The sequence below is a fragment of the Carcharhinus amblyrhynchos genome, unplaced genomic scaffold (assembly GCF_965287045.1).
Source record: "Carcharhinus amblyrhynchos unplaced genomic scaffold, sCarAmb.v2.hapA scaffold_49, whole genome shotgun sequence".
In the NCBI taxonomy this organism is placed as follows: Eukaryota; Metazoa; Chordata; class Chondrichthyes; order Carcharhiniformes; family Carcharhinidae; genus Carcharhinus; species Carcharhinus amblyrhynchos.
Genome location: NW_027649790.1, coordinates 1,475,379 through 1,602,127, shown reverse-complemented (window position 1 = coordinate 1,602,127; position 126,749 = coordinate 1,475,379). Strand labels below are relative to the sequence as shown.

The following is a 126,749-nucleotide window of genomic DNA, read 5'->3' as shown; positions in this document are numbered from 1 at the left end:
CTTGAGGCTGATTCCAGCAACACTGTCCTAGAAGGCATCATTCAGCATGGCAGTAAACATCATACTGAACAGTGTTGGTGCAAGCACACAGCCCTGTTTGACGCCATTGGTGACTGGGAATGCCTCAGAGGATTCTCCGCCATGCAGTACTCTGGCCATCATGCCATCATGGAACTGGCGTACCATCTGAATGAATTTGTGGGACAGCCGAACTTTGACATGATCCTCCACAGGCCTTGTCGGCTTACAGTGTCGAAGGCTTTTGTGAGGTCAACAAAGGTTGTGTAGAGCTCGCGATTCTGCTCCTGACGCTTCTCCTGAAGTTGGCACGCAGCAAAAATCATGTCAGTAGTCCCATGACCTTTGCAGAAGCCATGCTGACTCTGGAAGCAGGCCCAGATCCAAATGAGTGACCAGACGATTTAGCAGGACTCTTGCGAGGGTTTTCCCTGTGATGGAGAGCAGCCAGATTCCTTGGTGGTTATCACATACTTGCCGATTGCCCTTCCTCTTGTAGAGGTGTACGACAGAAGCATCTTTAAGTTTCTGTGGAATGTATCCTTGCTTCCAAAAGGACTGGAACAACTCGATAAGTGCAGGACCAGCAGCTTTATAGATCTCTGTGGTTATGGCATCTGCCCCTGGGTCTTTGCCATTCGATAGCTGGCTGACAGCTTTCATGACTTTGGCTACTACCAGTGAGTCATCCATGGTGCTGTTGATATCAACCTGGGGAATCCTGTCTATTGCCTCATCGTTAATAGATGATGGTCAGTTGAGGACAGCTTCAAAATGTTTCGCCCATCTCTGCAGAATCTGAGCCTTCTCTGTAAACAGAGTTGTACCATCTGTGCATAGAACATAGAACACTGCGGCACAAACAGGCCCTTCGGCCCACAAGTTGTGCCGATCATCTCCCAATCCCATTAAATCCCATGTACTCATCCAGAAGTCTTTTAAAAGACCCCAGCGAGTTCGCCTCTACCACCACCAATGGCAGCCGATTCCACTCACTCACCACCCTCTGAGTGAAAAATTTACCCCTAACGTCTCCTCTGTACTTGCTCCCCAGCACCTTAAATCTGTGTCCTCTCGTAGCGACCGTTTCAGCCCTGGGAAATAGCCTCTGAGAATCCACCCTGTCTATTCCTCTCAACATTTTATAAACCTCTATCAGGTCACCTCTCAACCTTTGTTTCTCCAGGGAGAAGAGACCTAGCTCCCTCAACCTATCTTCAAAAGGCATGCCTCCCAATCCAGGCAACACATGGCCTTGGTCACCCTGACATCCTGCCTGTCTTTTCTCCTGACAATGACATAGTCAATAAAATGGCAATGCTTCGAGTGGGAGTACATCCATGAGGTCTTGTTACGGGTAGGCAGACGGAAGGTTGTGTTGGTGATGAGGAGGCCATGTGCTGCACAGGTCTTCATTAAGAGTAGGCCATTACTGTTACACTTGCCGACTCCATGCCTCCCAATGACTCCCTGCCAGATTGCAGAGTCACACCCTACTCTTGCACTGAAATTGCCAAGCAAGATCAGCTTGTCGGTACTGCTCACTGCTGATAGTGGGGCGTCTAGTTCTTCGTAGAACTTGTCTTTCATCTCGTCCGGGTTGTTCGTTGTGGGGGCATAGGCGCTGATCAGGGTGGTTTGACTTCTGTTCTGTAGTGGAAGCTGTAATGTCATAAGCCGGTCGTTCACACCCTTGGGTGGACTATCAAGTTTCTGATCAAGGTGACTCCTGAGGCGAATCCAACTCCAGCATCACAACGTTCATCGCTGCCACGACCCCTTCAGAATCCACCTCCAGTTTCAGTCAACTGACCCACAGGAGTAGGTACTGCAGGAAGAATGAGCAACCTGACCTGGCCAATTGGTGAGTGCTGCTGAGCAACGCCAACAGTGTTGGCTCAATTCCCGTACTGCCTGAGATTACTTCTCAACCTTGCCCCTTGCCTGAGGCGTGGTTGGTCCTCAGGTTAAATCACCACCAGTCAACTCTCCCCCTCAGAGAGGAGAGCAGCATGTGGTCATCTGGGACTGTGGTGATTTTACCTTTACCTTTTAACTTTAAAAAATAAATTAGGAGAGTGAAGAGGGGGCATGAAAAAATACTAGTGGGCAAAATAGAAAAGGATCCCAAGGTGTTTTATAATATTCAGGGCAACAGGGTATACAGGGAAAGAGTATTGTCCATTAGGGAGCAAAATGGCAATGTGTGTGTGGAGCTGAAAGGTGTAGGTGAGATGTAAATGAGTATTTTGCATCTGTGTTCACTATGGAGAAGGATGGTATCAGTATTGAAAGCAGGGAGGGGGACTGTGATATAATTGAACAAATTGGTATTGAGAAGGAGGAAGTGCTGGCAGTTTTAGTTTAGGGCTTAAAAGTGGATAAATTTCCAGGCCCAGATGAGATTTTTCCTAGGTTGCTGAGTGAGGCAAAGGTGAAGATTGCAGGGACTTTGCTAAATTTCAGGTCCTTTCTGGCCACAAGAGAGATGCCAAAGGACTGGAAAACAGTTAATTTTGATTATTCAAGAAGAGAATTGGGGAAAAAACAGGCAATATTGGCCATGAGTCTAACATTAGTGGTAGGGAAATTATGGGAAAAATTCTGTGGGACAAAATTAATCTTCACTTGGAGAGGCAGGGATTAATTGAGGATCATCATGTCTAACAAATTTGATTGAATTTTTCAAGCAGGTTACTGGGTGAGTAGATCAGGGCGGTGCAGTTGATGTAGCCTACATGGACAAGGCTTTTGACAAGGTTCCACACGGGAGACTAATTAAGAAGGTAAGAGCACATATGATCGAGGGCAGTTTGGCAAATTGGATTCAAAATTGGCTTAGTGGCAGGAGTCAGAGAGTAATGGTCAAAGCTTGTATTGGTAACTAGAAGCCGGTGTGCAGTGGTGCACTACAGGAATCAGTGCTGGATTCCTTATTGTTTGTAGTCTATAGTAATGATTTAGATGCAAATATAGGGGGCATGAATGATTGGTAGGTTCACAGATAAAATGAAAACTGGTGCCATGGTATATAGTGAGGAGGAAGGTCTTAGATTACAGGACAAAATAGACAAGCTGGGCAGAACAGTGCTAAATAGAATTTTAACCCTGAAAAATGTGAGTTGATGCATTTTAGAAAGACTAACAAAGCAGGGGACTATATAGTGAATGGTAGGATGTTAAGAAGTACAGACGACCACAATGACCTTGCGTGTATAAATCATAAGGCAACAAGAAAGACAGATGAAGTGTTTAAAAAGGCATTTGGTTTTTATTGGCCGAAACATAGAATATAAGAGAGGGAGGTATGATGGAGCTATATAAAATACTTTTTAGGCCACAGCTTGAGCATTGTGGTCACCAATTTTGGTTGCCACACGACAGGTAGCATGTGATTGCAGTAGAGAGGGTGCCAAGGAAATTCACTTGGATGTTGCCTGGGCTGGAGCATTTTAGCTATGAAGAGAGGCTGGTTAGGCTGGGTTTGTTTTCCTTCAAGCAGAGAAAATAGAGGCGACCTGATTGAGGGGTACAAAATTGTCAGGGACATAGCTAGGGTAGATTGGAAGAAAGCACATCACTGTGGATGCTGGAAAATCTCAGCAGGTCTGGCAGCATCTGTAAGGAGAGAAAAGAGCTGACGTTTCAAGCCCAGATGACCTTTTGTCAAAGCTAAAAGGCAAAGAAAGTAGTTGATGTTTATACTGGAGGGTGAGGGAATGATAAGTGAGTCATAGCCACAAAAACAAGGGGAAAAGCTAGAGGTGCTAATGGCAGTCTGTAGAGAAAATAGAAGGCGTGAATGGCCAAATAAATGGCAAAGAATCAGAGGGTAACCTGTGACAGATGAAGATGTGGGGGGAGATGGGTGGGAGAGAGGTAAAATTGAGAAAAAGGAGGCAAAGGGGGAAGAAACGTTTAAAAAAAAGGGGATAAAATAGATGGAAAGAATGGGGGGAAAGAAAAATGAAGAAAGACAATAAAGAAATAAAACGTAGAGAACAGTTTAAAATTAAATAAAAAGAAAACAAAGGGGTTGAGGTGGGGTAGAGTGAATCATCTGAAGTTGTTGAATTCGATGTTGAAAGTGGATGGCTGTAGTGTGCTTAGCTAGAAGATGAGATGCTGTTCCTTCAGTTTGTGTTGAACTTCGCTGGAACATTGCAACAGGCCAAGAGCAGACATGTGGGCATGGGAGCAGGATCATGGCAAGCAGCAGGAAAGTCAGGATCTTGATTGCACACAGACCAAAGGAAGAAATGTTTCCCTTTAGTAGAATTTGCAAATGAATGTGGTTAGGTTAAATGAGTGGGCAGAAATATGGCAGATGGAATATAATGTGGTAAAATGTAAAGTTGTTCACTTTGGCAGGAAGGGAAAGAAGCAGAATATTACTGTAGAAATCCAAAATGCAGGGGATTCGTTTGGTCACAAGATATTAGTATGCAGGTGCAGCCCATAATCAAGAAGGCTAATGAAATACTATCCTTTAATACGTCGGCAGTTGAACATAAAAATGAGGATGTTATGCTTTAGTTATACAGGGCTTCGGTGAGACCACATCTCAAATACTGTGGTAGCTTTGGTCTCCTTATTTAAGGAAGAATGTAAATGTATTGGAGATGGTTCAGAGGAAGTTTACTTGATTGATGCCTCAAATCAGTGGGTTGTCTTATGAAGATAGGAGGAGACTCGACTTGTTTTCATTGAAGTATAGAATGAGGGGTGACTTGATCGAAGTACATAAGATCCCAAATTGTCTTGATAAGGTGGGCGTGAAACATGTTCCTTTTGTGGGCGGGTCAAAAACTAATGGGGTATTTTAAAATTAGTGGTCGCCCTTTTAAGGCAGAGATGAAGAGATTTTATTTGAGAGTTGTATGACTTTGGAAGTCTGTGTCAGAAGGCAGTGAATATTTTTAAGGTGAAGGCAAATAGATTCTTAGTATGCAAGGGAATCAAAATTGGGGGTAGATGGGAATGTGAAATTCAAAACATAAAACAGTTCAGTCATGGTCTATTGAATGGCAGAGCAGGCTCTAGGGTCAGAATGGCCTGCTTCTGCTCCTATTCTGTATGTACATTCATTTTCACTGAAGGCCCTCGTGACATAACTGTGCCATTTTTGAGACACCTACCTTTAACAGTCCGGTGCCACTGGTCTGTAACTGGCATCCTCTGTTGTCCCTGCAGCAGCAAAATAGTTCCTAATCGCTAGAATGCTTATTTTAATCTGGATTAATGTTGTCCTGTTGTTGATGGTGTTCCCCTGGGATTTTGCAGAGTACAGTTTGATCAGGATGATTGGCAGGGATCAAATCAGTTGACTGAGTGGAGCTAGGCTTACACAGAAAATCCAAGCTTAGAAGCTGGTTGGAGTTGTTGGAGAGCAGTGCCTCTCTTTTCCTCTGAGGTTAGAGACTAGAATCTGCGAGGAAAAAGATATCTTCCTCTGAAATTCTACTGTTTGGAAGTGGATCTTTCTTCAAGAGTCTTCTGTATGAGAGTTAGAAGACAGGTGTCAGTCTGGATCTCTGTCCCAAGGTGTTCAAAGACTGGAAATATAAGATCCATGTCAGCATATCTGCTTCTGGGGCCAGCTGGTTCAGAAGAACAGATATATGTACATGGATACTGCTTGTGATTGGAATAATAGAGATGGATAGCTATTAAGAATTATATCTTGTCATGTTTAAGCATTTTAATTGATAAAATTCATTCTTCTTGTTATATTCCGTGATCTTAAATAAAGTATGTTTTGATAAAAGCTTGCTCGTGGGTCAATTGATTCATACTTGGAGCGGAACACCTTGTGCTCACGGAGGTGGCACAGAGCCATCCCTGAGTACTGCTGCCCTACAACACCAGGGACCTGGGTTCAGTTCCAGCTTCGGATCACTGTCTGTGAGGAGTCTGCATGTTCTGTCTGTGTTTTGTGTGTGGATTTCCTTCAGGTATTCTGGTTTCCTCCCATAGTCCAAAGATGTGCAAGTTAGATTGGTTTGCCATGCTAAGTTGCCCTCGGTGTCAGGAGAATTAACAATGAGACCAGCAGGGTAAATTCATAGGGTTACAGGGATAGGGTCTGGGTGGGATTGTGATCTGTGCAGACTCAATGGGCCAAATGGCCTCCTTTTGCACTGTAGGGATTCTATGATTCTGAGTCCTTGGATATTTCTGCAGGCACCAAATTGCAGCAAATGTCACTAGCTGCCACCCGGATGGAACCAGTTCAGAAGAAAAGTGACAGTGATCTTCACAGCAGCTGTGAGAATTGTCTTTGCTCTGGTTTGAGGCTCCAAAGAGTGGATTTTATGATGAGGGCGAGCTGCCCACATCTTGACATAAATGTTAGTGGTGTGTGTGCCTTTGCTCGGCTGGCTTGCCTCACTTTAACTAATCAGCCGACAGACCTTTCATTATTATCAGGTAATAAATACTTCCACACTTCTTCAGGAGGATGTCCCACCTCACAGAGCTGTCAGCCAATCAGAGGTGAGTATCTGTACAGTACCAACAGCGCTGCTGAGAGCGCTGGCCATCACCAGTACTGCAGGAAGCCTGGGAAAAAGAGCAAACATGGATACCCTGGAACTCAGGTAAGTCAGGGAACTGAAATAAAGAGATTTGAAATAAATTTTGCTGGAAATACTAAACATGTCGGGCAGCATTTGTGGAGGGAAAGAGGTAATGTATCAGAATGATGATCTTTCATTAAAACTTTCTGATGAAAGGTGATCAACCTGAATTGTTTTTCTCCAAACATGCTGCCAGACTTGCTGAGTACTCCCAGCATGTTTTTAACCTATCTTTCCAGCATCTGCAGTACTATGCCCTTGGTGAGATGAGTATTTGGGGGGGGTGCGGGGCAAAGGCAAAAGCTGAAGGTGGATGCAGGGATGGAGAGCGGAAGGCATACTTTGGCACAAGAACCTAGAAAGGACATACTGAACTCCCCTTTCTGTCTCCTCACCACTGCCCCACCACCCTTCACTGGCCAGGAGCCCACAGGGTGAAACCTGCTAGGCTGCATGTTTGGGCACAGGTCTCCTTCTCCCTGTTAAATTGCAGTAAGGATAAATGACAGGCATATTGCTGACGTCACGCACCTTATTTGAAGGGTCCATCTGCCTGCATTTCTGACCCCAGGTGCTCGTAAAGGAGGTGACACAATTCCCTAACCACCTCCTTAGTGATGTGGGATCTCCTAACATGTTGCTCTTGGTTCATCCCAGAGAAGGACTAGTGCTCCCAGAAACCGTGGTAGGCCATTTTTGAAGGGCCCCTCTCCTCTCCCTTTCCTTTCTGCCTATGCTGAAGAGCGAGTGGCATTTGCAACTAATGTCCTATATAAGACAATGCTTTTGCAGAAATCTGCAAACTGCTCCAGTAATGCACCACAATGTTTCCGCCAACCTTTGCTCAGCCCAAGCACCTTAGCTACAACTTGAGTGCTCCTTTAAATACACCCTCACTTTATATTGCCCCGTCTCATAACACCAGGTTAAAACCCAACAGATTTATTTGAAATCACGAGCTTTCGGAGCGCTGCTCCTTCATCAGATGAGTGGAGAGGTGAATTCACAAACAGGGCATGTACAGACACAATTGCAAGATATTGGTTGAAATGCGAGTCTTTACAAGTACAGATCCCAGGTATTGCCCCATTTCAAGTTGTTTCAACTTAATGTATTTGTAATGGAATCACTATTTGTGTTAATGTTGTGGATTCACAGTATCATTGTTATGGGCTATGTTTGACATACAATTAGATGGCCCGATCGTTGCCATTTTGAAACAGTCTTTATAGCTCCCCAACCCTCCCGCTGGGTGCTAATCTTGCTGCTCGCAGACTCTATAGTTCACGCCTTCCCTTTGTGACCATGCAACTCGAAGCTGCTCTCATTACAAGTCCTGTCTCTTGTCACTCCTCTCCTGAGTCCTTGAACCACAGTGAGCAGGAGGGCTGGTCAGTGTGAGGGTTGGCGAGTGAGCCAGTGAAAGGGTCAGGGAGCAGGAGGGTTGGAAAACATGGCCAATGGAAGGGGAGCAGGAGAGGCAGAAAGGCTACAAGTTGAAGAGTTAGCATATTTCCTTTTACATTTTTAAATTGTATTTTTAAAAAGTTTCATTTAAAAATGTACTGCTTTTAAACAAACAGGGTTTGTTTCTTTTTCTGATGAGAAAGATCCCACAGAAGCTAACCACAGTTTTTACATTGGTAAATCGGAGTATCGAGTATAAAGGTTGGAGTGTTATGGTAAGGTTATATAAGGCATTGGTGAGGCCGAATTTATACTATTGTGTACAGTTTTGGTCACCCAGTTACAGGAAGGATGTAAATAAGGTTGAAAGAGTGCAGAGAAGGTTCACAAGGACGTTGCTGTGACTTGAGAAGCTGAGTTACAGAGATTGAACAGGTTAGGACTTTATTCCCTGGAGCGTAGAAGAATGAGAGGAGATTTGATAGAGGTGGATAAGATTTTGATGGGTATAGATAGAGGCTTTTTCCACTGAGGCTAGGGGAGAAAAAAACAGAGGGCATGGGTTAAGGGTGAAAGGAGAAAAGTTTAAAGGGAATGTTGGGGGGGGGGAGCTTCTTCACACAGAGAGCGGTGGGAGTGTGGAATGAGCTGCCGGATAAAGTGTTAAATGCGGGGTCACTTTTAACATTTAAGAAAAACTTGGACAGGTTCATGGATGAGAGGGGTGTGGAGGGATATGGTCCAAGTGCAGGTCAATGGGACTAGGCAAAAAATGATTTGGCACAGACAAGGGCCAAAAGGCCTGTTTCTGAGCTGTAATTTTCTATGGTTTCAATTGGAAAACCTGTTTTGATTGCCATTTTAAGTTGCACATTTCAGGAATGCAACCACAACGTTAAGCAAAGAACTAGAGCACCAGAACAAGGCCCATTTTTCTCGCTTGTGCGAGTGAATAGGAAACTGTTCTCTACAGAGTTGTTGGCGAATATTTGTGTCGTGAATCTGTTCATTTGATCTTGCTCCTTCACCATATTTGCGGAGTATACAGGGGATGCGATGCCTGTGCCACTCCCGTCACCTCACAGCAGCGGCTCTTCCCATGCTTCAACTCTGCAGATATGCAGAAATGGGACAGTGCATTCCTGGCCCCTACACAATGGCAACAATAAATGAAGAACAAGAAAATAGCAAAGTTGAGTCCTGTGGACTTGGAATCAATAGATAGCCTGTCAGACTGAGTAAATTTTGTGTTGGTATGCTTAGGCTAAAATTACCTTTCATTCCAGGCTAATACGTTGAATGTCCCAGTCTTCTTCCAAAGGTGAAGTGTCTTAGATCAGCCTCAGCTAGTCAGGAATGGGTAGAAGGTGTGGGGGCAGCAAGCTCAGGATGAGGTAATCGCTATACTTCTAATTCAGTTTGTCTTTGCTCCAAAGTGTCCTGAGAGACAGAAGCTCTCCAGATTTACTTTATCTGGAGATTGCAGCTGGCTAGCCCATTGTTCCTTGCCCTGAACCCAATAACCTCATAATGGAGCTGCAGATTACTCATTGCGTTTTGCCATATTGCATATTGAAATCAGTGATGCATGTTGTTGTTGGTGCATTTACTGGACAAATCATCCAGCAAAAAGGAATTCAAATCCCACAAAGAAATTTTGAGAATTCGAATGGTGCTCAAACAAAGCTGGTTCACTAACATCTTTAAGGAAGGAAACCTGGTACTTCAGCCAGTCTGACCTTTGGCTCACCGTCCCAGGTCATTGTCACTAACTGCTAATTGCCCTCTGATGTGAGCTAGCAAGCCACTTAATTTAAAAATGTCATTTTTCGATGGTTCAAGAAATCCCCCACCACCTTCTCAGAACAACAAGGGATGGGCAATAAATACCAGCTCTGCCTCTGCTTGCATCCCAAGAACTAATGAAAAATAAATAGTGCAGATTGGGCAGCACAGTAGCACAGTGGTTAGTACTGCTGCTTCAGAGCTCCAGGGTCCTATTCCCGGCTTGGGTCGCTCTGTGTGGAGTTTGCACATTCTCCTCATGTCTGCAATGGGTTTCCTCCACGTACTCTGGTTTCCTCCCACAGTCCAAAGATGAGTGGATTAGGTTGATTGATTGACCGTGCTAAGAAATTGCCTCTTAGTGTCTAGGAATGCGTAGGTTAGCGGGATTAGTGGGTATAATATGGGGGTAAGGTCTGGGTCTGATTGTGTTCGGTGCAGACTCGATGGGCCGAAGGGCCTCTTTCTGCACAGTAGGGTTCTGTGATTCTATAATTTAATCTCGTCTGATTAATATTTCACACCGATTTGATTTGATTATTGTCACATGTATTAGCATAAAGTGAAATGTTTTGTTTCTTGCATGCTACCGTTCATAGAGAAGGAAACGAGAAAGTATAGAATGTAGTGGTTACAGTTCTAGCTAGGCTGTAGAGAAAAATCAACTTAATGAGGTAGGTCCATTCAAAATTCTGATAATAGCAGGGAAGAAGCTGTTCTTGCATTGGTTGGTACGTGACCTCAGACTTTTGTATCTTTTTCCCCCAACAGAAGAAGGTGGAAGAGAGAATGTCCTGGGTGTGTGGCTTAATTATGCTGGTTACTTTGCCGAGGCGAAGTGTAGACAGTGTCAATGGATGGGAGGCTGTTTTGTGTGACGGATTGGGCTGCCAAAGTGAAGAAATGTCTTATTGCTTTGAGGGACAGTAGTCTCTCCTTGATAAATGTAGGACTGTCTACCTTGAAGTTAAGGGGATTCAATTCATACCAAGCCATGGTGTACATTGATTGGACACAAGAGGCATTGGCAGACATTGACTGGGCATAGAATTGGTATGGAACAATTACTGGAAAGGGATGGTCAAAACAGCACTCCAGTTGCACTTCTACTGCTCCAGCTGTCACACCACACATGCCCTGTGCAAAAGCAGAATCCAGTGTTTAGTTTTACACTTCCCTCTGACTTCAGGCTCCTCAAGTTCTGGGGATTCGGGAAGGCATCTCAAAGGCTGTCAGAAGAAATGCTGAACTGAGGGGTCTTTCTCACCTCTCTTGTAAATGTACGAAGAAATCCCACAGCAATATCCAGAGAGGTTGCAAGTTCAGCTGGTGTTGGAAGGACAGATGATAAAAACAGATACAAATAAATGTGGAGATCAAAATGTACCACTTTATTTGAATCAGTGTAAATAAACAATTCACAGTTTACACATCAATTTCTTGCAAAGCAAACAAATACAGCAAAATCTAAAAGCATTTAGGCATATCTAAAGAACGATTAACAATAAGGAATGTTGTTCCTCCGGAACTGAGTAAAGTATTGTAATAAGTCCCCGGAGGCAGAAGTCCCTTTACCAAAATTGCTTTATGTACAAGATTCAACACTTCTATACAGAGCCATCTCAGTACACAGTCTACAGCCAGAGTGCCAGAGGAACTGACAGGCCTATTTAAGTACAGAGTATGGGGCTCCCTGATTTGGCCCATTAATTAGGCCCTTAATCAGGGAGTTCACATTCAAGCAGGTCAACCTCCATTACCTGATTAAAATCATTACAAGTATGATAAATGTGCGACACTGCATCTAAGAAAATAGACCTGCCTAGTTAAGGCAACTTGACTGTGCACATTTTAAAAAGTGGCTTTTTCAAAATCATTTGTGGATTGATTCAATATTTGTTGTTAAATAGACACTGCAGATGCAGGTTATAAATATATGTCTGACAAAACCAAGTAGCAAGTTTTTTTTATAAAAAGAGAGCATTTCATACCTGTAAATTTTGATATCAAGTTGTAAAATGAATGGGTGCCCTTCTGTTTTCCCTATTTCACCCTGAAGCCAATTAATATTGCAATGACTAGACAAACAAGTCATCACTAAAAATATTTCTTTCTGCATTTTCATACTGCTGTCGCCAACCACGGAAGGGCTGGGGTTTCCCCTGCGTGCTTATTGAGATGTGATTGATGGTATTTCTCTGGGCTCTGGCACTCTGGTTTGGTTACTGCTCACCATATCTATCCTTCATTAATACTTATATCCACAATAATACAAATGGTCAACGTTCAAAATATTTCTTTATACACCTATATATTTTCATGCACGTACAATGACCTCACAAGTACTTCTTATAAACTTCTGAGGTGTTCTCACCAGTAACTGGCTATGAACTGAATATTTAAATGGAGGAGCAATTAAGCCTCATGGATGAAGCCAGGGTTGCTTAACTCACTTTGGGGTTTATGAAGACATAATGCACATGTTTATTTCTCACTCACTCTCCCCTCTGTTGTTTTCTTCCTATTCCCTGGTTTCTTTTCATTCGGCACAGGACAATTCCATTTTGAATTTTGCTGGTGAAATCTAATTGTGGGAAAACTGAGCTTCTCACAGAAAAAAAGACTGTCCAGTTTTGAATTGTAACAGACCCATTGGGTGGAATTTTATGGTCAGTCCTGCTGGCTTGACCTCCCAGGTCCTGCTGCTGTCAGTGGGCTTTTGCATGGCCCTGTCACATTTTCTGGCCTCACCCCTCCCCCACCACAATGGGGCCATAGAGTTCTGCCCCATAGAGACCATTAGTGTGTCAGCACTGTTTATAACCTGGGTCTGAATACTGCGCAACGCTGATGGAAAAAAAAGATTAGTCCCATCTCCTTCACACACCACCCACTCTGTAGGCTGTCAGGGACTGACATCAAATACATCCAATGCTTGTCTTAAGCAAATGTTCAGTTATGATGAGAAACTTCGTTTCTCTCCAGCACTGTGTAAAGCAATTGTGGAATTTCCCCATTAGCTTGTTAGAACCAGTTACTGAACAATCAAAAATGGTCACCACAGACAGAAAGCTACAAAGAGGTAAAAAACTAAAAATCCCCCTCTTTATAATTGGGGGTGGAGAGAATTAAATGGTTATTTAGCTCAGCCCAGTGTTTTACAGCCGAGACTTTTCCTGCTTATACTTTCAAAAATAACCAATCTAGGTCTCCAAGGAAATAAAGTGTAGATCTATTACTTCATTGATTTCTATGTTATGGGACATAGGAATGGGTTATCACAGTTTTGCGTGGTTTCAACAAACTCATAATGGAGCTAATAGCATTGCTTCTTCATCAATATGATACATCAGGCTCTATTTGGAAAGTCTCAAAGTGGCCTAGCACATTAGGTATTGGACATCTCGTAATTTCATAGAATCATACAGTGCAGAAGAGGCCCTTTGGCCCTGCACTGACATGTGTGAAACACCTGACCTCCCACCTAATCCCATTTACCAGCACTTGGCCCATAGCTTTGAATGTTAAGTCATTCCCAGTCCACCACGCAAACCAGCTTCCCATTCACTGACTCTATCTACACTTCCCCGGGAAAGTAGCCAGCATAATCAAGGACCCCACGCACTGCAGATATACTCACTTCTACCACCTTCTGTTGGGAAAGAGACACAAAAATCTGAGAACACATAACAACTGAACAGCTTCTTCCCTGCTGCCAGAATTTTGAATGGTCCTATCGCATATTAAACTGATCTCTCTCCTCACCCTATTGGTAACTGCAACACTATATTCTACACTCGATCCTTTCCTTCTCACCTGTGTACGTACGGTATGTTTTGTCTGTAGAGCACCCAAGAAACAATACTTTTCACTGTATCTCAACACACGTGACAATAATAAATCAAATCATCCAGGTACTTTTTATAGGACATGAGGCAACTTGCCTCTGTAGAGGTCCGACAACTTGAATAGTGCATATTCTATCTAACCAATTCCTTGGGATATGGAACTGAAAAAGATCTCTAAAGGCAAACGTCAGATTAAAATGATGGATCCCAGAGGATCTGGTTTTAAAGCTTGCCAGCCAGCTTTATCGAGATGGACCTCTTCACTGCCAGAATAGACACTCCATCAATCAGCCTCTAAATGTCAAAATACCCTCATACACTCCCTCCAAGAGCAAGTAACTACATTAAATTATTTTCTCTAAAGCTTTCAAAGATACATGTTTTTTGCTAAGGCTCATATTTTTACCATCTTTAGAGCTTGTATACACCAAAGAGCAATATCGAGACAGCGCATAAGCTCCACGCAAATGCTCTGTCAGAATTTTGCACTTTTTGTGAATCAGTCATTTATCATAACGTTGCGCATATTTTTAGATATACAATATCAATTATTTTACACAAATATAAAACAAAATTATCCTTTTATCTTCCATGAACATTTTATCCTGATTATGCACATCTTTGCTTCTGCACTGTTAAGAAACTAGGAAATGCACTTCAGCCTTTACTCCTTTTCTTAAAAACATGTTTGAAAACTACTTGACAACATTATCTCTTGATTATAAATGCAGTGTTAACATAAGCCTTACTTATGAATAAGGAATAAACTTTTAAAAAAAAACCTCAATGCCCGGAGAATCTGGCGTTGACGCAAGGATGGGTTTTGTGCCAGACGCCAAAGCCAGCACAATGCTCCCGCTCTTGCCTGCTGTCTGCGATTGGATTCCCGGCCAGAGTGGATGGGATCCCAATCAATAGTGAAATGGCCTCTTCATCACGTCATTAGTGGGCTTGGAGGGTGACTTGGCAGTCTCCCACTCTGCAGCCGCCCCTCCAGCTGAACTCCAGGCGGCTTTCACTGTTGGGTGGGTACCTGGCGTGTTGGATCCCAGGGCGCACCGCCAACCTCTCAACAAAGAGAGATATTCTCCCCGTCACACCACACCATACAGGCAGAGGGTGACCCCCCCCCCCACACTTAATCTCCTCACTCAGGCCCTCTTCCTCCTCAGACCTTCATTCAATCTCTCCACAACACCCCCCGCCCCCCCGTCCTCACTTGGGCTCCCTTTTCCCTCACACCCCAACTCAAGCACGCCCCCCCCCCTCAGATTCACTCTCTCAAACTACGACAGAGTTTTTGTGTACACGGAATACCAGAAATCCTGGTGTCTGACAATGGCACCCCCTTCACTGGTAGTGAGTTCCAAAACTTTATGCTTTCCAATGGCATTAAAACAGATCAAAATAGCATCTTAGCACCCACTGTCGAACAGGGTAGCAGAACGGGTGGTGCAAGCATTTAAAACAGGCACGAAGAAGCAGCCAGCAGCATCTACAGAGACGAAACTGGCACACTTTTTATCTGATTATAGAACCACCCCACGTACAACTAAAGGAATCACTCCAGTGGAACTGTTAATGGCACACTGGCTTCGGACTATTCCCAAACCTAGCAGAGACAGTGTAGTCTAGACATGAGGCCCAAAGAAGAGATTATGATGCCGCAGGAACAGAGATCAAATTTGGAGCGAGTGATCAGGTTTATATGAAGAACTTTGGTGGTGATCCATGGGAAAATCGAGGCCAGTGTCCTCCAGGATAAGGTCATTAGGAAACCCTGGACCACCTCAGCAGCACGGGGTCCACCCCAGAGCAGGCTGTGCTACCGGCTGTGCTACCAGCTGTGGAAACGACCGCCGGTCGGTGCCCCTGCTACTGGACGATGAAGAAACAGACTCCGAGATGGAGGCTGACATCCCGAGTGAAACAACCCCTGAAGAGAAACCTCTGTCAGTGACACTTTGGCACTCCCTCCACAAACTAATGTCCCTGATTCAGTTCATGCCACCAGGTCCAACGCCACCTGATCTTAGACCGGTCGCAAAGTGGAAGAATCCACGCTGTAAACCTCTTCTGACTCTATGACTCCTTCACAGAGAGGTTACTAGGGGAGCTATTTATAAACTGTGAGAAACTCGTGATGTAAAGGGTGGGATTCTCCCAAAAAAACTTGTAAGTGCCGAATTTGTGTTTTAAAAAAAGCTGGAGTAAACCCGCTGGTTTTTTTTCAGTGGGATTTACAATATGCATCTCCCAAGCTCTGTACATCACAGAGAGCCTCAGCATGAATCATGCTAAAATTCAACGGGCAGGGTATATTCCCACGGGAGAGGCCAGCAGCATAAAGCTGAACGGTCCACAGTGCTTGCGCTGACCTGCCAGGGCCAAGATTGGCACATGTACAGTAGCCCCACAACGCCCAATGTCCCCTAGGCAGTGCCAGAGGACTAGGTTGGCAGTGCAAAGCAGACAATGCCCAGGGGACACCCCCCCCCCTCCCTTTACCTCCACCTCTTCACTCCAGTGGAGTCGGGCCACCACCCCCCTGGGGAGTTAGGGAGGAGCTGTTGTAAACCCCGCTGGAGTAACCACTCCTGGCAATAGGTGGGGCACGGAGGAGGCAGCGGGTGTTGGAGGAGATGCGGGTGTGGAGAGGCTAGCGGGCCCATTAAATCGGACGGTAATGAATATTTGAGTATTTTAATCCACTCCACACCGCTTTCCGGCACGGAACCGACGGTGCCAGTGACAGACGGAGGCTGTGGCGCCCAGTGGGAAGCCCGTTCCATGACCTCTGCTTATGCTTCTACTGCTAAAGCAGTGGAGCAGGTTGGGAAACTCACCCCCAAAAATTTTTGTCCAACATCCCTGCCATTTCCTCATTCCCAAAGAAAATCTACCCTGTCCCTGCCAACAGGGCATCATTTACTTCAGCCTGTAAAAGCTCTTGCTGCTGCTGCTTGTAACTGCTCCCAGTCCGTCATGGTATGTCACACTGTCTTGCGCCATCCTCACATCTCCACTCAAACTCATCTGCAAACAGCCTGTCACATCCAGATTCCAACTACGACTACGTTGACCCCTCTTTCTCTGGCCCTTTCTGCGATTTAATGGATTGTGTGACGTTTTACCTTCCACATTTCAAAAGCGCACAGATCTACACCCGCTGTCCTGGTTTCTAAGACATAGTGGAAAGTGGAAAGCTTGGAGCATCTTATGAGTGTTTTCCTTGTTACAAGCATGAGTTTTCTCACTGTGAACACATACTTCTACTTTACAAAAATACTTTGGTTATTTCTATCTTTCTTCTGACTTCGACCTCACATCTCCATAATCTCTTATCATTTATCCTGAATATACAAACCTATCTACTTGCTGCAGTGCTGAACAGCAAGCTTGGGGCAGGAAGCAGCGGACTTGAGCGGGAAGTTACGGAGTCGGGGGGTTGGGGGGGGGGGGGGGGGGGGAAATAGTACCAAAGTGAGGGGCAGTGAGCAGAATGTGGGAATAACAAGCATGAAGCGTGAGGGTGGGCATGGCCAGGAGTGAGAGTCGTGACTGGCAGCGACCAATGTGGTGTGGGAAACAGTGGGTGGGCGAATGGGTGCAAGGGGGAAGAACAGCAAATGCAAAGGGGGAGATGGGGAGTAAGCATGTCCGGGGGGGGGGGGTTGGGGAGTTGGAAATAGCTGCAAGGTGTGGGGAATCATGTGAGGGTATCATGGCAACTTGAGCACAGCAAATGCGAGGAGGGGTAGGTGAGCACAAAGAGGGGAGGTAGAGCAAGAAGGGACAGCGATCGCAAGGGGGGGGCTGGGGGGGAGGGCAAATACATGTGAGGGGCCTGTGGGAAGGAATGTGGCAAGTGGTGAGCGCAAGAGATGCGGTGTGTCTAAGTGTAACCAGGTTATTGTCAGGAGATGCTGCAGCCAATTTGTGCTACAAATCTACAATAAGATAGTGAATGGATAACATAATTTAGCGATGTTGACTCCACTCTCTGACCCCAGAGAGAATCCCTACTCCTTTGAGTGATCTGCAATCTTTTACCTCTACCTAATCAGCCTGGCTTTAAGAGCAAATGCACCGCCATGAAGTTCATTCTCAGTTTGATAAACTTGCGGCTAAGAATATTGCTGAAAGCGAGGAATGGTACAAGTCCAAGCTGGCTGATGTGAGTGATTCCACCTCTCGCAACCATGATGGTTTTTGCAAAGCTAAACAAGAGCATAGTGAATACTGTAGACAAATCCAGACACTGACCTGCAATACTGATACACTTAAGGGAACAAATGAATGTCTTGAGCACCAAATGGAAGAACATTACAACTAATAGAGACATTCTATCCAGATCTCTATGTTGATCACTGTCATTTTTTGTTAGAGGACACTCCTTTCTGTAGGACCTATACAACTGCTCCCCAGCAACCACTCCCACCACCCCAAAACTTTGGGTCAAACGTCAGGTTGGGCGTCAGCAGTATCTGAACATTTTCCAACATCTGTAAAGTAATGGAAGCAGTGAAAATGTAAAGATGTCATGTCACATTTTGCTCTTCCTTGCACTGGCCTGTTTAAGGCCTCCCCTATTGATGTATTGCAATGAAAAAAATAGAGGAACTTAGGGAGCACAGTCATAAAAAAAAACTGCATTTCCTGGATAACCTCTACATTGCAATAGTGGAATTCAACATTATCTCAGCTTTACTTCTCAAAATGAGAACGCATAGAAGTGACACCTGAACCCATGTTCAAGATGGTCAGGGTGGGGGGGAAAAAAAGGATATACTGTCTCTGAACACAGCTTATTATCAGGTTTTGAAATGCCTCAAAAATTTTTAACAACTTAACAGTTGTATAGGTCCTACAGAAAGGAGTGTCCTCCAACAAAAAATGACAGTGACCAACATAGAGATCTGGATAGAATGTCTGCTGCAGAAACAGAATTCCTTGAAGATGATGCTTGAGATTTGCAGAGAGGAATGGAGAGGGACAGAGTTTGGAGGGGTAGAATTCCAGATCAGCTGAAGGCATGCTCACCAACTTAAACCTGGTGTTGTCAGACTTTTTACTGGGCATGCTCACCAACAGGGGTGAAGGAGGCCAAAAATCATAGGCAGATGGAACTGGGAGGGATGCAGAGCCTCAAAATAAGGGGGAGATTTAGGAGTGTGTTGAGAAGGCACTACACCCAATGGGTTGTGAATTTGTGGAATCCATAATCTCCCATCTTCTACAGATTTTGGCTCCCCATCCTATACTGTGGCTCACACCTAGGAACATAGAATATAGAGTTCAGCTTCTAGAACACAACGTTTATTCTGGATATAAATTTTTTTAATGAAATATACAATTTTAATATCTTTATCAACTTACCAAACTCTCCGATTGCGTTCTTCCCTAAGAAATTAAGAGATATAAATTAGTTTTGGATAAATTCAGCTTGTCTGTGTAATGATGCCAGCGGATGTTACTACTGGACAAGTCAGATCCCATTGTGGAACCTGGCTTGATAGATCTTAACTTATAAATGTGGAGGGCGATTACTGAACAGTCACTGATGAACTTTTAACAAAATAATAAAACATTTTTTATACAATACCCCTTCACCCACAACTATACCTTTACAGATTGGTAAGGATAACATAAGTTTTAAAATCTATCTTAAACTCTAATGTTCACAATAAGTACAGTACATGTAAACAAATAGGTAATCTGTGGCCAGACACATTACACTCCAAAACCAAGTGACTGATGCCACTCTAAGCAGCTTCTATGGATTTCTCATCAGTTCCCCTCAGAATTTGTCACACGAGCCAACCGTTCTGACTGCACCTCATCTTTCTCCGAGGCTTTCCACTCTCAACGTTCAAAGTACTCAGTTCAGAATCTTCTCCCAAACAACGCTTTCTCCCGGATATCTTCAACAATGTTTCAATTTCTCCTTCTGACGTCCCTTTTGCCTGATTGCTATGTACATTCAAACGCTGACCTCCATACTCTCCCTCCACACTCCATACTCAGTCGTTCCATCATAGCAGCGCTGTTTCACAGGCCTATAGTAAGGAGTCATCAACCTTTGGCTGTCTCCTCTGATCTTCTGGCTTCTCGCAGGCCCACTTTGTTCCAAGTCTGCTCACTGCAACTTTGTCTTCTGACTTGGAGTCTTTTTCCCTGCTGCTCACTCTTAACTTCACTCAGCAGGTCCTTTTCCCAACTCTTGTTCTTTTCCTTTGACTAGAAGGTCTTAGTGTCTCTTCCTCTGTTCTTTTGGGAAATTTGCTTACTGAAATGTACTCTCCTGTCCAACTCCTCCCAGTACGTGATTCCAACTGAACTAGAACTGCTTTCTTGTTTCTTCCTGTGTCTGTCTCCTGTTGCTAGGCAAGAGCCCAGTTTTCTGCATTAGGAGTCCGAAATCTCATTAAATGTAGGTATACAAACAAAGCTTGGGAGAAACCAAAACTCAGATTCCCCCTTTCTTAACACACAAGTACAGAAATATAATTAAACTTAAAACTAAAACTTTAGCTTATTCCTTTCACTCACAAATACAAATAACTTAACTATCTCTATTTTTTAACATCTGAGATTAAGAACAGAATTTTCTGGACGTACACAACTGGTGTTAATTAGTAATCTTGATCCGAAGATGTCTCAATGGAAGTGGTATAATAAGGCTCTTTCATGGGAGGTATGTCCTTAGGTGATGCTTGACTTGGCAACAGTTGGTTAACATCTTTGCCTGGTGGGCTCATTCACCATTTGTACTGTGTACGAAACAGGTCCTGTCTGAGCAATCACAGTAGCAGGAACCCATTTAGCTCCAATAGCATGATTACGAGTTAGGACCTTTTATCTTGAAGCAAAAATTTTTGGCTTTGGTCTTTGTGCTCTTGCCTCCACTGGATAGTGCTTTTGATCTTGCACAGCTTGTCATGTTTTCATTGGTTTCAGAAGATCAAAACAAGTGTGCGGTTGCTGTCCCATTTTAAGGAATGCCTTAGATGCATTAGTTGTAGCATGTGGCATGTTTTTGTATGTCGTAGAAATGTGCCCAGACACTTCAAATAGAGACTGTTCTTGCGACAATCTTAAAATGTGCTTCCACTGATGGATGGGTGAGATGGTACTGAAGTGATGTGATGAATTTTGTTACTTCTCAAAAAATTCTCTAATTCTTGAGAGACAAACTGAGGTCAATATCCATCACAAGTTTTTTGGGAACGTGTAATGACTGAACATTTCTCTTAGCTTTTGAATTGTACTCTCAGCAGTAATAGGAGGACATCACTGAAACCTCTGGCTATATGGAATGAGCTCCACAATCACCGTGAACGCTGTTCCTCCAAATGGACCAGAAAGATAAACATGGATGCACGACCAAGGGTTTTCTGGCCAATCGCATGGATGAAGGGATGCCAGTTAGGCATATTCCTCACACCCTGACATGAAGAACAACGTATTGCTGATGCACCACTGAAAGTATTCTTTCTGGTTGCATCACAGCTTGGTATGGCTCCTGCTCTGCCCAAGACCACAAGAAACTGTAAAAGATGTGAATGTAGCCCTATCCATCATGCAAATCAGCCTCCCATCCATTGATTCTGTCTACTCTTCCTGCTGCGTCGGCAAAGCAGCCAGCATAATTAAGAACTTCACGCACTCCAGATATTCTCTATTCCACCTTCTTCCGTCGGGAAGAAAATACAAAAGTCTGAGGTCAAGAACAGCTTCTTCCCTGCTGCCATCAGACTTTTGAATGGACCTACCTCACATTAAGTTGATCTTTCTCTATACCCAAGCTATGACTGTAACACTACGTTCTGCACTCTCTCCTTCTCTACAAATGGTATGTTTTGTCTGTATAGCACACAAGAAATAATACTCTTCATTGCATATTAATACAAGTGACAAATAATAAATCAAATCGAATTCTGCCTTTGCTTCACTGGCTTGGTCTAGGCCAGACCACCAAAAGTAGTTCCTGGCAATTTTTTTCATGTCAACAATTCCATGATGCCCTGAATGCAGTTGATCTAACACTGGTTTCCTCAACGTCGGTGGAAATAATAAGTCACATGCCCCAAAACAAGCACCCTGAAACGTCTGATAACTCCATCCTCCTGGAAACATAGGATGAACATCAGGTGAGACTTGGAAATCCAGTGAAGAGTTGCCATGCACCACGAAACAAGTAGATGTTTTCTGAGCAGTATCCACATGGCTGATTGTTAGGGGTAGCCTCAAAAGACTATCCATATTGCTTGCAAGATCGATTTTCAATATTTGCTGTTGTATGTGGGAGAACTCAACATCAATGCCCAATGCTGCATCCTGCTTTCAGCCAAAGCAGGACGATCTGAATGTGGACTAAATATTGGGGCGAATGGTCAGGAGGGTGAATTGTCATCCAAACAGATGCTGATATAACTTCTGGATTCTGAACATGATCCCCAGTGGTGTGTGTAATATTTGGTTCCGTTGGTTGTCTGCTTTATTTAAAGTCTGTGAAGTGAACAATGTGAGTCTCTCCACACAAGAGGGCATTACATGTGAGACAACAGCCCCAACTCCATAAGGCGATGCATCACATGCAAGTTGTAGAGACAGGAGAAGTCAAAGTGTGTCAGTACCTCGGTATTTGTTAGTGCTGCTTTAGCCACCTTGAATGCAGCATCAGTGGTTTCTGTCCATTTCCAGGCTTTATTATGACACAGAAACTCATGCAGGGGTTTCAGCAGTGTTGCCAGCTGAGGAATGAATCTCCTGTAATAGTTTAGCAGCCCTAAGAATGGATGAAGCAGTTGATATTCTGAGGAGCTGGAGTATCCACAATAGCCTCAAATGTTCCACAGAGGGGTGAAAAAAAACTCGAATTTGTCTTTGCAAACCCATAGGCCTTACTCCTCTAACCTTTGTAAGGTGGTATCCAAGCTCTTGAGATGATCCTCATCAGCCTTGCCCTTTACTAAGATGTCATCAAGGTAGCAGTGAACTCTAGGCAAGCCATGTAGGATCTGGTCCATGGCCCTCTGGAGCTGATGTTATTCCAACAGGCAAATGGCAATATTTGTACAGTCCCTGTGTTGCGATGGTAAGAGAGTCTTGTGACTTCTCATCAACGTGGCATAGCTCTATTTTGCTGAATTTCTGTCTACCAAGCAGGACAACAAAAAGATCCTTGTGATGACCCCCACAATCCCCACATGGGGAATCACTACTTAATCTCCCTGTGGGGCTCACTGAGTACGAGTTCCCCTGCAAACAGGTAAAGGCTTACCCAGCTGGAGCTCATTACCTAAGCCTTTTATAAGGCAGGCCCAGGACTGGGCCTGCTGCACTGTAATCCCAGGCAAGGATCAGTGTGTGCTCACCACAGCTGTGGCTTTAATTCATGTTCTGTGAATAAATGATATTCCTTTCCAGTCGGATTTCCTAAGTTATTATAGTCCTCAGTCTGGGGAAGTGGATATTCAGCACACAACACTGGGGTAATGGTAACCTTGAAATCCCCACAGATGCGTACGGAGCTGTATCTCTTGAACAGTGGAAAGATATGTGTTGCTTATTCACTACAGGGGACAGATACATCTTGAGCAGACAATTCAGCTCACCTTTGACTTTGGGTCCTATGGCATAAGGCACTGTTCTGGCTTTCAGAAATTTTATTTGAGAGTCAGTTTTGACATTCCGTTTTATGGTAATTCCCTTCATAAATCCCAAAATTTCCCTTGAAAAGAAACAGCACTGTTTTGCACAACAGCTGTCAGACCAATTTCTTCTGTTGCAATGCTATGTACATCCGCCCAGTTTAACTGGATCTTCTCCAGCTGGGTAGTTGCCTTTCCAGCACAAACAGTGATAGATTAGCAGTCTGTCCATTCAGTTCCACATTAAATTCCATTCAGCCCATCAGAGGTACAGATTCCCCTGTTTTCAAAACATCCTTTTGCTGGTGGAAAATGAAGATGTTTAAGATTTTCCTTATACACAACATCTGGGACCAAGGAAACTGCTTTCCCCTGTATCCAGTTCCATATGTATTAGTTGGCTCATCAGCAGCGGTGTTATCCTGGAGCCCTGCGATCTACCTGCCACTTGACAAGGTGTGGAGGACACCCCTTCTTCGGACTCAGTACCACTCTGGTCCTCATATTGTATGATGAGATTTCGGAAGTGCGTGGTAAAATAGAGCGAACTCAGCATGGTTTTGTCCAGGGGAGGTCATGCCTGAGAAGCCCGTTAGAATTCTTTGTGGAGGTAACAATCAGGTTAAGCAAAGGAGAGCTAGTGGATTTATCTACTTGGATTTCCAGAAGGCCTTTGACAAGGTGCCGCACAGGAGGCAGCTGAGTAAGATAAGAGCATGGATACAGGGTTAGCTGACTGATAGAAGGCAGAGAGAGGGGATAAAAGGGTCCTTTTCAGGATGGCGGCTGGTGACCAGTGTTCTGCAGGGATCACAACTTTTCACTTTATACATCAATGATCGAATTGAGGTCATTGTGCCAAATAGGTGGAGGAACAGTGATGTTGAGGAGGTGGGGAGGCTGCAGAAGGACTTGGACAGCTTAGGAGAGTGTGCAAAGAAAGGACAGATGGAATACAACATGGAAAAGTGTGAGGTTACACACTTTGACAGGAAGAACAGAGGCATAGACTATTTTCTAAATGGGGAGAGAATTCCAACATTGGAAGCGCAAAGTGACTTGGGAATCCTAGTTCAACACTTGCAAGTTGAGTTGGTAGTTAGGAAACCAAATGCAATGTCAGCATTCATTTTGAGAGGACTGGAATACAAAAGCAGGGATGTACTGCTGAGACTTTATAAGGTTCTGATCAGACCACATTTGGAGTATTGTGAGCAGTTTTGGGCCCCATATCGAAGGAAGGTTGCACTGGCCCTGGAGAGGGTCCAGAGGAGGTTCACGAGAATGATCCTGGGAATGAAAGGCTTGATATATGAGGACCATTTGAAAACTCTGGATCTGTACTCAGTGGAGTTCAGAAGGATGAGGGGGGATCTTATTGAAAATTACAGGATATTGAGAGGCCTGGATAGAGTGGACATATGGAAGATGTTTCCATTTGTAGAAGAGACTAAGATCAGAAGGCACAGCCTCAGAGAAAAGGGACAACTTAAGAACAGAGATGAGGAGGAATTTCTTCAGCCAAAAGGTGGTGAATCTATGGAATTTATTGCCACAGAAGGGTGCGAAGGCCAGATGATTGAATGTATTTAAGACAGAAAGAGATAGGTTCTTGATTGGTAAGGGGTTCAAAAGTTATGGTGAAAAGGTGTGTGAATGGGGTTGAGAAATTTATCAGCTATGGTCGAGTGGCAGAGTAGACTCAATTGGCCGAATGGCCTAATTCTTCTCCTGTATCTTATGGTCTTTTGACATGCGGATTCTTTTTGTTCTGCCCAACTGCAGATTTACTTTTCCCTGGTTTGTTCTTTGGATGTGGAGATCCTGTTCTTTGGATTGCTTCTTTAGTGGTTTACATGCAACTCAATATGTCCTTTTCTGCCACATTCAGGGTCTCTGCAACAGCATTCAGATGGATGGTGGCCAGGTTTCTACAATTGTAATATTCCCAGCTGCTTGCTACCAGGAGAACGACAGTGCATTGGGTTGCGTAAGGGGATTTTCTCTACATCTTTCTCCTGAAATATTGTTGGTCTATGGACAAGTGAATTCAGAAACTGCATTTTGAGATGATCTTGCTCCAGTATTTATGATTTTGCATCACAATAACCAGTGGAGGATACTGGGGAATTTCTTTTCCATGTTTGTTCTCACCCTGCCATGGCTATACAGTGAGTTGTCCTCCTTATAGATTCAGTGAGTTGTCCTGTAATAGTTGTTCTTTTTTCTATTCATTCACGGGGCATGAGCGTCACTGGCTGGCCAGTATTTTTGCCCATTTCCAAGATACCCTTGAGAAGATGGTGGTGAGCTGCCAATTGAGTGGCAGTTGAGAGTCAACCACATTGCTGTGTCTCTGATGTCTCATGTAGGAGCCAGACTACATAAGGACGGCAGATTTCCTTCACTGAACGACATTAGTGAACCAGATGGTTTTTTAAAACAATCGATAATTGTTCCATTGTCATCATTAGATTCTTAATTCTGGATTTTGTTTTAAATTGAATTCAAATTTCACCATCCGCCGTGGCAGGATTTGAACCCGGGTCCCCATTAGCTGAGTTGTTGAATGACAGTGTAGCTTGTTAGACCACTACGGAGGACAATAATAGCCAATCATTACATGCACTGAAGTTGCACAGGCCAGTCCAGATCCAGGTGAGAGTTTCCACTTTCCTGAAAGGCCTTAATTAAACAGTCTGCTTTCTTTTGCAGATTTGCAGCACTAGACCCTTTTAAAACTAAAAAAATCTTGAGAACTAGCCAAGTGAGATCTGAATGGGAAACCTTTGTTTCACTATTCCAGTAAAACTCATAGAATTAAGATTGTTTTTGTACCTTAACTGCTGATTGAACTGCAAAATATGCTCAAATTCTTCATTGTGATGGACCATCCTGAATGCACTGCAAAGAATAAAAGACATCATGGTCAGAAGCTGCAGCTTTTTAAAAAAAAAAATTAATTCAAAAATTCTTAAAAATTCACTCGAGATGTTGTCGCTAGTTAGGCCAGCATTTATTGCCCATCCTTAATTGTCCCTGAGAAGGCCAAGTACAGATTAAGAAAAGACTACCCAGACCCTTTAGGCCCATTCTAAACCCAAAAACTCCAGTATGTCAGGGTACAAAGACCAGTGGCAATAGCATGTCCTGCCTCACAGCCCCACTTTAGTACACCCACACTTCAGTGGAGTGACCGCTGTATCTCCTTCATCCTTAGCAGACATGGAAACTTGCACCCAATGTAGCTGCAACTAACAATCTCTACAAATCTGATGCATGTATGAGCCTGTTCCTTGCACATGGATGTGCTTCGAGGAGCTAGTCCACACCCTTCTGCCCAATTTGCACCAATGATGACTTCCCACAAAGATGTGAGGTTATTCACTTTGGAAGCAAAAACAAGGCGGCAGATTATTATCTGAATGGCTGAAAATTAGGAGGGTGAAAAGTTAGTGACATAATGAAAGCAATGGTAAAACACCTTCAATTCATCGTCAACACACAGTGGGCCATCTCATGAGGGGAGAAATGATCAATGAACCAAATTCCAATGATCCAACTGATATAACATGCAATTCTCTCAAACATTCTCTTTTTTGAGCAGAAGAAGCTTTGTTATATAGAAACATAGAAGATGGGAGCTGGAGGTCCTTCGAGTCTGCTCCACCATTCATTACAATCATGGCTGATCATCCAACTCAATAGCTTAATCCTGCTTTCACTCCATAATCTTTTGATTCCATTCTCCCCAAGTGCTAGATCTAGCTTACTCTTGAATAAATTCAATGTTTTGGCATCAACTGTTTCCTGTGGTAATGAATTCCACAGGCTCACCGCTCTTTGGATGAAAAAATGTCTCCTTACCTCTGTTCTAAACGGTCCACCCTAAATTGTCAGACTGTGACTCATGGTTCTGGACTCCTCCACCATTAGGAACACTCTCCTGCATCTACCCTGTCTAGTCGTCTAGTCTTGTTAAAATTTTATATGTCTCTATGAACAATCCTAACCTAGTCAATCTTTCCTCATACATCAGTCCCACCATCCCCGGAATCTGCTTGTCAAACCTTCGCTGCACTCCCTTGAGAGCAAGAACATCCTTCCTCAGAAAAGGAGACCAAAACTGCATACAGTATACTAGACGTGGCCTCACCAAGGCTCTGTATAATTGCAACAACACATCCTTGCTCCTGCACTGGAAACCTCTCGCAATGAAGGCCAACATGCCATTTGCCTTCTTTACCACTTGCTGCACCTGCATGCTTACCTTCTGTGACAAGGACTCCCAGGTCCCACTGAAACAGGATTCTCCTCAGTGTCTCCCTCCTCACTTGGATCCTCTGTGTCTGAACTGCTGAGGAATTGTATTGAAGCCAGATCATCATAGTTACTGCTTTCACTCTCAATCAGACTGATTAGCCTGCTCTTCAGTGCTTTTCTCTCCTTGAGCACTTGCTGCCTGTGATCTCTTACTGCCTCACTCAGGCTCTCACCCCTCCTAATTTACAGTCATTCATGTAGTAATCTACTGCCTTGTTTTTGCTTCCGAAGTGAATAACCTCACATCCAAGTTATACTGCATCTGCCATTGATTTGCCCACTCATCCAACTGTCCAGATCATTCTGAAGGATCTCTGCATCCTCATCACAGTTCACCCTCCCACTCAACTTGACATCATCTGCAAACTTTGAGGTGTTACATTTTGTTCCCTCATCCAAATTATGAATATATATTGTGAATAGCTGGGGTCCCAGGACCAATCCCTGCGGTACCCCACTAGCTACTGCCTGCCAATTTAAAAAGGACCCAATAATTTCTACTCTTTGTTTCCTCTCTGCCAACCAGTTTTCTATCCATCTCAATACACTTCCCCCAATCCCATGCGCTTTAACCTTGCATGATAATCTTTTATGTGGGACTTTGTCGAACGCTTTCTGAAAGTCCAAATATACCACATGAACTGGCTCCCCCTTGTCACATCTTCAAAGAATTCCAGCAGGTTTGTCAAGCATGATTTCCCCTTCATAATCCACGCTGACTCTGTCTGATCCTACCACAGCTTTCTAAATGCTCTGCAATAAATCCTTGATAATAGATTTGAGAATTTTCCCGTTTTCTCTTTACCTCCCTTTTTGAATATTGGAGTGACATTAGCCACCCTCCAATCTGCAGGGACTATTCCAGAGTCTACAGAATCCTGGAAGATGACCACCTCAATGCATCCACTATTTCTAGAGCCACCTCCTTAAGTACTCTGGGATGTAGATTATCAGGCCCTGTGGATTTATCCACCTTCGATCCCATCAAGTTTCTCAGCACCATTTCTCTACTAATATTGATCTCCCTCAATTCTTCCCTCTCACTAAATCTTACACTCTCCAACATTTCTGGTATCTGATTTGTGTCCTCTTGTGAGGACAGAGCCAAAGTATGTATTCAGTTGCTCAGCCATTTCTTTATTCTCTGTTATACATTCCCCCATTTCTGTCTGTTGGGGACCTACATTTGTCTTCACCAACCTCTTCCTCTTCACCTATCTATACAAACTCTTAGTGTCAGTTTTTATGTTCCCTGCATGCCTACTTTCATACTGTATTTTCCCCTTCCTAATCAATCCTTTGGTCCTCCTTTGCTGAATTCTAAACTGTTCCCAATCCTCAGATCTATTACTTTTCTTGGACAATCTGTATGCTTCCTTGAATCATATACTATCTAATTTTGTTGGTAAGTCATGGATTGGCCCTCTTACCCATTTTGCTTTTGTGTCAGGCAGGAATAAACAGTTGCTGCAGTTCCCCCATGCTTTCTTTGAATGTTTGCCATTGTCTATCCACGGTCATCCTTTTAAGTCACTCTCCCCAATCTATCAAGGCCACCTCATGCCACATATCCTCATAGATCCCTTTGTTAAGATTCAGCACTCTCATCTCCGAATCAATTACATCACTCTCCACCTTGATAAAAAAATTCTCTCATGTTGTAGTTGCTAATCCCCAAGAGAAGGAGCAGCACTCTGAAAGCTCGTGCTACCAAATAAACCTGTTGGACTTTAACTTGCTGTTGTGAGACTACTTACTGTGTTTACCCCAGTCTAATGCTGGCAATGTCACATCACAGTTAAATTGGCAATGATTCCATTCTCAGTACATAGTACCCATTATAAGATGGGCTGCTCTCTAGTTGGTTCCTCCACATATTGGTCCCGTACACAATCCAATAATTCCTCTTTTACGGCATTGTGGCTAATTTGATTTGCCCAATCAATATGCAGATTAAAATCACCCATGATAATCCTTATTCCCTTATCACATATCTTTAATTTCGTGTTTAATACCATTGCCAACATCATCACTGCAGTTTGAGGGTCAATATATGACGCCCACAAATGTTTTTTGCTGCTTGATATTTCTCAACTCTATCCACACAGACTCCACATTGTCAGAGCTAATATCCTCTCTCACTCTTGTGTTAATTTCCTCTTTAATCAGCAGTGCCCCTCCACCACCTTTTCCTTTGTGCCTGTCCTTCCTAAATACTGAGTATCCTGGGACATTCAGTTCCTATTCCTGGTCACCCTGCAGCTGTTTCCATAATCCCATTTATATCGTACTCGTTTATATCTGCGCGGTTACTTCATTGACTTTTTTGCAAATACTCCATGCATCAAGGCACAGATGTCTTTTTAACATTGTTTGTCTCACTCTAATATTTTTCCCTATAGCCCTGTTTGAATTTTGTCCTTGGTTTTTCTGCCCATCACTTTTCTTATTTCCTTTTCTATCTTTTGTTTTTGTCCTTCTTGACTCCTTACGTAGGTTCCCATCCCCCGGTATATTAGTTTAAACCCTCCTCAACTGCTCTAGCAAACAGTCCCATGAGGACATCAGGCCCAGTCCTGTTCAGGTGTAACTCGTCCAATTTGTACAGGTCCCACCTCCCCCAGAATCGGTCACAATGCCCCAGGAATCTTAAACCCTCCTCTGACACCGTCACTTCGGCCACATATTAATCTGATACATCATGTCATTTCTACCCTGACTAGCACGTGACACTGGTAATAATCCTGAGATCAGTACCTTTGAGGTCCGATTTCTTAACTCTTCCTAGCTCCCTGTATTCTACTTTTGGGACCTTTTTTTTAACCTATGTCATTTGTACCAATGTGTACCATGACCTCTGGCTGTTCACTTTCTCCTACAGAATGTCCTGTACCCGCTCCGAGACATCCTTGACACTAGCACCAGGGAGGCAATGTACCATCCTAGAGTCATACAATTGCACAGAAAGGGAGAAGACTGGGGCCAGAAGGGTGTGGGGTATTTGGGACCATTTTTGAGGGCTCTGACTGAGGGCATCAGAGCTGGCGAGAGTGGACCACAGAGCTATTGGCTTTGGGAGCCTGACATTGGCCATCCACCTTAAAGGATTCATCCATTCAATGCAAACCCAAGGGTTGACTATGCCTCCATGTTGGAGGCAGCTGATGCTGTCATTTGCAATTTCCCATCTCACTTACAGATACCTCGAGGAAGAGACCAAGGCTGAGGAGGAGGAGGAGAACTCTCCATAAGGCCTTGTCCTCAGCCCAGAGACAACCAAGGATGGAGCAGAAGAGGAGAGCTGCGCACCTGTTGAGGCATCACAGCAATCATTTGCACCCTTCCACCAGCTCAGGAAAACACACCTCAGTGGGTGTTAGTGCTAATTCAGGAACAGTCTCCCAATCTAGTGATCATCACACGGATGCGAGTCTGTAGCAACAGGAGGCAGATTCAGCTGAGCTGTCCGGTTGTTGGAGGACTGCTGAGGAAAAGGCATCTGTGAGCTCAGATTCTGCTGATAAGTCTATATAATCGACCTTCCAACTAAAGTCAGCAATAAGTGGGGCAACATCTGGCAGAGCAGTTGGAAGCCCTCAACAGAGTGACAGACGAGTCAGAGGATTCTGTCTGCCTGCTCTCTGATGAAGTGATGCCACCAGAAGCATCCATTGGAAGGATGGCGGACATCATGGAGACCCTAGTCCAGCAGAATGCCCAGTTTCTGCAGGAGATGCCCACAAGCCTGTACCCTATTGTGGTTACCAAAGGTGAGTTCATGCAGTGGCAACTGCGTGACCAGAGGACCGGGGCATCTCAACATCCCTCCAGCTTTCCTATCCCGTCAAGTAGCCAGGCTGGGACCCTTGGGCAACTGAAGGGAGGAGGAGCACCAGCTGGACACCCCTGGATCATCCACTCAGGACTTGTTGTCTTTTCCCTTCGAATCCACTTGACCTTCAACTTCATACTTTGTCACTGCAGAGGGAGCAGCTGGCCCCCTGGTGAAAGCCATTGTGAGCCAGGGCCTCCAGGACTCAGATCTCCAGAGGGCGGCCACCAAAATCATTAAAGGCAACAGGGCAAGCAGCTCCACAGGCTGCCTGCTGCAGCACCTAGAACAGGCCATGTAAAATCAAGATATTTTGAACACGTGGTTTATGTCAAACATATTTACCGTCACTCAATAATGACCATTGTGTCTTTCAATGTCATTACATAGACTTCGTGAGCCCTCCCATCAGCCCCTGCCCACATGCAGTGACCCTATCTGTGATTTTGGAAGGAGAAGGGTCTGGCAGGACCTTTCACAGCCTTGTCCAAGCACATCCCCCCTCCCCACACACAGACACACACACATCCTTCATCTATCTCACTCACCTGAGCTTTTTCAATGTTACTTGCTGAGGTTCTCTTTAAGCTGTCCAGCTGAGCTAGCCCGCGTCTCCGCCCACCCACCTATGCCCATCTGACACACGACTCCAATCACTTTTGATTTCACAAAAATGTTAAAAGTAAAGTTCTTGATCAGCTCCCCCTTCCTTTCCCTTCCCATAAGGACACCTACATCCTTATCGCCCATCACTATCACCTATTCTAACCCCTCTGCATTGCCTCTTGATAGTTCCCCATCAAGCCTCACCTCCCCTTTTACCGCTACCAATGTACTCTCACCTTCCTACCCTACCAGCTCCCTCTGCCCCCTGACGCTCCCCAGTCCAACATACCAAGCCCCACCTTGAGTTCACTCCCCAAGGGCAGTGATCGATTCCACAAACCCCTTCCTTGCACAATCACCTGGATGTTCCGTCAACTCCCCTTTCCCTCCTCAGAATTCCCTCCATTATTCCTTCCTCCCCTGTTGCACCTACCACTGCATTCTGATTGAACGGTAAAAAGTGGCTTGAGGGGAGAACAGCCGACAGCTGCTTATGTGCTCCTTAAGGTGGCTTTCCTGTCACTGCGTGGAACTTTCCCACCTGTGTGGAAAGGTAGAACACCTTGGGAAAGGATAAACTGGAGAATAAATGCTGCAGCAAGGCACCAGTGCCCCCACTGCAACACTGTCCCCTCTGGTTTTCCTATGCTTTAGAAACTGATTGACATTTTAACCAGGACCTTAATTAAACACTTCAGGAAGCTCAAACAATTCAGAAAGATTCTCTTATGTTTCTTACAGCAGGCTAAACCTCAGATTCATTCTCTGCAATTGATCAATTAGTATGCTTCAATAGCAACAAACTTCATAGCAAGAAAGCAGTCACTTTTAGAAACCAAAACACAATTCAAGTATAGTTAGTGAATAGACATAGCCACCAGGACAGATAAACAGCAGTGTGTTTTCTGGAGGGGTTGCAGGCGATTTACCAGAATATGATTTGTTCAAGGGAGGAAGATTAGAGAAACTGGGACTATTTTCCTTATAGCAGAGAAGTTTAAGAAGGAATTTAATAGTTCAAAGATATGAGGGGCTTTAAACAAGTAAAGAAAGATTAACTTTCCACAGACAGGAGGGTCAATGACAGAAAATTGGCGTGAGAGGAAGATGCAATTTTTTATTTCGCACAGTGAGTTATCATCATTTTTTGATTTGATTTATAATCACATGTATTGGCGTACAGAGAAAAGTATTGTTTCTTGCACACTATGCAGACAAAGCATACTGTTCACAGAAAAGGAAAGGAGAGAGAGTACAGAATGTAGTGTTATAGTCATAGCTAGGGAAGAGAAAGATCAACTTAGTGCAAGGTAATCCATTCAAAAGTCTGACAGCAGCAGGGAAGATGCTGTTCTTGAGTTGGTTGCCACGTGACTTTTATATCCTTTTCCCAATGGAAGAAGGTGGAAGAGAGAATGTCTGGAAGCAGATGAACACTAACTTCTCAAAATGGATAAATAGATATAGATATATAAATAAATAAATATATACCAGAAGAGAGGATAACATTACTAGGCTCTGGAGAGAGCAGATAAGTGTGACTGATTGATAACTGATTCAAAGAGCTGATAATAGTCTGGCACATACACAAGTATAGTTAGCAGGAGACAGCAAGATAGTCAGACAAAAGCAGCTACATCCTTAGCTTCTAACAACAGAGAATGTCACCTACCGTTGGGAGAGGCTGGAGTTTTGGTTGCTTTCTTGGTTGGGGTCCATCTCAGAGTCAGTTTGGTTGCAAATCCTGCCAAAAAAGCCAACCAATGCTCATTACACATCCAAATAGGTTTCATAAGCTCAATGCTACTTAATACAAAGGGTTTTTTAATCAATAGTTTACAAAGAAAATATAAAGACAATATTTGGATAGTTTACATTACAAGTATAAATGCAGGATTAGACTGTCTGAACTTGTGATCTGGTATCAGACGTTTTTTTCACTGGTTCTTCAGTGGTTCATAAGCAAGTCTTAAGAGGAGCGAGTACCCACCTGTTCAGTGGAGTTGTTTTCAATCACTAACCTGCATTTATATAGCACACTTCACATTCTCAGGATGTCCAAAGTACTTTACAGCTAATCAGTAACTGTTGTGATGTGTGTGTGTCAACCAATCTGTGCACAGCAAGGTTCCACAAACATCAGTGAGACAATGCTCAAAGCCTTTTTCAGTGATGTTTTCTCATGATGCCAGATAACAGCTTTAGGAAGATAAGATTCCACTGTCTTTCTACAAATAGTGCGAATGGGTCTTTACGATCACCTGAGAGGGCAAACAGGACATTTTCATCCAAAACACAGCACCACCAGCTGTGGAATGCGCCACCTGCATTGCACCAAGGTGCCAGCCTGGTTTTTTTAAAATTAATTTGTGGGACTTGAGTGTCCCACATGGATTGCCCATCATTAGTTGCCCTTGAGAAGATGGTGAGCTGCCTTCTCGAGCGATCGATACAACTGAAAGTCTTGCTAGGCCATTTCAGAAGGCAGTTGAGTCAACCACATTGCTATGGGTCTAGAATCACATGGAGGCCAGACCATGTAAGGGCAAATTTCCTTCCCTAAAGGACATTAATGAACCAGATGTGTCTTTCCAACAATTGACAATGGTTTCATGGTCATCAGTAGATTCTTAATTCCATGTTTTTTTATTGAATTCAAATTCCACCTTCTGCCGTGGCGGGATTCAAACCCGGATCCCCAGAACATTAGCCGAGTTTCTGGATTAATAGTCTAGCGATAATACCACCAGGCCATCATCTCCCTTGTACCCAAAGTTGTGGAATGGAACTTGAACCAATGACCTTCTGATTAAAGAGTGATTGCTGTCACTGAGAATTTTGAGATGTCCTGAGGTTGTGAAAGATGCTACCCAAATCCAATCTTTGTTTCTTTCCTTTCCTAATGCTAATGCACTCATTCCCATTTACCGTGACATGTGTGTTCTGTGAAGTCTGCTTTCATGTAGGTCAATGTATTCTCGCCAGGATCATTCATCAATTTTAGTCTAGGGCAATATTGTTGAGGCATTTTGTACAATAATTTGTTGCAACTGCCCATGTTCAGCTTCTGACTATACTATATATGTCACTGAGTGGTCCAATAGGGTTACCATTTCCTCAACTATACATATGTCTCACTATGTATTGGTGTGTGTGCCCTTGCTGTTATTAGAGACAAACAATTATTATACTCACCTAAGGCTAAGCTTCAGAATCTTAATGAATTTTCTCAGATTGTTCCTGTAATTATTAGAGTGGACAGGACATGAAGAACCAGAATACAACATTGAAAATGATAGCCTTAAATAGCTTTTGGTTGCTTAATGTTAAACAAAGCAAGTGGGAAACACTTGATTTTTTATTAGCATCAGTGTCAAATTTGTGCCCATTGAGCTTATCCATTTCTCTTCGCAGATTCATTGGGCACGATCTTAGCAGCTTGCCGCACCTGCCGTTCAGCACACCAAGCTGGAAACATAGCGTAAGGGCCAAAAATCTCTTCCCAGCCCCACATTACTGGCGAGAATGGATCTCCATATTGTTAGTGAGTCCGGCACGGCTGCTTCCCCCCTCCTCGATGTCTCGACTACACTAGCGAGATGTCACGAATCACTATTGATCTCCACCATAGGACACCAGACACCAAGACCGTGCCAGGGGGATCAGAAGCCATTAGGGCCCCCAGGCAGTGCCCCATCGAACAGTGCCTGCCAGGTTGTGCCTCCCTGGCACACTGGCAGTGCCCACCTGGCACCATATGTATGTCAGGGCAGTGCCAATGTGATTTAAGTGGGAGTGGGGCTGTGACGAAGGAGCTGTACACCATGATGGGTGCCTATGTACGGAGGGCCTATGCAGCCGGGGTGTTTCAGGGGTGGATTGCAGCGTGAAGGGGCTGATATTGGGGGGAGGGGGACATGTTGGGGCTCTGCTCGGGGACCAATTGGGCCTAATCTCCCAATGTCAATGACCCATGTCAGTATGGTGGCTGACAATGCCACTGATAAAGGGCAAGGTGATGGGAGCTGTCTCCAGTTCATTGGTAGATTGGAGTGTCCTGTGGAATGGTGCCCGTGCATTCTGAAGCTGGATTCAGCGGCATGCATAGTTCCCTCCTTCCCCCCCTCCTCCAGACTGCCGCAAAACTCCCAGCTGTCCAAAAAAAATGATTGGAAGATTGTAGTGCGAAGCTTGTCGAAAAGACCAGCGCGGAAGACTCCCATTTCCTCACTGTTATCACACTTGGAATTTCTTTGAGAAAATCCCACCCATTATGTTCTCTTCACAACACGTTCATCTCCTATCTGTGTGGCATCAGCAAGTTTCGCAACCTAACATCCAGCCCCTTTGTCCAAATTATTGATTATAGATTGTAAATTGTTGAGGCCCTTGCACTGATCTTTGTGACACTTGGTGAGTTACATGTTGCTAACCCCAGAACGACCCATTTATCCCTACTCTGTTTTCTATTGGTTAACCAATCCTCTATCCGTGTTAATATGTTTCCCCCAGACTATGATCTCTTCCTTTGATTAGTAACGCTTTCCTGCTTTGTCTCCATTCTTTCTTAAATTCGCAGTTTTCCAATCAGTTGAGACTTTTGCAGAATCTAGGGAATCTAGCCACTTCTAAGATCCTATGAAAAAGTCCATCAGGCCCTGGAACCTGTCAGCCTTTAGTTTGAATAATTTTCTCAGTACCCTTAGTGATTTTAATTGTTCTTCCTTCCCTTTCACCTCTTAGAATCATTGATTAGAATCATAGAATCCCTACAGTGCATTCAGCCCATTCAGCCTGCACTAGCAACAATCCCACCCAGGCCCAATCCCAAATATTTACCCTACTAATCCTCCTAACACAAAGCAGCAATTTTAGCACAGCCAATTAACCTGACCCACACATTTTTGGTCTGTGGGAGGAAACCAGAGCACCCGGAGTAAACCCACGTAGACACAGGGAGAATGTGCAATCTCCACACGGTCACCCAAGCCGGGAATCAAACTTGGGCTGTGAGATAGCAGTGCTAACCATTGTGCCACCATGCCACCCTGTAATTGATTTACAATTATTTCTGTGATGTTATTTGTAGTTTCTACAATGAAGCCAGATACAAAATGTTGGTTCAGTGTTTCCTCCACTTCCTTATTTCCTATTATTAATTCTCCACCCTCTCTTGGAGGACTAATGCTCACCATAATTACTCTTCTCCTTTTTAAATACTCGTAAGAATGCTTAACTTTCTGTTTAAATGATTCTGGCTGGCTATCCTACACTTTTTAAAGTTTTAAAGTTGAAGTTTATTCATTAGTGTCACAAGTAAGGCTTACATTAACACTGCAAAAAAATTACTGTGAAAATCCCCTAGTTGCCACACTCTGCCACCTGTTTGGGTACACTGAGGGGGAATTTTGCATGGCCAATGCACTTCACTAGCATGTCTTTTGAGCTGAGAGAGGAAACCGGAGCACCCGGAGGAAATCCACGCAAACACGCGGAGAACATGTAAATTCCGCACACAGTGACCCAAGCCAGGAATTGAACCTGGGTCCCTGGCACTGTGAAGGAGCAATGCTAATCACTGTGCCACCCATTGTAATTTTTCAATCTACTTTTAGTCATTCTTCACTCATTTTTATATTCTGGGCAAAATATTGAAGAGGGTTCATTGAAGTGCTTCCCACACGTAGAATCATCTTGGGATTATATGGGAATAAAGAGGCAAGTGAGTCCAATACTTACTCAGTTTGCATTGCTGAGTTGCCACAGACAGTTTCTTGATGAATGCAACTGCTGAAAAACAATGGAAAGGATATCACAGTATCTAAATCAAAGAACTGTGAGTCAGTGATACATTTGATGCAAAAGATAACTTAGCTGTGTCTAGATCCCCATCCTGAAACCATTTCATTTCTTCCCACAATTGACATCCTTATCAAAAGTAATGAAGTCTGAAAAAGCCCACATTGTCCACTCTGATAGTTTCCACGTGCTGTTCCCATGAGTATTTCATGTAACCAGCCGCAGCCGTCCTTACATGTTAGCTCTCCTTGAAGTTAATTTATACGGCATGCAGGCATCACTGGCTGGACTCAGCCCTAATTGGGATGAGGTCATTACAGGGGGCATTTAAGAGTCAACCACATTGATGCAGATCTGGAGTTTCATGTAGGCCAGATAAGGACAGCAGCTTTCCTGCCTCAAAGAGCATCTGTGAGCCAGACGGGTTTTTCTGACAGTCAACAATAGTTTTATGGTCATCATTAATTTTTTAATTCCAGATTTTTTAAAAAATCAAACTCAAATTCCACCATCTGCTGTGGTGGGATTTGAACCTGGGTCCCCAGAGCATTACCCTGACTCTCTGGATTACTAGTCCAGTAGCAATACCCCTACACCATTGCTTGGCCCAGAAATGTGAAACAATTGCTCTTCTTTTTGAAATCTTATTTCCTCTTCACAGCACAATTTGGGAGATCATACGGGATTTGAATGTGATCACTAGTCATTGTAACTAGGCTGGTCACAGACCTGTTCAATTTTAACTATTCCAACACATTCCTATCTGGTCTCCCCCATTCTATCTATCCTTTGCAAACAAGAGGTAATTCAAAACTCTGCTGTCCTAAGTCTTGTTCACCTATCACTCCCTGTGCTCATTGAACTACATCAATTCCTGGCCAAGGAATGTCTTGTTTTTAAATTTCTCATTTCAAATTCTTTCATGACCTTCCTAACCCTTCCAGCACCTCAACCTCCAAGATATCTGTATTCCTCGAATCCTGACCCCTGAAGAATCCATTTATCCTCAAGTGTTGATGACATGCCTTCAATTGCCCTAGGTTCCAAGCTCAGCTTCTCTCTACCTTGCTTCCCTCTTTTGACAATACTGCTTAAAACCTCCAGGTTGGACCAACCTATGACCTAATATTTGCTTGTGTGGCCTGGTATGATAGTTTTGTTTTATAGTGCTCCTGTGAAACGCATTGGGGCATTTTATGTTAAAGGTGCTACATGAATCTATGTTGTTGTTTGACATTGCATTCTCTCTTCTGCCAGCACCTGTCATCTGTCTGAGGTTACTTCTCCAGTTTGCCTTCCTGAACAGAATTCTACCTTGCCTCATTATCTCCTCTGATTTCAAATGAAAGTATCCATTGCTTGATTTTCTATTAGATATCATTCCTCAACAGCTGCAAACTCTTTATAAATCTAAGATTTGGATGATGCTCCGATCTTATTACAGATCTTTCTACTAACTCCCATCTTGCTCCTTGGCAGAATACAAAAACAGGCTGAAGACACGAACTGCATTACTCTATCCACAAATGCAGCAAGACCAACTGAGTATTTCTAATGCTTGCTGTTTTCATGCAGGAATGAACTATCTGACCTCTCTTCAACTTCCATCATCTATCCAATATCTCCCTCTTTCCTGCCATATAAAGTCTTTAAAGTTTATTTATTAGTGTCACAAGTAGGCTTACGTTAATGAAGTTATTGTGAAAATTCCGCTAGTCACCACACTCCGGCGCCTGTTCGGGTAAACCGAGCGAGAATTTAGCATGGCCAGTGCATCTAACCAGCACATCTTTCAGACCGAGAGAGAAAGCCGGAGCACCCAGAGGAAACCCACGCAGACACTGGAGAGATTGTGCAAACTCCGCACAGTGATCCAAGCCGGGAATCGAACCCGAGTTTCTGGTGCTGTAAGACAGCAGTCCACTGTTCTGCCCTACATGGATGAAGATGTAACTCTTCTTTTACAAAGGGTATTCCAGGTCTTCCTCTAGCATTTTGTTGCAGCCAGACACCATAGTAGCAAAATATACTGATCCTCCAGCACTCTTAGACACACAGTTCATGTGAAACGAAACATCTAAATTTCCCGCAGGAATTTTCAGAGCTACCTTTGCCAAATATCCACCAAATGGAGTCAACCCGTTTGTGGATCAGAGGACAGGGCACAAATAGAGCGCAAACAAGAGAGAGCAAAAGAATAAGAACATGGGAGAGAGAGGGAGAACAAGAGCGAGAGAGAGAGGGAATGAGAATGAGAACACAAAATGAGAGAGCGGGAGAACAAGAGGGAGAACAGGAGAGAAAGAGAGGACATTAAAAGGGGAGGACACAAAGCAACAAAAGTGTGAGAACACAAAAGAGAATGAGAACATGAGAGGAGAACACGAGAAGGAACGAGAGCACGAGAAGGAGAAGATCAGAGAAGGGGGTGTGAGAGGGAGAAGACAAGAGGAAACAAAGAGTGAGAACGAGAACACGCAAGAGAGAAAATTAGAGAATGCGAACCAAACAATATGAACAAGAGGCTGAAAGAGATAGAAATGCAAATCACTTTTACTTTCCCTTATCCATTTTACTGATTGTCTAATCCAGAAGTATGTTGCATCAGCCTGGGAGCAAACATGAGATTAAATGAAGGAAAGAAATCAATGTACAATTCAGTAGATAGCATTGCCATAAGCATTCCATCATTGTATTTACTGCTTTATGCTGTCAATAGGGTTACAGATTTGAGAATATCTTGGGAACAGTTGGGGTTCCCACAATTATAAAGCTAGGCTCCTGATCTTCTGGTCTCCGGGACCTTTCTGCTATTGATGACCAAGTCGTGGGTAAGAGGTTAGCAATGGCTGGCTAAGGAGACTGATTGTGTCTGTGGTTTTGAGCAGAGCCATGGAGGAAATGAAGGGCAAGAAACCAGAGGATGTAGTTCACATTTGTGTTTACTTACAGTGTACATGTCCATGCACAGCACCACCAGTGGCATGCAGGAAAGAATAAAAATATATGGAATAGCATATTCCTCCCCAGCACAACTGAAAAAAATAAATAAATCAAAGGGTGAAAAAGTTTGTCAAATATATGAATTATCTGTTACCTTGCCTGAGCCTCTTCTTCATCTGAGGAACTTTCCTGTGGAACAAAATATTAAAAAAAATGATTTTGCAAGTCAGAAATTCTTTGAGGATGTGACTAGTAGACTTGATGTGGTGGGGGCCAGCGGATGTGGTTTATTTGGACTTTCAGGAGGCTTTCGACAAGGTCTACATAAGAGCTTAGCATGTAAAATTAAAATGCATGGGATTGGGAGTAGTGTATTCAGATGGATAGAAAACTGGTTGACTAACAAAACAAAGAATAGAAATAAACAGGTCATTTTCCAAATGCTAGGCAGTACCCAACGGGGTACTGCAGGGATCGGTGCTAAGACAACAGCTATTCACAATATATGATAATGATTTAGATGAGGGAACTAAATGTATTATCTCCAAATTTGCAGATGACACAATGCTGAGTGGGAGGGTGAGCTGTGAGGAGGATGCAGAGATGCGTCAGTGTGATTTAGACAAGATAAATGAGTGGGCAAATGCACAGCTGATGCAGTATTATGGGGATAAATGTGAGGTTATCCAATTTAGTAGCTAAACTAGGAAGACAGATGAAAGGCTGTAGATTAAGAAAGGGGAATGTGCAATGAGACCTGGATATCCTCGTACACCAGTTACTTAAGGTAAGCATGCAGGTGCAGCTGACAGTAAAGAAGGCAAGTGCTATGTTGGCCTTCATAACAAGTGGATTTGAGTACAGGAGCAGGGATGTTTTGCTGCAATTATACAGGGCTTTGGTGAGGCCACACTTGGAATATTGTGTGCAGTTTTGGTTTTCTTATCTGACGAAGCATGTTCTTGTTATATAGAGGTTTACTGGATTGATTCCTGGGCTAGCATGAGGAGAAATTGAGTCATTGAGTTTAGAAGAATGAGTGGAGCTTTCATAGGAACCATAGAAATCTCAAAATTCTAACATGACTAATCAGGGTAGATGCAGGAAGGATGCAGATCAGCACAAATGGATATGATCTGGTGGCCATTACAGAGATGTGGCTGCAAGGTGACAGGGACTGGGAGCTGAATGTCCAGGGGTATCAAGTGTTTAGGAAGGATAGGCGGGAGGGAAAAGGGGGGAGCGTAGCTCTGCTGATTAAGGATAGCATCTGGGTGGTAGCAAGGGATGATATAGGAACCAAAGAGCAGAAAGTGGAATCATTGTGGGTGGAGATTAGGAACAGCAAAGGGAGGAAGACACTGGTGGGTGTCGTCTATAGGCCCCCGAATAATGATCTGGAGGTGGGGCGGGCTGTTAACACGCAAATAAGTGCGGTGTGCAGGAATGGAACGGCGGTAATTATGGGGGATTTCAATCTACATATTGATTGGTCGACCCATGTTGGACGCGGTGGGCTCGAGGAGGAGTTCTTGGAATGCTGCCGGGATAGTTTCCTTGAACAGTGTGTGTTGGAGCCGACGAGGGAGTGAGCTATCTTGGATCTGGTGTTATGTAATGAGGCGGGAAGAATTAGGGACCTTGTGGTAAAGGATCCTCTTGGGGAGAGTGATCATTGTATGGTGGAGTTTCTGGTGCAGATGGAGGAGGAGAAAGTGGGTTCCCGGACACGCGTCCTTTGTTTGAACGGGGGGAATACGGTAGGATGAGAGAAGAATTGGCGAATGTTGACTGGGGGAGCGCGTTGGAAGGTAGGTCTGCTGAGGAGCAGTGGAGGATCTTTAAGGAGATCTTTCTTGGTGCTCAGCAGAAATTTATTCCGATGGTTAAAAAGGACCGTAGGAGGAGAGGTAATAAGCCGTGGATAACGAAGGAGGTGAAGGAAAGTGTTAAATTAAAAGTGGAGGCATTTAGAGTAGCTAATAGTGGGCGAGAAGAGGATTGGGAGAGGTTTAAATGTCAACAAAGATTGACAAAGAAGTTGATAAAGAAGGGTAGGAGAAACTATGAAGCTGGGCTAGCGCTTAATATAAAAAAGGATAGCAAGAGTTTTTATAAATATATAAAAAGGAAGAGGCTGGCTAGGGTGAACGTTGGACCCTTAGAGGATGAGAGGGGGGGACTTAGTGGTAGGGGATGGGGAAATGGCTGAGGCCTTGAATAACTTTTTTGTTTCGGTCTTCACGGAGGAGGACGCGAATAATTTGCCGGGTGTTAGCGATGGAAAGGTGGTAGGACTGGAGGGCCTGAATGACATTATTGTTACTAGAGAGGCAGTGCTCGACAGACTGGAGGGACTGATTGTGGACAAGTCGCCAGGACCGGATGGAATGCATCTGAGGGTTCTGAAAGAAATGGTGGAGGTGATAGTGGATGCCTTGGTGGTTATTTTCCAGACGTCGCTGGATTCCAGGGAAGTGCCGGAAGATTGGAAAACGGCTAATGTTACGCCGTTGTTTAAGAAGGGTGGCAGGCAAAAGGCGGGGAATTATAGGCCGGTTAGTTTAACGTCTGTTGTAGGTAAAATGTTAGAATCCGTCATCAAGGAGGAAATAGCGAGGCATCTTGAGGGGAATTGCTTGATAGAGCAGACGCAGCACGGTTTCGTTTAGGGGAAGTCGTGTCTGACAAATATATCGGAGTTCTATTTGATTTTCAGAAGGCGTTTGACAAGATGCCTCACAAGAGGTTATTGCAGAAGGTCAGGGGGCATGGAGTTGGGGGTAGGGTGTTAGCGTGGATAGAGGATTGGTTGTCAAATAGGAGACAAAGAGTGGGGGTTAATGGGTGCTATTCGGATTGGTGGTTGGTGACTAGTGGAGTGCCCCAGGGGTCAGTGCTGGGGCCTCAGCTATTTACCATTTATATAGATGATCTGGAGGAGGGAACCGAGTGTATGGTGTCGAAATTTGCTGATGACACAAAGATTGGTGGAACGGCAAATTGCGCGGAGGGTGTGGAGAGTCTGCAGAAGGATCTAGGTAGGCTGGGCGAATGGGCCAGGAACTGGCAAATGGAATTCAATGTTGGCAAGTGCGAGGTGGTCCACTTTGGTAGCAATAATGGTAGGAAGGACTATTACTTATGTAGCGAAAAACTGCAGCAGGTGACGGTGCAGAGGGACCTTGGGGTCCTTGTGCATGAGTTGCAAAAACCCAGCCTGCAGGTGCAGCAGGTGGTCAGGAAGGCGAATGGGATGCTGGCCTTTATAGCGAGGGGGATTGAATATAAAAGTAGGGAGGTCTTGCTGCAGCTGTATAGGGCATTGGTGAGGCTGCAGCTGGAGTACTGTGTGCAGTTTTGGTCGCCGCACTTACGCAAGGATATTTTGGCCTTGGAGGGAGTGCAGAGGAGGTTTACTAGGCTGATACCGGAGTTGAGGGGGTTGAGCTATGAGGAGAGGCTGAATAAACTCGGCTTGTACTCGTTAGAGTTTAGAAGAATGAGGGGAGATCTCATTGAGGCATATAAGATGATGAATGGGATGGATAGGATAGAGGTGGAGAGACTCTTCCCGCTCAGAAAGGACAGTAGGACTAGGGGCCACAGCCTCAAGATAAAGGGGGGGCGGTTTAGAACGGAGTTGAGGAGGAACTTCTTCACTCAAAGGGTGGTGAATCTCTGGAATTCTCTGCCCGTTGAAGTGGTGGAGGCTGCCTCGCTAAATATTTTTAAGACGCGGGTTGATGGGTTTTTGATAAGAGAGGGGATTAAGGGTTATGGGGAGAGGGCGGGAATGTGGAACTGAGCCACGACAGATCAGCCATGATCTTATTGAATGGCGGGGCAGGCTCGAAGGGCTAGATGGCCTACTCCTGCTCCTATTTCTTATGTTCTTATGTTCCTGATGGTGGGGATGTCCAGAATCAAAGGTCATAGTCTAAGGATATGGGGTAAACATTTTAAGTCTGAGATGAGGGGAAATTTCTTCACCCAGAGTGGGTGAACCTGTGGAATTTGCCACCAAGGGAAGTAGTTGACACCAAAACATTGTACATTTTCAAAAAAGAGTTAGATATAGTTCTTGGGGCAAATGGGGTTCAAAAGATATGGGTGGGGGAAGCAGGATCAGGATACTGAGTTGGCTGATCAGTCCCCAAGACCATAATGAATGGCTCAAAGGACTGAATGGATAATTCCTGTTCCTATTTTCTATGTTTCTATGTAAATTCCCAACAAAATCAATGTAGCAACAGATTTGTATGATACCCTCAAAGCTTAGCTCTGCAACTTAGGGTCCGCTCCAAGGCTTAAAAGCATACCTGTACCAGCTGTGAGAGTGGCATTAGATTATTGAACTTGGGAGTCATCCCATTGGAATTCAATCTACCTGCACATGCACACGTCCACAGGCCACAGAGAAACCCAGGGAAAAGGCCATTGTGCCAGGCACGGGCACAGTTGAAATGATTAGAAAGGAGGACCCAATGCAACAGATTTTGAGCAATTCTAAAAGTCATGACAGCATATTGCCAGCACCTCTCCTGACTTTTACTTGTAATCAGCCAAAATTTATCCCAATGAATCGAAAACCCATAATAAGGTGTTCCATAGATTGTGCTTAAAGGCTGGTAAAGGCAGAAGAGGAAAGAATGAGACTATGCAATGAGCCACAATTTCTCGCCAGACGGACAGGGAAGTATGTTACAGGAGGTATTTGTAGCTCGGGTGCAGATGAAGAAATGTATCCCAAAAGTTTGACAAAGAACATCAGGAAAAAAAATTAAACTTACTGAGCTGCTAACCTGAAGTGTATCCTCATCTTCCTTCTCAGGACTCTGTTTTATATTTTAAAAAAAAAGGACCAGTAAAATAAGGTTTATTTATAGTGGAGAATTAAAATGTTCAAACTTAGTGGTGAGATATAGAAAATAAGTGACCAGGTCGCAAACCACACATGCACACTCAAACTAGAAGACTTGAAGATCCGTTTATAAGCATCTGCAATAGTAAGGGATAGTGTGATGGTACTCAGTGTTCATTATTGTGATAAATATGAAGTTCAACTTCCCTTTGATTTAAGAAGTCCATTTAATTGTTGCATTCACACTTTGTCACACAAGGTAGGTTTCCAATTAATAATTTAGTCAACAAAAACAGAACTATGAGACTCTATGCTGATTTCAACACAGCGCAAACAGACCAAGCACAACACAATAAAACTAGTTACTAAACATTGCATATCTCACCTGTCAGTCAAAGTTCCACTGCAGAGAAAAAAAGACATCACATAAAGTAGGAAATTACAACTGCAACATTGATGCTTAAACACTCAGGAAGCACTAGAAAAAAAAACCATAGCACCGTAATTTCAAATGAACATTACAACTGCCAGGCACATACAAATGAGATCAATTACTCAGACAATTAAGAGGAACTGTTTTCTCTGACAGAGGAGTTCAGGGGTAAGGTCAGAAAGCACTGCGTCACACAAGGATGTGGAAATGTGGAACACACTCTCCCAAAAAGCTGCTGAGACATGATGCGGAGGCATGTCAGTGAATAATTTCAAAACTGATTTATCAACTCTTCTTTAGAAAAGGGTATTAAAGGTTGCAGGATCAAGATAGCGAGTTGTGGTTTAGATACAGAGCAAGCATGATCTGACTGAATGGCAGAATAGGCTTGAGGAGCCGAATGGCTTCATGTTCTTATGTTTGTTAATGTCTTGTCAACCACTTAGTTTATGGTTTGTTAATAACGTTATTAAGGTTAAGGGAAATGGGTGATGGCTATTAATTTGAGAAACTGAGGGCGGTTTTAACAGAATTTGGCAGTGTTGGTTCCAGTGTGAAAAATGGCACATTGAAACACGTTGGTTTACTCTTCAGATCTTATCAAAAAAAGACAAGTGGGCAAGTTTCACATGCAGGGAGGGTAGGATGTAAATATACCAAAATCTGGCTGCACCGAGATCGGATCATTATGTTTAAAAAGTGTGCTCTGATCAGAACATCCCCCCACCACCCCACCGCCGCACCAAACATCTCATCCCATGAAGCATCCCCTGCAATTCCCTTATCCCAACATGACAATGCTAGGGAGCAGGGCCAGACCACTGCCTGGCTATGCCCCTTTTCCCCAGGGGGGCTATACTGACCTTTATACCCCTGGACAGATTCCCACAACAGGTTCACATCTAGACTGTAAACCCATCAATGTGGTGTGATAATGTGGTGAGTGATCAATATACTGCCAGGGGGTGTATTAATAATTTTTAAATCCATTTATTGCATCGCTTGCAAGGGGTAGAGAAAAATCAGCAGGTGCGATCTCACCGGCAAGATTCACAATTTCCAGCTTTCGCTGGATATTGAGCCCCTTCCACTGATCCCATGGACGCTGAGCACCAGCTCAAGATCCTGCTCCAAATAAATGGGGGATAGCTGGGGCACTGGGCTGAGTGGGAGGAGAACTGAGAGACTGAACAAGTTAATAAACTCTGTCAATTAAAAAAAAAGTTCTGCATCTCAGTTTCCGAGCAACTTGGATCCTACTAACAATGTTCCTTAGAGATTGGGTTTTACTGCTCAAACTATTCTTATCAGCTCGAGGACCAGCTCTGAACAGCTTGTGCTTCACACCAACACTGGTAAGAGATGTAGGAAAATACAGAGACGCTGGGGTTTGGGGCAGAAAAGAGAGAGTTTTTTTTATTATCCATCTTCCTGTGAGAAACAAATGACTGTGGGCATGGTGGCAGTGATTAAAAACTGAGTGGAAGAGCCCTTGGCCCCAAGCCTATATGGCAGTGTACTGAAATTGTATCACCCTGTTGTGATGCACCTTCAAACACACTTAAATACACAGGAATCTACAAATATTTGGCCCCGGTGCTATGGGGTTAGCCAATGCGAGTATAGGAAGCAACTTACATTTATACAAACATATCACTGTGACACCGTGCCACATTAAATTCGCATTGCTGCCTCATAGCACCAGATCCGGGTTTGATTCCAGCCTTGTGTGTCTGTGTGGAGTTTGCATGTTCTCTCCATGTCTGTGTGGATTCCTTGGGTGCCCCAGTTTCCTCCCACAATCCAAAGTTGTGCAGGTTAGGTGGGTTAGCCATGGTAATTTGGCCAGACTAAATTAGTGTCCGAACACATGTAGTTTAGGTGGGTTAGCTATGGTAAATGCACAGGGCTATGGAGTTAGGTGCTGGATATGATACTCTTTGGGAGAGTTGGTACACACTCAATGGGCCAAATGACCTCTGTCTGCACTGTAGGGATCCTATGGTTCTAAAAGATCCCAATGTGCTTAAAAAGTGTTTATTGATACTGACACCGGAATTTTACTGCCCGCCACAGGAATTGGAGGGGGTGAGGGGTGGAGAATGGGAAGGTCCATTGACTTGGAGCAGGATTTTATGGTTTCAGGATGAGCAAAGCCGTAAAATCCCGTCCATAACCATAAAAGAAGATACTAGGAGAGATGACCAAAAGCTTGATCAAAGAATTAGGTGTTAAGAAGCATCGTTATAGCAGAAAGGTTTAGAGAGAGAGACTTCCAGAGCTTAGATACCAGGCAGTTCAGGAAATGTGGAATGATTAAAAGTCAGGAATGCCCAAGAGGCCAGAGATCTAGGCTTGTAGGATTAGAGAGATCAGGAGGGATGTGGAAAACAAGGACATGGGGTGGAATTCTCCAGCCACGCTGATCAAAAAGCTGGAAATTCCCACCCGACTGTCAATGGGGTTTCACATTGTCTGCAACGCACCCGGTAAAATTCCAGTGGTGGGCAGGATGGGAGAATTCCGGCTGTAGTGTTTGAAATGGAAGCATTGTCAGACGGGGAGTCAGCGAAAGCCAGCAAGCACAGAATGAGAGCCAATGAGATTTGGAGCAAGTTAAAATACAGGCAGCAGAATATTGGATGCAGAGTGAAAAATGGGGAAGCAGCCAGGAGAGCACTGAACTGATCAATCTAGAGGTAGCAAAGGTACGGATAAAAGCTACAGCAGCAGATGAGCTGAGATAGAGTTGGATTGTGCAGTGTTATGGAGGTGGCAATATTGATGGTGGTGTGGGTAAGTGACCAGAAACAAAACTCTTGTGTGAATAATAACACAAAAGGTTGTGAACTATCTTTCTCAGTTTAAATCAGTTGCTATGAATGAAAGCGGAAGAGCTTGTGGTGAGGATCACAGACAATAGGTGAGATTTAGTGGGCCCGTTTTCCACACAAGCAAATCCCTTAATGGCTGCTAAATCTGACGAGAAGCCCAATACAGGATTTGTGCCAGTGAGATCTTGGTTTGAGATCTTCCCTGCTGGTGAGATGATCAGATTCAGGCCCAGGAAAGCGAGCGTATTTGTATGGATTTATATTAATTTAAATATTATTTAATGGCTGTAGCTTCCGGCCTCATGGGATGCTCCACCCCCAGTGGTGTGATGTCACGCATGCACGATTCACTTGTGGTCAGGTGACCCATGACCCCCAGGATTGTTACAGAACTATTGATATCTTTTCATCAGCATGGGTTAAAAACTCAATGTGGAAACCAAGTTCAAAACTAGCCCTGCAATTTGCAAACTGCAGAGCTTGAACAGACAGTATTCATGACAGTTTCCATGCAGCAAAAACCATGGAGAATCAACCTCCCATCAAAACCAGACAGGCCTGGAAGTGCCTGGCCAGATGTTAATGGCCACATTGTTTTAAAACACCCTCAGTGAACCTCTGTTGTAAGAAGAATGCTACGCAGACTTGGTGGCACCCAGCTCAGTGGAGGGCAGAGGTATAATGTGACACAGATCACCCAGAATCTCAGAGAAGGACATGAAGACAGCAACCTGAAGACCCAACTCCCTCTGCTTTTGCACCTTCTTCAACAGCATCTCCAGAGAGGACCTCTGACTGGCAGTCGAGCAGCACAATATCTCTAGCTCTTTGTACCTCGTGGCGAGCATCACCAGACTGACCAGACCCAGAAGACCACCCCAGTGAAACAAACCAAAGAACAGAACCAGCCCTAGATGAGAGAGGAAGCCCAAATTGACACAGACCTTGAGACACCAGCCAACGCTCAAAGACTGAGGAGTAGCCTGTCTCGGGCTTATTGAACGGGTATTACCAGTTCTTTCAGACAAACGGCTCAAATATAGTGATGGGGCGTGGATAGGGTGTAGCGAATCCTCAGAAGTCCGTGTTAGAAGATAGCTGGTGTAGGTTTGAGACTGTTTACTGTTTTCTGAAGAGTTCTGTGAAGAGATCAAATATTGCTTTTTCTTGATAAAATATTCAATAAAATTGTGTTGGACCTTTACCTGACACTTGTCCTCTTCGTTAATCTCACTGTGTAAACACCCGAGTCAAAAAGGATTACTGCACACTTGTCAAGGTTGGTACATTTATCCACCTTTCACTTTACACCACACTGGTTTGAGTTTGAAACCTAGTAGTCGTGCTGAGCATGTTATCATGTGGGTATCTGCTGCCTTGTGAAGAGAGGGGTCAGATCGCTAACAGGCATGGGGGCATCAATATTGGAAGATACAGGAATATAGATATGTACAGTGATAGGGCCAAGGGCAACGGGGAAGCTGGATTGTTACATAAGGAATGGGAGTTAGGAGGCAGCGAATATGTAGGAGGATGGGAGGAACTTGATGGGTGACTGGGGAGGTTGGAAACTGGTCACATTTACCAAAGTGATGAGCACCACGTTCACACGCAGTCATCAGTGTCACAGTTTAAAAAACAAGCTTGAAATTTTAAAAAAAAATCAATATAGGATTTGTCTCTGGGAATATGGGCACCTTCCTGTATTCTGGGCAGGTTGAAGGAACATCCTGTTTATTTCCTGCTCAAACTGTGAAGAACAGGACTTCGTTCGGTGTTGGGTTTAATGCACAATTAATGAGCTTTGCTGCTATACCAATGGTGTGCATTCAGGTGAGAATCAAGATTTAGCATTGCAGTGCAGTTGGTCTTCATGGATATCTTGATCCTCACAAAGACACGTGAAAAGGAAGGAGGATCAAACAATCAAGGGCCAGGTCTGCTGCACAGAAGATAAAAGGGCATTGCACACCTCAGTGTTCCCAGTGTACTGGTCACAACTTACAATGCACCATGCTTATAGACATGACAGATATACAGGATTGGGTATTGGCAGTTATTGTTGGACTACTGGAGGTGAACAGACAATGGCTAAACAAGGGGTTTATTGAAGCTAATGATGACCTCACTGTGAATGAGGCCATGTCTAAGGAGGATTCCATGTATAGAATGAAGGCGGGTTAAGGGCATGAGTTGGATTCTTGGCTTGGAGATGGAGGGAGAGCATTCAAGGAGAATTACAATGATTGCCCAATTGTATGTTTATAGATGTACGGATTGGAGAATGCAGGCTGTAGGTAGCACTGCCTGTGATTAGAATGAGGAAAAGAAGGGCTGTTGTTGATGGGGACAGCTCGGGGCAGATCATTGCCTTGAGAAGCAAGAAGTCCCAGATGCTGCCAAGGAGAAGATCCACAGACCTTTAGCATAACCGAGGGTCTACAGAATTGGAACATGGAGATGTGTTAAAGATAATACCACAGGCGCTTTCACTTGTTTAGGTTTGTGGTGGCTAGCATTTCCCACGTTTTCCATGAGTAGATCACATCACAAGGACTTGGAGGGTATCCAATACCATTTACTTTGCAAACTATTGGCCTCCTTCTAACGTTTGGACTGGCCAGGCAGGGCTCTCCAGTATGCACCACAGAGAGGGTCCTGCATCATTTTTATTTGCTGCACTCTGCACAGCCTTGTGCTGCAAAGGGGGAACGTCTTGCTCACGGAGACACTGAAGGATATAGACGTCTCCTCGGAAAAGGAGGACATTGGAAGAGAATGGCTGCGACAAAGGCAAAGATTCAGACAAGCCACATGAGGATGCTGTTGCAGAGACACAGTGTGACAGGGGTGCCCATCACAAACTCATAGCTACAAGATTCCAGGAGGAATAAAGTGGAGACAATTTTTCACAATTGAAGTTTCCTTTGGCCTTCGATGCAAGGGATGTACCCACACTTTCACCCTCAGCTTGAACATCTCAGGAAAGGTTGGAAATCTCACAATGATCATGGAAGTAGCATTCATCACCGTCTGGCTGAACAATTGAGCTACCTTTGGAAAGTCTTAGGAACATGTGACTACTGTGCAGTGCAATTAACACAACTCTAACACACATCCTTAAGCAACTATGCACAGTGATTCCTTGATGTCACCAAGTCAGTGTGTCTGCCACCTTTCGAACAGACGAGGAACCAAGTTGATATCTAGATGCACTCATGTCGGTATGACACCAGCTTAGTAACACAGCCCACACACACAGCATTCCTCAATGGTCATTTTAAGAGGGAGCAGCATCCGGAAAACTCCATCACTCCCATCACCAGCTCTCAGGAGTGCAATAATACAGAGGCATCATCTTATTACTGACCCCCAATCAGGTTGCGGCGACCTGTAACTCTACAACTTGCACCCAGCGCTGCGAGGATGGTTTGCATTGTCTTCACAGAGAGTGCCTCAGCAGGACAACGGTTTGGTTAATCACAAACACTCAGGACGCTGTAATCATCAGAAGCCTGACAAGTTCCTGTCCTAGGTGACTTTTGGATTAGGGAGAAATGTGGCCCAATTACTATTGACACAGCATTCAATGACAATATCTTCTCTTCATAAATCCTGCAAGAACTCAGATGTGCTAAAGCATTGCATTCATAGCATGGCAGTCCTTGACATGGTCGAACTCTCCAAAGCCAACCCTTTCTATATACCTCAAGTCAATGAATACACTGTCATGTAATGGATTCCATATTGAGTTTTCTGTTCTATCCTTACACAAGGATCTTACAGGTAAGGATACAAATTTACCAGGATAAACACACACTGTCATCACATACTCATACCCCTCCAGCAGACATTTGTAATGTTCCTGAATGACCTCTGCCTCCCTGGCTCAGCATCATGTGTGAGAACTTCAGGAAGTAAGCGTGAAAATAACATTCAACCTTAAGTGCGAGACAAGAGCAACATGGAGAAGCATGGAAGCTGATGGAGTTTGATGAATGATACTTTTACCAATAACTTACTCTCAAAGGTCAACGCCACTGCAAACTACACATTGGAGAAACGATTATCGCATTAATCATGATAAATATTTGTCCACACGCAACAGACATCAGTGCAACAGCAGCAGGATAATCACTAAGCTTGAGGAACTATTCTCCTGAGTCAAATGATGCCTCCCTGAGATTCAAGGGTGACAGATGTGTTGTGACATATGACGCGATGTTGCTGATTTTGCGTACGTGGAAATAAAATCTTCTCACTGTGGTAAGACTGTGTGACAATTAACACAACTGAGGATGTAGACGATCTAGATCTAGATCATTTGGATGAGGTGGAGTACCTTTCTGATGTCCAAAAGACATGTTGGTTAGGTGCACTAGCCATGCTAAATTCTCCCTCAGTGTACCTGAACAGGTGCCAGAGTGTGGCGGACTAAGAGATTTTCACAGTAACTTCATTGCAGTGTTAATGTAAGAATACTTATGACACTAATAAATAAAACTTGAATGAATGTGGGACATAGAATCGCACTGAATTTCAACTTAATATATGAGACTTGGAGTTGATTAATGCAATATACATTTACAGAAGTGATGGGCAGGATCTTCCCCAAGGTGCACAGAATGCTGGCTGAGTCTAGAAAGCCGAAATGCAGCCTACCCCACCCCCCACACATTCAGGGGAACCCCTCCCCAGAGGGTCCATCCCTGGCACTGCCAGGTTAGTGCTGCCAGATGGCACTGGGGGCAGTGCGGGCGTGTGCCTCTTCCCCTGGGGGCACAATACTTATCTTAGTGTCCCCAGTGGGTTCTCCACGATTGCTTCAAGCTTTTAAAAATCTGTTCTGAACCTCGGTGACGTCATACCCGATCAGTGTGTGAATATTAAGTGAGAGGGGAACATATTGCGGGAAAACCCTGTAATTGTTAATATCTATTGAAATGAGGTTCCTGCCCTGGACGGCACCTCACTATGTTAAGGGCGAGGGGCGTGGAAAATCAGGAAATAAGATTATGCCCGTGAGAATCTCATTTCCTAACTCTCGCACAATTTTGGGCCTCTTTGCTTTTCATGCTGATGACTAACGTGGGCTCAGAATTGCCCCCAACAAGTGGATACCCATATCACTAGTGTGCATCCAAACTTCTTAATTGGAGTCAACGAGCATTGAAGTAGACCATTCGGCCCAACTAGTCCATGTAGACCAGGTTCCCTAAACTGAACTAGTCCCATTTGCCTGCATTGGGCCCATAATCCCTCTAAACCTTTCCCATCCATTTCTCTGTCCAAATGTCTTTTAAATGTTGTAACTGTACCCACCTCTACCACCTTCTCTAGCAGCTCATTCCATACATGCACTACCCTCTGTGTGAAAAAGCTGCCGCTCAGGTCCCTTTCCAATCTTTCCCCTCTCACCTTAAACCTATGCCTTTAGACTTCACTACCTTGGGGAAAAGACCTTGGCTATTCACCTTATCTATGCCCCTCATGATTTTATAAAACCTCCATAAGGTCACCCCTCATCCGCCTATGCTCCAGGGAGAAAATTTCCAGCCTATCAAATGTCTCCTTACAACTGAAACCTTCCAATCGCAGTAACATCCTTGTAAATCTTTATTGCACCCTTTCCAGTTTAATAACATCCTTCCTATAGCAGGGCGACCAGAATTGTATGAAGTACTCTAAATGTGAGCTTACCAATGTCTTTTCCTAACTCTCGCACAATCTTGGGCCTCTTTGCTTTTCATTCATCTGAATTCAATAAAAATCTGGAACTGTAAGTCTAATAATGACCAAGAAACGGCTACTGAGAAGTCCATGGTCTGCAATCGCCCAACAGAAAGTAATATTATTACATGAGGACAGCTTTAATCGAGTCAGAATGGAACATCTGCCCCTACCTCTGGGAAAGCCCTGCCCTCAGAAATCTCTCTGCCAAGCTGACTGGCTGAGAGATCTACAGACCCAATGTCTTGTACAGTTGGAACATAAAGTCCCAACTCCTGTATTCAATGCTCTAAGGCAAGTGTGCCAAATGCCTTCTTTACCTATCTACTTGCGATGCCACTTTCATGGAACTATGTACCTGCACCTCGAGGTCTCTCTGTTCAACAACACTCCCCAGGGCCCTACCATTCTTGTTGTCCTACCACTATGTCTAGGTACAGCTGTGACATCTGTAGGAGAGATGGATGGAGGCAGTCTGCTGATTTCTAGGCCCTGTTTGAGATAACTTTGGTGGACATCCTCTGCTGTCCGCGGCATTGAGAGTTCTAGTCTGTTGAGGGTACCTTGGTCCACTGCAGTCACTGGCAGAGGGGAGGTGGAGCGGGAGGGTACCTTGGAGTGTCCTGAGTAGATGCCACTGGGATGCCTTGTTGGTACTGCACCTCCCTCTGATTGCCCGGTGATCCCTCCCTGACTCCATGAGGAGAAGGGACACTTGGAGAGAAGTTAAGGTGCCCCATCCCCCTCTCACCTAGCCACTGCTGAAAACTGCTGTGGTTAGAGTGATGTAATGTAGTCTGACCCCAAATCAAGCAAATAACTGCTGGACCTGGGTCTCCAAGGTGGCTGGAGATTTTCAGTGAAGACATTGATGCATTGGCATGCTGGAACCATCACATCAGACAGAACGTCCCAGTCTGCTGATGGCCTCTGACTGCTGTGCCTGATGTTCCCTTGCCTGTGTCTGCCTCTCCAACATTAGGACCAAACCCAGAAGCTCATCATGGGACTTGGTACTCAGCAGGGGCCTGTCCTCCAGCAACTTATTGAGTGTCAGAGACCTTAGCTGTCACCGTCTCTGCCTGATATGGATTGTGGTAGATGAGGGAATCCTCAGGTTGTAAACTCTACTCTAGGCCTATTGAGATTTGTGTATCTGTGGTGGTGAATAGTGAAGGTGAACACAATACACAGAAGTAAATCCTTTTTAAGCGTATCTTCACACCCAGGCTTTTTTTTAAACCCTTTGGAGAATAATGGTGGAAGGATTCCTGAGCTGTCTATCAGCCTGTTGATCTGGGTTATGACTGCTCCTTCCGTGGCCAACAAGTGCTGGCGTTGGACTTGAACCTGGTTGCTCTGAGACCTGCAGCAGGGGGCACTGCCACCGGCCTACAAAACCACACAGGCCTTTATTTGGACAAATCAGCGCCAACTCCACGCTACTATAGTCTTCATATTTTAGCATGTTTCAGATTGCAGAGCTGGTGGGGTTTATCTGACAAGAGAGTTGTAGCTGTCTTAATTCTGACCAGTCACAATTACCTCAATTTTTGTAGCCCTGGACTCCTGCGGTTCCTCAAATTGATCCATTTGCAAAGAGTTCTCCATAGCTTCTTCCCTGTGAAAAATATATGTGTCAAAATCAGAAGCCCGAATAATAATTGCTGGCCAACACGTCCCTGTTAACCGAACACTCCATGGTACTAAACTCTACGAAACCAGACTCAAATGTGAGCCAATGCGAACTTCGCATTGTTGCTGAAATGCCTCAAACAAATCTCACTTTTTGTTCACATTTAATTGAGAAATCCCATTAAAGAAATTTTGTTTCTCCCCAAGAGTTCGGGGTGGACTCCTTTATTTAATCTCTATTTGTAAGGAGGTCCTTAACAGAAGTGCAGTTATCCTCATGAGGTTGATCTCCATGCAGGCCATGCTTTTAAACACTGCCACTGGGTGGCAGTCATTGTGCAGTGTCCCACTCATTGAAGGGGGCTTTAAAATTGTGTTCATTCCTTACCTGCTGCACTCCCACATTCAGTCCACAGTCTTCAGAAAACTTCAAACTTGCATGCCTTCTGAAGGCCGCCTCCTGAATTACTTGCTCACCTGGGCCTAACAGTCATTCAGATACTTCCCAAGTTCGAACATCTCTCTGCACTCATGCAAATATACTTCCTTCAGCGTTTCTCGAGAAATGAGGGCCAAAGATGCACAGCAGAGCTCAGTAACCAGAAAGCCAATTGGAAAATGAAACCACACCACAGCCTTTATATAACCAGATCCACCTACTTGTGGATGGTACCCCTCCCACTTTTCTTAGAAAAAACCTTGACAGTAGTCCGCTTGTCAACATTCTGAAATAAATGCAACATGCTGGTAGAGGCGGTGCAGGAGTAGCATTGCTGCTGGCTCGCTAATCCAGGGCCCTGGATTTGAATCCTTCCACAGCGAATCTGAATTCAATAAAAATCTGGAACTGTAAGTCTAATAGAGACCAAGAAACGGCCACTGAGAAGTCCGTGGTCTGCAATCGCCCGACAGAAAGTAATGTTATTACACGGGGATAGCTGTAATTGAGTCACAGTGGAACTTCCGCCCCTGCACCGAGAAGGCCCTGCCCTCGGAAATCTCTCCGCCAAGCTGACTGGCGGAGAGATCTACAGACCCACCCCCACACCTGCTTTTAGTACTGGCTGCTAGTGAAACCGCAAGTGATCCCACGGAAAGTGTCCTGGATCATAGACTTCAGGCAATTCTGGGGATTTTTGGAGACTCCTGTAACCTCCTGGGGAGCAATCCTCTGGGGAAGTCAGAGGGCGGTTGAGAAATGGGAAGATGCTTAAGGAGATGTGCTCTTGGGGGGGGGATGTTTTTGTTGAGCACAGGTGACTCACCTTAAGAAAGGTCCACACCCTACCCACTCCCGCCACCCCTCCATCCCCCAACTTATCCAGTCCAATAGCAGCCTCCGTAGTGAAAGCTGCCAGGCCGCCTGTGTTTATTCCATTTAACCCTCCTGTAAATATTATAGAGGAAGAAAAGGATAGAATCATAGAATTCAGTGCCAAAGGAAGCCCACTGAGTCTGCGCCAACTCTCCGAAAGAATATCCCACCCAGGCCCTTTCCCCCGGCCGATATCTGTAGCCTCAGGTACTTACCCCGCTAATCTCCCTTCACCTACACCTCTTTGGACACAAAGGGACAATTTGACATGGTCAATCCACCTAACCTGCACAAATTTGGGGTGTGGGAGGAAACTGGAGCACTGAGAGGAAACCCAAGCAGACATGGGGGTGGTGGTGGTGGTGGTGGGGTGGGGTGGGGTGGGGGGGGGGATGGTGGGGGAACGTGTAAACTCCACACACCTCAGGGTGAGCTGCCTGAGCCTTGCACCCCACCCCGTCCCCTTACCCACCCACTGTAACTTGGGAGACAGCTCGAGGATGGGTAGGAAATGGTGGGCTTGCCACCCACCACTCTCTCCACCGTCCCCCCAGCTACAAATACGCTGGCGGGGGGGGTCTGGTAACATTCAGCCCCCTGTTCCCACACTTTGAATTTAGTTCATAGGCATTCTATAGCACAGAGTGGTGAAAGGGTTAGGGACTATCAGAGATGTAAAAGGGGAAGGAATGGTGGAGATGCTTCAGCTTTCAGAGGTTGTATGGCGGGGATGACGTGATAGACATGAGCACATAGACATCTGGTCGCATTAAAATGCATCAGCTGTGGTATAGTGAATGAACTCTGACCTCAGTCAGAACATCGTGGATTCAAACTCCATTTCAGGATCTGAACACAAAATCCTTGGCTGACACTCCAGTATTGAGGGAGTGCGGCACTGTCAGAAGTACCATTTCTGAATGTGATATTAAACTGAAGCCCCGCCTACCCCTTCAGGTTGATATCAAATAATCCGTAAATACCAGTGGACTCACCCCTGGGAGGGATGATTCTACCATCCCCACAGCGCTACGTTTTTAGCGCAGCAGGAGTTGCACGGGGTGGAGACAATTTGCAAGATTCCCACGAATGTTTGTGCCTCCCAGCACTGGATTTTTGGCACGGTCTGTTCCTCGCCGGAAATCGGTGGCAAGGTGGGGTTAGCATTTAACTAATATTTTACATATAATTTAAATGCTATTAGCAGGTCTGGGACTGAATTCTCCGGGCTTGCTAGCCTCTCCCACCCCACTCATAGAAACCCTGCAGTACAGAAAGAGGCCATTCGGCCCATTGAGTCTGCACTGACCACAATCCCACCCAGGCCCTACCCCCCCATATCCCTACATATTTTACCCGCTAATCCCTCTAACCTACGCATCTCAGGACACTAAGGGGCAATTCAGCAAGGCCAATCACCCTGAAGGGATAGACATCCCGCACATCTTTGGACTGCGGGAGAAAACTAGAGCACCTGGAGGAAACCCACACAGACATGAGGAGAATGTGCAATCTCCACACAGACAGTGATCCAAGCCAGGAATCAAACCCAGGACTCTGGAGCTGTGAAGCAGCAGTGCTAACGATTGTGCTACCGTGCCACCCTACACTCTAATGGGGATTACACCAGCTCCCTACTTTTGGGGAAGTAGTGGCCTGATCCTGCTGGAGGGAGGGAGAGTCAGTTGGGGGGACCTCCCCCCCCCACCACTGGGATCAAGCAGCAGAGGGGTACCTGCTGGGCATGGCACTCTGGCAATGCCAGCCTGTGTCCCCAGCACTGCCCAAGGGGCAGAGTGCCCATGGGTGGGGGCACCATGGCACTGCCCATTGGGCAGGAGGTATATGTACAGGCCTGCTGGTTTCAGCCTCTCGTGCAGGAAAAGGCCCCACTCCCTGAAATCTAATGATATTCACGCTTGCTGCCTCTGCATTGCACAGAGTGTGGGAGATTCAAGTCTGAACTCCCACTGAAAAAACCAGTCTGAATTACTCCAGTTTCCCGTGAATTCGACATTTAGAATTTTTTTGGAAGCACTCTGCCCTTGGTGTCCAAGCCAATTTTTAACCCTCTGCCAATCTCACAATGATATTTGTGGAAACTTGCTGGTTGCTATTTTGCGTTCAAATGTATTTCATTAGCTATAAAGTACTTTGGCTTCTTCCAATTTATCTTGGTGCTTTATCAATGCAAATCTTTGCCTATCAGTGTCCTAAGGGACACTGTCCATTGACCACAAATTGAATTATATGAGCCATAAAAATACTGTGGTCACAAGAATGAATCAGATCTGGTAGAGGCAACATTACTAAGAAGTGGGAGGCGGAAGAACACCTTCAATGATAAACAGGAATTACAGCATCTGGTAGAGGCCGTTGAAGGACTTCGCTGGTGCATCCAAGGTCCAGGACTACGTGCTGAAGCTTGGAGCAGCCGCCGCAAAGGCAAAAATGGGGAAAGGGCACACTGTAAGGCCTTTTAACGGAGGCAGACCGAGGGCCCGGGAACTGCAGAACACCCTCAACCCGTGCAACTGTGTGCCAGTCTGAGCAATAACGGCACACAGTAATTTTTCAGGCATGCATATAGTTTTAAGGTTTGAAATGTTATGACTGTAATTTGTATCGAACTGTAAAAAAGCTTTAATTCTGCACTGTTTGCAATTCAAAGACATGTAGATTTGCAATGGTTTACTTGAGACCTTTATGAGTAAAGTATATTTTTGGAAAGGCCACACTGTAAGGCCTATTAATGGAAGCAGACCGAGGGCCCGGGAACTGCAGAACACCCTCGACCCGTGGAACTGTGTGCCAATCTGAGAAATAACGGCACACAGTAATTTTTGAGGCGTGTATATAGTTTTAAGGTTTGAAATGTTATGACTGTAATTTGTATCGAACTGTAAAAAAGTTTTAATTCTGCACTGTTTGCAATTCAACGACATGTAGATTCACAATGGTTTATTTGAGATTTTTATGAATAAAGTATATTTTTGGAAAAAAAAATTCTGGGGGAAGTTGGCCCGGCAGCATCTACGGAGAAGTGGGACGCAGAGAATCTAGCGTCAAGGAGCAGTAATCCCAAAACACTACATCAGTGTTTCCCTCCCTCCCTCCTCCAACCAACAAAAAACGGCACTTATTTGCTTCTCAGCCTTTTGACTAAGATCAAGTGTAGTATGGACATGCTGCGCTTGGTTGAAGTCATTAGGTTACACTTCACCTTCATTTGAAGCAATTTTTAAAAATGGCATCTCAGCCTTTTGGCTAAGATGCAAATGAGATCAAGCTTTGGAGGAGGAACTATGCCTACTCCAATCAGCTTGGATCATGTAGATCTCAGCAGGTGAGAGCCCTGTCTGGTCAGCTTGGATCAGGAATGTCTCAACTTGTTGAGACTCTGAATTGGACTTGATTGCATTGAATTGGAATAAAAACAAAAACAAAAGGCATTGTGAGAAGGTGAAAGTGAAAGTAAGAGTTTTATAAATTTTCTGAAATAATTTAATTGGTATTTGAAATGTCGGTCAGTGGGGTTAAATGCCACACTTGTGAGATGTGCCAGATCCGTGAAGCATCCAAAGTCTCGGACAACTACATCTGCAGGAGGTGCACGTAATTGCAGCTCCTTACTGACCACATGGATAGGTTGGAGCAGCAGCTGGATGAACTTAGGAGCATGAAGGTGGCTGAAAAAGTCATAGAAGCTTTAGAGACATGGTCACACCCAAGGCGCAGCCTGATAGATGGGTGACCGCTAGAAGGAGCAGGCAATCAGTGCAGGAATGCCCTGTGGTCGCTCTCCTCTCTAACAAGTAGACTGTTCTGGATACTGTTACAAAGAACAAAGAACAACACAGCACAGGAAACAGGCCCTTTGGCCCAACAAGCCCGCGCCGCCATTTTAACATTGTGAATCCCCTCTTCCACCCATGACCCTTGTCTATGCTTATGGCACTCCACATTGGAAACCAGATTGAGGGAAGACTAATTTAGGGACAATTTGTTACACCAATCAGCCTAAGAGCACACCTTTGGGGTGTGGGAGGAAACCGGAGCACCCGGAGAAAACCCACGCAAGCACAGGGAGAATGTGCAAACTCCCACAGACACCGGCCCAAATCCACGTATCTGCACAGCAAACAGTGATAGTCACTGAGCTGTCGTGTTGCCCGTCAGATGGTCCAGTTTAAGCGTACACTAACGACGTGAAGCACTAGGCTACTCTCAAAACATCCAAGAGCAGCCCTCGCACAACCCACTGCGTGTATGCCCCTTGTTAGACAGCAAGGTGGACCGATGTGTTGTGGGAGATGGCCTATCAGGGGATGACAGCAGCAGCAGTAGCCAGAGCAGTGGCACCACAGGTGACTCTGTTGTTAAGCAGGGACGGACAAAGAGCACTAGAACAATAGTTATAGGGGACTGTATAGTGAGATAGTGGACGTGAAAGAGACCCCGAGGATGGTATGTAGCCTCCCTTGTGCCAGGGTCCAGAATGTGGATTTAAACTAGTTTGGCCAGTAGTGTGGGGCGGGGGGGGGGGGGGGGGGGGGGATGGGGTCAAAGCAAAAGTGAATTAACTGAAGGGGATCCAGAGAGTAGGGCCAGTAAGGCTCAGAGAAAGAGCAGGCAAGGTGTAGTTACTAATCAGGGAGAGTCTGGTGGACTGAAGTGCAATTGTTTCAATGCGAGAAGTGTAGTGTAATAGGTAAGGCAGATGAACTTAGAGCTTGGATTAGTACTTGGAACTATAATGTTGTTGCAATTACAGAGACTTGGTCAAGGGAAGGACAGGTTTGGCAGTTTAACATTCAGGATACAGATGTTTCAGGTGGGATAGAGGGGGTGTAAAAGGGGTGGGGGAGTTGCACCACTGGTTAAAGGAAATATCACAGCTGTACTGTGGGAGGACACCTCGGAGGGCTCATACAGCGAGGCAATTTGGATAGAGCTCAGGAATAGAAAAGGTGTCGTCACAATGTTGGGGGTTTACTATAGGCTGCCCAACAGCTAGCTGGAGATAGAGGAACAGATTTATAGGCAGATTTTGGCAAAGTGTAAAAGTAACAGGGTTGAGGTGGGAGAGTTTAACATCCCCTATATTGACTGGGATTCACTAGAGGCATGGATGGAACAGAGTTTGTAAGGATAATCCAAGAGGGCTTCTTAAAACAGTATTTAGATAATCCAACTAAGGAAGGGGCCATACTGGATCTGGTACTGGGGAATGAGCCCGACCAGGTGGTCGATGTTTCAGTAGGGGAGCAGTTTGGAAACAGTGACCACAATTCAGTAGGCTTTAAGGTATTGAAGGATAAAGAACAGTTAGTCCTCAAGTTAAGGTGCTAAACTGGAGGAAAGCTAATTACAACAATATTAGGCAGGAACTGAAGAATGTTGATTGGGGGCAGACGTTGAAGGACAAATCAACATCTAGCATGTGGGAGGCTTTCAAGTGTGAGTTGATAGGGATTCAGGACTGTCACATTCCTGTAACGATGAAGGATCAGTTTGGCAAGTCTTGAAAACCTTGGATAATGAAAGATATTGTGAACCTAGTCAAAGAGAAAAAGGAGGCATTTGTCAAGGCTAGGAGGCTGAGAACACACGAAGCAAGTGTGGAATACAAGGAAAGTAGAAAGAAATGTAAGCAAGGAGTAAGGAAGGCTAAAAGGGGTCATGAAAAGTCATTGGCCAGCAGGATTAAGGAAAATCCCAAGGGTTTTTATGCATATATGAAGAGCAAGAGGGTAGCCAGGGAGTGAGTTGGCCCACTCAAAGACGGGGAGGGAATCTATGCACGGAGCCAGAGGAAATGGACGAGGTATTAAATGAGTACTTTGCATCAGTATTCACCAAAGAGAAGGACTTGGTGGATGATGAATCTGGGAAAGGGTGTGTAGATAGTTTGAGTCATATTAAGATCAAAAAGGAGGAGGTATTGGGGTTTTTCAGAAACATTAAAGTCAGACAAGTCCCCAAAATACTGAAAGAGTCTAGAGAGGAAATTGCGGGGTCCTTGAGAGAAATCTTTGTCTCTTCACTGGCTACACGGGCGGTCCCAGAGGATTGGAGAATAGCCAGTGTTGCTCCTTTATTTAAGAAGGGCAGCAAGAATAATCCAGGTAATTACAGGCCATTGAGCCTTACATCAAAGGGTAGGGAAATTATTGGAGAGGATTCTTTTGAGACAGGATTTACTTCTACTTGGAAATAAATGGACGTATTAGCGAGAGACAACATGGTTTTGTGAAGGGGAGGTCATGTCTCACTAACTTGATCGAGTTTTTTGAGGAAGTGACCAAGGTGATTGATGCAGGTAGGGCAGTGGCTATTGTCTACATGGACTTCAGTAAGGCCTTTGACAAGGTCCCTCATGGCAAACTGGTGAAGAAGAGGAGGTTGCATGGGATCAGAGGTGAGCTGACAAGGTGGATATAGAACTGGCTCGATCATAGAAGACAGAGGGTAGCAATGGAAGGGTGTGTTTCTGAATGGAGGGCTGTGACAACTGGCATTCCTCAGGGATCATGCTGGAACCTTTGCTGTTCATCATATATGATGTGGAGGAAAATGTAACTGGTTTGATTAGTAAGTTTGCAGATAGTGATGAGGACCATCAGAGGATACAGCAGGATATAGATCATTTGGAGGCTTGGGCAGAGAGATGGCAGATGAAGTTTGATCCAGACAAATGTAAGGTAAATGCATATTGGAAGGTCTAATAAGATAGGAAGCATACAGTAAATGCCAGAACCCTTAAGAGGGATCTGGGTGTACAGGTACACAGGTCACTGAAAATGGCAATGCAGGTGGAGAAGGTAGTCAAGAAGGCATATGGTATGCTCTTGCCTTCATCGGCTGGGGCAGAGTTTAAAAATTGGCAAGTCATGTTGCAACTTTATAGGATCTTGGTTAGGCCGCACTCGGAATATAGTGTTCAATTCTGGTCGCCAGACTACCAAAAAGGATATAGAGGCTTTGGAGAGGTTACAGAAAAGATTTACCAGGATGTTGTCTGGCATGGAGGGCATTAGCTATGAGGAGAGGTTGGAGAAACTTGTTCTCACTGGAACTATGGAGGTTGAAGGGCGATCTGATAGTCTACAAGATTATGAGGGTCATGGACAGTGTGGATAGTCAGAAGCTTTTTCCCAGGTTGGAAGAGTCAATTACTAAGGGGCATAGGTTTAAAGTGTGAGGGGCAAGGTTTAACTGAGATGTACGAGGCAAGTTTTTTTTTACACAGAGTAGTGGGTGCCTGGAACTCGCTGCTGGGGGAGGTAGTGGAAGCAGATACAATAGTGATTTTTAAGGGGCATCTGGACAAGTAATGAATAGGATGGGAATAGAGGGATATGGTTCCCAGAAGGTTAGGAGGTTTTAGTTAAGTCAGGCAGCATGTTCGGTGCAGGCTTGGCGGGCCTGTTCCTGTGCTGTTATTTTCTTTGTTCTTAGATGCTAGGAATCCTGTGGCGAGTATCTCACCGCCTGATTCTCCAGGCTTGTCCCCACAAAGCACAAGTCAGGACAGAATTCACTTGCCTGGACAAGTACAGCTTCAACAATACTCGAGAAACTTGACACCATCCAGGACAAAAGCAGCCTGTTTGATTGCTACCACTTCCACAAACATTCACCCCCTCCACTACCGATGAATAATGGTAGCAATGCAAGACGTACTGCAGGAACTCACCAAGATTGCCTTGGCAGCACCTTCCAAATCCACAACCACTACCATCTAGAAGGACAAGAGCAGCAGATACCTGGAAACACCAAGTTCCCCTTCAAGTCACTCACTATCCTGACTAGAAAATATTTTGCTGTTCCTTCGCTGTCGTGGGGTTGAAATCCTGGAACTTCCTCCCTAACAGCACTGTGGGTGTACCTACACTTCAGGGACTGCAGTGGTTGAAGAAGGCAGCTCACTGCCATCTTCTAAAGGGCAACTAGAGATGGGCAATCAAGGACACGATGCATCTAGGACATTCTCTCTTCCACCTTCGTTCACTGAGGAAAAGATACAGAAGTCCGAGGTCACAAACCGACCGACTCAAAACAGCTTCTTCCCTGCTGCCATCAGACCTTTGAATGGACCTATCATGCATTAAGTTGATCTTTCTCTATACCGTACATATGACTGTAACACTACTTTCTGCGCCCTCTTTTCCTTCCCTATGTACAGTATGCTCGAAACAATACTTTTCACTGTATATTAATACATGTAACAATAATAAGTTAAATCGGTAAATGATGGCCTAGCCACATCTCAGAAATTAACAAAAAAAAACTGTTGCCTTTTGAAACTAGAACCAATAAAACAGACAAAAAAGGAAATAAACACCAGGGCCTCAGGGGCACCACCACAGAATGGCGAGATCAGGCATGAATGGCCAAGCTGGGTTTCTGATTGTAATCACCCATCCAGCCTCACCACAACATTGGTGGTTGCCAACCTAAACATTCTCAGTTTGTAGAAGCTGTAAATGTACAGTCACTTAGCAAGTTAACAGCTCATTAAATCTAGTATGTATAAAGCATGCTGTGCCCAACAGTGCAGCAGAGTGTGGCTAATCAGATCTCTGAGCATGCCAGCTTATTCCACCTATTAAACAATATGGAATGGTGTAACAGGAAACACTTGCTTTTTTTCATTCATTCGTAGGATATGGGCATCGCTGGCAGGCCAGCATTTATTGCCCATCCCTAGTTGCCCTTGAGAAGGTGGTGGTGAGCTGCCTTCTTGAAACGCTGCAGTCCTTAACCCACAATTTCTCAGAAGACAAAAGAAATTTGGCATGTCAGCTACGACTGTCACCAATTTTACAGAAGCACCACAGAAAGTATTTCTGGTTGTACCACAGTTTGGTATGACTCCTGCTCTGCCCAAGACTACAAGGAATTACAAAAGGTCATGAACATAGCCCAATCCATCATGCAAACCAGCCTCCCATACATTGCCTCTGTCTACCTCAGCAAAGCAGCTAGCATGATTAAGGATGCCACGCACCCCGGACACATTCTTCCACCTTTTTCCTTCGGAAAAAAGATACAAAACTCTGAGGTCGCGTACCAACCGACTCAAGAACAGCTTCTTCCCTGCTGCTGTCAAACTTTTGAATGGACTTACCTTGCACTAAGTTGCTCTTTCTCTACACCCTAGCTATGACTGTTACACAACATTCTGCATTCTTGCATTTCCTTCTCTATGAACAGTATGTTTTGTCTGTATAGCGCACAAGAAACAATAGTGACAATAATAAATCAAATCAAAGAATCAAATCAAATCAAAATCAATGCCATTAGGGAAGGAATTCCAGGATTTTGACCCAGTGACTGTGAAGGAATGGTGATTTATTTCCAAGTCAGGATGGGGAATTTACAGGTGGTTGTGTACCCATGTATCTGCTGCCCTTGGCCTTTGAGATGGAAAAGGTTGTGGGTTTGGAAGGTGCTGTCTACGGATTTTTGGTGAATTGCTGCAGCGCATCTTGTGGATACTGCACACTGCTGCTACTGAGCATCAGTGGCGAAGGGAATGGACGTTTGTAGATGTGGTGCCAATCAAGCGGGGCTGCTTTGTCCTGGATGGTGTCAAGCTTCTTCAGTGTTGTTGGAGCTGCACCCATCCAGGCAGGTGGACAGTATTCCATCACATTCCTGACTTGCGCATTGTAGATGGTGGACAGGCTTTGGGGAGTCAATTTACTTGCAATAATCAGATGCAGACTCTTCATTAATAGACATGGTCATTTATTACACAAATGAAGAAATCCACCAGCCAAGTCTCACATGTTAGATAGTAAGAAAAGCTCTCTCGACATTGCAAATCTAAGCACTCTCTTTGAACCCGCATTTTAACCATGTTAGTAAAATGCTTTAGCAAGTTATTTATCCATCAAGCTGAAATCAGTGTGCACAGGTGTTTGATTCAACCCACATCAGTGCTAAGGAAAGGTGGGTTTAACCCAATTTCAAAAGTGAACTCTTGTCTACCAAGGAATCTTATATGTTCACTACTTTAACCTCAAGCTTTGCTTGTGACTTATTTTTTGCCCAGTTCTGAGTCAAGCCTATCAGGAACCTCTGACCTCAGTACCTGTCATGGACAGAATGTATGTTTTATATGGAAAGGGTAATGGGCCTCAAGTAATCCTGAGGCCCATTAGCCTGGGCTTCAGGCTTACTAGTCCAGTGGCATTACCAAAACTCATTTCTTTTCTGTGCAGTGTGTATTCCAATCAATTAATTCAGCAGCAAGCCTTCGTGAGTTTTAAAATAACAAAGGTTATTTACTGTCGCATACTAAATTAATGCAGCAGCACATATTTGAACCAGGATTTTATAGCCCCTCCCACTGATGGGATATTACGGTTCCACTGAACTGAAGAGAGATTTAAATGACTTACTACACCCGCTATTGACATGCCAACATTAGAATTTACCTTACCACAATATTAGAATCAAATTACATCCTAAACCTGATTTTCCTCCATTTCATGTTATTTCTTGATGTTAAACTACATTTTTTTAGTGACTGGTCTGGGCTCGCAAAGTTGTTAGTTGAGGGAGCTTTTCTTTTCATCTAACTTGCACTTGTCCTTGCCCTCAGTATTTTATGCTGATGTGAACCTTTCACAACGCAAAAGCATTTAACTCCTCTCTAAAAAGAAAATCTCCAATATAATCTACAATTTTTAAAGAAGTTTGTGATATTTTGAATTTCTATATTTTTAAAAGCATAGTAGATCCATGGAGGGCATTATACCAATGGTGTTTGTAAAAGTTTTTTTAAAAAAAAAATCTCTTTCCTGGGATGTGGCTATCGCTGGCCGGGCCAACATTTGTTAACTATCCTTAACTGGTCTTGAGCCGAGTGGTTTACTAGGCCAGTTTAAAGTCAACCGCATTGCCAGACAGCAAGTTAATGTCACATCAATTACATTATTAAAGTTAGAAAAAAAAACAGGTGATGGGTATTAATTGTCTCTGAGCAGATGACTCATGGCTGGGTGGCCTTGGAGAGGAATCATGTGGTACCCACCAATACATTTCATCACAACCTGTGAATGTTGTGGGGCTGGTGTGCATCTTCACCCCTGAGAATGACACTTTGGTTCAGTTAGTTAGGTTGCCTTTAACATTTCTGTTTAGTTAGTTTAGATGTCCTTTAATGTTTTGGTTTGTTTTGCTATCTTAGGTTAGTTAGGTTTCCTTTGACATTTTGTTCCAAGTTTGTTTTAGTTACAGTGCCCCACCAGGGGCTGTCCCCCCACCTTTTTGTTTTGCTTTACTAGGAGTGTATAAATAGGTGGTGGCTGGGACACTGGGTTGAGTGGGAGGAGAGCTGACAGATAAAACAAGTCAAACTCTCTCAATAAAGAAGGCACTCTCTTCCCTGGATCCTACCAACATGGCAGGTTCGCTTCCCCAGAAAATATTCATAAATGACTCAATTTCAGATTTTATTCATTGTATTTAAATTTCACAAGGTGCTGCAGTCAGATTTGAATCTGTGTCCCCCAGCCCATTAGCCTGCACCTCAGGATTACTAGTCCAGTGGCATTACCAAGTTGCACCATGTACCCAATAAGACTAATCCCACTTTCCAACACTTGGCTCAAACACTTGTAGGCTAAGGCACTTCAAGTTCAAGTGCGATCTTGAAGGCTTAAAAATCTTCAAAGTTTTGGTGTTTTAAGGAATGTAACATCTGAGTGAATAAGAAGTAAGAAACAAGTATTAGTCATCTTCACTCTTGTTTCAAAAAAAAACCCCACACAAAATTTTTTGCAGAGTGAATGTGTAAAATACTGTGTCAACAATTCCTTTAGTTAAAAATAGCGACTTGATCTCTGGGTCATGAAATGAGATGAGCACAGAGCTCTCCGGCCGTTCATGCCCTGCTATCACTGTAGTGAGGACACAGAATTTGGCATTCAGCCAAATCTCCGTTCACCGCAGCGGGATCAGAAAATCCCGTTGGCACGAATGGCGCAAAAAATTCCATCCACTGTGTGGAGTGTAATGACTCAGAAATTTGGAAGCATAGAAACAAGGAGGAGTAGGCCACAGTGGCTAGCACTGCTGCCTCACAGCGCCAGGGACCCAGGTTCAATTCCGGGCTTGAGTCACTGTGCAGCGTTTGCACATTCTCCCCGTGTCTGCATGGGTTTCCTCCGGGTGCTCCGGTTTCCTCCCACAGTCTGAAAGACGTGCTGGTTAGGTGCTTGGTCATTCTAAATTCTCTCTCGGTGTACCCGAACAGGCGCCGGAGTGTGACGACTAAGGGATTTTCACAGTTACTCCATTCAAATGTTAATGTAAGCCTACTTGTGACACTAATAAATAAACTTTAATTTTGCCCTTCTAGCCTGCTCTACCATTCAATATGATCATGGCTGATCCTCAGATCCATTGCCATATTCATCCTCTCTCTCCATATCCCTTGATGCCATTAAAATCTGAGATGATAGTGTGCCTCTAAGAAATGTATTTTTATCATGTCTCTTCTAAGGAATGTATTTAAAATTCAGCCTGATTTTACATTGTGCCAATCTATCTGGGAAAGCAGGCAGCTCACATGTTGAGAATGCAGGACAATGACTGATTTTAGCTAATGGTGTGTTCATCTAAACAAAGTTAATATATTTTATGTTTATTTGGTTTCTCTGTTGGGGTTTCAGAGTAGGGTTCTGATTAGGTTGATTGACAGAGGCATGTGCTTAAGGCGGGGGGGGGGGGTGTTGGGGGGAGTTAAGTTTCGAGGGAAAAGCAGGCTGTTACTGTCGGGTTCTGAAAGAAGCAAGAGCTATCTCTCTTTTTAGGACCTGCTAGGAAGAATAGATTTCTCTGTCTCTCTCTTCAGAAGTGCTCTGGAGGCTTGAGGACCTGGACTGCCCAAGCACGTAAGCCTGTCTCTTGCTTATTCTGAAGAGGAGTTTAAGTCTATAAGAGGAATATTGCTTGAATTGGAACTCATAAAAGTTCATGAAGTTTATTTATTAGTGCCACAAGTAGGCTTACATTAACACTGCAATGAAGTTACTGTGAAAATCCCCTAGTTGCCACACTTCAGTGCCTGTTCGGATACATAGAGGGAGAATTTAGCATGGCCAATGCAATAACCAGCACGTCTTTCAGATTGAGGGGGGAAACCGGAGCACATGGAGGAAACCCACGCAGACATGGGGAGAACGTGCAGATCCAGCACAGACAGTGACCCAAGTCGGGAATTGAACACGGGCCCATGGTGCTGAAAGGCAGCAGTGCTAACTGCTGTGCCACCATGCTGCCCACATAGGGATATGTTAGCAATTAAGAATTGCACCTTGTCATGTTTAAGTAGTTCAAATTGTAAAAGTTAAGCTAATTCATTTGTTATAGCTAAATTGTATTGTTAAAATAAAGTTTGCTTTGATTAAAAACTTCCTAGTGTGTCACCTTATCCTCACACTAATATCAAAATTGAAAAACTGTTGGGGTCTAAATCAGGCTCCATAACATACTTGGGGGTTTCTGATCGTACCTTAACAAATCTAAAAAAAATTACCTTTTTTTGTGATTACATTCAGAAACTTGGCCCTCCTCTGGTACAGAATTCCACACATTCACCAGCCTTTGAGTAAAGAGATTTACCTCTTCTCAGTCCTAAATGGCCCACCCATATCCTGAGACAGTGTCCCCTGCTTCTTGATCCCCCAAACAGGGAAGACATCCCCCTGCATCAAGTCTGTCCAGTCCTGTTAGAATTTTATATGTTTTAGATCTCCTCTCAGCCTTCTAAACTCTAGTGAATGCAGGCCCAGTTGAACCAATCTCTCCTCATAGGGCAGTCCCGCCAACCCTATATCATCCTAATCAACCTCTGTATCCCCTCTTCGGTAGGGAGACCAAAGCTGCAAGCACTACTCTGGATATTGCCTCAAAGTTCTACACAACTGCAGTAAAACATCCCGCACCTCTGAATTCAAATCGTCTCGCAATGAAGGCCAAATTTTCCAGTTAGAATCATGGAAATCTCATGTCAAAGAAGGCAAGAGATTATGGATGCGGCATACGCAGAATCCTTACAGGTTAGATTTTGCTAGGGTCGTGGAGGGATAAGGTGAAATTATGCAAATAGCTTTTCTTTGTTCTGTGCGTTTCTTTTCTTAATCCTAGAATGATTACAGTACAAAAAGAGGCCATTTGGCCCACCAGGTCAGTGCCAGCTCTCTGCATGCATTACCCAACCAATCCCACTCATTTACCATCGCCCTGTCAATGTTTCTGTTCAGGTAATTATCCAATTCAATGACTCACTCAGTCTCCACCATTCCCTCAGGGAATACATTTCAGATCCTAATCATACGCTGCATGAAATGGTGTTTCCTCATGTCGATTTGATGTCTTAGCCATTCACCTCAAATTGGTGTCCCCTGGTTCTCAACTCTTTCTACAATGAGACCAGTTGCTCCCTACCTACTTATCCAGACTCCTCGCAATTTTGAACATGACTAATCTTATATTCCCAATGCATGTGTGCAAAAGGCCTTTTGTATGAAGTCTGGATGGAGGCATTCAAGATCCTGAGGAATGTTAACAGGATAAACAGTAAGAAACTGTCCCCACACAGGACAGAATCAAGAACTGGAAAGTACAGATTCCAAATAATGGGCAAAGGAAAAAAAGTGATGTGAGCAAAGTTGGTTTCACACAGAGCGTGGTTGGAGTCTGGCACGCAGTTCCTGAGAGGCTGGTGGGGGCAGATTCAATTGAGGTTTGCTATCTGAAAAGAAAGAATATTCAAGATAAGGCAGGGGGGGTGAGACTAGGTAAAATGCTCTTTCAGAGAGCCAGTGCAGACTCAATGGGCCAAATGGCCTCCTTCTGTGCTGTAAACATTCTGTGTTGTCAACCTTTTATTTCTGTACACAAGCACCATTTTTTGGACTGGTCTGGAAAAAAATATAATCAAATGATGGTGGTGGAATCCAATGTTTTTGACCTCTTGTCACCAGGAAGTCCAAAGATGTGAAGGTTAGGTGGATTGGTCATGGTAAGTGCACAGGGTGGAGGGGACAGCCTAAGTGGATGCTCCTTCAGTGAGTCAGTGCAGACTCGATGGGTCAGATGGCACCTCTCTGCACTGTAGGGATTCTATTGCACTACGGAGTCTAACCAGCTGCCTATCTCCCTTCAGGCTATTTCCGAACAGTTGAAACACAGCTAGTGAATGATCAACCAGGGTGCGGCAAATAAAACGCAAAATCAAGCTCCTGGGAGACAAGCAAAATCAAACAAACATTCTCTTGCTCTTCACCGACATAGTGAGTGTAGAATTACAAATAACTTTAGTTTTAACGTGGGTCACGCCGGCATTGCCCAGGATGAGAAATGTGCAATGATAAAATGACTAGGCAGAAGGAGTGGGAGAAACATTATTAACTGATGTCAAAGCAAAACTTGTGGGGAGGGTGGGAGGATGTCACAAAAGTGACTGTGACCATCTCATTTAACCTAAATTAGCTTAAACACTTAAACTGAAGCAATTTAACAACTGTGGTGGGTGAGTGAAATCGGCTGCCCTCGGTGGTGGTGGAGACAAATTCAATAGGGTCTTTTAAGAGACTTCTGGGTACATGGGACTTAATAGAATTGAGGGTTATAGGTAAGCCTTGTCGGTAGAGTTAAGATTGGCACAACAGTGGGCCGAAGGGCCTGTTTGTGCTGTAGTTTTTCTATGATTCTTTAACTAGAAGGAAAATCTAGATTGATTTAAAACACAACCTTTAATTAATTAAATAATGTTACATAGGGATAACTCCTCTTGGAACAGCAGCTTGTGGGGGTTTGCAGAGAAAGGAGAGTGTCCTTTCTCCTGTAATATTTCCATCTCAACACAATTACTGAACTGGAGTCCAAAATGGAATCATGGCAGGGTGTCAGAGAAGCAGGGATATCTGGGCATTTTGATTCATTTGGCAGTCACACCCCTTAAATTTGGTTTTTGTGGCCACGGGTTGGGGAATCCCAGGCGCAGTGCTGGAGGAGCCTGAACTTTTGACTGTATCCTGTGGGTATGAGGCTCTTGCTGCCTGTGTGGATGAGAGCAGAGTATGCAGGGTGGGGAAGGGAGGGCGGGGGTGGAGGATCAACCAGGTTATTTTCTCTTTAGCAAGCTCTAACTAATGTGGTATCTCAGTCACAGCTAATCCATTCATTATTATTTTTTTGATATACAGGCGAACAACCAACATTACATCTGCCCACCAGCAGTGACAGGTGATGTGACATGTGGATGTGGAGCATTATTCTTTAATTTTAAGCGGCTGGTCAGATACAGCATTCCCAATCCTGACCACTCGCTGGGTGAAAAACAATTTCTTTGTGTCATCATTGCTTCCTCAGCCAATTTTTAAAATGGTGCCCTCTTGTACTTGATCCTTTTGTGACTGAGAACAGTTTCTCCCCATCTACTCTGTCCAAATTCCTCATGACTTTGAATACCTCTACCAATCTCCTGATGGCATTCTCTTCTACGAGAAGGACTTTGAGTGAGCAAAAGCTCTGACCTTAAAATCGTAGAATCATAGAACCCTACAGTGCAGAAAGAGGCCCTTTGAGTCTGCACCAAACACAATCCCACCGCAGGCCCTATTCCCATATCCCTACATATTATACCCACTAATCCCTCTAACCTACGCATCCCTGGACACTAAGGGGCAATTTTCTAGCAAGGCCAATCAACCTAACCCGCACGTCTTTGGACTGTAGGAGGAAACCCACGCAGACACAAGGAGATTGTGCAAACTCCACACAGGCAGTGACCCGAGACGGGAATCGAACCCAGGACCCTGGAGCTGTGAAGCAGCAGTGCTAACCACTGTGCTACCATGCCGCCTGTGCTATTGCGTAAATGGCTGCTAATTTACATTTGTGAAAGCTACATTCCCCAACGTGGGACCTTCAGACAGGGAATAGCATTCCACTTGGAAGTGTAAAAGCCTCCTGTTCTGCATTATCAAAAGGAAAATAATCGACTCGATGAGTTAGTAGCTGGGACCTTAAATATTCAATCACCTCTGGCTATCTCGATAGTTAAAAGGAGACAAGGAATTAATCATCTGAGGCACAGGAGGCCAATATTGATCTGTAGAGGTTCTAATAGTAGGTGAGAGAGAAGGGACAATGGCTGAAAGCAAGTCACATAACAGCAGCCACCTTTACTACCAAGTGGAGAAAAAGGTCGCACAAGGTGCTAAAATGAGAAAGCCTAAAGAGCAAATGGACAAGTAACACACCTTCCCTCTCCCTGCTGTAATAAACGCAGAAAACCTCAGCAGGTCTGACAGCAACTGTTGTGGAGAGAGAATTGAACCAGCATTTCGAGTCTGGACGACCGTATGTCAGAGCTGAGTCATTCAAACTCAAAGCGTTGGCTCTCTTCTCTCTCCACAGATGCTGGGATTTTCCAGTATTTTCTATTTTTGTTTCCGATCCCAGCATTTTGCTTTTACCTCTCCCTGCAGTCTCAGGTTCCGAGCCCCATCTCTTAAATTTTAGAATATCTCACAGAGAAAATTTCAAATCAAAAAAGGAACACTGTGCTTATATCACACTGGGGTCAACAATCGAGAAAGTTTTGGTGGACACTTCAAAGTTCCAAAAAGGCATTTCCAAAGAAAACAACTAGGACCACCATTAAAAAAAACTGCCACGGACAAGGACTCAAAAGTGTGAACTCTCTATTTTGTGGATCTCTTATCATTAACTTGGCCAAAGGTTTCTATCTTAGAACCATAAAACTATAGAAAGGCTGCCATGTACAAAGAGGCCATTCAGCGCATTGTGTCTATGCCAGCCAAAATAAAGAAAAAAATAAACTAGCCACTCATTTTAATCCCATTTTCAGCACCTGGTCTGTAGCCTCGCAGCTTATAGCATTTCAGATACAGATTGAGTTCTCTTTTAAATGAATTGTACATCTCAATTAGATCTTCTGCTCTGTGACTTATAAGTGTGTGTGTGTGTGAGCGCGAGAGAGCAAGCTGTGAAAGTTGGGACATGTCCTTATCTTTCAAAATATCATAGAATCTCTACAGTGCAGAAGAAGCCTTCTCTCTGACAAAGTGTCTTACCCAGGCCCTCTCCCCTGCCATTTCCCCATAATCCCACATGTTTACCATGGCCAATCCACCTAACCTGCACATCTTTGGATACTAAGGGGGAATTCACACTACCAGAAGGACGTGGAGGCTTTGGAGAGAGTACAGAGAAGGTTTACCAGGATGTTGCCTGGTATGGAGGGTCTTAGCTATGAGGAGAGATTGAGTAAACTAGGGTTGTTCTCCCTGGGAAGACGGAGGATGAGGGGTGACCTAATAGAGGTATATAAAATTATGAAGGGCATAGATAGGGTGAACAGTGGGAAGCTTTTTCCCAGGTCGGAGGTGACGAACACGAGGGGTCACAGGTTCAAGGTGAGGGAGGTGAGGTTTAACTCAGATATCAGAGGGACGTATTTTACACAGGAGGGTGGTGGGGGCCTGGAATGCACTGCCAAACAGGGTTGTGGAGGCGGACACGCTGGGATCGTTTAAGACTTATCTGGATGGTCACATGAACAGACTGGGAATGGAGGGATACAAACGAATGGTCTAGTTGGACCAATAAGTGGCGCAGGCTTGGAGGGCCGAAGGGCCTGTTTCCTGTGCTTCATTGTTCTTTGAATTTACCATGGCCAATCCACCTAACCTGCACACCTTTGGACTATGGGAGGAAAATGGAGGATCTGGACTGAACCCACGCAGACATGGGGACAGCATGCAAACTCCACCCAAGGCCAGAATTGAACCTGGGAACTTGGCGCTGTGAGGCAGCAGTGCTGGCCTTATATCTTGTATCAGAATATCTTTACTTGGGAGCTATTTTAGCACCATAAAAACTGTACCCTTTTGTGTTTAAGCTCAAGAAGGCATGTCAGGCTGATTTCTTAAATGTTTATGTGCTGATTACAATTCAGTTCCAGTCCAGTTCACACTGAAATTACATCTTTATCCTAATAAATTTCTAACTGGTGAAGTGGTAAGCCAGAGTAAGTCCCAGCACCCTGCTTCACTCGGCTTTTACTACTAAATTGCAGTAAAATTAAACTCCGTGCCTGTACTGCTCACTATCAGAAACCTCAAAAGCTGAAAGAAACAATTCATGCCAACAGAATCCACCCTGTGGTGCGGTCGGTGGTTAGTGTTACAGCTTTAGCTCTTTGCCAGATGCAATATAAAACAGGATGAGAGCGGATTATTGTACGATTTGGTGAGTTGTGGAGGTTACCTGAGGCCACGTGAAAAGGGAAACGTGGTAACAAACGTTCTGTATATCCAAGATGATTTGTTCCTCAGATAGTGGAAGCTTTTACCCGGTTACAGGAATAAAGGCAATTTTAAACAGCTTCTCCTGATAAAATGAGGTCCCAAACAAGAACACAAGAACATAACTCCACTGGTTACATCTTTCCACTCTGAAAAGGACCTATTTATTCCAACTCTTAGTCTTCTACGTGACAGCCAGTTTTCAATCCATGCTAACACACTTCCTCAAATTCCATGGGCATTTACTTCATGCACCAGCTTCGAATGGGGCATTTTGTGCTTAGCTAAAGACAGTTGAATCTGAAAAGTGCTACTCGACCTCAAATTACCTCAGAAAAGCACAGCATCTTAAACATTTGAGCATCAGGTTAAACAAGCCATTGGCGATGGTAGGTTCTTGTCAGTTTCTCTCCCCGCAGATGTTGTTCAATCTGCTGAGCATTTCTTGCAATCTTTGTGTTTCCGCCCAGCTCTTTTTTAATCATTGACAGGCCAGCAACAGAATCCAACATAGCTGAGTTAACCAAGGGCAAGGAAAGCATTTCAACAAACTCAAAACTATATTTCTCAGGAGGAAGTCATAAAGAGAAAGCAATAGAGCCAGCCAGCACGAGGCTCAAGCATAACTCTCACACACTGGCCTCAATATGACATTCATTGCAATAAACCAGCACAACACCACTGATGGAACCTGGAAGGGGACACAACAGACTCTGTGCACTGGGTCAGATTGGAGAACAGCAGCTCAGGTTGAATCAATTGCGTGTGGGAGAAAGATATTGCTTCTCAGACTTCTGGCTCGGATCAAGAATAATGCCTGCTCCTGCCAACTTGGATCTAGTTTGTCTTTTTTCTTGTGGGGAACATCATTCGGATTCATTTTGACTTTGATTATGGAGCAAGGAATCAAATGGATCATGGGCTTAGCCTTTCCATGTCAGCTCTGTAACTCTGAGATATAAAACATTTTTTACAAATGGAGAAGGCTTTATAGACCCAGTCAGTGTCAGTCTGGGGAGCAGCAGAGACCAACACAATGGTTGGAACTAGCTCAATGTCCCCATTACTGGAGCAGCAGCTGAACCAGAGCAGGGAGGAAACCCTCAATACACTGGCTCAGACAGGAGAGGACAGACAACCCCCACAGAGAGCCTTCGCTCCCAGCGGGGCACATAGAGAGCCCCTCTGGGAGACAGAGACAGTCTTCACCCCTGGTGGTGGTGTTTTGGGGGGGGGGGGTGCAGAGAGGGTCTTCACCACTGTGGGGTGGGGGGGGGGGGGGACACAGAGCGCTCCCACCCCCGGGGGGGGGGGGGGGTGGACGGACACAGAGCGCTCCCACCCCCGTTGCGGGGGGGGGGACACAGAGCCCCCATTGACTGTAAAATCAAGCTCCATGCCCATACTGCAGAATGTCAGAAACCTCAAAAGCAGAAAGCAGCAACAAAACCCACCCTGTGGTGCGGTCGGTGGTTAGTGTTACAGCTTTAGTTCTTTGCCAGGTGCAATACAAAACAGGATGAGAATGGATTGTTGTATGATTTGGTAAGCTGCTGAGGTTACCTGAGCCCACATGAAAGGGAAAACATGGTAACAAACATCCTATATATCCAAGATGATTAACTCCTCAAAAACAGAGCTAATGGAAGCTTTTACCCGGTTGCAGAAATAAAGGCAGTTTTAAACAGCTCCTCTTGCTAAAATGAGGTCCCATCACAAAAACATGATAGAAGCAGGAATAGCCATCAGGCTCTTTAAGCCTGCCCTGCTATTCAATACGAACATGGCTGATCTATACTGGCCTCAGCTCCTTTTCTGACTCATTTCCCCATAGCCCCTCTATTCCTCAATCTATCAAATATTTATCCACTCTAAATACTTCTAATGATCCAGCCTCCATCACCATTTGGAGCAGAGAATTACACAGATTCACCATCCTCTGTGAGAAGACATTTCTACGCACCTCACTTTTTGGGTAAGGAGACCAAAACTGTACACAGTGTTCCTGGTGAGGTCTCACCATTACCAATTGCAACAAAACCTCCCTATTTTTAAACTCCGACCCCTCTGCAATAAAGGCCAAAAATGTCATTGGCCTCCTTAACTTCTTGTTGAACCAGTTTTCAATCCATGCTAACACACTTTCTCCAATCCCACAGGCTTTTACTTTATGCACCAACATCTAATGTGGCACCTTGTCAAATGCCTTTTGGAAATCTAAATACACTACATTTACAGATTCCCCTCTATTATCCCTGACACATCTTCAAAGAGTTTGAGCACATTTGTCAATGATTTCATAAAATCATGTTGACTAGGTTTGATTATACTCAACTTTCCTAAATGATTAGCTACTTTTTCTTTGATTATGGGCTCTAGTGGCATGCCAATAATAGATGTTAAACTAACTGGTCTATAGTTCCTGCCATCTGCTTTTCACCTTTTTTGAACAAGGGAGTCACACTGGCTGTTTTCCAATCATCTGATACCCTCTCAGAATCTGTTATGAAAAATTTCAACCAACGGGTCCACTATCTCTGCAGCCACTTTCATTAAAACCCTGGCATGCAGTTCATCGGATCCTGGCTCTTTGGCTGCCTTTATTCCCTTGAGTTTCTCGAATACTCTATCCTTGTGATTGGGATTTTTGGAAGTTCTGCCATATTATTTGAAATCAGTCCACCTGATATAGATCATAGAACCCTACAGTGCAGAAAGATGCCCTTCGGCCCATCGAGTCTGTACCGAACACAATCCCACCCAGGCCCTACTCCCATATCCCTACATATTATACCCACTAATCCCTCTAACCTACACATCCCTGGACACTAAGGGGCAATTTCTTAGCATGGCCAATCAACCTAACCCACACCTCTTTAGACTGTGGGAGGAAACCGGAGTACCCAGACAAAACCCACGCAGACATGAGGAGAATGCGCAAACTCCACACAGACAGTGACCCAAGCCGGGAATCGAACCCAGGACCCTGGAGCTGTGAAGCAGCAGTGCTAACCACTGTGCCGCATACATATCTTAGGGACATTGGCAATGCAGCTGATTGATGTTGATTTATGTCAGATTATTAAAGGTCCTGCAGCACCATCTCTGTTAATAACAGTCACTCAAAGCCATATTTCAGACAGGGAAAACAAACCCATCAATGATTCTCTCTTCCTCAACTCCACAGTAAGGGAGACAGGGAAATCCTGAAAAGGTAACCTTATCCATCTGCTTTCTAAATAAATAAAGCATTCAGTGTGGTGCCAAAAGCAAAGGCCAGGAATGTTATACAATCAGGTCCCACTATTTGTTGGCGCTACCGAGCCATTCTCGGTGATGGACATCCAGAATACATTCTGCAGCCTTGTCACCCTCAGTGCTTCCTCCAAATGGTATTCAACGTGGAGGATCAGCTGAGAGAGGGGGTGGTACGTGGTAATGAGCAGCAGTTTCTTTGGCCTGTTGCCATGAAACTTCAGAGCTGATGTTGAAACCTCTGAGGGCAACTCCCTCTTGACTGTATAGCTCTCTGCCAACACCTGTGATGAGCCTGCCTTGTTGGTGGGATAAGACATACATACCTAGGGGTGGAGATGGTGGTATCTGAGATGTTGTCTGTAAGGTACGATTTTGTGACTATGCCCATATCAGGCTGATTCTTGATTATTTTCTGGGACAGCTCTCCCAATTTTTGCACAAGCCCCCAGATGTTGGAAAGTGGAAAGGTTACTCAGTTGGATGATCAGCCATGATCACAATAAATGTCAGATCCGAAAGGCCTACTCCTGCTCATATTCTCTATGTTTAGGAAGGAAGATTGACAGGGTTGGGTTTGCCGTTGTTGCTTCTGCTGTCAAGATTAATGCTGGGTAAGCCATCTGGTTTCATTCCTTACTGTAGGCTTTGTAGCAGTTTGATACAACTAAGCAACCTGCTAGGCTGAGGGCAGTTAAGAGTTAACCACATTGTTGTGGATCTGGAGTCCCTTGCACATAACATAAGAAATAGGAGCAGGAGTAGGCCATCTAGCCCTTTGAGCCTGCCCCGCCATTCAATAAGATCATGGCTGATCTGAAGTGGATCAGTTCCACTTTCCCGCTTTCTCCCCATAACCCTTAATTCCCTTGTCTATCAGAAACCTATCTACCCGTGACTTAAATATATTCAACGAGGTAGCCTCCACCACTTCAATGGGCAGAGAATTCCAGAGATTCACCACCCTTTGAGTGAAGAAGTTCCTCCTCAACTCTGTTCTAAACTGCACCCCCCCATCCCTTATTTTGAGGCTGTGCCCTCTAGTTCTGGTTTCCTTTCTAAGTGGAAAGAATCTCTCTACCTCTACCCTATCCATCCCCTTCATTATCTTGTAAGTCTCTACAAGATCCCCCCTCAGCCTTCTAAACTCTAACGAGTACAGATCCAGTCTATTTAATCTCTCCTCATAAGCTAACCCCCTCATCTCCGGTATCAGCCTGGTGAACCTTCTCTGTACTCCCACCAAGGTCAATATATCCTTTCACAAATGAGGGGACCAAAACTGCACACAGTACTCCAGCTGCGGCCTCACCAGTGCCCTGTACAGTTGCAGCAAGATCTCCCTGCTTTTATATTCTATCCCCCTCGCTATAAAGGCCAGCATTCCATTCGCCTTCTTGATCACCTGCTGTACCTGCAGACTGGGTTTTTGCGATTCGTGCACAAGGACCCCCAGGTCCCTTTGCACTGTAGCATGCTGCAGCTTTTCACCAGACCAGGTAAGGATGGCAGATTTCCTAAACGGAATTAGTGAACCGGATGTTTTTTTTTTGCAATTGTTGACAATGGTTTCATGGAAATTATTACAAAGTCTAGCATTTTAATTCCAGATTTATTAACCAAATTTACTCACACCAGCTGCCATGGTGGGATCTGAACCCGTGTACAATTGACCTCAGTACCTCTGCATTCCAAGAAAAAGGAACATGGTAATTTTCCTGGTTTCTATGCAATGCTCAACATTCAACATGGGTGGCACAGTGGCACACTAGTTAGCACTGCTGCCCCTCAGCACCAGGGACGCGGGTTCGATTCCGCTCTCAGGTAACTGTCAGTGTGGAATCATAGAATCCCTACAGTACAGAAGGAAGCCTGCACTGACAACAGCCCTATCCCCACATATTTACCCTGCTAATCGCCCCAATATTAAGGGGCAATTTAGCATGGCCAATCAAGCTAGCCAGCACAGCTTTGGACTCTGGGAGGAAACCCACGCAGACACAGGGAAGATGTGCAGACTCTGCGCAGGCAGTGACCTGGGGCTGGATTTGAACCTGGGTCTCTGCCACTGTGAGGCAGTAGTGCTAACCACTGTGCTGTGTCGAGTTTATAAATCCTGCCTATGTCTGCTCCGGTTTCCTCCCACATTCCAAAGATGTGCAGGTTAGGTTGATTGGTCGTGCTAAAAAGTACCCCTTACTTTCCAGGAGCCTAGCAAGGTAACTACGTGGGGTTGCGGGATGGGGCCTGGGTGGGATTGGGGGGGGGGGGCCTCCCCCAATGGCCTCCTTCTGTACCTCAGGTATTCTAATGAACACATCTTCCAGCATTGAAAATCTAAATGACTATTAACCCTTACATGGAAATGTTATGTTAACTGCACTGTGCGTTTTCATTTCAAACCTTAGTTTGGGCAAGTCTGGACATGTTTTAACTGCAAAGAAATACAGTAAATGTAAAAGCTACACGGCAGGAAACAAACTGACAATTCTCTTACAAATTTCACAGCTGTTGGGCTATTTAAAACAGATGCAAAGTTGTGGTGATCAGACTTTGAAACACATCACAACCAAAAAGACGTGTGCATTACACTGCAGGCTGAATGAAAACACTTTCCCTACCTGTAGCTCACGAATTGTGCCTTTCAGAGATTATACCACAACTCAGACATTTGCAATACTCAAATGAGATCACGAGAGGGGGATTTACTATCTGTCAATCCAACTTACCAGGCGGGAGAGCAACAAGATAGGATGCAAGACTGGTTTTACACACCACCCGATATTACTCTTCACTATTAGTTTAGCGTAAATCAGACGTCATAAAGATACTAATGTTGCTCCCAATCGTTTCAGTTTGCTGATGGGCGGGTTAGGTTGAAAAGATTACCTCAGTTCCTTACTGAGGCTCCTAACAGTCCAAATCGATTCTCCTTATTTACTTCATACTTTTGAACACGAAGTAAATCTCGTCTTAACTTGCTTTGCTGTCCAGCAGAACAGTCCCACTTTCTCCAATCTCTCTACACGACTAAGTCTCTGACGCATTGGCATCATTCCAGTAAATCTTCTTTGCATTTACTGCAAGACCTTGGCATCTATTCTAATACGCAGTGCCCTAAATTCAACACATGGCTAACAGTCAAAACTCCACAGAATCCCTACAGTGCAGAAGGAAGCCATCTGGCCCACTGAGTCTGCACTGACAACAATCCCACCCAGGCCCTATGTATTTATCCAGCTAATCCCCCCGACATTCAAGTTAATTTACCATGGCCAATCAACCTAACCCACACATCTTTGGAGCGTGGGAGGACACCGGAGCCCCCGGAGGAAACCCACGCAGACATGGGGAGAACATGCAACCTCCACACAGATCGTGACCCGAGGCCAGAATCGAACCTGGGTTCCTAGCACTGTGAGGCAGCAGTGCTAACCAGTGTACCTCCGTGCCGCCCGGTCATTTATACAGATTTCACTTGAGCTGTTTATTTTAATATATTCGCTCATAGGAAGTGAGCATTGCTGGCAAAGGCAGCTCTCATTGTCCCCAAGAAGACAGTGGCGATCTTCTGTCGTAACTGTTGCAGTGAATGTGGTGTAGGTACACCCACAGTGCGGTTAGAAAGGGAGTTCCGGGATTTTGACCTAGCGACAGTAAAGGAGCAGCGATATATTTCCAAGTCAGGATAGTGAGTGATTTGGAAGGGACGTTGCAGGTGCTGGCATTCCCAGGCTGTTTTTCTATTTCTCGAAGTCATGGGTGTGGAAGGTGCTGTTGATGGTAGTTTTGCAAGTTACAAAAGTACGTCTTACACACCAGTGTACTGGTGGACACACTGGTGCCCACCAGTGGCGTAGCCAGGTTCGAAGGTCAGGGGGAGCGAGCACGTGAAAAAAAGACGCCACAAAACATGACTGCCCCCTCATTACTATTCCACCAATCCCTGCCTGCCCTCTCCAGGCCCCGCCCCCAACGCTGACATCATCACAGTCTGGCGCCATCACGTCGCACACAAAACAACCGTTCTGTTCTCAGTAATTTATTTTCTTTCCCTTTCAAAAACAAAACCATTTATTTTTGAAAAGGCGCCACTTCTGAAAGATGACCACTGCTGAATCCCGATGTCCATCCGTAGACCGGACCCCATCTGTAGACGGAGTGGGGCTGAGAAGCCGTGTCTGGATTGGCGGAGCCTGTGAGCGCGCTGTGCTGTGATTGGGTGAACTCAGCTGTCAGTCACCACTACGTGAGGTCCCGTGTACTGGATTGGCCAGGGGGGGAGGGGGCGGGTAATGTATACCGCCCTAGGATAGGCTTATCGAGCTGTCAGTCAGGGGTGGGGCGGGGTGGGTGTGGGTCTTCCCCATAAATCACAACATATAACCACAAAATGTACATTTTTAAAAAAAAAATGTCACTCATCACAGGTAGACTGTAATTAATGAATTCCACGCACGAAGTTTGAAAGGCATTCAAAATCCCTTCGTGTGGACACTTGCAGACAGTAGGAATACTTTTCTCTGACAGTATAACCTCAGGAGTGCTGCAAGATAGTTCATTTCAACAGAGAAATGGGACACTTCAACTTCATAACTTCTGGCTCAACTTTGTGACTGAATTAAAACATACAGCGTCATTAACAAACGAGCACAGGTGCGTTTATCCGCTCACCTCCCTGCACTTTACACGAGTGTTTCTGCCGTTCAGTTCCGAGGTTATCTGCATTCCCAATACAGGTTCCACCCTCTCTGTAAACTTGTCAGTTAGTGGGTGAGGAGCCGTGCTCCAGATTGACAACTCAGTGAACCAATCAGGGGGTTGCGTGTGTGGGCGGGAGTTAGTAAGTGAGGAGCCGTGCTCCGGATTGGTTCACCGAGCTGTCAGTCAGGGGGTTGTGTGTGTGGGCGGGAGTTAGTGAGTATAAAAGGCGCCACTTCTGAATAATGAGCTCAGGGGGAGCGGAATTAAGAAGGTGCCAATCAAGAAGGCTGTTTTGTCTGGAATGGTGGTGAGCTAGAATGTGGTTGGAGCTGCACTCATCCAGCAAAGCAGAGCATATTCCACCACACTCCTCACTTGTGCCTTGTAGATGGTGGACATTCTACAAGGTACTTGCTCAGAATTTCCAGCCTCTGACCTGCTCTGGTAGCCACTCTATTTATGTGGCTGGCCCAGTTCAGTTTCCTGTCACAGTGCAACCCCTCAGGATGTTGGTGAGAGTGGATTCAGTGATAGTAAGTTCTGGTCGCCTCACTACAGGAAGGATGTGAAAGCTATTGAGAAGTTGCAGAGGAGATTTACAAGGATGTTGCCTGGATTGGAAGACATGCCTTATGAAGATAGGTTGAGGGAGCTAGGTCTCTTCTCCCTGGAGAGACGAAGGTTGAGAGGCGACCTGATAGAGGTTTATAAAATGTTGAGAGGAATAGATAGGCTGGATTCTCAGAGGCTATTTCCCAGGGCTGAAATGGTCGCTATGAGAAGAGACAGGTTTAAGGTGCTGGGAAGCAAGTACAGAGGAGATATTAAGGCAAAGTTTTTCACTCAGAGGGTGGTGAGTGAGTGGAATCGGCTGCTGTCGGTAGTGGTAGAGGCAAACTCGCTGGGGTCTCTTAAAAGACTTCTGGATAAGTACATGGGATCTAATGGCATTGGAAGTTACAGATAGTTCTATGGCTTGGTAGGTATAGATGTGATCAGCGTGACTTGTGGGCCGAAGGGCCTGTTTGTGCTGTAGTGTTTGATGTTCTATGTTCCAAATCTCCCCTCATTCTTCTACGCTCCAGAGAATAAAGTCCTAACCTATTCAACCTTTCTCGGTAACTCAGCTTCTCAAGTTCCGGCAACATCCCGTAAACCTTCTTTGCACTCTTCCAACCTTATTAATACCCTTCCTGTAATTAGGTGACCAAAACTGCACACAATACTCTAAATTCAACCTCACTGATGTCTTATACAACCTCGCCATAACATTCCAATTCTTATACTCAATACTTTGCTTTACAAAGCAGGGTTCAGCCCCTATCTCAATGGTAATGATAAAATGAGAGAGGTACAGCGTAGCAGCTCAAATTTGGGTGTATCTAGTCTATCCCATTTAGCACGGAGTGCCACTACCACCATCAAACTCTGACAACTATATCCCAGAATGTAGCATCGATAAACCATTCCTCAGGTGTTCAATGGTGTCACAATTTTCCTTGTTATGGAGGGAGTGCTGTGAAGGTTTACCAAGCTGATTCCTGCAATGGCAGGTCAGTCATATGAGGAGAGACTAAGTCGGTTAGGATTACATTCATTGGAGTTTAGAAGACCAAGAGGGGATTTCCTAGAAACATTCTAACAGGAGTAGAGAGGGTAGATTCAGGCGGAATGTTCCTGATGGTGGGGGAGTCCAGAACTAGAGGGTCAAGGAACAAAAATAAGCGTGACAACTACAAAGAAATCTCACTGCTTATAATGGCTGATAAGGTTCGAGGAAAATTCCCTACTCAGGCTGGTAAACCACATTGAAAAACATTCACTACCAGAAAGTCAAAGCAGGTTCAGAAAAAGCAAAACATACTTGCAACATGATCTTCACACTTTAAATACAAGAGAAACATTGGAAATAATAGGTGGGACTCCACTACACCACTAATGTCACAAGTAGACTTACAGTAACATTGAAGTTACAATGAAAATCCCCTAGTCGCCACTTTCTGGTGCCTATTCAGCTACACTGAGGGAGAAATTAGCACAGTCAATGCACCTAACCAGCACATCTTTCAGACTGTGGGAGGAAACCGGAGCACCCTTAAATCGGCCTCGCAGGTGGAGGAGGTGGTCAAGAAGGCGTATGGTGTACTGGCCTTCATTAATCGAGGGATTGAGTTTAGGAGTCGGGAGGTAATGCTGGAACTTTATAAGACCCTTGTCAGGCCTCATTTGGAGTATTGTGCGCAGTTCTGGTCGCCTCACTATAGGAAAGATGTAGAAGCTATTGAAAGGGTGCAGAGGAGATTTACAAGGATGTTGCCTGGACTGGGAGGCATGCCTTATGAAGTTAGGTTGAGGGAGCTGGGACTCTTTTCCCTGGAGAGACGAAGGTTGAGAGGCGACCTGATAGAAGTTTACAAAATGTTGAGAGGAATGGATAGGGTGGACTCTCAGAGGCTATTTCCCCGGGTTGAAATGGTCGCTACGAGAGGACACAGATTTAAGGTGCGAGGAGGGAGGTTCAGAAGTGATGTTAGGGGTAAGTTTTTCACTCAGAGGGTGGTGAGTGAATGGAATCGGCTGCCGTCAGTGGTGGTGGAGGCAAACTCGCTGGGGTCTTTTAAAAGACTTCTGGATGAGTATATGGGGTTTAATGAGATTGAGGGTTATAGATAGGTCTGTAGGTTGGTAGGTGATGTGATCGGCGCAACTTGTGGGCCGAAGGGCCTGTTTGTGCTGTAGTGTTCTATGTTCTATGTTCACCCGGAGGAAACCCAAGCAGGCTGCAAATTCACACAGACAATGACCCAAGCTGGGAACTGAACCTGGGTCCTGGCGCTGAGGCAGCAGTGTTGACCACTGTGCCACCGTGCTGCCCTTGTTGACCTGACAAAGGTATTTGACGTGGTAAAAAGAGAGGCCTTGACGTCTCTGTAAAACTTGGACTGTCCTAAATCAATACAGCAGTTTCACAATGGAATAATGACCAGAGTATGGACTTCACTGAATCCTTTGATAGAACAAGTGATGTGAAGCAGGGGTATGTCATAGGATCATAGAATATAATCCCTACAGTACAGAAGGAGGCCATGAAGCCCATAATTCTGCACAACTCTCTAACAGAGTATCCTACCCAGGCCCTATTCCTGTAGCCCTACTTATTTACCTCATTAATCCCCCTGACCTAGACTTCTTGGGATACCAAGGGACAATTGGGCATGGCTAATCCGCCTAATCTGCATATCTTTGGACTGTGGATGGAAACCGAAGCACCCGGAGGAAACCCACACAGACACGGGGAGGAGGTACCAATCCCACCCAAGGCCGGAATTGAACCTGGGTCCCTGGCGCTGTGAGGCAGCAGTGCTAAGTGCCACCATCATTGGTCCTATGTTCCTTGGAGTTGTTTTGCTGCCATTTTGCTGGATCATTTGATGGAAATGTTGATGGAATCACATCCTGTTCAGAACAGATGGTAATCTCTTCAACCTGAAAATACTTAAATCTTCATCTAAAAAGGTATCAGTGATGATGGTATAGGAATCGCCCTTTGCCGATGACTGCGTGCTCACCTCACCCTCTTGAGTACAACCTTCACAGGATCATTGACATTTATCAAAAATATATTGATAATTATGGACCAACCATCAGCTTCAAGATGATAGAGTGACTCTGCTAACTACCAGACTCAGACTATAGCTCACATACCAAAAACTATCAAATGACACAATCCTGAAGGCTGGAGAAAATTTGAGCTGTTTCAAAAGCACAATCTCCAGAATAGGTTTGCATTGACAACAGGGTGAGAAACAGAATTATAGAAATATAGAATCCCTACAATGCAGGAGGCCATTTGGCCCACTGAGTCTGCACCGACCACAATCCCACCCAGGCCCTATCCCCCAAGCATTACCCTAGTTAGTCTCCCTGATACTAAGGGGCAATTTAGCATGGCCAATCAACCTAACTTGCACATCTTTGGTCTGTAGAAGGAAAACGGAGCACCCGGAGGAAACCCACACAGACATGGGGAGAATGTACAAACTACACACAGGCAGTCACCCAAGCTGGGAATCAAACCCAGATCCCTGGTTCTGTGAGGCAGCAGTGCTAACTACTATGCTATCATGCTGTCCCCTACAGCAAGCTCTGTATTTGCCCGTTTACACGCCGTGGTAACAACTTGCTTTCTACATGGTTGTGGGCTACCGTCTCCAGGCATATTGAACAACTGGGTAGGTTCCACATGTAAATACACTCTGAATATCCTGAGCTTCAAATGTGAGGTCAAAGTATCCAACACTGAGGTAATCCAAGGACAAAACTGTCTGGAATTTGAAACACTCATCACCAGAACTCAACTCAGATGGAGTGGACATGTGGGTGATAAAATCCCAAAGATGGTCACGTATTGAAAATTTAAACTCGGATACCACCTGTGAGGTAGGCCGAGATAGACATAGAAAAGGAAAGCAGGAGTAGGCCATTCAGCCCTTTGAGTCTGCTTTATCATTCATTATGATCATGGCTGATTATCAAATTCAATATCTCGATCCCGCCTTCCCTCCATATCCCTTTAGTTCCAAGAGCTATATCTAATTTCTGCTTAAAAATCACACAATTCTGTGGCAGTGAATTCCATGGATTCAACATTCTCTAGGTGAAGAAATCTCTCCTCAGTTCTAAAAGGTTTACCCCTTATCCTCAAACTATGAACCCCTAGTTCTGGACTCCCCCACCATCGGGAACATTCTTTTTGAATTTACCCTGTCTAACCCTGTTAGAATTTTAGAAGTTTCTATGAGATCCCCTCTCACTCTGGTAAACTTCTGTGAATATGATCCTAACTAGCTTAGTCTCGCCTCATATGACCGACCTGCCATCCCAGGAATCAGCCTGGTAAATCTTCACAGCACTCTCTCTATAGCAAGGACATCCTCTCTCAGATAAGGACACCAAAACTGCGCACAATACTGTCTCACCAAGGTGAAGTGTGGCCTCACCAACACCCTGGAAAATTGCAGCGAAAGGTTCAAAGTACTCCTTGAAAGGTGAGCCTCAGGAAACGTGGCATGTCCACCTAGGACTGGAGAAAAATGGACAAGGAAGAGAGCAATCTCATATGAGGACGTTTTTTTTTCATTTGAACAAAGAATACAGGCAGCTAAGGACAAAAGGCAAGCTGGAAAAACTGAGCAATCAACAAAATCAGCTAATTGATCCTTGCCTGCGTTGTGGAAAGCTATGCTAATCTGCAGTCTAACTCCAACATATTAGAATGCATACCAGATGACTGTCTACATGACGCAATGGAACATGTACTCATATGTACCAAAACAGAATTTAGTGTTACAGAAAAAAGACATCCTGTCAAAGCTTCTCCCCTTGCCCTCATCAGGACAAGCGCAAGAATACCAACGTAAAGAGGACTTTGGCCGAGATCTTACGACCTCGCTCAGGCCAGGCTCGTAAAGTCCTGCCCTAGGCCAATAGAGAATTCTGTTCTGCGAGTCTCACCCAGCCTGAATCCAGGGCAGGCGTGCCGGTAAAATTTTGGCCTTTGTTTCATTCCTACAAATACTGTCACTGACAGATGTATCTAAGGCAGGTAGATGGTTGCGGATGAGATCGAGTAGGTTTTTCCCTCTGTTGGTTCTCTTGCCACCAGTCCCAGTCTGACACACACGTCCTGTGGTTGGCACAGTGGTTAGCACTGCTGCCTCACAGCGCCAGGGACCTGGGTTCAATTCCAGCCTTGGGTCACTGTCTTTGTGGATTTTGCACATTCTCCCCATGTCTATGTGGGTTGCCTCTGGGTGCTCTGGTTTCCTCCCCCAGTCCAAAGATGTGTGGGTTACATGGATTGGCTATGCTAAATTGTCCCTTCGTGTCAGGAGGGCTAATTATGGTAAATGCGTAGGGTTATGGGGATAGGGCCTGGGTGGGAGGTGGTTGGTGGTTGGTGCAGACTCGATGGGCCGAAAGGTCTCCTTTTCCAATGTAGGATTCTAAGACTTGGCCAGGAATGGTACATCGAGCCACTTTTGGTAAGGGTTATTGAATTCTCCCATCAACCAGAGTACATACTACGTCCTTGCTACCTTTAGTGCTTCTTCCAAGTGACGTTTGACATAGAAGAGTATTTTTTCCAAAAGGTTTCCATGGCTGGGGCAGGGGGAACAGTTACAGTTCAACGTCGAGGTTAGCAATCCATTCAACGGGTTACGCTGACACAGCGTGAATGGTCAGGATGCCAGGAGGAATGGATCTCACAGGGAGCAGTTCGCAGGCGATGATCTCACTTGGAGGGCCACGGTCATCCCATACTGGATGTTGGGTAAGCAGTGCACCAAATTGAAGGTAGTAGACAGATCGAGAGAGCTGGTGGTGAATGAGGCATTGACCATGAATTGGAATTGACCTCTGTGCAGCTGCCGGACAGAAAACAGCCAGCAGTGGCTGTGCACACAACGGAACAGGATAAAACAAACACAAACCCGGGGCGGCACGGTAGCACAGCGGTTAGCACTGCTGCTTCACAGCCCCAGGGACCTGGGTTTGATTCTCGGCTCGGGTCACTGTCTGTGTGGAGTTTGTACATTCTCCTCGTGTCTGCGCGGGTTTCCTCCAGGTACTCCAGTTTCCTCCCACAGTCCAAAGATATGCGGGTTAGGTTGATTGGCTGTGCTAAAATTGTCCCTTGGTGTCCTGTGATGCTTAGATTAGAGGGATTAGCGGGTAAAAAATATATAGCGATATGGGGGTAGGGCCTGGGTGGGATGCAGACTCAATGGGCCAAATGGCCTCTTTCTCCACTGTAGGGATTCTATGAACTGTTCAGTGACAAGGTAGACATTACAATTCAATGCTTCAAACAACAGCCTCTGAAAACCAGGAGTCCCCCCCAGTCATGGGGTAGCCACTAAACCCTGGAGTGGGTTTGCCCTGTTTTGTGCAACCCATGCCTAACCACTCCCTCTCCCCATGTTCTAGTAATTCACACGTTGTTCGGTTAGAGCGGCAGGTGGATGCACTGCGGAGCGTACAGGAGTTTTAGTCCCCACTAAACATCTACCCATTTGTCAAGGGCTTTTTATGTTTTGTCCTCAGGCACGTTGATTTTTTTTTGTGATAACATTAGTTTGCCTGAAGCTGGTGCGTATCTGCCACCTCTCCCTACAGATGCTGCCGCACTGGCTGCATTTCGGCAGCATTCTCAGGTTACCACATTTTTCTCACCTCCTTTCAGATGATGCAGGGAGTTCTCAGAACTGTGTAAATAATCACCGTCTTTGGAAACAGGAAACTCCTGCAGTTAAACTCCAAACTCCCAGGTAAAAAGCAAAGCTGGTAGTATTTTAGAATTAACCGCTAAGGAGTAAGTTTTTAAAAAGGACCAGTGCCAATTTCTCCACTTTAAACGTGTTTTTAAACCTATAACTTAACGTTTTAAAAAGAAATTAAGCAGCAGGATCCTCAGATTTGTAGGACGCAAAAGCAAAACGCTGCCGATGTTGTAAATAGAAAATTAAAGTAGAAAGTGCTCTGCATCTGAATTATAGAATCCTACAGTACAGAAGGAGGCTATTTGGCCCATCGAGTCTGTACCAATGACATCCCTATTCTCACAACCCCACATTATAACCGCTGCCAGTCTCCCTGACACCTGGGTCAATTTAACACGGCCAATCAACCTAACCCACGTCTTTGGAATGTAGAAGGAAACTGGAGCACCCGGAGGAAACCCATGCAGACACAGGGAGAATGTGCAAACTCCACACAGACAGAGGAAGCCAGAGGCTGGAACTGAACCTGGGACCCTGGTGCTCTGAGGCAGCAGTGCTAACCACTGTGCCACCATGTGCCAGTTATCTGCTGTCCCACTCCCAAAATTCCACCAGCAAATCTCACCTTCACGCTGAGGACAAAATCCCTCCCCCTCCCAACCCCCCTCACATTTAAGAGGCAATTCTCTCCCCACCCACACAGTCTGGGCAGCACTGTCACCCTCCCATCCCCCTCTCCCCACTCCCAAAATTGCACCAGCATATTTTCCCCCCAGCTAACACCCCATGACCCATAAACACCCCCCACCCCACCCATACCAAACAGTCCCTTATTCACCTTCCGGAGATTTGATCACCTGATTTGAAACTTCCACGTCTGACTCAGCTTGAGAAAATCTTACCTGAGGTGATGAAATACCAAGTCCCTCATGTGCTTAGCTGACACTGACTCACACTCCAGGCAGCGTTACAAGTTGGAGTGGTAATTTGAGCCCAGTGTTACTGATTCGTACAACCCATGCCAAACCACTCCCTCTCCCCGTGTTCGAGTAATTCATATGTTGTGCGGTTAGAGTGGCAGGTAGGTGCACTGCGGAGCATACGGGAGGCAGAGAGTGATAGACACTAGTTACAGGGAGGTTGTCACACCAGAGATTCAGATGGATGACCACCAGGAGAGGCAGGCAGGTAGTGCAGGAGTCTCCTGTGCCTTTTCCCCTTTCAAACAGCGATAGGGTTTTGGGTACTATTGAAGGGGATAGTCTGTCAGGGGGAGATACCAGCAGCAGCCAGGTCTGTGGCATCACAGCTGGTTCCGCTGGAGTCAGAGTCAGGCAAAGAGCAAGCGAGCAGTAGTAATAGGGGACTTGCTACTTAGAGGCACTAGACAGGCTTTCTGTGGCCACAGGATGGTGTGTTGCCTCCCTGGTGCCAGGGGCAAGGACGTCTGAGTGATTGCAGGACATTCTTAAGGGGGAGGATGAGCAGCCAGAGGTCGTTGTACATATTGGTACCAACGACATAGGGAGGAACAGGGATGAGGGTTGTATTAGAGGGTTGGATGGAAAGAAATTTGTTGAGTGTATTCAGGAGAAATTTCTCATTCAGTATGTGGATGGCCCAACTAGAGAGGGGGCAAAACTTGACCTCCTCTTGGGAAATAAGGAAGGGCAGGTGACAGAAGTGTCAGTGAGGGATCACTTTTGGACCAGTGACCGTAACTCTATTAGTTTTAAAGATAGCTATGAAGAATGATAGGTCTGGCCCAAAAGCTAAAATTTGAAATTGGGGTGAAGCCAATTTTGATGGTATCAAGCAGGAACTTTCAAAACTGGGGGAGTCTTGTGGGAGGCTTCCAAAAGATATAAACACATTCCTCTTAGAGTGAAAGGCAAGGCTGGCAGAAGTAGGGAACCCTGGATGACTTGGGATATTGAGGCTCTGATCAAGAAGAAAGGTGCACATGACATGCATAGACAGCTGGGACCAACTGAATCCCTTGAAGGGATTGTAGGAGTAGAGCTAAGAGATAAATCAGGAGGGCAGAATCAGGACATGAGATTGTTTTGGCTGATAAGGCAAAGGAGAATCCAAAGAGCTTCTACAAATACATAAAGGGCAAAAGAGTAACAAGGGAGAGAGTAGGGCCTCTTAAAGATCAACAAGGTCATTTATGTATGGATCCACAAGAGACGGGTGAGATCCTAAATGAATATTTCTCATCAGTGTTTACTATTGAGAAAAGCATGGATGTTAGGGAACTTGGGGAAATAAATAGTGATGTCTTGAGGAGTGTACATATTACAGAGGAGGAGGTGCTGAAAGTCTTAAAATGCATCAAGGTAGATAAATCCCTGGGACCTGATGAAGTGTATCCCAGGACATTGTGGGGGGCTAGGAAGGAAATTGCAGGTCCCCTAGCCGAGATATTTGAATCATCGATAGTCACGGGTGAGGTGCCTGAAGATTGGAGGGTGGCAAATGTTGTGCCTTTGTTTAAAAAAGGTGGCAGGGAAAAGCCTGGGAACTACAGGCCAGTGAGCCTCACAGCTGTGGTGGGGAAGTTGTTGGAAAGCATTTGAGAGACAGGATCTACAGGCATTTAGAGACACAAGGACTGATTAGGGACAGTCAGCATGGCTTTGAGAGTAGAAAATCATGTCTCAAATTTCATTGAGTTTTCTGAAGGGGTAACTGAGAAGGTAGATGAGGGCAGTGTAGTTGATGATGTCTACATGAACTTTAGCAAGGCCTTTGACAAGGTACCGCATGGTAGGTAATTGCATAGGTTAAATCTCATGGGATCCAGGGTGAGGTATCTAAATGGATACAAGATTGGCTTCTTGACAGAAGCCAGAGGGTCGTTGTAGAAGGTTGATTTTCAAACTGGAGGCCTGTGACCAGCGGTGTGCCTCAGGGATCAGTGCTGGGACCACTGTTATTTGTCATTTATATTAATGATTTGAATGAGAATATAGGAAGCATGATGACACCAAGATTGGTGGCATTGTGGGCAGCAAAGAAAGTTATCTCCGATTGCAACAGGATCTTGATCAATTGGGCCAGTGGGTTGACAAATGGCAGATGGAGTTTAATTTAGACAAATGCGAGGTGACGCATTTTGGTAGATTGAACCAGGGCAGGACTTTCAGTTAATGGTAGGGTGTTGGGGAGAGTTACAGAACAAAGATTTCAGGGTACATATTCATAGCACTTTGAACTATGGAGTCACAGATGGCTAGAGTGGTGAAGGAGGTATTCAGTATGCTTGATTTCATCAGTCAGAACATTGAATACAGGAGTTGGGATGTCTTGTTGAAGTTCTTCAAAACATTGGTAAAGCCACACTTGGAATACGGTGCGCAATTCTGGTCACCCTATTATAGAACGGATATTATTAAACTAGAAAGAGTGCAGAAAAGATTCACTGGGATGCTACCAGGACTTGATGGTTTGGGTTATAAGGAGAGGCTGGATAGACTAGGACATTTTTCTCTGGAGGATAAGAGGCTGAGGGGTGATCTTATAGAGGTCTAAAAAATAATGAGAGGCATAGATAAGGTAGATAGTCAATATCTTTTCCCAAATGTAGGGGAGTTTTAAAACTAGATGTCATAGGTTTAAGGTGAGAGGGGAGAAATACAAAAGTGTCCAGAGAGGCAATATTTTCACAAAGAGGGTGGTAAGTGCCTGACCAAGCTGCCAGAGGTAGCAGTAGAGGCAGGTACAATTTTGTCTTTTAAAAAAACATTTAGATAGTTATATAGGTAAGATGGGTATAGAGGGATTTGGGCCAAATGCAGGCAATTGGGATTAGTTTAGGGATTTTAAAAAAGGGTGGCATGGACAAGTTGGGCTGAAGGGCCTGTTTCTATGCTGTAAACCTCTATGACTCTATGCAGCCTAATCTGATCTGGGGAAGTCTGGAGGTGATGTGTTGGGCACAGGCAAACAAAGTGAGCAAACGCACAAGACAAAGTACTGCAGCATTGAATGAATCAGGACGAGAAGGACAGTCACACACATTGCATTCTCCCAACATGAGCGTGCGACTGTGACGCACACTGCTTCCAGCTAAGTCATCTCATGTCTGACTTTTCTGGTGGATTGTTTCAGTTCCTCTGTACACCTCCATCCAGTTGATGTCATATTGCTTTGAAGTTACAATCAACTCCAATCAAAGATGACATTCTACAGCCAGAAGCTAAACAGATCATTGACTAGGAAATCTGCCGGATCGAGTTCAATTTTGATACCATAGTTTAAAAATTAGTGACTTTTTCATGGAAGTTCTAGTTGATCTGCAGGGTCTCTATTCACACTTTGATACTTGACAATTAGTGGTTTAAAGTTTGAATGTCACAAGTCAGCTTACATTAACACCGCAATTAAGTTACTGTGAAAATATCCCAGTCACCACATTCTGGCACCTGTTTGGGTACACTGAAGGAGAATTTAGCATGGCCAATGCACCTAACCAGCATGTCTTTTGGACTGTGGGAGGAACCTAATGCACCCAGAGGAATCCCACGCAGACATGGAGAACACACAGACTCTGCACACAGTGAACCAGGCTGGGAATTGAACCCAGGTCCCTGGCGCTGTGAGGCTACAGTGCTAACCACTGTGCCAACCCGCCACCCATATAGGGATAGGTTAGCGGTCAAGAATTGTATCTTGACATGTTTAAGTATTTCAAATTGTAAAAGTTTGTTATAGTTAACTGTATTGTTAAAACCCCATCTCCTCACTCCATACATTCTGAAGAAAGTTAATGGAAGCATTCATTTGATTAGAAAATAATACAACACACTGACAAATTAATTTCTTAGACCCAGGTGGATTAGTTTTTTTTATTTATTATTGTCACAAATAGGCTTGCAATACGCTGCAATGAAGTTACTGTGAAAATCCTCTAGTCACCACACTCCTGCGCCTGTTTGGGTACACTGAGGGAGAATTTAGCAAGCCAATACACCTGACCAGTACATCTTTCGGACTGTGGGAGGAAACCGGAGCACCCGGAGGAACCCCACGCAGAGACAGGAAGAACCTGCAGACTCCGCACAGACAACGACCCAAGCCGGGAATTGAACCCAGGTCCCTGGCACTGTGAGGCAGCAGTGCTAACCACTGTGCCACCCATCTTAAAACTATGTATACAGAAGCAACCCAGTCTCAGGGATTACAGTATTAAAAAGAAAATTAGGCTTTCATAAACAACTTTGCTTTTGCTTGAATAAGTGCACCAGTTAGATATGTATTTCATTCTTAGCTGTGCGTTGTAACATTCAGCATTCAATGTGGTTAAACTGCTTGTGCTGGAATTAGCAGACCCAACAGTTCCCCTGATCAGTAGCTCGCCTGAGTGATATTTCGCATGACAAATTACTGGAAACACGGGATGGAATGTGTACGTGGGTCTGAGTCAACAGGAAACAATGGTACTTCTCTTTCTTAACTAAACAAAAATAAATTAACACACTGCAGGATAAATTGAAATGCAGATCCTTTGAAGAGTGTGCATCAGAGTTATCAGAATCTCAAAGGGAAACTGAGAGCATCAAAACAAAATGTGGTTAACAAGGCCAATAACACATCCCCTCATTGACCACCAGGCGTGGAAGTCCTGAGTGATGCCAATAGACACCACTTGCTCCCACTCCAGGGGCAGCAGTAGTTAGCAGCTGGGGGAAAACACAGTGACAGTGGCACAGTGGTTAGCACTGCTGCCTCACAGCGCCAGGGACCCGGGTTCAATTCCCCACTTGAGTCACTGTGGAATTTGCACGTTCTCTCCGTGTCTGTGTTTCCCCTCCGGGTGCTCCGGTTTCCTTCCACAGTCAGAAAGACGTGCTGGTTAGGGTGCATTGGTCATGCTAAATTCTCCCTCAGTGTACCCGTACAGTGCGGCGACTAGGGGATTTTCACAGTAACTTCATGCAAACCTACTTGTGACACTACTAAACAAATAAATAAAAAATAACAATGTATTTCTAAACTTGAGGGCCTTATCCTTAAATTTTATTAATTTGTGGGATATGGGCGTCACTGCCTGGAGAAGCATTTCTTGCCCAGGGATGTATGTGTAGGCACCTCCACAACCTGACTAAAGGACAGCAAAATTAATACTGCAAGCATGGGAAAGAAGTATAATTTCCAATTGGTGAATTCAGTATCAAAGCAGGTACAGAGAAAAAGAGGAAAAAGATCAGATTGAGAGAGACAGAGGATAAAAAGAAAATTAAAAGCTAATTTTTCAAATCTCCAACAAAACTTAAAACTTAAAGGGATGAGACTTTGTGCTTATAATATTTGTTTTTCAATGCCTAATTAAAGTTTAAAGTTTTTTTAAAGTTTATTTATCAGTCACAAGTAGTCTTACATTAACACTGCATTGAAGTCACTATGAAAATCCCCTAGTCGCCACACTCCAACGCCTGTTTGGGTACACTGAGGGAGAATTTAGCATGGCCAATGCACCTAACCAGCACATCTTTCGGACTGTGGGAGGAAACTGGAGCACCTGGAGGAAACCCACGCAGACATGGGGAGAACGTGCAGACTCCACACAGACAGTGACCCAAGCTGGGAATTGAAGCCGGGTCCCTGGCGCTGTGAGGCAACAGTGCTAACTGCCGTGCCAGTCTGGACTCCACCCCATTCTTCTATTCTGCACCACTTTCCATTACCCTGGCCTACCCCCACCCTATTCCAGCAATTACATGTATTTACCCCACTAAACCCCCCTTAACTTACGCATCTTGGGACATCAAGAGGCAATTTACTATGGTCAATCCACCTAAGTAAGAAGTCTCACAACACCAGGTTAAAGTCCAACTAGTTTATTTGATAGTAAACTCACAAGCTTTCGGAAACGGTGTTCCTTCGTCAGGTATGTGGAAGGTTCCACACAACTGATGAAAGAACACTGTTTCCGAAAGCTTGTGAGTTTACTATCAAATAAACTAGTTGGACTTTAACCTGGTGTTGTGAGACTTCTTACTGTGTTTACCTCAGTCCAACGCCAGCATCTCCACATCATGACAATCCACCAAACTCAGACATCTTTGGACTGTGGGAGGAAATTGGAGCACCCAGAGGAAACCCATGCAGACTCCACACAAATCGCTCAAGAAAGAACAAAGAACCATAAGACATAGGAGCAGAATGAGGCCACTCGGCCCACTGAGTCTGCACCGCCAGTCATTCACGGCTGATATTTTTCTCAGCCCAATTCTCCTGCCTTTTCCCCATAACCCCCGATCCCTTTATTAATCAAGAACCTATCTATCTCTGTCTTAAAGACACTCAATCTCCTGGCCTCCACAGCCATGTGGTTGAGTTCCACAGATTCACCACACTGGCTGAAAAAATTCTTCCTCATCTCGCTTTTAAAGGATTGTCCCATTAGTCTGGGGTTGTGCTCTCTGGTTCTAGATTTTCCTACTAGTGGAAATATCTATGTCCACTCTATCCAGGTCTTGCAGTATCCTGTAAATTTCATTAAGATTCCCCCCCTCATCCTTCTAAACTCCAACGAGTACAGATCCAGAGTCCTCGACTGTTCCTTGTTGAAGAACAACAAGTTTTTCATTCCAGGGATCATTCTTGTAAACCTCTCTGGACCCTTTCCAAGGCCAGCATATCCTTCCTTAGATAAGGGGCCCAAAACTGCTCACAATACTCCAAATGGGGTCTGACCAAAGCCTTATACAGTGTCAGAAGCACATCCCAACTCTTGTATTCTAGCCCTCTTAACATGAATGTTAAGATTGCATTTGTCTTCTTAACTGTCAACTGAACCTGCACGTTAACACAGGAAAGTACAGCACAGGAACAGGCCCTTTGGCCCTCCGAGCCCATGCCAATTATGATGCCCTAACTAAACTAAAAAGAAAATCCTGCCCTTACTTGGTCTGTATCCCTCTATTCCCTCCCTGTTCATGTACCCATCCAGATGCCTCTTAATGTGCCTGCTTCCACCACCTCCTCTGGCACTGCATTCCTGGCACCCACCACTCTCTGCGTGAAAACGCCCCAGACAGAGCTCTCTCAAACTTTCCTCCTCTCACCTTGGACCTGTGCCCCTTACAATTGACACTCCCATCCTGAAAAAAAGCCTCTGACTATCCATCCTGTCTTGCCTCTCAATTTTGTAGACCTCTATCAGGTTTCCCCTCGCTCTTTCCAGTGAAAATAATCCTAGTTTATTCAATCTTTCCTCATAGTCAAACACCCTCGAGCCCAGGCAACATCCTGGTGGACCTTCTTTACACACTCTCTCTAAAGCCTCCACATGCTCTGATAATGTGGTGGCCAGAACTGTATGCAATACTCCAAATGTGGCCTAACCAAGGTTTTATATAGCTGCAACATGATTTCTCAACTCCTGTACTCGATGCCGCAGCTGATTAAGGTAAGCATGCTATATGTTTTCTTAATCACCTTTGCCACTTTTAGGGAAACTGTGGATCTGCACACCCAGATCCCTCTGTATGTTATGTGCCTAATGTACCCAAATTTGATCCTCCAAAATGCATCACCTCGCATTTGTCCAGATTAAACTCCCTCTGCCATTTCTGTGCCCAAGTTTCCAATCTATCCTGTAGTATCCTCTGACAATCTTCAGTACTATTAGCAACTCCAATCTCTGTGTCATCTGCAAACTTACTAATCAGATCATCCCAGTTTTCTTCCAGATCATTTATACTACAAACAACTGAGGTCCCAGCACTGCAGAACACCACTGGCTACAGATCTCCATTCTGAAAAACACTCTTCCATCGCTATACTCTGTCTTCTATAACCAAGCCAGTTCTATATCCATCTCACCTGATGAAGGAGCAGCACTACAAAAGCTCGTGATTCCAAATAAACCTGTTGGACTTTAACCTGGTGTTATGAGACTCCTTACTGTGCTCATCCCAGTCCAACGCTGACATCTCCACCTCGAATCCCATGTGATTTTAGTTTTTGTAGCTGTCTGCCACGGGACCTTGTCAAACGCTGGAATTGAACCCGGCACTGTAAATAAACTGAACTAAATTAAACCGAATGATAAATTGAAAAGCTGCATCTTAAAGTGATACTGCAACAAAGTGAACAGAATCTCAAAGGAAAGTTAAAATGTCAAAACAGAATGTGATTAAAACGGTTGATAAAATGCCCCAGTCCCTGTGGTGCACACTGGGCATGGAAAGCCTCAATGGTGCCAGCAGACACAACATGTTCCCTTTCCAGGAATACCTGGCACTGAACACAGCAGCGGCAGAGGGGCTGACAGTCAGGACAGATGACCTCCACAACTGCCCGCTCCTAGACCTATCAATGGCCAGCTTAGCTAGGCCCAGGAGTAGGCCCATGAGGAGGAGCTCCTTCCTTCCTGTCCCCCACTGCATTGGGTACAGTCAGTGTGCGTGCGTGTGTGTCCTGTGCGTGCGCGTGTATATGTGTGTGTGTATAGATTCTGTGAGGAAATAGCAGCTGGAAATTTTCCACACTGAAAGTACATCTTACAGATCAGAAGCAGTGCCCACGTAGAAAGAAAATCACCAGCTTTTGCAGGAATCTCAAACTCTCTCTCTGACTGTGGAAGTCAACTGGCCAGAAAAAAAAAGGATAGAAATTGGAAAAAAGAACTAATTTTACCAAACCACAGGACTCCTGAACTGAAGAATCCATCATTTGCCTGCAGAAAGACAACTATACTGGAATCAATTTATAATGGCCACAATCTTTCATCGACTACTGACAACTGTTCTGGATAACTTTTTATTTATACTTAATTACCACTGGACTTAATTCTTACTTTGAATTCGTATGATGGTAGATGAATATGTTTTACCATTTTCCTCCTTACCTTTTTAGTAGTTAATAAACTTGCTCCATTTTAACTCCAGTTTGCTGGTTAAGCTAGCTCCTTTAACATAATATTGGAAATGGTATCCAAGGGAAAGGGAGCTTTGTTATATTACTAGCAGAATAAAGACATAGAACCAGTTATCCTTCCTCACCCAGGTTGATAACAATTTGAGGATATCCCAGATGGATACTGACAAATTGAGGAGTTTCACCTGGATTTTTGAGGAATCGTACCTGGGGCTAGTTGTCCAGGAGTCAGGATAGTTCAATAAGGCCAGGGGTGATAAATGAGTCAGACTTGGTGAGAGATAGGATATTGGCAGCAGAGACCTGAATGAGCCAAGATCTTTCTTCAGCATGAAATCTAGCCATACCTTTAACATTATTTCAGCCATAGGTTAACAGGGAAACACACATTCATAGAAGGTACTTTTACAACTATAGAATCATAGCGACCCTCGAGGGCAAAAATAGGCCATTCAGCCCATCATGTCTTCTGCGACTCTTTGAAGAGCGTCTCACCCAGGCACACCCCTGCCCTATCCCCATAACACCAACTTTTACCATAGTAATCCACCTAACCTACACAACTTTGGACACTAAGGGCAATTTAGCGTGGTCAATCCAGCTAACCCGCACATCTGTGGACTGGGGGAGGAAACTGGAGCAGCCAGAGGAAACCCACGTAGAGACAGGGAGAATGTGCAAACTCCACACAGACTATCACCCAAGGCCAGAATTGAACCCGGGTCCCTGACGCTGTGATGCAGTACTGGTAAGCACTGCGCCACCGTGCCGTGAGAAAGAAAATTGCTTTTAATTGGTCAGAAATACAGTATGAATTACTAAATGACAGCAAAGCTAGTCCATGATTCTATAATGGTATAGAAGAATCAATTTAGCCCATCATGCAGTATGGTGGCACAGTGGTTAGCACTGCTGGCTCACAGCTCCACAGATCAGGGTTCGATTCCTGGCTTGGATCACTGTGTGTGGAGTTTGCATGTTCTGTGTCTGCGTGGGTTTCCTCCGGGTGCTCCGGTTTCCTCCCACAAGAGGGAAAATGTGCAGGTTAGGTGGATTGGCCATGCTGAATTGTCCCTTAATGTCAGGAGGCCGGCTAGGATAAATGTATGGGGATAGGGCCAGGGTGGGATTGTGGTCGGTGTAGGCTCGATGGGCCAAATGGCCTCCCTGCACTGTAGGATTCTGTGACTCGTGCCTGTCCCAGCTTCCTGAAACATCCATCCAGTTCCACCCATCTTGCCTTTTCTCTACAGATTTCCATTTATTTTCTGTTCAAGTATTTATCCAACTCCAACTGAAAGTTATGACTCAACCTATTTACAGACAGAGGATTGCAACTCACTACATCCAAATCTCACATCAGCTTTCAAAACCTATCTAAAATTTGTGTCCACTGGTCACCAATCCTTTGGGCACTGGAACCAGTTTCTCTTGATTTGTTAAAGCATATTATCATGTTTTTGAGCAGCACATAAACTTTGCCTAATGGGGAACTATCCCAGCTTTTCTATAGTCTCCCCATGTGACTGAGGCCATTTTTAAAATTGAAACCACCTACCATGGTGGGATTCAAGCCAGTGAGTCTAGAGTGGGTCTGTGGTTTACCAGTTCAGTGACTTGTACCTCTCGGCCACAGGTTTATTTTAGAATTCAAATTTAACTATCATGGTGACATTCAAACCTGCAACCCCAGAGTATTGTCTTAGCTTTGTGGTTTACCAGCCTACACCATTAGGCCACAGGAGGAATGCAATCTATGTGACTGGGCCCAGATATCATTCCAGTATTACAAAGCGCTTACAACACAGATACAACCCACTCATGTCTCCTCCCACTCGGTCCTTGTATACCTTTCTCCCTCGTGTGTTTATCTAGTTTAACCTTGACTGCTATGCTGTTCTCTACAATTATTCCCTGTGGTAGTGAATTCCATATCACTGCCTAGCTAATGAACTTTATCCTTAATTCCCTCTTGGATTAAACGATCCGTATGGCAAACGATTCTGGGCTTGACGGCAAGTGGAAACATCTTCTCCACATCTACCTGATCAAGCCTGACGAGGTCACTATGAGGAGGTGATGGCCTAGTGGTATTATTGCTAGACTATTAATCCAGAAATTTAGCTAATGTTCGGGGGACCCAGGTTCACAATCCTACTATGGTAGAACGTGAATATCTAGAATTAAGAATCTACTGATATCCTGGCAATCAACAATGGCTAAAAGATATTAGTGAACCAGATGGTTTTAAGGAAGGAAATCTGCTACCCTGACCTGATCTGGCCTATATGTGATGCCACAGACATAGCAATGTGGCTGACTCTCAACTGTCCTCAAGCTATTAGGGATGGGCAATAAATGCTCACCGTTCAGCAACACCCATATCCAATGAATTAACTTAAAAAACTCCCTGGTCTTTTCCTTCTCAGGGAAAAGGTCCCAGCTTTATTCTGTTTTTCCTACTGTTGTAAGCCTAACCTTTTAGCTCTTTCAATCAATCCAGGAAATTTAATTTTGCATCTTCTTCCGTGCTTCTGTATCTTTCGTAATATGAAGACGGGACTTAGAAGGCTTCGTCGGTGGAAAACTGGGAGAGGGAGGATGGGAGTTTTATCTTGTGTGAGAAAAGATTGGACAGGCTGTGCCTGTATCCATTAGAGAGATGATCTTATTAAAATCATCTAAAAACCTAAGGGAACTTGACAGGATGGATGCTGAAAGGATGGTTCTCCATGGAGGAGACACTAGTTCAGTGGGTAACAAGGTGGCACAACAGTTGGCATTGCTGCCTCACAGCTCCAGGGACCTGGGTTCGATTCTCGGCTTGGCTCACTAACTGTGTTGAGTTTGTATGTTGTCTGCGTGGGTTTCCTCTGGGTGCTCTGGTTTCCTCCCATACTCCAAAGATGTGCAGGTTAGGTGCATTGGCCATGCTAAATTGCCCCTTAGTGTCTTGGGATGTATAGCTTAGAGGGATTAGCAGGGTAATTATGTGGGGTTATGGCCTGGGCGGAATTGTTGTCAGTGCAGACCAGATGGGCTGAATGGCCTCCTTCTGCACAGTAGGGTTTCTATGATTTAGGTGATAGTTTAAAAACAAGGGGGGAAATTTTCCCGTCCTACCCGCCATGGGAATCAGATCGAGCGGGTGGGGGGGGGGGGGGCGGGGGGGGGGAGCGTGTGGACTATAACCTTCGGGTTTTTGGGTGAGCGCTGCTGGAAACTCCTGCCAAAGGAATCTCTTCCATTTAAGATGAGGAGCATCCGTTTCTCAAAGCGTTGAGGGTTATGGAACTCTCTTCTCCAGAGAGAAGTGGACGATTTTTGATTGACAATAAGATTCTTGATTGACAAGGGAGCCAAAGGCTACCAGGGGTAGACAGCATTGAGGTCACAATCAGTTCAAGCACCATCTTACTGAACAGTGGGAGAGACTCAAGGGGCCAATTTTGTTCACGGAACATGAACGTCATTGGCTGGGCTGGCATTTGTTGCCCATTCCTAGTTGCCTTTGAACTGAGTGGTTTATTAGGCCACTTCAGAGAGCATTTCAGAGTCAACCACATTGCTGTGATTTGAGTCACATGTAGGCCAGACCAGGTAAAGACGGTCGATTTCCTTCCCTAAAGGACATTAATGAACCAGATGGGGTTGTTTTTATGATGATCGGCAATGGTTTTGCCATCATTAGACTTTTAATTCCAAATTTTTGTTGAATTCAAATTTTACCATTGACCGTGCTGGCATTGAACCTGGGATCCCAAAGGATTACCCTGAGTCTCTGGATTTCTAGTCTATTGATGATACTGTTATGAAACTGGGCGGCATGGTAGCACAGTGGTTAGCACTGCTGCTTCATAGCTCTAGGGTCCTGGGTTCGATTCCCGCCTCGGGTCACTGTCTGTGTGGAATTTGCACATTCTCCTTGTGTCTGCGTGGGTTTCCTCCGGGTGCTCTGGTTTCCTTCCACAGTCCAAAGATGTGCGGATTAGGTTGATTGGCCATGCTAAGAAATTGCCCCTTAGTGTCCAGGGATGTGTAGGTTAGAGGGATTAGTGGGTATTAATATGTGGGGGTGGGGCTTGGGTGGGATTGTGTTTGGTGCAGACTCAATGGGCCGAAGGGCTTCTTTCTGCACTGTAGGGTTCTATGATCTATGAACTCCCTCCTCCCCCAGTGGTCTACTCCTTATTCCTAAGTTCGTATGCATTAACTTTGTGTCACACTCACATGTCCTGAAGAGACTTGACTCTGTTCATCTCAAGTGTCGAAACTGCTTGATGACGGTGCTGGGTCCCTAAAACATGAAAAGAAATGCAAAACTGTATTATTCTTTGTGCTATCTTTAAAATTGACTTCCTGAACTAAAAAGGATGGCTGCTACAAATCGCATGACCAAGGGATTGAGATTCCAGACCACAAGCTGGAAGCTACAAGAGCGGAAGAATTCTCTCAGTCTGTGGAATCTCTTATTTTGCAGACTTCTTCTAATCACAATACCAGGGGACCCACGGATCGAAACTCGTCACGCCTGCGGAGCTCATAGACTCATCTCACAACTGGGGCTGTTCAGATTTATTTCAAAAGGGGACCATTGAAGAAACAAAGACATGTCATTTGCATCCAATAAGCTCACCATTCTAGTGGAATCAGGGGATCTACCTAGACCATGGCTGGCTGACACCAGACACTCAAAATGGGAGGGTACCTCTTTTGCCAGCTAATAACTGGAACATTAGGCTAATAACCGGAACATGAGGCCGCAGCTGGAGTACTGTGTGCAGTTTTGGTCGCCGCACTTGCGCAAGGATATTTTGGCCTTGGAGGGAGCGCAGAGGAGGTTTACTAGGCTGATACCAGTGATGAGGGGGTTGGACTATGAAGAGACTAAATAGACTGGGTCTGTACTCAGAGTTTAGAAGGCTGAGGGGGGAATCTTATAGAGACATATAAGATAATGAAGGGGATGGATAGGGTAGATGTAGAGAGATTCTTCCCACTTCGAAAGGATAGCAGGACTAGAGGGCACAGCCTCAAGATAAGGGGGCGGGGGGGGGGGGGCAGTTTAGATCAGAGTTGAGGAGGAACTTCTTCACTCAAAGAGTGGTGAATCTCTGGAATTCTCTGCCCGTTGAAGTGGTGGAGGCTACCTTGCTAAATATATTTAAGTCACAGGTAGGTAGGTTTTTGACAGACAAGGGAATTAAGGGTTATGGGGAGAAAGCAGGAAAGCGGAACTGATCCACTTCAGATCAGCCATGATCTTATTGAATGGTGGGGCAGGCTCGAGGGGCTAGATGGCCTACTCCTGCTCCTATTTCTTATGATCTTACATTATCAGTCCTGAAATCAAAGCCTGTTCCAGTCAAACATTGAATTTAAAAGGTCACATGACTCAAGTGAGCATTTCGAAATTTTTTTGAGGACCGAGAAATCCTCAGACTGCTGTTTCAACACCAACAGGAAAATATTCCAGCAGACCGGATGAGCAAGTGGCTATTTACCATCTCTCAAGCCTGCTTGATTTTATAAGTCTCTGATTTTCTGCCAAATGGTTTAAACACCGACATTGCATTGAATCAGTGTCATTGTTTTCAGGACCGTTGTGTTACTATCTTCAACCTGAAAGCCATTGAGACTGAACTCTTTGCTATGAAGAAAGCCCTCTCTGGAGGTTGTCTTTGAAAAATCAGGTGAACCTGATTATGGTTCTTGTGCTATTACTATACATGGTTGTAAAACTCTTTTCTTTCTATTTCCCCCTTGTTGTATGTGTAGTGGAAAGTTGTGAACTTTCCTCCCCAGCGTTTTGAATGTGAAATAAACTAACCCTCCGAGTTAATCATAACATGAGTTTTCAGTGAGTTATTAATGAACTAGATCACAAAGCAAGGGTTTGAGAAAACGCTGTAGATTTTGAAAATAATTCAAAACGTCTTCTACTTATGGATAATTGGTGGGAGAAAGAAAGTACAGTTTGTCCGTTTCTCACCTGTCCGTAACAACAAGAGACTTCTCCATTTGGGCCTGTCCAAGATTGTTTATTTCCCATGTATTGGGCAGCAGCTTGCAAGTTCCAAGGTTGGCTTTTAGGCTGATTTATTTCTAAGTTTGGTTTGTCCAATGGTATAGATTCCTAGGTTCCACTGGAGGTACAGCGGCACAGTGCTTAGCGCTGCTGCCTCACAGCTCCCAGGAGCAACCCCGGTTCAATTCATGGGTTGGGTTACTGTCTTTGTGGAGTCTTCACATTAACCCATGTGTCTGCGTGGGTTTCCTCTTGGTGCTCTGGTTCCCTCCCACAGTCCAAAAGATGTGCTGGCCATGTTAAATTCTCCCTCAGTGTACTCAAACAAGTGCCGGAGTGTGGTGACTAGGGTATTTTCACAGTAACTTCATTGCAGTGTTAATGTAAGCCTACTTGTGACTGATAAATAAACTTTACTTTGTTCTCCCGTCACACTCTTTCTCCCACGTCCTACCCCAGTTTCTCATTCTCCCCTCCAACACCCAGTTTCTCATTCTCCCCCCCTACATGCCCATGCACTCACAGTTAATATTGAGTCTGACTCATCTTCAGTTCTGCAGCTGAATTACACAGACTTCAAATGTTAACTTTGTTGTTCTCTCTCTGCAGAAGCTGCCAAATCCACTGATCTCTTCCAGCATTTTCTAATTTTTATCTGAAGTTTCCAGTATCTGCAATATTTTATTCAAATGCACAGTAGGTTTGGCAGTCCCCGGTCTGAAGCCCCGAGGCCACAATTTGGCCAATTCTGACTTAATCAATGGAAAGGAAGGCAAATGAGAGCGAGTGACCCTGATTTTAAATCAGATGCAAATAAGTGAGACTGAGTGGGGGGGATGGTTGGATTTTGGGAGAGAAAAACAGGAGTCAAAAATGTAAACATATTTACAACCCTAATTCAGATTACAACTTGAACAAACAAAAAACACCACACCTTAAACTGTTTACTTTTGCACAGAGATTGATTGTCATTGACAATTATCTTGTAATTATAAGAGAACTAACATAGATAACTATGAGATAACTTCCTATGGCAGGTTCAAGGGGTAATAAATGGGTAATTGCAGCAATTTCACAGGAGGATAACGGAGTGATGTTTTACAAGACTAAGAACAACAGCATTGAAACGATGAAAGCGCTTTGTGATGTGTGGCCAGACACACATCACAAAAGAGCACTTACAACCGACCCACGACACCACACTTCCTCCCAGCCTCAGAAACCACTCATCTCATACGATCATGGATAGTTGCAGCATGAAAAGAAGTGTCTACATCAACCATCATATTGCCATTCATTCTAACCCCATTCGCCAGCAACTGGTTCCCAGCCGCATAGGTTCAGAAATTAAGAACATAAGAAATAGGAGCAGGAGTAGGCCATCCAGCCCTTCGAGCCTGCCCCGCCATTCAATAAGATCATGGCTGATCTGTCGCGGCTCAGTTCCACATTCCCGCCCTCTCCCCATAACCCTTAATCCCCTCTCTTATCAAAAACCCATCAACCCGCGTCTTAAAAATATTTAGCGAGGCAGCCTCCACCACCTCAACGGGCAGAGAATTCCAGAGATTCACCACCCTTTGAGTGAAGAAGTTCTTCCTCAACTCCGTTCTAAACCGCCCCCCCTTTAGCTTGAGGCTGTGCCCCCTAGTCCTACTGTCCTTTTTGAGCAGGAAGAGTCTCTCCATCTCTATCCTATCCATCCCATTCATCATCTTATACATCTCAATGAGATCTCCCCTCATTCTTCTAAACTCTAACGAGTACAAGCCTAGTTTATTCAGCCTCTTCTCATAGCTCAACCCCTTCAACTCCGGCATCAGCCTAGTAAACCTCCTCTGCACTCCCTCCAAGGCCAAAATATCCTTGCGCAAGTACGGCGCCCAAAACTGCGCACAGTACTCCAGCTGCGGCCTCACCAATGCCCTATACAGCCGCAGCAAGACCTCCCTACTTTTATATTCAATCCCCCTCGCTATGAAGGCCAGCATCCCATTCGCCTTCCTGACCACATGCTGCACCTGCAGGCTGGGTTTTTGCGACTCATGCACAAGGACCCCGAGGTCCCTCTGCACTGTCGCCTGCTGCAGTTTTTCGCCACGTAAGTAATAATCCTTCCCACCATTATTCCTACCAAAGTGGACCACCTCGCACTTGCCAACATTAAATTCCATTTGCCAGTTCCTGGCCCATTCACCCAGCCTATCTAGATCCTTCTGTTCAAATTCAAATACTTTTGTTTTTAATAACACCGTGAGAGTGTCTGTATCCTTCAGGCAGTGAGTTTCAGATTCCTATCATTCTCGATGTAAAAAACAAAATCTCCAGGTTCACATCAACCAGTGAATAGGGCCTATTTATCCACTCTATCGTCATCTTACACATTTCAATTAGTTCTCCCCTCATCTGTTCCAAACAAAATAACGTGAGTCTAATCCAATCTTTCATCGTAACTAAAGGTCTCTATTTTAGGCAACATTTACTCATCTTTTTGTAGTTTCTCTTGTGCAATCATAGCTTTCTGTTAAATATGCAGTTCTGACCAAAATATTTCACACGCCTCTGTTTTTTTGCAAATTTCAGATCTTCCTTCTCAGTATACCTCACAGATATTGCTTGTGGGTGAGATATATTCAATTACAATTGAGGCAAATGTCATGAAGAAGGTTAATCTGATGACAATCAGTCTTTGAAATAATCATTTCAAGTGTTAGTTTTTTGCAAAAATCACCTGAGAGAACTTCACTTCCATATTCAATGGCTCTGTTAATAAAGACAAGTCTTCCGTTTACCTTCTGGACCAGCTTCCAGCTGTCCAGCCACCATCAGGGATTTGGGAACAAGCACTCCAAGGTTCCCCCCCACCCCACTATCTCAACACCTTTCTGCATTCTCCCATTTAGTATCTATTCCAGTCATAAACCACCAAGTGAGTGGGTGGAATGAGTGACCCTGCTTCATCTCAGTCAACCGCAAGATTGAAATCAGGCTAGTTTACTAACCATGATGCCTTGAATAAGATTAAATACATTTAATACATGCCAAAAAGTTAAAGAAAATGCTTCATCATTTATAAATTAATAGAACTATCAAATGCAATTTGATAGAAACAAGAATAGAAAGAAATTTGATAGATTTGATAGCAATTTGGCAGAAGCAAAATAAATACTTACACTTTGGACACAGAGGGAACACACACAGCTGTCAAAGGGAACAAAGAAAGTTACAGCACAGGAACAGGCCCTTCAGCCCTCCAAGGCTGTACTGACCATGCCACCCCACTGAACTAAAAACCCCTACCCTTCCAGGGACCGTATCCCTCTATTCCCATCCTACTCCTGTATTTGTCAAGACATCCCTCAAAAGTCACTGTCTCTCACAGTCAATGTTGTGTAGAATCAGTTTAGTTCACTTGCCCTTGCTTTCCAGGCGTATCACTTCAGTCAGACCGGCGAGAAAAAAAAACAATGTGGGTGGAAATCAGCGGACTGTGGCAATCCCCGCATTTGGGTAATAGTCAACAAAATGTCTCATGGGCCTCACTCAGAACCCAGATGGGTCACGTGCCCCACACCACCACCCCCCCAGCTGCCCACCACACCTCTCCGCACCCCCCCCCCCCCCCCAGCTGCCCACCACTGATCTATCCCTTGGCTTCTGAACCTTCCTCAAATATATTACTGCGCACTTCTCCTGATGGAGCTCCACGTGCCACAGGTACATTCTGAGTCCAGTGCTTGCTTTGGCGTTATCAATTGTGTGGCCATTTTAACTATCATTGGTAAACCTCCCAATTGTAACCCCTGTGATTTAAGTTCAAATCATTGGTACTTAACACAAAACAAGTGAGCTAGATCTGAGCCCTGTGAAACCCCAGCCACTGCCCCTTACTTCCTGTCCCTGTGCCAATTCCAGAATAAAAAGTCTGACAACACCAGGTTTTAGTCCAACCGATTTATTTGATAGTAAATGCACAAGCTTTGGAGGTTTCCCTCTTCGTCACCTGGTGTTGTCAGACTTTTTACTGTACTCGTTAGAGTTTAGAAGAATGAGGGGAGATCTCATTGAGACGTATAAGATGATGAATGGGATGGATAGGATAGAGGTGGAGAGACTCTTCCCGCTCAGAAAGGATAGCAGGACTAGGGGGCACAGCCTCAAGATAAAGGGGGGGGTGGTTTAGAACAGAGTTGAGGAGGAACTTCTTCACTCAAAGGGTGGTGAATCTCTGGAATTCTCTGCCCGTTGAAGTGGTGGAGGCTGCCTCGCTAAATATTTTTAAGACGTGGGTTGATGGGTTTTGATAAGAGAGGGGATTAAGGGTTATGGGGAGAGGGCGGGAATGTGGAACTGAGCCACGACATATCAGCCATGATCTTATTGAATGGTGGGGCAGGCTCGAAGGGCTAGATGGCCTACTCCTGCTCCTATTTTCTTATGTTCTTACCCCAGTCCAACGCCAGCACATCCACATCACGACCAATTCCAGAAGGCCTTGGATATCAGGGCCTTTCACTTTTGAAAAGTTTGCCAAGGTGGAATCTCATCAAAATCATTGTTAAAATTCATATAGGCTCCCCCGGGACACCACCTCAAAAAAATCAATACTAAATCGGGCACAACCTCCCTTAACCAATCCAAGCTGATCCATGGGGATCCCTCTGAATGATAATTCCCTGTTTTCCATTTCTTTCCAATGACTGATCGGTCATTACTAAAGATACAAACAGTTCAGAGTAATTACACGTAATCCGATTCTGTCCCGAAGAGTCACGTTCAACTCACATCTCTGACCCCGTCCGTGGCTGGGATTTTCCAGTCCCGCTGCTGGATCATTGAGTTAAATGTGCTAATCACCGTGTCCTGCCTTATTTAACATAAAAAAAAGGAAAAATGTTGAGAAAACTCCGCCTGTCTGCTCGCCCCTCCGGCCAGAGAGAGAGAGAGAGAGAACTCCGCCACCAAACAGGCAATGGGCGAGATTCCGACAACGGAAATCTCCGTTGACCTCGGACGGGAATTTCCGGACTCGCCTGAGCCATGCCGTAAAATCCCGAATTCGATTCCAAAGTCTGACTCTGTTTCAGAGCCGAGGGGCGGTAAAAATGCCAGCTGGGCTTTCTGGTGAAGGTGGGAGGGGAGTGTTAGGTGGAACATAAGGAAAGGTCAAATGCTCTCATCAAATACCAAAAGGTGACACGGTGGGGAAATTAGTTGCAATTAAAAGGCAGATGATGCTGATAGGTGTTAAGGGCAACAATCAGAATAAAGGTCGGGTTCCATTCTCTCACCTCTCACTATTTCATTCTAAGGCACTGTCTCCTCCACAAATGTCATGAAGATTATTCTGACCACAACCATTATTTGAAATGCCCGCGTTGCGTTTGTGAAAGGAACCTCCCTTCCAGACACTGATTGGAAACACCACAGGAGCTCCACTCTCAACTGGAATCAAAGATGGGTGTTTGATCCTGCCCGGGTACACGGAGCTGCAGAGCGGGATGGCAGCCTGGATATTACCTGGGATTTATCGAGGGGATTTTCACACTAACTTCATCACAGTGTTAACTACTTGTGACAATAATAAATAAGTAACTCAATGGAGAGTTAGGGAATGAGGGAAGTAACTTCAACCCGCCGCCCCCCCCCTTTGATTTCCTTTTTTAAAATTTGATCCCTGTACTTCCTATACTTCCCTGGGCTATCCACTGCGTTGTGACTACCACAATCTTTCTTTTTTCTGTTTAATCTTCCCCTGTATTTTTCTTGACAATCATTGGTTTAAGTTTTATTTTAAAGTTGATTTATTACTGTCACAGATAAGCTTACATTAACATTGCAATGAAGTTACTGTGAAAATCCCCGGGGGGGGGGGGTCTAGATTTGGCAGTGCCATCCTTGTCCTTGGAGGGGACATTCTGCTCTGCAGCTAATGGATCTCTCTTATGAGTGAGATCCCACTGTTTTACCAGCGATTGATCCTTAAGCAGTCCTTTCCTGACCACCTCAGCCAAATCATTTCTTAATTTTTGTAAAATTTTCCTTCCCAGTTTAAAACGTTTACTCCTGATTTATCTCGTGTCCTTTTTCCATAATAATACCAAATATAAAAGTGAATTGTGGTCACTATCCCTGATTTGGGGATAGTGACCACAATTCACTTTTATATTTGGTATTATTATGGAAAAAGGACACGAGATAAATCAGGAGTAAACGTTTTAAACTGGGAAGGAAAATTTTACAAAAATTAAGAAATGATTTGGCTGAGGTGGTCAGGAAAGGACTGCTTAAGGATCAATCGCTGGTAAACAGTGGGATCTCACTCATAAGAGAGATCCCTTATGTCTCCAGAGCAGAAATTTGTCGACATTTATGTTCTTCTACCTCCCTCTCACGGCTTGGAAGGCTGTAGTATATTAGTAGTGTGACTACTGTTCTTTTATTCCTAAGCCCAATGCATAAACTCTCACTCGTCAGCCCGTTTATCATCCCATCTCACAGCTGTGATCGATTTTTTAAACCAATAATAGAACCCTACAGTGCAGAAAGAGGCCATTCGGCCCATCGAGTCTGCACCGAACACAATCCCACCCAGGTCCTATCCCATATCCCTACATATTTTACCCACTAATCCACACATCCCTGGACACTAAGGGGCAATTTCTTAGCACGGCCAATCAACCTAAAACGCACATTTTTGGACTGTGGGAGGAAACCCACACAGACACGAGGAGAACGTACAAACTCCACACAGATAGTGACCCGAGCCGGGAATCGAACCCAGGACCCTGAAGCTGTGAAGCAGCAGTGCTAACCACTGCGCTACCATGCCACCCATAATGTTACCTCTTTTTTGTCACCCATTTCCTGAAAACTCTATATCGAGGGATATTGAGCTGTCAGCTTTGCCCCTCGTTTAGCCAGTTTTCCGTTATAATAATGCCATCATGCTGCCAAGTGTCTGCGCCTTTAATTCATCTGCCTTGTTTGTATTTGCGTCAAAGTAAAAACAACTTCTCCTCACCCCCGTCAACTCCCTTTGCTGGAACACTTCTAACCCTCGTTTTTTTTTTGTCTTTCCGAATCCCTGACTACTTCACTAACTAACCTTGCCTTTCCGGATCTGAATCTCAGCCCGACTCTTTGGTCTCCTCTGCCCCACTAGTTTAAAACCTCCCCAAGGGAACTAGCAAAAGCCCCCGCCAGGATATGGGTCTCAGCCCTGCCCCAGGTGTAACCCGGGTTCCACCTTCCCCAGAACCGGCCTCAGAAACCTTACCTCCCGTCCCACCAACGCCCATGAGCCAATCCAGTTTGCAGTTACTGACAATAAACTCTCCGGATTACAGACATGGCCACGGATAGAATTCCCAGCGGGGACAAATTCAAGAAAATAGTAATGTTGCTCACTAAGTTCAGACTGGCCAGTCTCGCTTGAGCCAAGTGTCTCCTGAATACTAATGATGTGATGCAAAAATGAATAGAATTGAATTCGAGTTGTTAGTGTGAGGGGAAGATTGGGAGGGAAGCGGGGAGATGGTTGATCGAAAAGAAAATGCAAGTCATTCCTTTTATTCCAGCGCTGTTCTGAACCCACGCTGTTTTGTTTAAAATCCTTAATCAGCTTAGATCTGGCTTCTACTCACAAAATAAGAAGTCCAACAGGTTTATTTGGTAGCAACGCGCGTTTGCTACCAAATAAACCTGTTGGACTTTAACCTGGTGTTGAGAGACTTCTTGCTGTCTTTACCCCAGTCCAACACCGGCATCTCCACAGCAGGCAACTCACAACCCCTTTATTTAACCCAAATCCTGTATTCTGTGTAAGGGACCACACAAGGGCAGTAAAGAGAGTTGGCTTCTAAAGTGTTGGTAACCATAGGTGTTAGCGTGTCACTGACTGAAAGGTTAAATTCGTTTCCCTCGCTACTGAGACTGTTCGGGGAGACAGCGCCGGCACATGGACCCGAAGCAGAATGGGCAAGTGTGGGGCGGAAACTCTCTGCGGTAAAAGCGATTCACCCACACTCTCTTCCCCGGGTGATAGAACTCCTACAATGCAGAAGGAGACGATTCGGCCCATCGATTCCGCACCGACCACAATCACACTCAGCCCCGTAGCCCCATATATTGGTCCGGCTAGTCCCCCTGGCAATTTAGCATAGCCAATCAACCTGACTCGCACAATTCATTCATCCTAATGAAATACTGGTTTGTCTCCAAAGCAAATATATATTCATCAACACTGAAAGCAATAATCCGTCCCTTTGTCGAGAAGTGGATGGAGAGGTTAAATGACATTAAGATTTTTATTTCCCTATCTGAATAAGTATATTATAGATTTGCGTTCAAGTGGTTGACATCTACAGGTTAATGTCAGCGTTGCGTGTTACAGTATCTGTGAAATCATAGAACCCTACAGTGCAGAAAGAAGCCCTTCACATCTTTGGACTATGGGGGGAAAACCAGAGGAAACCCACGCAGACTCGAGGAGAACATGCAGCCTCCACACAGACAGCACCCGAGCCGGGAATCGAACCCAGAACCCTGGAGCTGTAAAGCAGCCGTGCGAACCACTGTGCTGCCCATAATGCTACTTTTTTTTGTCACCCATTTCCTGAAAACTCTATATCGAGGGATATTGAGCTGCCAGCTTTGTCCCTCGTTTAGCCAGTTTTCCGTTATAATAATGCCATCATGCTGCCAAGTGTCTGCGCCCTTAATTCATCTGCCTTGTTTGTATTTGCGTCAAAGTAAAAACAACTTCTCCTCACCCCCGTCAACTCCCTTTGCTGGAACACTTCTAACCCTCGTTTTTTTTTGTCTTTCCGAATCCCTGACTACTTCACTAATTAACCTTGCCTTTCCTGATCTGAATCTCAGCCCGACTCTTTGGTCTCCTCTGCCCCACTAGTTTAAAACCTCCCCAAGGGAACTAGCAAAAGCCCCCGCCAGGATAAGGGTCTCAGCCCTGCCCCAGGTGTAACCCGGGTTCCACCTTCCCCAGAACCGGCCTCAGAAACCTTACCTCCCGTCCCACCAACGCCCATGAGCCAATCCAGTTTGCAGTTACTGACAATAAACTCTCCAGATTACAGACATGGCCACGGATAGAATTCCCAGCGGGGACAAATTCAAGAAAATAGTAATGTTGCTCACTAAGTTCAGACTGGCCAGTCTCGCTTGAGCCAAGTGTCTCCTGAATACTAATGATGTGATACAAAAATAAATAGAATTGAATTCGAGTTGTTAGTGTGAGGGGAAGTGAATGGACAACGTGCCAAACTGGCATCAAACTTAATCACTGACTGAGCTGCTGCAGTGTTTAGAAAAAGGCATTTGTGTAACTCATCGAGATCACTTGAAAAAGTAACTTTCAAAGTGTACCCTTCTGTCTGTTCATGGACCAAAATGGCAGATTTCTGATCTCAGTCAGAACTATTAGATGATCAACAGAACATTATCGGGGGTGGGGGCGGAGGAGTAGGTCCATTGATTCCTCAGCAGGACACTATCTTTCACGGCCTGCTGGTGAATGTAGAGACAAGTTCCATCCTTGGCAAAACCAAATCCCAGCTAAGACACCCCCAGATAACAGCCATCACTGTAAAAGGAACTTCGTTCCATTGTAACTAATGGAATCAAGGCGAGGATGGAGTTCATAACAGAGCCTTAATCCAAAACAGGAATAAACAATCCTGGGATATAATGAAATAACTAATTTGTATAGAACTGCAAAAATGTTTTATTCTGCACTGTTTGCAATTTATAGACATGTAGACTTGCAATGTTTTAATTGAGATTTTTATGAATAAGGTATATTTTTGAAAAAAAAATCCTGGGATATAACGGGTCGGGATTGTATTCAGTTTGGTTTCTTTTGTGTGTTCAACGTGTTGGAAATGGTGACATCGCCCTTAATGAATAAGCTAACATTTTGTCAAACGTTTAAAACCACAAAACAACAGAGCAATCTGAAACATGGAAGATTGGTGTTTAGATGGTAGGCGAATTAAAATGTCCACACCACAGAAAAAGTTTCAGGAAATTATAATCCGGAAAAGCAGACAAATTTAAGAACTTGTACAAAATGTTGGGTTTCCAATCAAACGCAGAGAAATTCCAGTGTGCGTGTTATTTAACACACAAAGCCTCCAGACGGTCAGCATTTCAGGAACAAAGTATGACAAAAATTTTTGTTTTTATACAGACTGGAGCAGTTGGCATTTTTTCTGGGAATAAAAGCGGTGAAAAAAAAACTGCGACAAAAAGATTTGACAACAACATCTGTGGAGGGGAGAATAGAACTATGATGTCAGAACGACTGAGATTCTCCAGCATTTTATGTTTTGGTTTCAGATTTCTGCATCCGCGGCACTTTATTTTTAAATTTAGAACATCTGCAACATTGGAAATGTTTAAAAACCGTAATCAAGGAGCGCCAGTAACTGGCGCACAATCACCAATATTCAACACAGTAGTTCTTTCGAAAATATTTGTTCCCAGATGTGGGAATTTCAAACGCAAAAAAGCGTTTGCTTTCTCAACAGCCAAGGACAACAGTTGATTAAAGAATTTCAGTGGAGAAGGAGCATGGTGGATTACTTGGTAGTTTAAGGATACTGTCATATCACAAGGGACTAAGTGGATAAGGATTATATTCACTGGAATTTAGAAGAGCGAGTGGTGATCTCACAGCAACGTATAAAACTCTGACAGGATTAGGCAGGGCAGATTCAGAAGCGATGTTCCCGATGGTGGGGGAGTCCAGAAGTAGGGGTCACAGTCTGAGGATAAGGGGTAAACCTTTCAGGGCTGAGGCGAGGAGAAATCTAGTCACCCAGTGAGTAGGAAGGAATTTGTGGCATTCATTCCCAAAGAAAGTAGTTGAGGTCAAAACATATTTCTATGTAAACAGTCAGATCAGAGTTACAGGTGCTGACCACTTGGCTGCATTGCTGGCTGGGTCACCAGCACAGATATAATTTCAAAAAGAAATGAGATATAGCGCTTGGGGCTAAAGGAATATGGGGCAATGGTGGGGTGGGAAATCAGGATGTTGAATTTGATGAACGAAATGAATGGCGGGGCTATTAAATGAAGGGTCGAATGACACTGGGGTGGGGGCAGTTCTGACAGGGACACACTTTCTGCTCCAGTCCCTAGTTACCCAGGGAAAGTGTTGGGTCGGCTGTCTCCCCTTCCAGTGGGGGAAGGCTGGCTGCCACTGGGTCCAAGATATTTGAATCTAATGAAGGCGGAGAAATTTTTTTTTATATAGAATATAATCTCCAGAGTTAGTAGTCACAGTGGTGGAGAGGAAAATTCTCTAGTGCTTTTCCCCGACCGAGATCTCACCCTGTTTGAGCCGGCGGGAGCACCCCGATGGTGAAAGCGGTTGGGGCAGTAAACTCTGTCTGTCACAGCGGCTAAAAAGAAAAATAATTCTGCATCGGGTCAAAATGAAAAAATAAATTCTCAAAACTCTCACACTGGACATGCGTGTCGCGGGGGGCGGAAGATACTTAAAACGGAAACGTTACCAATTTGGAACGAAGGTGGGGGACAAAGTGATTCTTGGTTTATTATTTAACAGAGTTTCACCCCTAACGAATTCGCTAACTTTCGTCAAGCGTTTAAACCAATAGAACGGTCTGAAATGTAGAAGATCAGTACTTAGATGGTGGTCGAATCCGCACCATAGAAAAAGTTATCACCCAGAAAAGACGATAAAGTTGAGAATTTGTACTTTGTTTCCAATTAAACGAAGAGAAATTCCATTACACATAACGGCACCAGAGAAGGGAATGTCACAGGAAACTTCATTGCAGTGTTAAAGTGAGCCGTACTTGTGACGAATAAGTAACTGAACTTTTAAACTTTAAACATCTTAGCATTTCGGGAGGTTAAAAAGCGCTGACTCAGTGAAGGCGAAGAGAATTAGATTCTTTAAACTCTTGTTTTTTTTCACCCAACATTGCATCAGGTGGACCGGAAGAGGATTGAGATACAGACACACATTTCCAGCCATTATTAAAGGGGGGATGGGGATGGGGTGAGAATTAATTTTAAATTGCCCACCGCTGCTTTGGAACAAGAAGTTAGATCATAGCTCTGAGCAGAAGGGGCTCTTCCTGGTTGCATTCTCTTGAAGTATCTCCTTACCTTGTGGCGGGGAGGGGGTGGGGGTGATCCTCCTGTCCCGGCTGGTGAGCTACAAGTGAACCAGAGGGAAAGAAGAAGAAAGAGAAAGCTCACAACTCCACCCTCTTGAGCTGCACCACCTCCCTCTGGCCCTCCCCCTGCCCCGCCCAGGATCAATTGAATATGGTGTCGGCACATGAACAGCTTATCATTTAAAGAGGCCACACGAGAAGTTACTTTAAACTTGATGCTGACAGCGATATGCCCGAATTCAGGAAGAACCGGTAAACTCTCCATAAACCAACAGTGCAAAGTGTTACAGGAGTTACAATATCTCGTGTCCCGGCTTCATTCTCAGGGTTCACTGAAGCCATTGAGAGACACAGAGAGTGATAGACCAGAGAGGAACAGGGAACAACGCAGCACAGAAACAGAAAGAGAAACAAGATAAAAGCGTGTAAAATCGCCGGCTCCCACTCACTGATGAGCTCAATGCATGTGTGCCCGTTTTGATCAAGGGGTCAGCAACAGCATGCCCTCTGCAGCGTAGAGGATGCCCAGCATCCTAACTCACAGACCACATGCCCAGCATGCCCTCTACGCTGGAATCCCTGGGGGTCTCCACTACAGAGCAGCTTTCTTGAAGTTCAACCCAGGGAAAGCGACTGGCCCGGATGGGATACCTGGATTATACTCAGGCCCTGCAGGGATCAGCTGGCAGAGGGATTCACAGATATCTTCAACCCAGCTGCTTGGAGAAGGCCACCATATCCCAGTCCTTGAGGAAAACCAAGCATTCTGCTTTAATGACTATTGGCCGGTGGTTCTGACATCATCATTATGAAGTGCTTCCAAAGGTTAGTCATAGCATGAATCAATTCTGGCTCCCCCCCCCCCACCCCCCACCCCGGACTGCCTGGATCCACTCCAGTTTGCCTACTGCCACAACAGATCTGCGGGTTAGGTTGGATTGGCCATGCTAAAATTGTCCCCTAGTGTCCTGAGATGCGTGGGTTAGAGGGATTAGTGGGTAAATGTGTAGGGATATGGTGGTAGGGCCTGGGTGGGATCGTGGTCAGTGCAGAGTTGATGGGCCAGATGGCGTCTTTCTGCACTGTAGGGTTTCTATGATTCTATGAACAGCTCCACAGCAGACATCATTTCCCTGGCCCTGCACTCAGCCCTGGAATACTTAGATAATAAGGACACCCATGTCAGACTCCTATTTATTGACTCACACAAAACTCATCTCCAAACTTCTCGGCACCTCCCTCTGTAACTGGATCCTAAACTTCCTAACTCACAGACCGCAATCAGTAAGGATAGGCAACAACACCTCCTCCACAATAATCCTCAACACCGGTGCCCCACAAGGCTGTGTTCTCAGCTCCCCCGCCCCACCATACTCTTTGTGCACCTGTGTGGCCAAATTCCCTCCAATTCGATTTTCAAGTTTGCTTACGACACCAACATAGTGGGTCGGATCTCAAACAATGATGAGGCAGAGTACAGGAATGAGAGAGAGAATCTGGTGAACTGGTGCAGCGACAATAATCTCCCTCTCAATGTCAACAAAACGAAGGAGATTGTCATCAACATGTCATCAAATGAATCACCTCACACTTATCAGGGTTAAACTCCATCTGCCACCCTTCTGCCCAGCTCTCCATCCTATCAATGTCTCTGCGGGAATTGAAGAGCGGTGGGGGTGGTGATTGCAGAGTGGTGGTGGGGGGGGTGATTGCAGAGTGGGGGGAGGGGGTGGTGATTGCAGAGTGGGGGGGTGGGGGCGGTGATTGCAGAGTGGGGGGGGTGGGGGTGATTGCAGAGTGGGGGGGGTGATTGCAGAGTGGTGGGAGGGGGTGGTGATTGCAGAGTGGGGGGGGGTGATTGCAGAGTGGGGGGAGGGGGTGGTGATTGCAGAGTGGGGGTGGTGATTGCAGAGTGGGGGGGGTGGGGGCGGTGATTGCAGAGTGGGGGGGGTGGGGGCGGTGATTGCAGAGTGGGGGGGGGTGGGGGTGATTGCAGAGTGGGGGGGGTGATTGCAGAGTGGTGGGAGGGGGTGGTGATTGCAGAGTGGGGGGGGGTGATTGCAGAGTGGGGGGAGGGGGTGGTGATTGCAGAGTGGGGGGGGTGATTGCAGAGTGGGGGGGTGGGGGCGGTGATTGCAGAGTGGGGGGGTGGGGGCGGTGATTGCAGAGTGGGGGGGGGTGGGGGTGATTGCAGAGTGGGGGGGGTGATTGCAGAGTGGTGGGAGGGGGTGGTGATTGCAGAGTGGGGGGGGGTGATTGCAGAGTGGGGGGAGGGGGTGGTGATTGCAGAGTGGGGGGGGTGATTGCAGAGTGGGGGGGTGGGGGCGGTGATTGCAGAGTGGGCGGGTGGGGGCGGTGATTGCAGAGTGGGGGGGTGGGGGGTTTTTGCAGAGTGGGGGAGGGGGGTGGGGGCGGTGACTGCAGAGTGGGGGGTGGGGGGTTTTTGCAGAGTGGGGGAGGGGGGTGGGGGTGGTGACTACAGTTCTGATTGTAGGGTTGTGGGGGGAGGGAGTCCATTTCCCTGACAACGTGAATGAAATCCACTTCACTTTTTTCAGCAGAGCGAGGTAGAATCTGGGGAGAAAACTGCCCAGTTTCTCAGGAAAGAAACACATTGGTTTTCTTGCCAGAAGCAAGGCTGTGCCATTTGATGGTAAGACCTCAGCCGAGGTCTTTCCTTGTGGTTTATAAACCACAATCAGCTGTGTGGATAAGCAGGTGGTTACATGGTGGAAGCAGCCATTTTGAACAAAGAACAAAAACAGCCCGGGAAACAGGCCCTTTGGCCCAACGAGCCCGCGCCGCCATCTTAACACCACCAGTCCCCCCCTCCACCCATGACCCTTATCTAATGTTTTATGGCCATCCACATTGAGGGAAACTAATTTAGGGACAATTTATTACCGCCAATCAGCCTAACAGCACATCTTTGGGGTGTGGGAGGACCTATTGATGAGTTGACAGCATGCTGTAATTCCAGGTGATAGATCAATTCACCCCTCAGTGCATTCATGTATTGGCGTCAGATCACTAATGTTGGTGATGGTGTCCACATCCTTAACTTCAGGATTCAAAGAAAGCAAACTGGGAAATTTTTGACATGCTGCGAGATTGGAATGGGGAAGGAATGCTCGGTAACTCACTAAATAACTGTGCACAGCTGCATAAAATGACGAAAAAAGGCTAAAATAAAAGCAAAATACTGCGGATGCTGGAATCTGAAGCATTTACCCCCCTACAGATGCTGCCAGACCTGCTGAGATTTTCCAGCACACTCTGTGTGCTGATGGGATTGAGAAACAATTCCCTCTGGTGCAAAAATCAGGAGGCAATATTACAATTAACACTGAATTTCAGGACTTAAATCGAGAAGCATGTTGTGGAAATCTGTAACACTCGTCAAAGAAGGATCTGGGATGTTGGTAATGGGTAGGTTTGGGGGATGGTGTGGATCAGACCAACGTGGACTGATACAGGTGAAAAAATTCCTTTCACACAATAGGCCTGATCCAACATTCTAATATTAGTAGTGGACCATGGACACAATCGTGGGGTAGAAACTGCTGGTGCTGTTTTGCCTGTTTATTGAGTGTAAATCAGCATCCATGTCATCCAACTTCTGGGCCTTGGGCCAACACAGAATATTCACACTGCCCACTGAGGTTGAGAAAAAACATCAACTATCTTCAGAACTTGCTGATGACACCAAGATTGGTGGAACGGCAAATTGTGCGGAGGGTGTGGAGAGTCTGCAGAAGGATCTAGATAGGCTGGGCGAATGGGCCAGGAAATGGCAAATGGAATTTAATGTTGGCAAGTGCGAGGTGGTCCACTTTGGTAGGAATAATGATAGGAAGGACTATTACTTACGTGGCGAAAAACTGCAGCAGGCGACGGTGCAGAGGGACCTCGGGGTCCTTGTGCATGAGTCGCAAAAACCCAGCCTGCAGGTGCAGCAGGTGGTCAGGAAGGCGAATGGGATGCTGGCCTTCATAGCGAGGGGGATTGAATATAAAAGTAGGGAGGTCTTGCTGCAGCTGTATAGGGCATTGGTGAGGCCGCAGCTGGAGTACTGTGTGCAGTTTTGGGCGCCGTACTTACGCAAGGATATTTTGGCCTTGGAGGGAGTACAGAGGAGGTTTACTAGGCTGATGCCGGAGTTGAGGGGGTTGAGCTATGAGGAGAGGCTGAATAAACTAGGCTTGTACTCGTTAGAGTTTAGAAGAATGAGGGGAGATCTCATTGAGACGTATAAGATGATGAATGGGATGGATAGGATAGAGGTGGAGAGACTCTTCCTGCTCAGAAAGGACAGTAGGACTAGGGGCACAGCCTCAAGATAAAGGGGGGGGGGCGGTTTAGAACGGAGTTGAGGAGGAACTTCTTCACTCAAAGGGTGGTGAATCTCTGGAATTCTCTGCCCGTTGAAGTGGTGGAGGCTGCCTCGCTAAATATTTTTAAGACGCGGGTTGATGGGTTTTTGATAAGAGAGGGGATTAAGGGTTATGGGGAGAGGGCGGGAAAGTGGAACTGAGCTCGACAGATCAGCCATGATCTTATTGAATGGCGGGGCAGGCTCAAAGGGCTAGATGGCCTACTCCTGCTCCTATTTCTTATGTTCCTATGAGAACGGGAAGTCAAACACTTCCTGTGATGACGCATACATATTGTAATGAACTTCTTATTTTACAGGCATGAGGTTTCCTGAACACACATATGAATTAGGAGCTGAGGAATTAGAAGCAGAAGCAGGGTAGCACGGTGGCACAGTGGTTAGAACTATTGCCTCATAGCCAGAGGGACCCGGTTCCCGGCTTAGGTTACTGTGTGTGCGGAGTCTGCACATTCTCCCCGTGTCTGCATGGGTTTCCTCCGTGTGCTCCGGTTTCCTTCCACAGTCCGAAAGATGTGCTGGTTAGGTGCATGCTAAAGTCTTCCTCTGTATACCCAAACATTGGTGTGTGTTGACTAGGGGATTTTCACAGTAACTTCATTGCAATGTTAATGTAAGCCTACTTGTGACACTAATAAATAGACTTAAGCTTAAATTGGAGCAGGAGTAGGCCTCTCGAGCCTGCTCCACTATTCAGTAAGATCATGGCTTATCTGATTGTAACTTCAGCCCCACATTTCTCCTCACCCCCAATAATCTCTCAGCCCCCCTTGTTAATCAAAAGTCTTTGAGGGAAAGGCTTGAAGCCTGAAATCAGTACCAGATCAACTTAAATATGGAAAGAATGATCCTTTTTTTTTAGAATGTGTAGATAAAGGGCAGAACTGTGTACATTCAGACCATTTGTTTCATATCAAATCCTTATAAAGCAATTGCTGCAGTTGTATAATTTGTTTTTATTATCCTGTGTGGATCTGAGAAATGTGGAAGTGAGAAATATCGATCTGAGAAATGTGGAACCCTGTTCTGTAAGCTGTTGCCTAAATCTTCTCCTTTTTCACACCATCTTGCAGAGATAAAGCTGAAGTAACCTCTCAGCATAGTAGGCCCAATTCAATCCCAAGGCTTCAATTACTGAAATAAGGCCTGAGGCCTACTTGCAGATCAGCCTGTTGCAATGATGTGTTTGGCAGCAGTAACTTGAAAGAGACCAACCATCGTAAGAAGCCCTCTAATAATTGGCTCTTCCACCCTGGGAAAAGGCTCCATTCTGTCCACGCCCTTCATAATCTTGTAGACTTCTATTAGGTCGCCTCTCAATTTCTGTCATTCCAGTGAGCACAAGTCAAGTTTCACCAACCTCTCCTCATTGTTAATGCCCTCTGTACCAGGCAACATCCTGGTAAATCCTTTCTGTACCCTCTCCAAAGCCTCCAGAACCTTCTGCTGGTGTGGTGACCAGAATTGAACACTATATTTCAACTGCGGCCTAACTAAGGTTCTATAAAGCTGCAACATGACTTGTGAATTTCTAAACTCAATGCTCCAGGTGATGAAGGCAAGCATGCCGTATGCCTTCTTGACTACTTTCTCCACCTGCATTGCCACTTTGTGACCTGTGTACCTGTATGCCCAGATCCCTCTGCTTATCAATAACTTTAAGATTCGATGGGCTGAATGCCCACTTTCTGACCTGTAGGGAATCTATTTTATTCTATTCTAATACACAAATTTAGCAAAGTAAAATATTTTAATTTACATGGTATATTTTTCTGATGAGAAAGACCCTACGAAACCTACAGCTGTTAACATTAGTTTTAATGTGAAGGTTTAGTATGGTTAGGCATGGTTAGTAAGTTTGCAGATGACACTAAGATTGGTGGCATAATGAACAGTGAAGGAAGTTATCTCCAATTGCAATGGGATCTTGATCAATTGGGCCAGCGAGCTGACGAATGGCAGATGGAGTTTAGTTTAGACAAATGTGAGGGCAGGACTTATTCAGTTAATGGTAGGCCATTGGGGAGAGTTACAGAACATGGAGATCTAGGGGTA

General features: G+C 44.9%; 1 protein-coding gene and 1 non-coding gene across 2 annotated transcripts; one reads left to right on the top strand and one right to left on the bottom strand.

Annotated features, from left to right (window-relative positions):
• Window positions 1-18,014: 18,014 nt before the first annotated feature.
• Window positions 18,015-111,322, bottom strand: LOC145337463 (uncharacterized). The gene is made up of 11 exons (XM_080182244.1): window positions 111,299-111,322; window positions 106,328-106,394; window positions 56,202-56,277; window positions 45,589-45,633; window positions 40,950-40,984; window positions 37,793-37,843; window positions 35,249-35,293; window positions 33,726-33,797; window positions 26,131-26,196; window positions 19,016-19,039; window positions 18,015-18,912 (listed from the first exon to the last, which is right to left on the bottom strand). Exons 2-11 carry the CDS (start codon window positions 106,354-106,356, stop codon window positions 18,873-18,875), a joined length of 483 nt encoding a protein of 160 aa, XP_080038370.1. The 5' UTR covers window positions 106,357-106,394; window positions 111,299-111,322; the 3' UTR covers window positions 18,015-18,872.
• On the top strand, window positions 60,749-60,947 carry LOC145337473 (U2 spliceosomal RNA). The gene has a single exon (XR_013885362.1). It is a non-coding gene; the product is annotated as a U2 spliceosomal RNA (small nuclear RNA).
• Window positions 111,323-126,749: the final 15,427 nt, after the last annotated feature.

What these genes read in the sequence shown, in the direction of transcription:
- LOC145337463 (XM_080182244.1), bottom strand. Translation starts at nt 106,356, where the DNA reads ATGAACAGAGTCAAGTCTCTTCAGGACAT. An exon ending in CCAGGGCTACAAAAATTGAG is followed by an intron (nt 45,634 to 56,201) that starts GTAATTGTGACT and finishes AATATAAAACAG; the next exon opens with AGTCCTGAGAAGGAAGATGA. An exon ending in ATTCTGAAGCTTAGCCTTAG is followed by an intron (nt 33,798 to 35,248) that starts GTGAGTATAATA and finishes CTTTTTTGGCAG; the next exon opens with GATTTGCAACCAAACTGACT.